This window comes from Aethalodelphis obliquidens, unplaced genomic scaffold, assembly GCF_003676395.1.
Source record: "Aethalodelphis obliquidens isolate GAN/ISIS:26980383/991018 unplaced genomic scaffold, ASM367639v1 scaffold8, whole genome shotgun sequence".
Taxonomy (NCBI): Eukaryota; Metazoa; Chordata; class Mammalia; order Artiodactyla; family Delphinidae; genus Aethalodelphis; species Aethalodelphis obliquidens.
Window position 1 is genome coordinate 61,089,590 of NW_020837952.1, and position 139,479 is coordinate 61,229,068.

Genomic DNA, 139,479 nt, shown 5'->3' on the forward strand with positions numbered 1-139,479 from the left:
AGCCTCAGAGGTGACTTGCTTGAGGACACAGTCTGCGGTGGCTCTGTCCCCTCCCTGAACACTCTTCACACCCTCCTCACGTCTCCTGGGGTCCCTTCCCAAGTAAGCCAGCCTCACAGGATGGGCGCTTCCGGGCCGGTTTCTGGGAAGACCCGGAGAGAGCCAGCGGCTCGCAGCGGGGTCTCTGCCAGAATTTCTGTCACAGGGGCTTTGCCGTCCTGGAGCTCAGAGACTGAGGGGGCGGGTGCCATGTCATCCCAATAACCGTGACCCTGGGGACAGTGGGCAGCCTCACCGAAGAGGGACACTGAGGCCAGGAGGACCCAGAAGGTGTGAACCGAGGATGCTGCGCTGCAGCTACAGGGAAGGGGCCTTGGGGTTTGCGGAGATGGGGAAGGGGCTCAGAGCAAGCCGTCTGCCCAAATCGCAGCTCTCAGGCCTACCGAAGCCCCTTGCTGACCCCTCCTCTGTGCCTGCACCCTCGCCTGCCCTCTCCCCACTTAAGGCTGGGCCACCTGCCTGCCGGGGTCTTAGCTCCACAGCTGAGTAGGGCTGAGTGTGGCAGTGTGGGCTCCCAGGAGGCCCCTCGGGGCAGGCTTCGGGGCGCGGGATGTTAGCTAGTGATGGCCTGGCATCAGCACTGTGGCTGGGAGGGGAAGGATGCGGGCCTGAGCGGAGGCCTGACCCTGCGGGAGCTCTGGAACTAAAGGGGCCACCAGAGCTGGACTGAGTTGGGTGGAAGCGGGCAGTCCTCATACTCTTGCCTGCAAGCATCACCGGATGTGGCCAGCCCAGGGAGGCCATGACATTGGGCTAGGCGGGGCTCTACATCTTGAGGCCAGCCCCGAAGGGGCTAGGGCCCAGGGCTGTGTGCACTGAGGGGAGAATTTCGAGGCATGGGCAGGGGGAGCTCAGAGCACCACAGGCAGGTGCGGCCGTGGGGCCTCTGTCCTGTCCGGCTGCCTCTGGCTGTCCCGCCAGCCTGGCCCTCACCACCCCTTCCCACCGCTCCACCCTCACCCTTACCCATGGACCTGACCTCACAGGCCCCAGGCTCCACTGCCCAGGCCTTTCCAAGCATAGTCCCCGCCCCCGGTCTCCTCCACTCACACCCCTGCTCCTGTGGCCCGCACGGCCTATAGTGCTTGACCGTGCGTCCCACCCGCCTCCGCCTTTGCTACCTAAAACCCTCCCCTGCCCTTTCCCTGAGTCACCCCTTTGCTCTCAGCTGAGGTCTTAGGAGGCCTTCCCTGGCCCACGTTCCCAGCTCCGGATTCTCAGGCTCTTACCGGCTTTGTTGCTGCAGGGACAAAACTTCCATGGGCTCTGGGGCAGGGACATGTCTGTCTCTGTCACGCGGTGTCCCAGGGTCCAGCACGCCTGCAGCGAACACGTGGAAAGGAGGAAGGAAGCAAGGAACTACTGAATGAACACGTGAATGAGTGAATGACATCGGGGTGAGCGTGAACCAGCTGTATCACACTGAAGATGGTGAAGGATTTCCTTTAGAGCCCCATGAGGGGCAAGCCTTGAGCTCAGAGGCCGCGGGACCAGCTCTGAAAATGTCTTTGATCTCTGGGAGGAGGTAAGAGGCCACCCTTCACTCGGGACCAAAAAGCGCTCTGGGGGACTTCCCGGGCGGCTCAGTGGTTAGGACTCCGCACTTTCACTGCCGAGGGCACGGGTTCGATCTCTGGTCGGGGAACTAAGATGCCACAAGCCATGCAGCGCGGCCGAACAAGAAAGAAAAATAAAGGCACTCTGGAACATTCCCAGGAAAGGGTGCTCCGGAACAGGGCAGATCCGTCGGGACCCCTTTCCTCACCTAGTGGCAGCCCTGCTGAGTCAGGGCCTGAGTCAGCCTCCCGGGCCCACCTGCTCCTGCGGGGGGATCTGCTTGGGTCTGCTTCCCTGCATCCTGGTGCCGGCCAAGACCTGCCGCCCTGGGCGCCCGGCCGCCCGAGCCACAGCTCAGCACAGCTCTGTGCTGGAACTTGTACGTTTCTGAACTGACGTCCTTCCAGCTGCCTTCCCACGGTGCTGCCACAGCTCATCAGATTGTCACACGGATAAGTCAGCGTCCCAGGTGCTGGGGCGGGTAGGCGGTGGTAAAAGGCAGTCCCCTGACCCGGGGCAAGTCGCTGCCTCGCCCACCTGCTTCTCGGGGGCCTCCCCCACCCCCGCCTCCTGCCACCAAACCCGCTGTGCAGAGTCCACACCCCTCCCTCCACGTCCCCACCTGCTCATCCAGGCCCCGGCCCGTTCCCTCTGCCTCCTTGGCAAGTGCTTTCTATCTCTGCTGCATCTCCCACTGCTCCCTTCCCTCTAGCACCCAGCACTCTGAAGCCTCTCCCTCTTCCAGGGGGAGAAGACACCGTTGACGCCACACCCACGTTTCTGCCACCGCCACCCCCATCGCATCCCCCAACACATGTTTCTCAGCCCCCTGCCGTCAGGTGCCGTCACCCCCCCGCCCCCCCACTGAAATGGCTCTTACGGTGTGGAAAATGAGCTCCACCTTGCCAAAGCCAAGGTCCCGTCCGATTCCACCTCACGGCATGAGATGCAGCCGACACACCTCCCCCGAAGCGCTTGTTCTCGGGCCTGCGCCCTCTCCAGCCTTGCGGGATGCTCCTTCTCTGCGCCGTGGCCGGTCAGCCTCCTGGTTGACCTTAACCACTGCCAGGCTTCAACGACCAAAACACACTGAGGCTTCCCACAGCCACGTCTCCAGCCCTGCGCCAGTCCCCAGTCCCCTCTGAGGTTTCTGCAGTGCCAGCTGCAGAGAGAGGAGGCAGGGGGTGGGGGCTAATGACGGAGGGGATCGGGTGAGCTGCAGTGAGGCCTGGACCACGAATCCCTAACGCTATGAGATGCTCCTGCGGCCGCCGTGGCTCTGTCTGGTACTCATCCAGTCATGGGCAGGCCCTCCCACCTGTGGTCTCCTGCGGTTCCATTCATCTCCCTGGCAGAGGAAACCTGGTGGCCCTCCTGGGATCCCCAGTACCTCCCCGGCTGTCCTAACCCGCCGCATCTGGGCTTCCTGCGGCTGGGCCAGGGTACCGGCCACTTCTGGACCAGGAGCCACCCCCGTGACTTCTGACCTCTGACTCACTCTGCCCCGTCAGGGCCCAGGATGGAGACGGATGTCAGCCCCTAGGGGTGTCGCTCTCAGATCTCAGGCAGATGCTCCGCATCCCCTGGACTTCTCAGTGCGTTACCTCTGCCACCACCTGGATCTGAGCCAGGTCATCCCTCACCTGGGCTACTGCCAACGTCCCCCACAGTCCCCACCCGCCACGCCCAGCAGCCAAAGGCTCTTTCTAAGATATTCAGACCCCACAGGTAAGTCTGTCCCTGGCCAGCCCCTCACCACTCCCAGGCCCCTCTCCCCAGAAGTGACCATGATTTCAGGCCAGTGGAAAACTGCTGTGAGTGAAAAAGGATAAATTGCTCTTGTAAGTTTACTTTCTCTGATTACTAATGAGGTTACTTCTCTGTTTAACAACTTTGCTCATTTGTAATTGGATTTGTGTCTTTTTTTATGTATAGGAGCTCTTTTTCTACTTATATATCATATATGATGAATTCAGATTCTTGTGGGCACAGAATAATTTTTAAAGAGGTTAAAGCACGATCCTCATGGAAATAGAAGATGAATACATCTAAGATTTTGCTTGACTCACTAATTAATATGGGAATCAGTAAGATGTGAAAAACAGTTCAAAGGAGAATTGGAAGGACAGACATATGTGTAGGCTATCAGAAAGGCTGAAATGAATTTGCTAATAGGTGCAAAACTGGTTAATAGCCTATAGAGCAACAAAGTGTACTGTTTGGGATTATCTTTACTATAAGGCAGGGTATAATTATAGCTCTACTGTAAAAAAATTCATTTGCATTGTTATGGATAAGAACCATTTACCCTATAATCAGTTTTCTACAGCTTAACTTCTACTCTGACAGAGTTGGCACTTATAAATTTTTATAAGTACTTTTTGTAATATATAATACTTTTGTAATCTTTGTATAATTATAAAAAAAACTAGTAGTAGAGTGATTTATACGTTTTTTTAAAAAATAATTTTAGATTTTTTTTCTCTCTCCTGGATGTCCTGAAATTCCATCATGATGTACCTTAGTGTGGAACGTTGAGATTTTTCTTTGTGTTCGTTTATTTATTTGGCTTGGTGTTCACTGAGCATTTTCAGTCTGAGCCTTCACATCTTCCTTCAGTTTCAGGGAATTCCTGTTTAGTATGTGACTAAATATTAATTATTTTTCCTTCTCACTAATATATCTACTCTTGGGGCTCTTAATAGATAGATGAGGCAACTTCTGGATTTGTCCCTTTGTTTCTTGTTGAGAAGCCGGGTATTAAACATATCATAGCTCCCCTTCACGGAACACGCTGCTTTGTTTTGTTTTTTCTTCCAAACTTTTCAAGATTTTCCCTTTTTTCTGGCTATCACAGTTTGACTATGATTTACCTAGAAGTGTTTTCACTCGTGTTTACCCTGCTTGGGGCTTTTGAGCCTTTTGGATATTTCAATTAATGTTTTCCACTAATATTGAGAAGTTTTCTATCATTATTTCATCAGTTCCTTTTCTGCCCTGTATCTCTCTCCTCTTTTTCTGGAGAAGAGACATGCATTTGGGCCACTCGATATTGTCTCTCAGATCTCTGAAGTTCTATTCTTTTTTCTCCAATCTTATTTCTCTCCTTTCTTTGAGTCGAATACCTTCCGATGATTTATCTTTGGGTTTACTGATCCTTTCTTCTGCCATCTCCAGAATTGGAGCCCATCTAGTGAATTCTTAAAATTTCAGTTATTGTCCTTTTCAACTCTGTAATTTCTATTAAGTTCTCATTTGTCTGTGGAGATTCCCTATCTGTTCACTCATTGATATGATATTTTCATTTAATTCCTTGAACATATTTTTCTCTATACATATTTTTCCTTAATTCTTTGACCATATTTACAGCAGCTGCTTTGATGTATGTGACTGCTAAGTATTTGAAATCTGAGCCCACTCAGAGATCATATCTATTGACTTCCTTTGTGAGGCACACTTTCCTGTTTCTTGGATAGTCTAGTAATTTGGGGTTGAAAATGGGCTATTGGATATAATACATTGCAGCAGCTCTGGAATCAGGAGTTGAGTCAGGAAAGATCACCTGGGATTGGAGCATGCCAGGAATCACAAGTGGGGGGTTAGGGGACAATCCCAGAGTTCATCAGAACTTTTACATTGTCTTTTACATTTCCTCTGCCCAGGACAGTTTTCCTCTCTATTCTCCTCACTAAATCCTTCTCCTCGTGCTAGACTTGGCTACAGAGTCACCCCCCTAGGGAAGTCTCCCCAGTCATCCTGACCAGGTTAGGACCACTTGTTAAACACATCTATAAGTACATTCTACAACTGCAGTAATTACAAACTTGTTTGTATACTTTCTTCTTTCATGTCTATCTCCCTCACTACACTGGAAGGGAAATGAGAGCAAGGATGAGCAGTATGTTGTTGCCACATGCCTGGCACACAGAGAAGCTCCATAAATATTTGTTTAATGAATGAACGTTGCCCACTTTGCCTCCAGGATATTTTCCCAATTTGCTGTCTCACCAGCAGCAGGTAAGATTGTTCATTCCCTGAACTCTCACTGGTACTTACAATCTTTTATAAGTACGTTCATCTTTTTATAAGCTTTTTCAATCTAATAGCTGAAAATTTTATCTTAGATTAATTTGCAGCCTTTGAAATTAAATCTTTTTCACAGATGTATTGGAAATTTGAACTTTCTCTTCTGTAAGTTTTCTTTCCATATTTTTGCAGATAATTGGTCTTGTTGATTTGCAAGGGGATTTTTTTATATTGAGTTAGAACTATTTTGCCTGGTACATATTTTTTCTGTTGGTTTTTGTCTTTCAACTCTGTTTATACTTTTTTCCTCACATGGGAATTTTTATTTTTATTTATTTATTTATTTAGGCTGTGTAGCATGCGGGATCTTAGTTCCCTGACCAGGGATTGAACCCATGCCTCCTGCAGTGGAAGCACAGAGTCTTAACCACTGGACCGCCACCAGGGAAGTCCTGGGAATTTTTATTTTTATATAGCAAAAATCTCCGTTATTTCCTTTTTGGCACCTGGTGTGGGTGACATTGTTTAGGAAGATTTTTATCCACCTCAAAATTATATAAATAAATATATTTCCTCCTGGTATATTTATGGTTTCACTGTTTTACCTTAAGATTCTTACTCCAGCTTAAGTTTATTTTGGTGCAAAAAGAGAGACATGGGTCTACTGTCAGGTCATTTTTTTTCAGAATGCTGCCAATTGCTCCATTCCTTTTTTTTGCGGGGGGGGTATACTTAGAGAAACTTGTATCCCCTACCTTCATCTCCTTCTAGATTTTCTGTTCTTTTTATTGATCCACCCAGCCCAGTGATAGTCCTATACGTTTTTGAAAATGTTTGCTTTATAATACATTTTACAGATATAAAATTCCACTTGAGGGCTTCCCTGGTGGCGCAGTGGTTGAGTCCACCTGCCGATGCAGGGAACACGGGTTCGTGCCCCGGTCCGGGAAGATCCCATATGCCGCAGAGCGGCTGGGCCCGTGAGCCATGGCCGCTGAGCCTGCGCGTCTGGAGCCTGTTGCTCCACAACGGGAGAGGCCACAGCAGTGAGAGGCCGGCGTACTGCAAAAAAAAAAAAAAAAAAAAAATTCCACTTGAAGTTTTTTTTTTGTGTGCTTTATTTATTCTGCTAATATTTGTTGAATTCCTATTTTGAGTCCAACATTGTTCTAGGTAGTGGAAATACAGCAACGACCAACACAGAGAAGAATTCTGTTTTCATGGAACTTTCATTCTGTTCAGACACCCTTTGCTCATCCCTTCAAAATCTGGTGAACAGTAAGTGGCAGGTACTTTCAATGCCAGAAGGTGGGAGATAAACTTAGACATATGGTGCTGTGTCCCCAGTATTGAGAACACTTTGGTCCAGGAACCAAGGGGAATACACTGGCCCAAGAAGCAGTACTGGCTCCTTTGCCACCCCCACAGCCTTAGGCTTTGTCAGGTGTGAGGTTCTGGTTCCCACAGGGGGATTCTTCCACCAGGGGACAAACTAAAGATTCCACAGATCTTGAGGCCTCAACTATCTATTGCTCATTTTGGCTTCTCATGTCAGCATATATCCTAACAGGCAAAATATCATTCACCTAGCAGGAGGAGGTAGGCTTGGGGGGTGGGCAGGAGTATTTCTCAGAACAAGAGAATTCACTGGAAGCAATGCCTGTTGTTGCTTCCAAGATGGTGATAACAATGAGTTGTCAACGGCAGCCACCACAGGCCAGCAAGGGTGATGTCACGAAGGGCTTGAGTCCCTCAGTGATGAAGGTCTAGGGCCCCTTCAGCAGCCAGGCAACTAGACCAGTTGAGCTGCTCATCTGGAATTTGTGATGCAAGATGGAGATGATGGGGAACAATCATGGCCTCAGACCAGCTGCAGTGGTGGAGACTGCATCTTGCCCCACGAATAATCTTGGTTTTAAAAGTTATAGAGCTGTGGCTGGTCATCGACTTGAAGGGAACTCTGTGTATCACTTCTAGGCCTTCTGGCTAAGATCAAATGAAGGGAACTCTGTGACAGGATAGACTTTATCAAAGGCCCGAGCAGATATGAGTAATGCAAGGGGTGGACCGTATTGATCTGTGGTGTTCCACTTCAGGGTCCTCTCAACCTCACCTCTTACTCTGGCCATGACCCCAGCGGTCCATTTCACGGTGGCTTTGGCCAGCTTTGGACAGGTCCAACCAGACAGTACCTTCCTACCTTGGGCCCATGCTGGACATCTTGCTTCCTGCTCTGGTGCTTGTCTGAGAATGTGATTTAGGACACCTGGGAGAACCCACTCTGCACTCACACTCACACACCCACGAGAGCTGGGAAGTCAACGTTCACGGAGCCATCCTGGACCAACAGTGAGCAGGAGCTGGTGGATAAATGCTTCTGCCTTTTATCCCCTGGGTAGACGGATCTGAGGGGTATCTCATGAGTACCCCAGAAGTTCCTGTAGGATCAAGTACCAGCCCCCGGCAGCAGCGATGAGGCTGATAAGCGTCCTTTCTTGGTCACCCCTAGGATCTCATTCTCAACTGAGCTGTCGGCAGGCAAGCCTTTACCTCAGGCTCTGCTTTCAAGGAAACCAGGTTAAGGCACATGCCATCGCAGAGAGACAGATCACGAAAAAGTAAACTCACGCATTTGAATAAATATAGGTAGTATGAAGAAATGACAGCCTGGTGAGATGGAGTTGTGACTAGATCCATGCTGTCTGATACAGTAGCCTCTAGCCACGGGTGACTATTTACATTTGCATTAATTTAAATGAAATAAAATTGAAAATTCAACTCCTCGGTAGCACTAGCCACAGTACAAGAACTCAACAGTCACATGTGGCGAGAGCCTACTGTAGTGGGCAGTTCAGATATAGAACATTTCGACCATCACGGAAAGTTCTACTGGACACCGTTTCTCTGGATTATTTGCGCGATACCTGCTGCTTTGCTCCAGACTGTATGTGTGGAAATGACAGAGTCAATATCTGCTCAGTTTTGCCCTCTATTTCCAGCAACTAGCACAGGGACGGGCACGGAAATAGAAATACAGCTGAGAGAGGGAGGGAGGGAGGGAGGGGGGTGGATGACCGGCTTAGCAGTGGACACAAAGGGTGATTCCCCGCCAGCCGTTTGGGACCAAAGCCTTCCTTTGCCACCTCCCTCGTGCCTCTCATGCCACTCAATGAAGCTGCCAGCTTCAGTGTCCCCTGAGGCCCGAACCCCTTCTCCCGACAGGCTGGAGCAGAAGAACCCTGCCCAGAAGGCTCTGCCTGGACACCAACGATGGGTGTGGGACACTCAGACCCCTTCCTTCCAGCTCCCAGTTTATTCCACATGGAGCAGATTGGGACCTCATACCTGGGGACCAGAAGGTGGGGGAGAAAGGACAAAACTGACAGGGTACCGCGTCTGGGTGTAGGGTTGCGGGGGGTGATGAGGGGGTGAGGCCGAGCATCAGATAAATGCCGGCATTTATTGAGTTCTCACCATGTGCCAGGCACCAAGCTAGGTTTGCTATCCAATTTCACAGAGGAGGAAACTGAGGCCCGGGGAGGCGAAGCAGCCTGGCTGGGGGCACAGGACCAGTGAGTAGCAAGCCAGGCTCAAGTCTATGCAGGCCAGCCCCAGTGCTATCTTCCGTGCCTCTAGGCCCACCCAGGACAAGAGCAGGCCGGCGCTGGGGGACCCGAGCCGAGTGTCCATGTTTCCTTCCTCTTCTCCAGGTTCCAAGAAGCTGTGAGACCTTGCCATCACCCTCGGGTCAGCCAGCCACCAGCCCTGAGCCCCTCTGCCAGTGACCCAGCCCCAGGGTGGTGGCAGCCCAGGCGGAGCGGGTACTGCCCCAGCCGGAGGCCTGGGGGGCTGATTTCACACAGGACCACCGCCCGTGATGTCAGTACTGCTAAGGCTTCCTTGTTAACTGCCCCGGGGTACATAAGCCAGCTCCTCTCTCTGCAAGGGATCTGGGGGGGGACCCACCACGTCCCAGGTGCTCGCTAGGAGCCAGGACGGAAAATATGACTCTCTTCTTCCCCCAGCGTGGGATCGCTTTTCCACTGCTAATTTCCGAGGAATCCGGTGAAGTAGTGGAAAGACCTAGAAGGCGGGAGACTGGTTCTCTCCCCGGCCCTGTCTGGGCTTCAGACAAGCACCCCCCAGGGCCTCAGTCTCCCCTTCGGTGGGTCAGGAACCAGGGGCCGTGATACTCAGGGCCCTGCCCCGTTTGGACTCGTCAAGATGCCCTGGTGTCGGTGAGGCCCAAGAATTTCAAGGGCAGCAGCCGGTGGACTGCTAGCCGGGGCTAGCAGCCTTTCTGGGTTTTGTTTGTTTTCAAATGTGTCTTTGGGAGTGAAGAACAGTCAACCGTGACTTACCAGTCTTACGTGGCTCCCCCCCCCCCCCCCCCCCCCCGCCCCGCCGCCCCACCGCCACTGCCCTCTGGACGTCTCAGTTTTATCCCTGGAGCAGCCAGATTTTCAGCCAACTGAGGACACAGAGGATGTGCCTATTGCCCCCGGGGCTTACCGAACACCAGGCTCATTTTCATCCTTGCCCACCTGGGAGGTTTGTACCATTATTATCTCCATTTTGCAGCCATGCTAACCTCCCTGCCAGAATCAGACCAACCGTTTGCCATCACTTCCTCCAGGAAGCCTTCCCTGACTTCCAAGGCCTGCCCAGGCACCCTGCCGGGCACCCCCCAGCCAAGTGGACCGTGCCACCCAGTGTGTGTCCCACCATGTTGAGACTTGCTCTCCCCTCCCAGCTGTGCTTGTGCTAAGAGCAGCAGCCCTGGCCCCTGGCACCATGCCCTGTGATGTTGCTGCCCTGCTTGTCAGAGGAATAAGGTGAGGACTTGGTGCGTGCTTTCAGGGCCAGAGTCCAACTGCCGGGCTCCTGTGCACGCAGCCGCCCCCTAGCACCCCAAATCTTTTGCTCTGAGGGCAAGGGTGGCACCACCTGCGACTCCTTGGGAGCGTGAGGTTTTCACCCGCCTCACCCCTCCCCCATCCCATTCTCCTGCCCTGACACCTCCATTCGCCAGACCCACTCCTAGATTTTATTTATTTATTTATTTTTGAATGTCATTTATTTATTTATTTTTGGCTGCGTTGGGTCTTCGTTGCTGCACGTGGGCTTTATCTAGTTGTGGCGAGTGGGGGCTACTCTTCGTTGCGGTGCACGGGCTCTAGGCGCGCGGGCTTCAGTAGTTGTGGCACGCAGGCTCAGTAGTTGTGGCACGCGAGCTTAGTTGCTCTGCGGCACGTGGGATCTTCCCGGACCAGGGCTCGAACCCGTGTCCCCTGCGTTGGCAGGTGGATTCTTAACCACTGCACCGCCAGGGAAGTCCTAGATTTTATTTTAATTTTGGTGTTTCTAGTCCTGCTGGCCACCCATGAGGCAGAGTGTATAAATGCAAAGAAGTAGAAAATTTTGCCCGAGGAAGGGATTTTCCTAGAGTGCATTCATCCTGTCCTTTGCCTTTTAGAACGCTACCTCCTCCTGGAATGTTCCTTGTGCCAGAAGTGCTCCCTCTGTGCCCTATGAGCTCCGCCTCCCAAAGCGCTCCCCACTCTCTTCTACTGATGAGAAGAGACTCATCCTCCTTAAGACTTAGCTCAGACAGCCCCCTCCCAAGAGCCTTCCTAGACACCCCCCCACCCATTGACTCCTGCGTTCTCCCACTCCAGCACGCCCACCACCCACCAAGCTTCCTCCTTTACCACCCTCACCGTCTGCTTCCTTATCCACCCCTTCCCACCCCTCCTGCCCCTAGCCAGGCTTTGAGCCCCTCAAGGACAGGGGCAGGGTTTCAGGCCTTTTGGGGGTCTGCTTAGCGTCCAGCCCAAAGAGGCCTCAGTGTACAGGTCAGCTGCTAGGAACCAATAATGCCCACATGTTCCGGAGCCTTGTCTGTGAAGCATGCGGCCCTGTGCTCTATTCCCATCCTTTAAAGAGCGATCCTATTCCCGTATCTCACAAAGCATGAACGATCCTTAGAGATTCTCTCTACAACCCCCTTATTTATCACTTGGGGAAGCTGAGGCCAAGAGAGAAAATGTCTTGACGAGGTCACCTCGTCTGAGCCTCTCACTCCTGCCGTGGACCCTCTCCGCCGCAGAACTGGGCTCCCTGGCGCCTCGGTGGGTGGAAACGGACCCGTGCACGCTGCCTGCACACACAGGGGCCTCCCTCACACCTCCCTCCTGCAACCCACAGGCTCGGCCCTCACACCCACTGCCTCTGTGAGATGCGCAAGCAGCCCGAGTCCCAGGAGAGCAAGGTACCAGTCAGCAGTCAGCTCCAGGGCTGCAACATCTGACTCTGGGCTGGGCCTCTGTCTCCTACTGAGAATGTGTCCAATTCAAAGTGCTAGAATCACCTGGTCGTGCACCTGTGCCTAAAAGCCAGCTTAAGCTTCCCACGTGGTATGTGTGTTTTCTAAGGTACCCACTTAGACACATAATAAGGACAATATCCAGGCCAGTGAGGAGAGATGCTGTAGGACCCACACTCTGGCCCGGTACAACCCTTCTGGGTTCAATGTAGCAACTTGTAATTTAGTGACTCATGGAGAGTTCCCCCGAGTCTGTCCTCTCTGAAGGGCTCCTTACGCAGTGGTACGACCCTGTTGACACCCACCCAGGGGACAGGGACTGCAGCTCAGCCACGGAGAACAATACTGTTCACCCTTTAAAAGGGACATCGGTGAAGGGTGTGGACGACAAAGGGAAATGCCCAGTGACAAAGGCAAGAGGCTGAATTGTAAGAGTTCACCCTCCACGGGGAGAAGGACTACGCCCCGAGGAGAGGGAATGGGCCAGGAACCCACCCCGGGGAGTACCAGGTCCTTCTGGGCGAGGCGATTATTGGGGCCACCTTTACTTTGTTACCGATCATTTAGAGGATTTAAAAAATAAAACCAGTCAGAGAAAGACAGGAAGGGCGGGAGGGAGGGAGGGAGGGAGGGAGAGACAGCCACCTAAAAGAACCTAAGATCTCTGGGATGTAGCCACCGAGGTCAGGGGGCGCGGAGGGCGCGGGGCCGGGCCTCCTTCCGGGCCGGGGTCGCCTCCCCCGCCCGCCCGCCCTCGGGCCCGCGCCTCCCCGCCGCGCCGGTGGATCCGCATTGGCATTCCGCGCCGAGCCGCCGGGTGCGTGCCCGCGCCGTTCCCAGCCCGCGGCTCCGCGCGGGGACAGTGGCGCATTGTTCGCCGGGACACCCCGGGCGGCGCAGCGCCCTCGGGGCTTGGCGCGGCCCCGCCGCGATTTGCATGCGCTCCAGTCACAAAGGTTCAAGGTCAGGAGCGCAGGGCGGCCGAGCCCCGCCCGGCCCAGGCGCTATTCTTCGCCCAGGCGGCGGGAATTCCTCGCCGCCCGCACCCGGGCCGCCCCTACGCGTGAATGGCCGAGGGCCGCCGCCGTCTGAGGCGCTTTGTGTCTCGGCCCGGCCAGCTGGGCCCGCGAGGGACGTGCCAGCTCGGCCGGCGGAGCCCCCGCGCCAGCGCCCCTCGCCCATGCTAATCAGCCTGGCAGCGCGACCGGGCGGGCGGCCCGGTGGGAGCCCCCCACGTTCCCTGCCGGGAGCCCCCAGTCTCCCCCTGCTGCCCGGAGGCCCTCAAGTCCCACGCCAGGGGTCCCCCGCTCCTCACTCCTCTTCCGGGGGCCCTTCATCCCACTCCACCTCCACCCCTCCTACCAGGAGACCCTCCCCTCCAGCCGCCAGGAGGACCCCCGCCCCTATGGGAAAGGCAGGGCCACATCTGGGGGAGTGGCTGGCCAGGGAGCAGAGCGAGGCCTAGGACGCTGCCCCTGTTCTGTCAGGACTCTGGTGCTGCCCGGAGCATCTTCTCTGGGCCTCAGTTTCACCGGAACAGTTGGGCAGGTTGCCCTGGATGGTCTCCAGGGGCCCATCTGGACCTGGCCATGTCTTCCAGCAGGCTTCTGGGGATGGGGTGGTGAGACAACGCTCCCGCAGGGTCTGGCCTCTTCTGCAGCCCTCCAGCCTGGCAGCCTGGTGGCCTGCGACAGTCGCTCCTCCTCAAAGTCTGAGACGTTTTGAGGACTGACAGTGTGGCTGTGTGGGAGATGCCCTCGTGAGCGTCATTGTCATAGCTTGGCATCACGACCATCACTCCCCATCAAGGCCCTGGTCACCCGGTGTTCTAAGTGTCTCCCCTAGTTTCTTGTGGGCAGAAACTGCTCCATCCCCAGCGCCCAGGCTGTATTTATTGACTTCATAACCGGATGGATGAATGCCAGCCAGCATGGGTTACACTGTGCAGTGGTCGAGGGGGCGAGCCATGGCGTTTAGCGTTTTTAGTACTTGGAAGGAGGCACAGAGACTTTCTTGCGAGGTGGGAGCAGGCCTCCCTTAGGGGAGCCCCACCATCCCCCAGGAGTGTCCCCACCTCTGAGCCTCCGGGGAGGCTTGGGAGTTGTCTCTCTGCAGGAGGCTGCGAGCTGGCACACACTGCCCCACCGGGGTGCCTGTCAGGAGGTCTAGAGGCCGCTGCTGCAGAGCAAGGGGCCCTCAGCTTTCTGCAGCGTCTGTCCTCATGGCACTAGCGGAGGCCTGCAGGTCGGGAGACATCATGTTCTGTATGCATTTCCATGGCATCAGCAGCCCGGGGGGAGCTGAGCCTCGTAGCCAGTCCGCCCCAGCCAGGCCCAGGCCCAGGCCCAGGAAGGAGGGACTGGGTGGGGTGCTGGCATGGGGCACCAGAGAGGGGACTCCCGGCCCCAGTCAGGCCCTCAGGTGGTGGAGAGTCTGGCCTTGCGAGTCGGATAGATCTAGGTTCAAGTCCCTTCCCCAGCATTCACTCACTGCGTGCCCCGGGTGGGCCCCTCCTTCTCTCTATGCCTATGAAATGGGCGTGGTTATATTTTCCTCACTGCTCTGAGCATTCCTCGGGACCCTGTTGTTGGACTCTCCAGCTTCCCTAACCCCGTCTCTGCTCAGCCGATCCCACTTGTGGCTATTTTCAACCAGGATGTGATACTTCCCAGAGGCATGGAAGTTCCTCTCTAGCCTCCTGCCCGCCCCCTTCTCCATCTACCCCTTGCCAACTGGCTCAGCCAGTAAGGTTTGGTTCAGTTACCACTTCCTCCAGAAAGCTGCCCCTGACCTTTGCTTTCCTCCTTCCCTCTTCCCGTCTCCCGCCATCCTAGACTTTCCATGCCACATTAAGGAATCTGGCTCCCAACCTGAAGGAATAGGGAGCCACTGAGGGCTTTAAACACAGAGCGGCAACCCTCCCCGGTGGCCTCAACAGGGAGCATGCAGAAAGGGGTTCTCAGACATCTGGAACTCACAGACCAGTCAGATTTCGAAGGAAATATTGCAGCTCTACTGCAGATTGCCAAATTTCTATTTTTCCATGTTGAGACCTTTAGAAAAATAACTAATTATAATTCCCTTTTCTGAAAGGATATGTTTGAACAACAAAAAAAAAAAAATAGGAAGTCAGAGCTTCCCTGGTGGCGCAGTGGTTGAGAGTCCGCCTGCCGATGCAGGGGACACGGGTTCGTGCCCCAGTCCGGGAGGATCCCACATGCCGCGGGGTGGCTGGGCCCGTGAGCCATGGCCGCTGGGCCTGTGCGTCCGGGGCCTGTGCTCCGCAACGGGAGAGGCCACAACAGTGAGAGGCCTGCGTACCACCAAAAAAAAAAAAAATAGGAAGTCAATCTCAAGATATAAAGTCCATCTCTTCATGCTGATCAAACGTGTTATTATGAATAACTTGTCACGTCATCCTCATACTTGACATTTCACCCGAACACTACCTGCAGCCCTGGTCATGGCTGGGCCCTCACCGAGGTGGGTCCTACTTGTGGCATTTTCTCCTCTCCGGACCACTGCTTTCCTGGCCCCGTTGGACCGGGTGGGTCTCCTGATGGTCCCCTGACTCTGCTGGGTTCCTCTAACCTGGCAGCCCTCAGAAATCCACCCAGTGTACTGGGTCAGTCAGGGCGGAGAGCTGAACCATGAAGAGGGTCCCCAGGGGTGGCCTGCAGAAGGCCTGCTACAGGCCAGGGGAGCTCCACTTGAGGGGGAGGGGAGGGCAGGGCCACTTCAAGCGAAGTAGAGGCACTGAATCTTGTGGAACGTTCTAGAAGGGGAGTCATCCTCACTTCCAGGGGCAGGCTGCACCGTGGATCTTTTGCTGATTGTAGGGTGGTCACCAACAGTAATTACCATTGAAATCCTGCCCCCGGGCTTCCCTGGTGGCACAGTGGTTAAGAATACACCTGCCAATGCAGGGGACACAGGTTCGAGCCCGGGTCCAGGAAGATCCCACATGCCGTGGAGCAACTAAGCCCATGTGCCACAACTACTGAGCCTGCCCTCTAGAGCCCGTGTGCCACAACTACTGAAGCCTGTGCGCCTAGAGCCCATGCTCCGCAACAAGAGAAGCCACCGCAATGAGAAGCCCGCGCACAGCAAAGAAGAGTAGCCCCCGCTCACCGCAACTAGAGAGAGCCCGCGTGCAGCAATGAGGACCCAACACAGCCAAAAATAAATAAATAAGTTTATTTTAAAAAATAAAGAAAGTAAGAAAGAAATCCTGCACCCAGTCTCAGAGCTGGGAGGCCTGGGGTGGTCACTGAGGGCTGAGGCCCAGAGAGGGACAACACTTGCCCCAAGGTCGCACAGCAGGGTTACACTGGAAAAACCATTGCTCTCTTAGGTGATGTGAACTTGTAATCTTCTTTCCAGTTTTCCTTTTCCCTTTTACCCCTCTGTCGAGAACAAATGTCAAGCTTTCGTTTTTCCAGATGGTGTGTGTTTGAAACTAGATGGTCTGAATTCATTTCTGACCAGCGGTGCTCAGCGTATGAGCGCTCGGCTGCTTGCTTTTACCTGCTGTGGTGTCCTGGACTCGCTGCCCGAAACAGGATGTGACTTGATACCTGGGACAGGCCCTGGGCTGGGCGCTGAGGGCAGGGAAGACTCACGTCCTTGTTCTCTGAATACTCACAGCCTCGTGGGTCTCCAAGGCAGGGATGCGGAGCTTGTTACCAAAGGCCAGAAGACCCACGCACTGCTGGAGTGGCGTGTCCTAGCCCGGGATCCACCCCAGAAGGCTTCCTGGAGGGGGTGGTAACTGGGCTGAGCCTCGTCCGCAGTGCGTGCTCAAAAACCAGTAACATTAGCTGCTACTGTTATTCACGGTAGGAGGAGGGGAGGGGGGGCTGGGAAGGCAACGTGGGTGGGAAGAACATCCCTTTCAGAGGGAGCAGCTTGAGAGAAGAGGCAGGCAGTTCTCTCTGGCGGGAGAAGGGGGGAGGCGGTGTTGGGGAAAGGGTGGGAGGTGAGGTGGGAGAGAGAAGCAGGGGACCACCTGCTTAAGAAGGGGGGACAGCTGCACTGCCAGGCAGTGGCAGTGAAGCGGTGACTGTCCAGATGAGGGAAGGTTGTGGCCCTGGCAGGTGGCCCTGGGGAGGGGAGGATGGGCCGATGACAGGGCCTCGGAGGAAGGATGGCCAGGACCTGTATCTCTGGTGTCCCTGGTGGCCTTGCTCGTAACTGGGAGGGACAGATGTGGAGGGCATGCCCCAGGCCAGCCCTGGGTCTTGGGCTGAGCCCCGGCACGACTGGGCTGACAGCAGTGACCACCCAAGGGCTGTACGAGATACCCTGTGCTGCCGTGATGGGGGGCCTGATGGAGGGAGGCTGCAGGGCTGGGGGTCCGGTTTCCTGGCGGTGAGCACTCAGTACAGGAGTCCTGCTTCATACCAGGGATGTGTGTCCAGGACTGCCGGCCCTGCAGTGGAGGATGCCACCTTCCAAGCCACAGTGAAGAGCCAGGTGAGCCTGGTGGGGAGTTGGAGCCCCTTCCACACCTCACACCTGGGTCCAGGTGGTCCCGACAGTGTCAGCAAACCAGCAGTGAAAAGTACTTAGTGGCCTCCAGGGGCCAGTAGGAGTCTAACCTTGCAGGTGCCATGGGTTCAGGGCCGCTGCCCCAGCAGAGCTCAGAGCCCAGTTCCCCAGAGCCTGACTCCTGGGGATTGTTCAGCAAAAGCAAGAGACAGGGGTTCACAGTGATTCCCCACTCCTGGAGCTGTGATATTCCTGCTGTGACAGACCCCCGGCCAGGTAGAACTAAGATATCTCTACGTAAAAAACACGCCCACAAACACTCATGTGCTCCTGGTGCTAGAATAACCTGTTCATCCTTCCTGGAGGGCCAACTGGCAATATATTCAAGAGGCTTTAAAAAGCAAATCCTCTGTGAAGTGACAATTCTTCTCCTAGGAGTACCTAAATTATTAGAATTTAGAACTTCGTGGATAAACAACAAGGTCCTACTGTATAACACAGAGAACTATGTTAAATATCCTATGATAAATCATAATGGAAAAGAATATTAAAAAGGAATGTAGATAGATAGCTGAATCACCTTGCTCTACGGCAGTAATTAACACAACATTAAATCAACTATACTTCAATTTTTAAAAAAATAAAGTAAAAAAAAGAAAACACAGCTTAGGCTCAAAAAAAAAAAAAAGGAATTTAGAACTTGGGAATTATTAAAGATGTGCAGGGAAGACGTTCATCACAGCACATTTGTAAATTACCTAGACAGCCAAACAGTGAACTGGGTACAGAAGTTATATACAGGGGACGTCTGCACAACGGAATATTCTGCAAACATTAAGAAGTGGGCTATAGAAACATATTTAAAGACAAAGTGAATTGTTCATTGTGTATTAGCGGAAGAGCAGATTATAAAACATGATATATCGCCACCATGATTTTAGGTATGTATTATGAATAGAGAAGAAAGACTGGTTAAATATACGCTCGAATGTCAACTGTGGTTCCTCGGAGGTGGGAGTCTATGTATTTGTTATTTCTCATGGGTGCTTTTCTGTGTTTGTTGATGACAATAAATGTTTATTATATTTACAATCAAGACAAAGAGACTTGTGTGTATGTGTGTGTGTGTGTGTGTTTCAATGGTCCAGAAAGAAAACACCCAGTTCAGATAAAGATCCACAGTGACTCACTACTTTCCCAAAGCAGGTTTCTCTCTCCCAGCTTGGAAATTATTTCAGAAAATGCTGGATGTGTAAGGCTGGGCTTGGCCCCTGCTTCCCTAGGACAGAGCTCCCCAGAAGGGCTGCCCTGACCACCTGGGCAGGGTCACCCACCAGGAGCTTGTGTCATGTGCAGGTCTTGTCCCACCCAGACATCTTAGAACCAGAATCTGGGAGAGATCTTCTTCCCCCCAAGAAATGTCTTTTGTGTGTGTGTGTAGTAAAATATTTACCATTTCAGTGTCTTTAAGTATTCACATCTGTTGTGCAACCATCACTACTGTCCATCTCCAGAACTCGTCATCACAAACAGAAACTCTCTACCTATTAAATAATAACTCCCCATTCTTCTCTCCCCCACAGCCCCTGGTAACCACAGTTCTACTTTCTGTCTCTAGGAATTTGACTGCTCTAGGTGCCTCGTATAGTGGGATCATACAGTATTTATACTTTTGTGTCTGGCTTATTTCACTTAGGCTATGTTCTCAAGCTTCATCCATGTTGCAGCATGTGTCAGAAGTTCATTCCTTTTTAAGGCTGAATAATATTCCGTTGTATGTACAGACAACATTTTGTTTATCCATTCATTCGTTGGTGGACATTTGGGCTGTTTCCACCTTTTGTCTATTGTGAATAATGCTACTATGAACATGGATGTGTACTATCTGCTAGAGTCCCTGCTTTCACTTCTTTGGGATATATACCTAGGAGTGGAATTGTTGGGTCATATGGCAATTCTATGTTTAATTTTTTGAGGAACTGCCATACGGTTTTCCACAGCAGCTGCACCATTCCACATTCCCACTAGCAATGCACAAGGGTCCCATTTTCTTTACATCCTCGCCAATGCCTGTTATTATTATAATAATAGCTATCTTAATATGTGTGAGGTGGTATTTCATTGTGGTTTTGATTTGCATTTCCCTAATGATTAGTGATGTTGAGCATCTTTTCATGTGTTTATTGACCATTTGTGTATCACCTTTGCAGAAATGTCTATTTAACTCCTTTGCCTGCTTTTTAATCAGGTTTGTTATTGTTGAGTTGTAGGAGCTCTTTATATATTTTAGATATGGGTGATCATTTTTTGCATATACAGTATTCTTGGGTCATATCACTTGTTAAAACATTAGTTTATTATTTTTTTAATTTGGAAAACACGTAAAGAAAAAAGAGGGATACAAGAAGCGGTAGTGATTATATTCTTTGACTCAGCAATTCCACATCTAGGGATTTCTCATCAGGAATTTTTGTGAACATGCACAAAGATTTAGCTACAAGGATGTTCATCATAAAAGAAGGAGGAGGCAAGGATTAATGTCTAATCATGGTATATAGGTTAAATAAAACATGGGTCAGCCTACACAGTGCTCTGAGATTACAAGTAACATTGGAGATGAACACTCCATGATGTGGGGACATTTATAATTAGCTATGCATGAAAGGAGAAAGTTGCAAAACAATATTTACAGTGAGATCCCAATTTTGTTTCAAGCATATGTGTAATTCTGTAAAGAGGCAGGAAAAATGCCAGTATGTTAATAGTGGTGATCTCGTGCGGTGGAATCTCAAGTTATTTTTATTTTCTTCTTTGTATTTTGTCAATTTTCCAAATTTCTGCAATAAACGTGTGGCTTTACAGTTAAAAAAAAAAGTCAGTTATTTTTAAGGCATCCGCAAGTGTATGTACAGTGTTACCCCGATTATGTGAAAATCTATATATTTACAAGAAAAAAAAAGGACTCGAGACCAGAGTCCCACGCGGAACCCTCAGCCGCCCTGGTAGGCGCTGTGAGATTCTGAGATTTCTCATTTTTATTTGTATTTTTATTTGTATTCTCCTAGCTTTTCCAAATTCCCTACTGTCTGGTTGTTCTGTTAGCTGCTTAGGGAAGGGGGAAAAAAGGGAAAATTGTTAATCTTTTAAAAATGAAATTCTAAAGTAAATGAAAATCTGAATTAGATGAAACTTAGCTCAAATATCTCGGATACGCGACCAAAAGCCGAGCCAAAGACAGTAAGCGGGACGCGTAAACTGAGCCACAAGCGCCGCCGCAGAAAGGAGGCCCCGCCCAGGCCCCGCCCCCGGCCGCACGACGCCCCGCCCACGCCTCGGCCGCCTGACTGCGACGTTAAGTCCGCACCGCCGGCAGCCCCCGGTGTTCGGCGACCCCCGCGCAGAAACCACGCCCCCAGCAGCGTGAAGACCACGCCCCCAGATCCCGCCCCGCCCCCTCGGCCGCGCCGCTGTGTTGGTTCATAACGCCAGCGGGCTGCGCCCTAGCCCGGGCTTCCGGAGTCCGCGCAGAGACCCCGCCCCCGGGGACGTAAGGCCACGCCCCTCCCGCCACGCTGCGTCCGCGCCGCCCGTTGCGCATTTTCTGGCTTCCGGAGCGGGACGGAAGGGCGGGTGGCCGGCAAGGCCAAGGCCGCCAGGCCCCGCCGTGGAAGGGCGCGGTTCCGCGAGGAGACCCCGCGCGCACTTCCTTCTGTCCACCTCTTTCCTGCCCCCGCCTGTCCCCAGGTGCGCGGGTCGCGGAGGCCGCAGTGGATGCCGCACAGCCGGGGGCAGAGATCAAAGCCGGGGGTGGGGGGCCGACGGGGCCCCTGGGACGCGCGCAGCGGGTGGATCAAAGCGCGCCGGCCCCGACTGGCCCTTCCGAGCGGCTGCCCGGGACGCAGCGCGATTAGGCACGACACAGACTACGGTGTCTGCAGTGAGCAGGCCAGGCCCAGCAAGGCTACCTACTCCTGCCCCCTCAGGGCTCCGCGTCAGGGGTCGTAGCGCCCTGCCTCATGCTGGCCGTGACTCGGGCCTAAGCCGTGTCAGCCGAGGCTGAGTTTGCAGTGCCACTGCAAAGGTGGAAGGCCCAGCGGACGTCATAGCAGCTGCCAGTTACTGAAAACCAGTGCCAGGCAAGCCTGGGCCCTGTGCCTTTGTAGCATCTCATTACTCCTCAGAGCAGTTCCATTAAGTGCTAGTAAGCAGTCACCTTTCACAGATGAGGGGCTGAGATCAGAGAGGAGGCTTGTCTAAGGCCTCTCAGCAGAGGGGGCACAGCCTGCATTGGGGCCCAGATCCCCATTTATGGAACTCAGATTTCCAAGCTTTGTGCTAACCTGACTCCGGTGATAGTTTCCTCACAGTGGGCACAGCTGGCTGCCAGCTCGTTAGCTCACTGCTGCCTCATCCCCAACAGGAAGACCCTCCACCCAGAGCTAAGCCCCTCTACCCACGCTGAAGGTGCCTGGCACCCATGAGCTTCGCCCCAGGAGCCCGGAGATTGCGTCCAAGTTAACACCCACCTGTTACACGGGGTCTCTCTGCCTCAGGTATTGGGAAGGACACGCTCTGTCCAGCAGCTGAGAAGAGGGTGTGAAAAATCAGGTGGTTCCAGGATGGTCGGTTTGTTGGACCAGGTCAGCCATGCCAGTGGCGCAAGTTCAGGAAGTGTGAGTGAGGGCACCCCAGGATATTCACACACACGTACAGACTCGGTGTTGAAGAAACCAAACCCCCAGCTACACCAAGGCTGCCTGCTTCTCCCATCTCCACCCACCGGGTTCCTGGGAGACACCGAGGGGCATTTTGTTTTCCACGTGGCCTCCTGGGTTGGTATACGAAGGCCACGTGATGCTGGACATTGGCAGCAGATAGGACATGAGGCCCCAGGCCGGGCCAGCTCAAAGCCCAGCACAGCGCGCCTGCAGCAATCCAGATTTTCCAGCCTCCAAATGTACCTCAGAGAGGAAGCTGCACATTTGATTTTTTTTTTTTTTTTTGGCTCCATATTAAAGAACAAAGCATGGGAACTGGACAGGCCCCTCTGTAAACAGAAAACACATGTTTTCTGAGAGAATGGTCTCTTCCTTTCCTGGTTTCTTCTTCCGTGGACAAAGGCCTTCTTAGGCCTCCTTGCTTCAAGAGCAGGGAGGCCTCAGACCCAGGGCTGACAGGAGGTGATTATTTTTTGCCCCAACTCAGGGCACAACACCCACATTCTTAAAAGGGGTGTTAATGGATCCACTCAGCAATGGGGTCGGCCTAGGGTGTGGTCCCAGGAAGGAAGCCCCTCAGGAACCTGAACAGGATTTGGGTGGGAGGAGGAGGAGACTGGACCGTTTGTATCTTCCAAGCACTTGAGAATCATCTTGGGTTCTGCTCGGGTTCTTCAGATGAACATGCGTTTCTTGGGGCCTACTAGCCACACACAGGGGCAGAGACCTCTCTAACTCAGAAGAGAGGCTGGGGCCTGATGTCTGCAAAGAGTAGGCACACTGAGACTGAGTACGGACTGCTCTGTGACCTCAAAGAAGTTTCTTAACCTCTCTGAGCCTTAGTTTTCTCATCTGTAAAATAGGGATAATATTTGGTTGTTGAGGATTCAATAAGATAATGAGTATAGCCCTGTCAGACACAAAACCAATTAATAATAAGTGAAAGAAGTCAAACTATGTCTCAGTTTTGGTGGTGAGCTGTTTCCACAACCCCCAGAGTGGCCTGAGAACCCTCTGCAAATACCCAGGATTCCCGTACTTCACAGAGCACCTCCACATCCTCCGGGCGCTGGATGAGCGCCGGGGCTCAGCTACCCCCAGACTAGCTGCGACCCCTCTTTGGAAGCCGTCATCTCAGGAGCGGATCATTCTTTTGAGCCACCCCAGCAGCCTGATCTTTGTCCTCAGGGGAGATTTGATTTGGGGAAATAACCAGATGTCCTTTGGGCCAAGTTGGCTGAGAAGATGTACGGAAGCCAAGCCAGGGCCCCCTGTCCAGTGCCAGAATACGCCATGACTGCAACGTCAGGAGACCTGTGGCTCCCAGCTCCGAAGGCAGTTTGGAAGGAGAATCTGGACCCATCGTCTGGACGGGCCGCCGCTGGTGTTGGTGGGTGTGAGAGTGCCAACGTGCGGTTGTATGAAAATGGAGATAGTCACACACAGCCAGGCTCGGTGGACAAACCAAACCAAAGCCCGACTAATTAACACGAGGCTGCCTTTCATCTCTCAGCTCACAATTTGATTTTCATGGAAATCTTTGTGGGAAAATTCCAAGCGTTTCTGACACAGGCAAATGCGTGAGAGTGAGGCAGGAAGTGGTCCTGGAAGAGTACAGGGCTCAGAGATTGGGGTTTCCTCCCAGCTCTGTACTTAAGCAGCTCCGTGGCCTCTGGCTGATCATTTCATCTCTCCAGTCCTCAGTTTTCCGATCTGAACAATGGGGATAGTGATGCCTATCCTTAATATGAGAAGTAAATGGGGGGAAAATGGATATGAATGTGCCTAAAAGTCCTGACCTTGTGTGGCAAGGGCCTTAAAAACATGGACACCATTTGACCTAACACTCCTGCTTCTGGGAATTTATCTTCAGGAAAGCAGCATAGCCACACATGTAACAGTCACTATAGAGATGTTCCAGCGGCACTTTTTTTTTTTTTCTGCACCGCTGGGCTTGAGGGATCTTAGTTCCCCGACCAGGGAGCTAACCCATGCCCCCTGCAGTGAAAGCTCGGAGTCCTAATCACTGGACCACCAGGGAATTCCCCCAGCAGCATTATTTATAGTAGCAAAAGCTTTAAAGAAACTACATGTCCAATAATAGTGGCAAAAATTATAGGATGGACTACTGCACAGCTCTTGGGAGTGCTCCAGGCAAGAAATACACAGGCCACGCCCACATGATGGGTACATAACCTGTGCCAGTGACATTGTTAAAAAAAAAAAAATTAGCATTCACAAGGTCTATTCACAATGGCCAAAACATCAGAAACAACTCCATTGTCCACCCACAGCCAAACAGGTAAACAAGCTGTGATAGGCGTACAACGGGATAATATAAAACAATAAACAGGAGTGAGCTGTTGATGGACATACTGATAGACATAGATGAATGTCACCTATGCTGGGCGAGTCCACACTCTGTGATCGCGTTTATGTTAAATAAAGGTAGAACATCTATAGTGGTAGGATTCAGAAGATTGCCTGCCAGGGGACGTTTTGTGGTGATGGTATTTTCTTTCTTGATTGTACTGGTGGTCCCAGGGCTGAATACATTTGTCAAAACTCATTGAACAGTAAAGTGAAAGGGATCTTATTGCATGGAAATTATACCTCAATAAAGTTGATTTTTAAAATTAATGGTATTTAGATTTTATTTTTCAAATCCTGGAAAGAATGAAATTTAATGACATAAAATGCTCAAAACATATTAAACAAAAAGATTCAGAAATAACCTATAGTGTGATCACACACACAGAGTACATATACATATATGGTTTGGAAATAATACCAGAATGACTTTCAACAAAATGTACCTGGTAATTATCTTATGGGTAATTTTTGTTTTCTTTTTTGTGCTTTTTCTATATTTCCAAATTTTCTATAACAAACACTTTCCTTTTTATAAACAAATTGAATCAAAACAAACAGATTTCCTTTCCTCTCTTCCAGCTGAAGCAGGCCAGGGACGCGGGACTGGGCTCTGGGACAGAACGACGATGCCCGGGTCCAGCGAAAGGGAACTGCCTAGAAGGCGGTAGCGGATGATGGGCGTGTGAGGGTGGAGCTCCCTGCCCCGGTCCTTTGGCCCAGTTTCTGTGCTGGGTTATTGTTGAGGGCTGCTATGCCCACTGGGCACTACGGATGCAGGGAGAAGTGTGGTCCCTGGGCTTACTTGGGTGGCTGGGAAGCCAGAGCCTCCTGTTTGGAGTGACAGGATCCTGTAGCTCCAAGGTCCCCTCCTGGACATGCCAGTCTCCCCCGCTGGCGAGGGTGGGCGCGCGTTCTGGTCTCTGCCCCCGTGCCACTTTCCCTGCTGCACAAGGCCCTCCTCGGTGAGACCTGCAGGGACTGATAGGGGCAAGGGGGTGGCACGCCCGGTGCCAGTGACTGAGCTGTAGCACGTCTCCTGTCCCTGCGGCCCTGGAAAGTTGGGGCTGTTGTTTATCACTACGTCTCCCTCCAAACTGGGGGAAACTGAGTGGAGAAATGACTTGCCCAGAGTCACCTGGCCGGCAGCCCCGGGCAGCTCAGACTTGACCTCACACCTGGATTCTCACTGCCTTCAAACTTCAGTTCCCAGGAGCTTCTGGGCCCCAAATAGCTCATTAATGCAGCATGGGTTTGGGGGTCAGGGGCTGTGTTTTTCCTGTGCCTGTCGTCTGCTCCGGGTTACTGTACAATTTATAATCTACTGCTCATTCGGTGGACCCGTCAGCTGGGCTTAGCGGTTAAACATGAGTTTCTCTGAGAACAGGGCTCTGCCTGTGTTTAGAGCTGCCGGGACCCCCCTCTCCCATCAGGCCCCTTCCCTCCAACCAGCTGGCCTTACGAAGGTGCCGAGGAGGAGACCTGATTGATTGGGTTTCTTTCCCCTCCCTGACTGAGCAGATTCTACAACAGACTGGAAATTAAAAATAAGAACCCGAAACTGTTAAAAAAATATTTTTTTAACTAAGTCACAAATGGGAAGGATGAGGCAGCAGCAGGTTAAGGACATTTTGTGATGTAGAGTTGTTATCAGCCGGCGCTTTTGTAACTGTAAATGTCACAATTTATGGTCCTTGGGAGCAGGTGGCGGCGGAGACTGGGTTTATACCTGCGTGTGAAGCTGCCCTGAGCTGTGGTCAGCCTGGATTTAGTTCACAATGTAGGGCCATTAGTTCTGCTCGGATTCTCCTGCGGGGCCTCACCAGGGTCCCCATTTAAAAATGTCCATGGGGTAAAAGAAAAAGTTTTTTAAATGAAATGTATTTGTATGTCTCTTTATATAAAGAAATAAACGGTAATGTGAGTGGCCAAAGGTGGCTTTGGATTAAGAGGGACATGCTTACTTTCTCTTTCTCTCTCTCTAAGTCTCTCTCTCTCTCTCTCTCTCTCTCTCTCTCTCTATATATATATATATATATATATATATCCAAACTTTCTATGACATTGTGTAGTCTGTATTGCTTTTATAACGAGAAGGGACAAAATACACTCTTATTAAAAGTAGTCAAAATTCACCTAAGCCTTCATGTCAAATAATATAACACGACAATCCACAGTATTTTTATTAAGTATCTGATATTCTGCCAAATTCTCCCACAATCCTGGCTCCTTAGACCACCCCACAGGTGGGAGTGTCACCCCGTGCACACTCGAGCTGAGACCCTGAGTTGGTACACAGGGCCCACGTGGCAGAGCTGGGGGGCTGAACGTGGATAATTCCAACTCTCAGAGCTGTACTATTACTATAACAACTTCCTGCCCCTTCGAGGTGAACATGTTTCCTAAATACATTGATCTTTTATTCAAATATTTTATCTTGTTTAGATAGACTCTGAAATTATTTCTGTAAACAGACTTTAGTAAAAGAAATATAAAAATTGTGTTTTGTTTTGTTTCGTTTTTAAATTTATGACCCTGTTAACAACAGCCAAAGTGGGCAATGGCCCAGGACCCAGGGCAAAATAAAAAGGCAGGGCCCCTTGTTCAAAAAGGATTAATAATTAAAAAAAAAAAAACAAGATCCTACTGTATAGCACAGAGAACTATATTCAATATTCTATGATAAACCATAATGGAAAAGAATTTTTTTTATTTTGGAAAAGAATATTTTAAAAAAGAATGTATGTATGTATAACTGAATCACTTCACTGTACAGCAGAAATTAACATAACACTGTAAATTGTTGAAAATAAAAAATATATTGATAAATAAAAATATTGATTTAAAAAAAAGAACTTTAAGACAGAGACAGCAGAGCATAGAGCATGGGATGACTGCACAGGCTACGTGCCCATGAAGCCAGGCCGAACAAGGTCTTGGCGGTTTTTCATGGAGCTAGGGTGACATCCCCTTTGGGGACAAACTGAGCAACAGTGACCACACATCAGAAAGCAAATGGGTGGGTTCAAGCTTCAGGAAGACATGCGGTTCTGGATGCATTTTTCAGTCCTGGAAATACAAGTGATTGCAGCTCACGAATGGAGTCCCCCAGTGAGGATGCCGTGGGAGAGAACAGGCAGCTTCCCTCCCGCGGAAAGGGCCCGGCCTCTGAGCGAGGGGCTTTCGTGTCAACGAGGGGTACCTACTTCAGGAGGCGCCCTGGCGCTGAGCCCCGATGGGTCTTCGGTGCTCTGCTGGAGCGTGCACGGCTGACCAGCCGAGGTTTTGGAGATAAACGCTTGTTCCTGTGAAAATACCCCTTCTGGGAAACGATCTTGGACTTCATTGGCAGGTGGATTTTTCCCCAGATGAGGCAAACTGTGGGCCCTGGGGATGAACTGGCAGCCTAGGTACATAAGCTGACAAAGATCTGTGGCTCTGAACACCCGCTCCACACGCTGCCCCAGCCAGCCCCAGGATGACCTGCCCACCTCTGCCCCTTCTATGGTCTCAGCCCCATGGTAAGTTCTGAAGTTTCCAGGTGGATGGGCTGCACCCATCAGGTGCCCCCAGGCGCAGCCTCTTCTGTGAACTACACGTGGGCATCCAGGACCAACTCTAGAAAGAATCACATCTGAGAAATCATTGGAAGGGCAAATGTGCACTGAGCGGAGAAGCTCTCCGGCACCTGGAGGGACGAGAGACAACATATCCCGCCCCCTACTCCAACCCCCAACCTGTCTCCACGGTCCCCTTGCTCATTTTTCTTTAAACAAAAAACCAAACCACCTCATTCTCCCAGCCTTTCACAGAGCTCTGGCATCGCAGGCATGGGACTGTTTTCTCCATAAATATGTCTTTGCAGGGAAGGACGGACAGACAAACTGATGAACAGGGCAGGGCAGGAGTATCCCAAGGCCGAGTGACAGCTGATGCTTTGTGCCCCTCAGCTCCTGTTCCAGTGCTCAGACGGCCCTTGAAGGGACTGGGCTAGGCCACTGCGAAGGTTCCGAGGCCTGAGGACACTCAGCTTCCCCCTCCAGCCCAGACACGTTCCCGGGACCCTGGTACCAGCAGCCAGGGAACTCCCGAGAAGAGGAGGCCTGAGCTTCCAGGTTACTGGGAGTCCTCCCACCTCACACATAGAACAGCTGCGTAGAGGGCAAGGACTGGGTCCTCTGTTTACGGCACCTGTGGGCTGGGGGCAGGTGGGCCTGGGGCCCTCGACCCTTTACGGAGCCCAGGTCCTCTTCTGGACACGGTGGAGGGGGGTGGTGGTGGTGGTCCCAGCTGTCCCTCTTCTCCCAGGACAGAAACACAGGGGAGCTGCTTGGAGCAGCTGACCCAAGCTGGTTTGCTGGGAGGACAAGAGGGAGCCCCTCCGAGCCCAGGCCTGCTGCAGCTGCACTGAGATCAACCACCTTTCAGGAAGCATCTTGTGCCCACCTCACTCCCCCCCACCCCCAAAATTTGCCCAAGACGCTTTGGAGTGGGTTATAAAACAGGCAGGTGCCGAGGAAGGTGCCTCAGCCACGGGACCAGAGGAGGGGCTCCATCCTGAGCTGCGGGGGGTGTTTACCACCTAAGAAAAAACATCCAAAAAAAGCTTCGGGTGGAATTTCAAGTCCTGGAGATTTCTCAGTAGCCGGGCCTCTCCCCATCGTATTTCTTTCTTTCCTCCCCTCTCCCGGCCTGCTTTCCCTCTTTGTTGCCAAGCTCAGACGACACTGCAGAAACCCAGCCCAGCGCCCACGAAGCCCGGAAACTTCCAGCTCCGCGACTGTGTGGAAAGTTGGGGTCGCGGGACCGGGGTGACAGCGGCGCCGCGGGGCCGCGTGCGGCGTGACCCGGGCCGGCGGCCGCTCGCGGCCTCGCTCTGCGCGGCCGCGCCGGGACCTCGGACAGTCCGCCGGCCGGACGTGAACTTGACTCCGGCGGGACCGCGGGGCACTCCGGGATGACCTGGTAAGCGGCGCCCGCTCTCCCGCCCTAGCCCTCGGCGCCCCCCGCGGCCGGCGGGGTCCGGGGCCGGGGGCCGGGCCCGGGCTCGGGCCGGGAGGGGGCGCCCCGGGGGGCGAGCGCGGGGGGCGCCGCCGCCGCCGCCGCCGCCGCCGCCGTGACCGTGGCCGCCATGGAGCGCACGGCTCAGCCCGCGGCCCTCCGCCCAGCGAAGCTGCCCGCCCCGGCCTCCTCCCGAACAAAGACTCGGGAAGTTCGGAAGGGAATCTTTCGCGACATTTTCGTCCCCGGGCCGCTGGGTCTGGGCGGCGGCCATCAGGGCTCTTAAAGGGGAAAGAAGCTCGCTCTGGTTTTCTCTCCCCTTCGGCCTTGCGCGGCCCCCACCCGCTTTGGCTGGAGGGAAGAAGGAGGGGTCACCGGTGCCACTCCGGCTTTCAGGTGTTAAAGCCCCAGGCCCAGGCCTGCCAGGGGCTGCATGCGGATCAGGGCCTGTGGGGTGAGCGACCCCCATAGCTCAGGGGAGGCAGCCCTGGCCCACCTGCGCAGTTGCCCCCCGGCCGCTGCAGTGCGAGCGGGTCCCGGGGGGCTCCAGGCGGCTACTGCGCCTGGTCCTGCCCCCCTGCCTGAACGGCTTCCCTGTGGCCATCCTGGGGGACCTTCCCCAGGGGGACCTTCCCCAGGGGCACCCCTAGCCACCACCTCCTCTCTACTCTGCCCAGGGCAACTGTGCCAAGGCAGCCTTGGTGCCACGCTGCTATGGCAGCTTCAGGGACACAGCATGGCAGCTGTGGTCAGGGCCTGGGGAGGAGGGGGCGCCTGGGCCCTGTGGGGCCTTGTCCCTGGGGAGCAGAGCTGGGGACACTGGCGCCTCCACTTGCCTCTGCCCACAGGCCCAGGACCCCCTCCGGCCGGTTTCTCTGCACCCTCCTCCTCCCTTTGCCTGAGACAAGGCCGCCTGTGAGTGGCCTGATCCCTGGGGGGTGCCTACGGGGTGGGCGGTGGCAGGGCCTCGGCGGCCCCCTTGAGTTTGACTGCCCCCCTACCCCGTCCCAGCCCCGGTCCCCCAGCCACAGCAGGGAATGCCTGGCTGGGCCTGCTCTCAGTCACGGACAGGTGCCCAATCTTCCAGAGGTCGTTGTTAACCTCACCTCCATCCCCAGGGCACCTGGACCCCAAAGTCCCCTTCGGCGAAAGGCTACAGGGGGGCCATGGATGGAGAAGGCCTAGGCCAGCCGGGGGCTGGACAGGTCACTGCCCTCTGTATCCTGGATGCTCCAGCAGGGGCCTTGAACAGACAGCCTACAGGGGTCAGGCGGGGTGCAGGGGAGAGTTTTGGGGACTGGGGGAACAGAGAGCCCAGGCCTGCGCTAAGGGGAGGGAGGCCTCATGCCGGCTCCCTCCAGTTGCTGCCACGAGGGGAAAGGCCTAGGGTTCCAGAGCTTCTGGCTCTCCAGAAGAAGGAAATCCAGATTTGTGCGTAGAATGCCCAGAATTTGAAAACCCCGAATGCAGGACAGAGGAAACACATCCTTGGGTGAACCCAGCCTGTTGCCCCCCGGGTTACAACCCCTGGGTCCGTGTGAGCCATTTCTTATTTATTTATTTATTTTTTAATTTTGCGTGGCATGCAGGATCTTGGTTCCCCGACCAGGGATCAAACCTGCACCCCCGCAGTGGAAGCGCGGAGTCTTAACCATTGGACCACGAGGGAAGTCCAACATGAGCTGTGTAATGTTAAAAGAGAGGCAGGTTTCCTAGTGACCGCCCCCCCCAGCCCAAGCTCTGACAAGGAAGCCCTATAGACCTGGGGCGCAGAAAGGGAGGGGAGTTTGCACCTCGTTTACCCCTCATCATGACGGAATCACGGGGAGGTGTTGGCCTCCACATACCGAGTCCTTCCGGCAGCTGAAGCTGGCTTGCCTCTGTAAGCCCTGATCTGCTTAACCGAGCTGATTTGAAGTTAAAATCTCCCTAAAACAAGGTACCCGACTTACCCTGGCCCCAGATCCTCTGGGGAACCTCTCCGTCCACTCAGGCTGTGCCTGAGATGCTCTGTGACTAATGAAGGAGGAGCAGGATACAGAAAGTGAACTTGAACTTTCTTCACATCCCAGGCAGTAGAGCCGCCGCTAGTTTGGAAAGCTTGGGCTTATGGTTGCACTGAAGGACTGGCTCTTCTGTGAGCCAGGTCTGCACTCAAAACCCTTGCCTTGTGCTAGCTGGGTGGCCCTGGGCCAGTAACCTCAACTCTCTGAGCCTCAACTTCCTCACTCATAAAACGGGCTTAATAAGAGTTCTGATTCAGTGGAGTCTTGGGGGAGAATTGTGATACCCGTGTGGACGCTCAGCGTGGCACTCGCACGCAGAGGCACTCAGGAAATCTAGTCGCTGCTATTTGACTGTAGTCGAGGGGGACCGTGGCTTCTCTAACACGGCACCTGCTTCTGGGGCAGCTCTTGAGTTTCTCAAATCTCATGTCAACTCTCAACTGCTTGCCTCTCCCCACTTTTTGTGTTTCTTTCCTTATCCCAGAAGAAACCATCACTAAGCCCCTCCCCTGCATTTATAGGCCTGTGCTGAGCACAGGGGGTCGAGACGTGAGTCTGACGTTGGCCCTGCCTTGAGAAGCTGCCGGATGCCCTGTGCAATTATAACACCAGGATGAGGCTCTCTGAGCTAACTTTCCATCCAGAGAAGGTGTTTCCTGCAGTGCTCCTGCTGCCGGCCGCGTAGTCTCTGTTGAATGCCCCCAGGGACGAGCAGCTTACCACGTCTCTAGCGGTGTTTCTGCAGAAGCTGTAGGAGGAAGCCTCCTAGGTATCCCTGAGCCTTCACTGGTAGGACCAGATGTGGGACGGGACTGCAACAGTGGTTCTGGGTCTGAGGCATCTGGTTTTCCCGGGGAAAATACACAGCTGGTAAGAAGGTCCTAAAAACTTGGTGAGGTGCTGATTTCAGTCTCCAGGGAAAGCACTGCAAGTGATGGATGCATGTGTTTACAAAACAGAGCCCCAGTTCCCATTTCTGCCGACAGTCGACAGTCGACAGTCGGTGTAGCAGGGAGAAGCAGGAGAGAAGGGGTCACGGAGTGGGAAATAAGACAAACTGACTGCAAAAAGCTGGCTGCTGCACTCAGGAAACTGGAAAGTAAGGTCCAGGATCCAGAGGCCCAGGGCTCCTTGCTGGGAATGGCTACGTCAGTGCAGAGCCCAGTGCAAAATTAAAATGGGGGGCGGGGGCTTCTTCAAAAAGTATTAAGAGTTTCAGGATGGCGACAGCAGAGCATTAAAGCAAGTGTGAATGCAGGGCTTGAATGCAGGACTTTGCTGAGTGTGGAGCCCTGTGTGGCAGAGAGGCCACAGACCGCCCCCCACTCCAGCCCCGCCCCAGCTGGCCCGGCTCGCTGCACGTGTTCCTGCCGCATGCCGAGGGCTGGGGAGGACCCGCGGGCAGCTCCGTGGAAGGAGCATGACTCCTCTCCTGCATTGATTTTTTTTTTTTTTTTCCATCACTGATGTTACATGCTAATTTTAGAACATTTTGAATCCTCATAAAAGAAGAAAGAAAGTTTTCAATCACCTGTGAAACCACCCTCAGAAATAACTAGTGGGAACACTTTACCCAGCTTCTGTAAAAACATAATTTCAAGCAAAATTAGCATCTTAGCATCTGATTATATGTATCATTTTATCTTCTTCTTGTTTCACGAAATATTTTATCACAACTCGTTCCCTAAATCAGAAGATACTGTTCTGCAAGTTGGTTTTTAATGACTGTTTAATATTCCATTGATGAAGCTCTTTAACTAACCCCTTATTATTGGACGCTTAGGTTATTCCCAATTATTTCCGGTTTTCCCTGTTGTGAACAACATTTTGGGGAGTGTCTGTGTGCACATTTCTGCTTATTTCCTAAGGGATTGAAGGCTGTTAGGAGAGACCTTTAGGTTCCAGAAACCTTTGGAGGTTGTCTGAAATTCCACCTCGGCCGGGGGCACAGTCCCCGGCCCCCTGCACAGTGATGGTACTGAGGCGATAACCTGCCTGGCATCTTTTGACTTTTAGAGAAAAACCCAACCCTTTCCAGAGCTGACTTGACTGGGCAGTTTTGAGCACGCACAGCACCGGCTGCCACGTCCACAGCCACCCTGTGAGGGGCTGTAATCAGCCCCCTTTACAGATGAGGACCCTGGGCCCAAAGAGCAGAGACAGTGGCCCAAAGACCTTCCGCCTGTCCTACTGTGAGAAGGACACATTAATGGTTACGAAACAGGAAGTGGGCCCTCGTCCTACTAAACTGCTGATAGGATCTAGGGGTCCAGGCTGCCTCGACCACTGAGCCTGTCAGGCTGGGGGTGGAATGAGATAAGTTTTATCATGATGCCTGCTCATGGGCGATGCTCTGTAAGTGGTGGTGAGGGGTAGGAGGAGGAGGTGGGATGGGGTGGGTGGGTCAAGAGGTGAGGTTAGAGCCCCTTGGGCGAGGAGGGCTCTGTAGGGCATCTGGCTGCCTGACCAAAGGCTCCTGAGGGCAGGGATGAGGTCTGCTGACCCCAGCCCAGCACTGCCCACCACAGAGGAGCACCAGGTGTGGAGTGAATATGTCGGTGGCGGGCTGCCTTCCCAGGGTCTCCTTCAGAGGCACCTGGGCGAGCTGGGGGTGGGGTGGGGTGGGTTGTCAGTTTCCTATTGCTGCCATAACAAAGTTCACTGATCTGATGGCTCAAACAGTCAGGATTATGGAGGCTGGAAATCTGAAATGTCTCACAGGGCTAAAATCTAGGTGTGGGCAGGGCTGCTTTCTTCTGGAGGCTCCCGGGGAGAATCCGTTCCTGGTCTCTTCCAGCTTCTAGAGGCGCCCACATTCCTTGGCCCGTGGTCCCTTCCTTCATCTTCAGAGAGAGTGGCGTGTCTCTTTCTCTGATCATAGCTGGGAAGGAGTCATGTGACTAGATTGGCCCCACCTGGATAATCCAGCTGCTCTCCCAGCTCCAAGCTCTAAACGTCATCCACTTGCGCAGTGGATTCAAACTGTTGTGGATTTGTTCCTGGGCTGAGGAACTTCCTGCCAGAGGCCCCACTGGCTCCAACCTTTGCCCACCTCAAGGACAGAGGTTCTGGAAACTCAAGCAGGTTCTATGCTCAACCGGGAGCTGCTCTTCCTCCGCTCAACTCCGTGGGGCAGGTGCAGTGGGCACTGCTATCATCCCCATTTTACAGGTGAGCAAACTGAGGCCCAGAGACGCCAGATAACTCTCCCAGGGCCATACAGCTGGCAAGGGGCAGGGCTGAAGCTTGGTGACGGCTGGACCCTAAGTCCAGGGCTCCGTGGGGCTCACCACCTGCTTCCAGGAATGTGGTCTTTCGCAGCTCTCACTTAGCCACAGCTCTTGATTCTTTCCAGAAGGGTGGCGAGCCTCCCTGCCCCGTTCCCAGAACAGGCCGCTGCTCTAGGGGACGGAAGGGCCGTGGCGCAGCCCTTGGCAGGGGGCTTGTGTGAGTGCGGAGGGATCTGGGAGCCTCGCCTGGAGCAGGGCCTCAGTGCAGCTTGCATGTCGTGGCGTAAAGGTGTCCGTGGCCAAGGACGAGTCATCCCAGCCAGAATGGCAGCAGCTCTTCCCGGGCCAGCACCCCACCAGGGGCTTTGGGGTGTCTTTCCCCAGCACCTGGCACAAAGCCCAGCCACTCTGAATGAGAAAGTGAGGTAGAGGACGTTCCTGGGGCAGCCTTTGAAGCTGGGGTGGCACTCGAGGCACGAAGGGGCCGAGGGTGTGCCCCCCAGGGCCGGGGACTCTACAGAAGGCGCAGGCCGCGTCCCCTCCCAGCCGCCTCTGCTCCCGGGCCTGGGCCTGGCAGGGCAGGAGTTAAGCCGCCACGGGCACCCTGGCACCTTGTGCTGCCCAGAACGTCCGGCTCCCCACCCCCACCATTTTTCTTCCTTTTTTGCCTTTTTCCTTCTTAATTAATCATAGGCTGCTGCCCAATTTAAATATGGAAATGCCCAGGCCAGGCAATGCAATTATTCCCGAGGCCCGGCGGGCCGTGCAGGCCCTCGGCTTCGGGGAGCACGGTGGCATCGCCCCCTTTCTGGTGTGTGTGAAATTATGTGCACAAAAGGCGTCTCCGTATCCGAGTGTGTGAACTAAATAAATAAATAAGGGCTTTTGTTTGTTTGCCGGCTCCTGCACATGACTGTTTTGACTAAACCGCCCGTGTTGTCTGTGCCTTTATGGGACTCAGGAGACAGGAGGCGGGGGAGGCCCCGCAGGCCGGCCGGGGGCTGGGGGGCGGCCGCCGGGCATCTGGGCCTCACCCTCCCCTGGCATCACCGCACCCCGCACCCCTCCCCACACACACCCTCGCAGGAAAGTTCCCCAGCCCGGGCCGGGCTCCCAGGCAGCTTGGCACCGTGCCAGGCTCGCCGCCGAGCGCGGGCAGCCGGGTGGGGCGAGCGGCGGCGGCGCCGAGGACGTGGCCGGGCACCCCGGGCGCCAGCAGGACCCGAGGCCCGGAGGCCGGGGCCCAGAAGGTGAGGGTACCCCGGGTGGGGCGCAGGGTGGCCGATCGGCGGGCAGCGGGCGGTGCGGCCTGCCCGGAGCAGGCCTGGGGCGGGCGGAAGGGCGGCGGGCGGAGGACGCGGCCACAAAGCAGCGCAGTGCCAGGCATCGCTGCCGCCTGCCCGGCCGGCCTTCCTCCCGCCCTCCCGGCCCAGCTCCGCGGGGAGGCCGCGCGTGCACGGGGCCGGCCGGTTGCTGCAGACCGAGCTGTGGCCGCTCTGGCCGGAGGAAGGCCCAGCGAGGCGGGGCCCAGGGCTGTCAAGGAGAAAAACATCCCAAGGCCTGCAAATTGCTGCTCTCAGCTTTTTTTTTTTTTTTTTTTTTTTCTCCTCCTGCTTGAGAGAAAAAAAAAAAAAAAGCAGCGCTTCCTCTGGAGGCGGATGCAAAAAGGATGCAGAATTTTAACCATCTCCTGCACCGTCCTTCCCCAGCAGGGTGGCCCAGGCCCTGCACGGTGGCGCCACGGGAGGGGGAATGGCGAGAGCTTCAGATGCCTCTTTCTGGGAGGTGCTGGAAATCCAGCCAGGCCTCCTCGCCCCCGGTCCAGAAGCTGGGCCCGACACAGGGGTGTGAGGACTGGAGGGCATGGGTGCCCAGGGCCAGCACAGAGCTGGCACGTGGTGGGCGCTGGGCACCCTAACAGTTTCCTCTTGTGTCACCATCAAACATGCTTGGTGGGCTCATCTCTTGGTGGTGAACATGGCAGCTGGGGCACCCGGTTGGGGACCCCAGCACTGAGCTGGGTGGGAGGTGGGGGGCAGGAATGGTTCTCACAGACTTGGGGCCTTCTGTCATGCTGCGATCCTGGGCCTTTCTCATGATCGATTTTTTTAAAAAACAATAATGTGGAAAGTTTTCTGGTGTCTGGTGGGGATGTCACAAGCCATTCATCCAGGGCAGGACTTCAGGAATGAATTCTAGAGTGAGGAGGGTGATCTGGTCACTGGAGGAACGGCAGGCGAGTCCCAGATGCAGAAGGGGAGGCCCGTGCACCTGTCTGGGTGGGGATGCTATTCAGGGAGTGGTCGTGGGAGCTCGGAGGGATGGTCCAGGGAAGTACAGTGCCCGGGGCCCAGGAATACGTTTTAATTTTAACGTCTTTTAAAATCAGAAGAAAAAAACATGGCTATAATCATAATGAATGTATAATGAAGAATTCAGCATGGACTATATTCATCTTTATACCAATGCAGTCATAAAATATGATTTTTAATATTTATGGAGGAAGGAGCCATGAATACAAAAGTGCTTGAGTCCAGGAAAGTCACGATGGGGCCCTGGGCGGGTCCGGTCTGTCCCAGGGCAAAGGGTCAAATGTCCGGCTCCAGGGGGCCCTTTGGGGGCCGTCTGGGCGCCCTGTGAATCTGACTTCTCCAAACGCCAGCCAGGACGGGTTGGCATGGCTTTCAGTGAAGAGTCAGGGCCCTGGAGCACGCGTGTGCGTGTTCCTGTGCACACTTAACGTGTTTTACAAACGATTCCCAGACACCTGAGTGTGCAAGACCCAGTCCTCGAGGCAAATGAACACAGGGCTGGTCAGGCATGGCAGTGAGGGCCTGGTATTCCTGGCCGTTGGGTGAGGGGTTGTCACTGGGTGGGGAGATACGGTGGCATCTTCCATTGTCTGCCTGGGAGAAAGCAGGCTGCGTGCAAGGCCTGTTCCCAGGCCCCGGTACCCACAGCCTAGCACAGCTGTGTCCGGTAGAAACATCGCGTCAGCCGCAAACGCGGCCACATCTGTAATTTAACATGTTCCAGCAGCCACATTTTTTGAAAAGTAAAACTAGGTGAAATTCACTTTAATAATCCCATTTCTTTTATCTTTTTCTTTCTTTTATGCATCCAAAATAGTATATGTCCATGTGTCATTAATAAGAAATTATTGAGATAGTTTACCTATGTTTTGCCTCTTGTACTAAGTCTTTGAGATCCAGAGTGTATTTTACACGTACATCTCAGTCCGGAGGGACTCTCTGAACTTCAGAGGCTCAGTGGCCGCATGTAGGGAAGGACCACTGCATTGGGCAGGGCAGGTTTAGTGGTCCCTAGGGCTCCCCTCCCCCAGGGTTAGGGAACCTGGTTTTTCTGCTTCTTTTTTGCTGATGGCCCTTCTTGGCCAGGGGAAAGGATGCTTCCACCGGCTAGTCAAGCCCCCAGCAGCCCTGAGTGGTGAAAGAATGGGTGTTGAGACTGCAAGTTTCCAGGACGAGGAGGGTTCCTCGGCCGCGCTCCCAGACGCCAGGGGACGGTACAAAGGGCTGGCTTCAGGGTACAATAGTGGGGCGGTTAGTCACAGTGCCGGGCAGCGGGCAGGCAGACAGAGCTCCCTGTGTCTGCGTCTGTTCGGGCTGGGCCCTGCAGCCCCATTTCCCCTGCCCCTGGCCTTTTGTTTGCACCCCTCCCCACTCCCTGCTTAACCCCCTGCTGCCCGCCGCCTACCTGGCCACCTGGCTGGGGCATCCTTACCAGGCTCTGGTTTCCATCAGCCACCTGGCCAGAGGCAAGCTTCCTTCAGAAGCCGGGCTCAGGCCTGCCTGATTTCACTGGCATCTCTGGGGACAGGGACGTCGGAACAGCTCCGACGCCGTCCCCGTGGCCAGGCAGCATTTGTGCAGCTCTAGGACTAGTTCCGTGTGGCTTAAAGATCCCATCAGCATTTGAGAGTATTCGCCATTCAAGGGCTATGCATTTCTGGAAACAATGAAAAGCCAAAACTGTGAAAAATTAAGGAGTGGCCCTGAAGCTGGTGCCGGCTCTGCATGTTTTAAAGTGAACAGACTGATATAAATATTTTAATCCTGCGCATAGATAGATGGATAAGATAAAATAAATTAGTCATGTCCCAGCCCTGTCTGGGGATTGAAAGCAGACTTCTGTCAGCATTTGCTATTTAGCAGCTACAATTAAAATCTCCCCTTGTAGGTTGCAATCCTAGCATCTCAGAGATGGAATTAGCTGTTTGTTGTGATTTGACAGTTAAATTATTAACACGTGGAGAAGGTAACTGCCCCCCAAAAGGTATAAAACACAGTGAACAGTCTCCCCCTCTCTCTTTAATTTAAAAACTATCTGTGCAGAGATTCTGCATTTTGGCTTTTCTTTGCTAAATTAAAGTGGCATGTGTTTTTATTTTAGAAGGCAGAGATGGTTTGCTGTGCCCTGGGTGAGGAGGGGAAGTAAAAGAAAGGGTCTTGTGAAAATCTGTCCATCTACTTACAGCTTAAAAAGCCAAGAGCCAGACATTTTTTTCTTGGAGGAGATAAATGTCTCTAATTTATTCACCTTACCTGTTGATTACATTTTATAATTGTTTATTTTATAATTCAATCGTTATCTAAAATCGCGGATGTCTTTGGAATATAAAAAGCCTGGGTCTGTTTGGTCCCTGAGATGTTTGTTCCTCTCAGTTGAAAATCACTGAACGCTGCATCTGGGCCCAGTCGGCTCTCGGGACGGAGCACAGTCTGTGTGCATCCCGCTTCTGCCTTCAGAAAATAAGTGATGAAAGACTTATGGTCAGCTCGTATCATTTCGTTCTGATTTATTTTAAACCAGTTAAGATGATTTTAGCACAAAGAGTAGTGTATCTTACTTACATTCTGAGAGCCACTGGGTTTTCAAGCTGGAGTACAATTTTTTTTTTTTCAAAATCCAAATTTAGAAATTGCCTTTTAGAGTAGAAAACAGCATGCTGGTTCGCCTTTTAACTCACTTTAAAAGAAAGACACTGAAGATCAAATGTATTTGATTTGTAGATTTGTTCCCATCCGTTGTTATCCAGGGGCTGGAAATGGCTCACTTTTACAAAGTAAGGTAGGAAAAGGCGTGTTCGTTCCCAAACAAGCATAAAGAGTCCTTCTGGGATAGACTCTAGCCCCAGAGGGGCCACAGACATGTTTTCCCTTCCCAGGAGGAGGGTGGCATTCAGCTGTAGTGTCATCGTGTGAAAAAAAGGCAGCCCCTGCCTGTCTGAGGCACCGTCACGCCTCAGCCAGGCCACTTTGCTGTAGCGCACCTCTTAACAGATAAACGGATCCTGTGCAAATACCACAGTTCTCAAGCAAACCCAGCGCCATCTTCACTAATTGCAATTCCGCCCTGGCCATCGGCACTACCTCCAGTAATGGGGAAAAAAATTGGAAAAACGGGAAACACACTAGATCCCTGGGGAAAATGTCTCCCCTGCAGAAAGGTTCTGGGACGGACAGAGGTCTGGAAGCTGCCACAGGGACAGGGCAGACTCAAAGCCTCCGTTCAGATCTTGTGACTCTTAACGTGGCTCCTCCACTCCTGAGTTTCCCAGATTTAAGAGGAGAAAACAACTGTCCTTCCCAGCTCACTGTCAAGGGTTATTGCAGGAATATCACCACAGTCGCCAATATTTGCATAGCAAAGCTGCCGGGTTTCATTTTCTATTTGAAAGTGTTTCTCCAAAGGGTAAAGTGCTAGAGACACGTGAGCTACCGAACTTTCCTGGCCATAATATATGGTTATTATTGTTTAGGTTTAACTCATAAGTAGTAGTAATCGTTTATCTTATGCTTAAAATGAATTCTCTTTGACTTATAATAAATATGGTTGTATCATGAATATGGTCCCTTTCTGATTATGCAAGCAATATATGCTCATTGTAGAAAATTTGGACGATGCAGAAAAATGCATGTAAGGGGAAAATTGCTCGGCCTCATTCCCACTCAAGGGAATGTTTGCCGGTCACACGTCCACAAATTTCCTTCGAGGCTTTCTTCTCTGCCTCGTAGCATCTACTTTCGGGTGACTCCGCGGCACTTTTTGGCACTTTTTTGCTGGGGCCACCTGTCCTCTTTGTGCTTCTTTTCTGCAGTGGCAGCGCCTCCCCTCTGGCCCCCAGGCTGCCTCCTTCGAGCAGGCCCAGCACAGGCCCTGGCGTTTGGGGAGAACGTCTTGGGCTCCATGGTCCCTGGCCTCCTTCCCCTGCCCTTCTGGGAGCCATGTCAGGGGAAGGCCAGACAAACCGTCAGCGCGGCCCCAGGGCAGAGCCCAGGCTGACTCAGGGCATCTGGGACGAGGGACAAGGGGCAGGAAACACAGCCTCTCACGGTGCCCAAGCCATGGAGATGGCGAAGAGCACGGCTAGGCCTTCTCCGTGCAGGATGGGGCCGGGAGGGGGGAGGACAGCAGGGACCCTGCGGCAGGAGAGAGGTGGTGAAAAGCAGGCCTAAGGTTTGAATTCTCGGCACAGAAAGCCCCTTGGGCCAAAGCACTCCTTAGACGAGCAAAGTTTCGTCAGACCTGTCGAGGTGTTTCCAAGGTGTTCAGCTCTCTGGTCTTGACTTAAACCCACCAAGCCCTTGAGGGTTAGTGCCAAGTGACTTGGTAGGCAGAAAGAGGCCAGCACTTTCGTGCAAGGGCACAATTCCCAAATGCTGTGTGTTGCAATCAGGCATGTGCCTCGGCTGGTCCCACAAATCCGTCAGGCAAAAGTTCCACATTTACCAGGCCTCTGGAGGGGGAAGCAAACTGATTTCCTTATTAGTTTCTGGAGTAACCGTGATCTGAAGTGAATTCTAGACTTTCTAAGTTCGTTCCTGCCACCATAAATGGAGTCTACAGGCTCTGCCTTAACCCCCTTAGATAACGCAGTGGCTTCAACACCAGATTAACGATCGATCATTAGAGATTTATTAACAACCCACATTGCAGACGGACTTCACAGGCAAGGTCACTGGTCGTAGTGTTAGTTACAGTACAGAAATATTAGCAAGAGCTGAAATTTGTAATAATAACAGGGAATGCTGGGGTGAATTATCACGCGACAATAGAATGGAATATTATGTCACTGTTAAAATGCTGTTGACAGAGTTTGTAACAGCATGGGGACGTATGGGATACGATATTTCACAAACAGTAAATATGTATGTAAATTACATAATTGTATGCATATGGTCACTGTGGGGAAGGAGATGCAATCGAATATTTTTTTCTGGGTGATGGCATATAGGTGAATTTTCCTTTTTCTGTGTGTTTTAGACTTGAATTATTTATACTTGATACTTACTACTTAAATTATCTCGCTTTTAAATATCTATCTTCTTATTTTAATTTTAAATTACTTGTGCTTTAGATTATGGTGCTTCTCTAAACATATGGTATTTTATAAGCAGGAAAAAATCATTTTTAAAGTCTTGTGAGTAGAAATATAGACAAATGGCATATTTCCCTTTAATAGTTGTGGATAGATGGCATGTAGCAGAAATATTCGTTAGACCAACAAATATGTATAGTCAGTAAATACTATTCGTTCTCTTATAAAAGATTCGTACATTGATAGCTTATTAATCAAACACTACATGGGTACCCTAGCCAGACATATATACTTGCACAACTAGGGCATAAAAATGTCAGCTAGGATTTTGTTTGAACTTAAGGAGAAGTATTTTTGTTCCCTAAACAATAGCATCGAGAAGGGGAGAAACAGGCATTCTTGTTCTTCTTGGCTATTTGGTCCAATGACCCCCCACAACTCCCCCCACCATGGTTAGACTCTGCTTGAGTTTGAGTTTGTGCTTTCTGCTTCTACTGCTTGGTTTTTAAGGGCAATTTAAAAGATCCTGCAGGTTCGTATCTGGAGAACATAGATCTTGCATTCAGCCTGCCAGATGATACGCTGTGGTCTTTGGGTGGAAATCTTAGTGGCTTATTTATACTCTCATGTGCCTTCTTTTAAAAGAAAGAAAGAAAACATAATTTTTTTTCCAGCTTATACTTCCCAGGATTTCTATATCTCAAAGATTATTTTAGAAATATATATTATTCTGCATTCTTAAGTCACCTGCTGACTCACAGCCGGGAGGTGCATCTCTTGGGACAAGACAAGAGGCGGGAATTTTCTTTTTTAACCGTAATGCTACAGGATTTTGTGACCTGGAAAATCCTGTCCATGTTTCCATCTCAAATATCAGCCTTCAAGCAAGTGTCATTTGCGTTCCTGTAAAATGAATCCCCAGGACCGGCAGTGCTGGAAAGGGTAGAATCTTTAAAATGCGGGGATTGGGGAAATGACTCACTCTCCGGGGTTGGTTTAAAAGGCCCCGTGGGGGGTCTCCCAGAGTGACCCCCGCTCGGGACGCCACGTGGCGCAGGTGAGCCGGGACGCGGGGACCCCCTCCGCCCGCCGCCCGCGCGCGCGCGCGGCTGACCCACAGCCTCAGTTTCCCCCGCTGTCTCCGCGGGCGGGGGCGGCCGGGCCGGCGGGGACCCGGGGGAAGGGTCCGCACGCGGCAGGCCGGGCCGGCGGGGAGGCGCCCGGCTGGGAGGTCCCGCGGCCTCCGGGGCGCGACCCTCTAATCCGCTTTAGTCACTATATTGTGCGCTTTGCTTGGGCAGAGTAAACAGGGCGGGCCCACCAAGCGGCGGCTGCCGGCCCGCGACTCCCTGACCCCGGGGTCGCGCCCTTTGTTCGCCCTCAATGGGGCCGCCCCGCCGCCCGCCCGCGGCTAATTGGGGCGCGTGCCGCCGCCGCCGCGGACCCCGGCCCAGCCTCGGACCCGGAGTCTGACAGGGACTCCCACCGCGGACCCTACGACCCCAGCGCGGATCCGGACCCCGGCTCGGACTCGGACCCCGGACCGGGACCCCTGCTTGGACCCCGATCCTTGCCTGGCTGCAGACTCGGCCCCGGCCCCCGAATCAGGCTCAGACTCCAGGACCCCCGGCCACGTGGACCCAGCCACAGGCTCCGCTCCCCACCCGTTGTGGACTCCAGGCTCCAGACCTGATGCCACCCGGCCCGGCCGGGCCCTGGCCCTGCCTCGGCCTCACCCGCGCTGGGAGCCGGAGGGGCTGCCTGGAGGAGGCGCGCGAGGCCTCCCGGCCTCCAGAGCCGGTGCGGACCCAAGTCGAGTCCCCGGACCCGCCTGGACCAGACTAGCCTCGGCCCCGCCGCCCGGCCCGGTCGCGGATGCGCTGGTCCGAGGACGGACCCCAGGCGGCCACCGCGCTGCGTGGGCGCCTGTCACCCGGGGGAAGGGGGGACCGCGACGACACTGCTGCCCGCGTCCCAGGCCGGGAGCCCGGCTGGAGGCGCCTCTCTGCAGGGCCCTTAGGGACCGCGAGCCGCCGGCGGAGGTGCAGAGGAGAGGCCGCTGTGCCTTGATTTCCTTTCTGTGCTCTGTGGGAATCCTGCAGATCGGAAAGCAAAGGTGCTGCAGGAAAGCAGAGTCCCCTGAGAGGGAAGCAGGAACCTTCAAACCCTTCTGCACTGGGATTTTGCCTCCGACCCCTCCCAGCCCTTCTTTTTCCCCCAAATCACTACCTTTCCAGAGTCTGGGGGCAGTTCCGGGTGAGACCCGTCAGGCCCGACGTGATGAAGGCCGTTGACACTAAACTCAGCCTTGATCATCGTCCTCTGCGTTCTTTGTTTTTTCCTCAAATGTTGGACAAGGTTATAATTTTTATCCCAAGCAGCTTTTGAGACTTAGCTCCTCGTAACTTCTTTTTTTTTTTTTTTTTAAGTTTTTTGTCTGGTTTTTTGTTTGTTTGTTTGTTTGTTTTTTTAAAGCACCGTGTTCTTATAATTAGGTGCAAAAAGGAAGCAAGAGAAAGGAGTCTTGAGAGACTTTGCCTTTGAAAATGAACAGGGTGGCTTCAAGTTCTTGGCCAAGCCAGGCAGGCCCTCTGGCCCGTGCCTCATTTATTTCATGGTTTTTGTTCACCTGGCTTTGCCAGGGAGACTTTTTAAAACGTTAGGTTTGTTTCGGAGCTTGTTGTTTGTGGGGCGGTGGAATATTCTGATGTGGAATTTGGCTCTAACAGAAGGCGGTGTTCTGGAGTTTAGGGTCGTGCCTTGCTGCCCTGAGGATGAGCCGGGGTGTGTACCGTGAGCCGGGGGGAGGCAGGTGCTTTGGGTATTTCTCGGGGTGGTGCAGATCTCTGCTGGAAAGGGAAACCCTGGGGAGACGGGCCCTGCTAGCATCACCTTCGCTAAGACCATTTCCTAGATAACCGGTTTCCCTCTTTCCTTATCCCTTTCTCATTGTCACGTCCCCTCCCCCCACTACTGCAGCATCACCTGCCCTTTCTCGTTTCTGAGGATCAATAGCTATCTGATCAGACTGCACTTGCCCCTGCAGAATGCTGATTTCCAGGTCCAGGACCTTGGCCGCCCCTCCAGGAGAGAACTGCTACCGTGAGCCTCTCCCCAGGGAGCCGGTCATTAGGGATCCTTGCTGACTCGAGACTCTGAGGTTATCCCAGGTCTTCCTTGTCACCTGTTTGGCCTTTTATATTGAGACCATGGGCAGGGGCCTGGCAGGTTCGCAGAGGGCTGAAAGTCGGGGAAGACTCAGGTGGGACCTCGGCGCTTCCGTGGCTGCTTGGCTGGCGAGCCCCTTGTTGCAGGGTGTTGGGACCCCAACAGAAAGGGCGGTGGACAGAGGGCATCGTGACCCCTCAGCTCTGGCGAGGCGGCTTTGTTGCGAGACTCTGGCAGGCCCAGCGCGGGGAGCTCAAGTCTGTGATTTCACACCGGAGGTTGATTCGTCCAGCACAGCTTTGAGGGGGTGACCAGGATGCACCTGGCAGGGAAGGGTGGACGCCTCAGATGGCCAGAGCTGGCTGCGGGAGTAGGGGATCGCCAAAGCTGGCCGGCTCAAGGCGGTTCTGGGACCCAGATTTCAATGGAGGGCTGTTTTTCTTGGGAACTGTTCTTACCTTTAAATAAGCCTATGTGTGCATGAGTGCAAAGGGGTGGGTGGTGATGTTTTCCATAAAAAAAAAAAAAAAAAAAAGCAAAAATAATAAAGTGGTGTGTGTGTGTGCAGGGGTTCGGGGATCCCAGGCCTCTGCAATATTGTGCCCAAGTCACTGTTGCAGCCACCTGGGCCTCAGTTGCTCTGGTCTTGAAGGAGGTCTGACAGTTCTGGTTCTGTCTTCCACTCGGGTTGCGAGGATCACATGAGATGGGGCTCAGAACACGCCGCATAGATGACAAAACGCTTGTTCTCCACCCACATGAGATGCCATCCTTGTTCCCTTAGGGAAAACCTTCACGGAGTCGTTGCCTTCTGAAAATGTTCAGTGGCACCTGGCACTGACTAAATTCTTGGTATCGAAACCTCCTGCAAAGGTACAAGCAGGGTGCGGGCTGAGCATGGTGAGAATTTGGACAAGAGACAGCATTCTCGTGCCCTCAAGCCCTTGATCGTGATAACAAGATGGCTACCAATTTGGGGGACCTGGATTTGATGCTTTGGAGACCCTCCTCCTCCTGGCATGTACGCCCAGAGCCTGGAATGTGTATCCCAGGGTCCAAGGCTCTGTCTGCCACCTTGCCCAGCCTGGCTTCGGTAGGGGATCTGCGGGGCCCAAACCCCAGCCCGGTCCACAAAATTTGACCTCCTCTCCTGAGGGATCAGGCTCACCCAGCTTCCAGAGCTGCAGGGTCGAAAGCAACCCCCTCCCCAGCCCCTGGGCCCTAGCCTCACTCCCCAAAGCTGGCCTTGCCACTTCGGTCCTAACGACGCCGAATGAGGTCAGCTTGGTTTGCCATTCACAAAACACAATTTTTTTTTAAATTTTTTTATTGCAGGGAAAGCTTTTCTATGTCTGAGGTAGGTCCTTGTTATCTACAGCAGGTTATGTTTTCACTGACTTTTGGTGTTTGCACATGTGTCATGAAAAAGGGAGTGACCCCAAAAGAATACAGGTCGGGCCTGCCCTTCTTCTGGGCTCGGGGCTCACCCCCAGGACCTCAAGTCGGCCCCAAACCATAAGGGCAGTAAAACTTGTGTTTCTATACACACACATACATGCAGACACACAAACATACATGGGAGTGCATGCACACACACGCAGGCACACACACATACACACAAATCCTAGGATATTATCCTCATGTTGCCAGCATTTTAATGTTCTGATATTCAAGTTTGAGGCACCAACAGGCTGTCTTGAAAGGCTCATTCAGCCTGTCTGCCTTGGAGCTATTTTATTTATAAGTCTTCTTGTCACGTCAAAGAACTCTGTGTTTCTTGTAGGCTGTGTTCGGGTGGTTGAGTGTTTTGGTTTTTGGCTACAGCTGGTTAATTTTTCCGAATCTGTAGATCCAGGTGTGAGTTGAGAAGTTTTTTCCCAAGCACAAGAAGTTTCCCAGTGAGCCTCGGGGTCCTCCTCGAAGTTTCCGGCGTTCTGTGTGTGAGAGCCTGCCAATATCAGAGAAGCTGTGAGTGAGGGAAGAAGGAGCTGGTGGCGCCCGCATCCCCTGTCTTCTCTCAGACACTGAGACTGGGAAGGACTTTGGAAGCAGGAGCTTGTAGCCTGTTTAGAATATAGAGCTGAAAAACTGGTCAATGGCTAAGATATTAGCAAAAGCACAAATCCTTGATGAGAGTTAAAAATTCTTGTTTCTGAGCATCGTTGAAAGCCAAGCACAGGAGTGAAAATGCCTGTCCACGTCTCTCATTATTTTCGAATACATCTAAAAAATGTGCGTTCATCATGTAAAAATTATATAGACTCTTACTTTCAAGATTAATGTCGCCTATTGTCTGATTGTTTACATGACCACTTTCTTTTGGTTAAAAAAAAAATGAACTTCAAGTTCCTTTAAAATTAGGAATTACATCAAAAGTTGCTCTATAAATAGCAAGAAACAAAACAGAACACAAGCATTGGCTTTCTTTATTAGCATTTTTTTTTTGCAGCCATTAAAAATTATCTTGTCTTGCAGTGATAAATTTAGGTGAGACATTTTTTCACTTTCTGTAGAAAGGGCATATATGAAAAATCCAACTTTAACCTTGTCTTTCTGTTAACTGGCTCTAAAAGGTATGATATTTACACGCAGTCGGGAAAATGAAAGTGTCATTATGCATAAAGCAAAGTACTTACTTGTGTTGTGTGAAATCATGTTAGATTTTAAAAAAATAAAATGGGAGTATCTCAATAAATAAGACCACTGTGGTCAAATTTCAAACAATTTGTAATTGACACTCCCACCCCCCCGCAAAAGTCCCTCATTCTATATGGGTTCATTTGGCAGGCAGTTTAGGTTTTGTTGCAATCATTTTAAAGAAGTCATCTGTGAAATCTTGGTTTTTTAAAAAAGTTCCTGCTGTCCCTTACAATTTAGCACTGAACCATATGAGTTCTAAATCAGGGTTTATTCCCTTTCTGTTTTTTCTTTATTCTAGAGGGCTTATAATTTACCTAGCTGACTGAAGGGCTGAGAAATGATACTAAAATTCCCATTTCATCTGTGGAGAAGAAAAAATTTCAACTGACTTACATTAGCATTTCGGCGTTATTTAAATTTCTAAAAAATAAACATGTAACAGTTTTTAAAGTTTAAAATTGCTTTAAATTCTTAATAGCTAAATTCTGCTTAGATATAATTCAAAAAGAATAATGACTATTTCAGGCCCCTATAAAGGATTGATAAGATACAAAAAAATTCTTCACAAAAAAATCAGAGGCTTTTCAACTATGAAAGGAAGGCATTCCTTGAAAATTGAGGGAGTGAAACTCTTCAGATTTTCTGATGTCTTTTAATTCTTGTGGAAACTGGTACCTCCTTCTACCAGAAGCTGTTAAAGTCCAAATTCTAATATATCTTTAACTGCTAAAAAAAAATTGCTATGAGCCATACAATAGATTCTTCAGAGAAGTGTTAATTTCCCAATTTATGACGATTCCATTTTAGAAATTGCAGAACTGAACAACCTGAATAAATAAATTCAGCACCCACATCTTTTTGAAAGGTAGTATTGATTTTTTAAAAATTTAGTTTGTCCTGTGCTTTTTCTCATTCCTTATATGAAGCCAAGAATGTAGCTTTGGCATTTGATATATGCATATATAACCAGGGATATTGGCCGTTCATCTTTAATTCATATTTTCTGATTTGTGTTGTTACTAGTTTGGAATGAAAAATATTCATTGTCATTCCTCATCTGTAAGGGAAAATTTTTCATACTAACATGTATGTGTGATATACAGTATAGTCACGTATTTATATACACGATCAAACACATTAATTTAGACTTCTGGTTGTTTAAAGCTCCCCTATTAATTGAAAAATATTAATTAACTCCTTAAAGAATGCTCTCAGGGCTGATAGACTTTTTTTTTTGACACATATGCACAGGTAACATCATGGAAAGTGAACGTGTGGACGTCCAAAATGTGTTAAATATGATAAAACAGCTGCTCACAGAAGGTTTCTAACCAGACAGGTGATTGCATGGGTGTGGAGCTCCACCCGGCATGCAACGGATCGCTGTCAGCTGCGGGCACAAGTCTGTTCTTTGTGTGTATATATATATTATATATATATACACAATATATATATTTACATATTTTTTTAAAAGAAAGAAGATATAGAAATGCTCTCCCAGCATGCTTTTTTCTTTTTTTTGCAGGGGGAGGCTTGGCTAGTAATGCAGTACCCTGCCCTGTGCTCTGTTCCTCACATATGCTTGTCCCATGGCCAGAGTTTCATTTCTGTTGCTAGTTAACTCAAAAACTGAGTCAACTAAAGCAGAAGATTTTGAAAAGCGCTTCATTATGTGTGGAAGGAAAGAATCCTTTCTGCGGGTGCTTGCTCGCTTTTCCTTAACCAGCCTGAGACCCTATAAACTGTTTAGCTGCTCTGAAGGCTTCTGTCCGCTCTCCTCAACTCTCTCCATAACAAAAAGAAAATGCTTACCCAAGGTAAACTGATACTAATTGATAGGTTTTGGGGTAAACAATTGAGAGTAAAAATGAAGCCTTTATGAAGTAGGAGTACAAGTTATTACGAAACAGAGGTACCAAAATGGAATCCCAAACCTACAAACTACTTGGAGACAAAGGCAAAAAGAAACAAAAAAATCATAAGCCTGCTCTGCCTTTCCACACGGTACCCAGAGCTCCTTAGAGGCTGTTCCAAAGGACACGTTGTCTGGGATGACTGAAGAAGTGGTATCCTACCCACGAGCCGCCACAAACTGGCCATCTCCGGTTTACCGGGCTAGTCTCAAAAGCATGAGAGTCTTGGGTAGGCAAGTCGAACATCCAAAACCCCAGTGAAAGTGTAAGTTTTCACTCGCACTCATCCAGCTTGCTTTAATTCGATTAAATGCATCTGTTTACTAAGTCCTTGTAATGTCTTGGATACCGAGGAAAATTTTAAACTATTAAAACGTCGCTAGGTTAAGAAAAGGGAAACTACACTCTCAAGTGCCCCATCCTTGTGAGGCTGGGCTTCGGCCGAAGGCTGAGCCGGGGCATAGCAGGAAGTGGCCGGCCGCATTCCCATTAGGCAAATCTTGGGAGAAATCAGGAAAAAATAACTGTATAAGGCTGATACTATAAACATCCTGGTATAGCGAGAGCCTCCCTAGGACTTATTTTTCAAATATCTGACCACGGGCATGGTGCGGCCCACAGGCAGAGACCAAGTTCTTCCTCTAGGAAAACTGTCCATCAGCGTCTTCCTCAACAAAGTCAATTCCCAGGCTTCCGTTTTGCTAATGGGAGCACGCTTTTTAATATTATTTACTTTGAATAATATAATGTGATAGCGAGTTGGAAAGAGACTTTCAAAACCTGAAACCTGAAAAATACCCAGTAGAATTACCTGAGCGCTATTATTTTCTTTGCATAAAGCAGGGTTTGATTTTTGAGTCTGCAACCAAATTATATGTAAATCCTTGCCAAGTAGAGAGAGGATAAAAAAGAGTGTGCGTTCTCAAATATTATTCTGACTCACCCAATTTCTTGTTTTACCAAATAAAAACTGGGAGGAGGAAAGAGGCATTAAATTAACTTATTACTGTGTGTGAAAGCCAGAAAAAAAAAAATCAGCGAATAAAAAGGTTAGCAAGCCGCTATGATTATACAATGATTTCAGGTGAAAATTACAAAGCTAATATCCTGGTATTTAGTCACTGCCTTCAGTAATGATACAGTTGCCAAGTTTGTATTTGTGCCAATGGAACAAAAGTTGTAAGTGGCATAATGGAAGATAATCTCTTTTTCTTTGTGGCTTTTTTAATTCAGTGTTTTAATCCACCCATTTAATCACACAACATATATCACATTAGTTATAATATTTATAGTGTTTAGGAAAGTTATTATAAATAGATTACAGTGTGGTTGTGGGGTGTATTGGTTGTAGTATTTGTGTGTGTGTGTGTGAACACATCTCAGAGGTATGAAGCAGTTCTAGAGTTTGCACTTGGGAGTGGTTTTACATGAGAATAGTAACCAGATATTTATTTTCAAAATCCCCGTTTGGTTGTTACCAGGCTTGCTCATTATTTTGGAAAAACAAGATTTGGTATCAAAGGGGCCTGATACTTACAGCGTTTAGATCTCTGCCTTCAACCCAGTCTGCGAAGCATTTCTGTTGTTTTAGAGTCCCCAGCGTTGCTAAACCACAAAATGTCTTTAATATGTTTTTTATAAAGTAGTTGAACCATACAGTAAAGATGGGGAAAGGGGGAATTTATAATGGCAGTTAGCGGTTGGGTTCTTCCTTGGCGTGGCCGGAGCGGAGGGGGGGGGGGTGTGATAGCAGGATCTGTGTGGCTTTGGGGGACTGCCCTGCACATAATCATCTCGTGGGAATGTGTCCTCTTACTCCACACGTCCTAGTCAGGGCTGGGAACTGTAATAGTGAAGGAAATTATAAAGGACAAGAGAGATTGTTTTTCTCTGCCGTATTGCTAGAACGTGGGTCCGGCATTCCTGAGTCTCAGGCTGTCCTTTTCGGAGTCCTTTTCGGAGGAAGGAGGAGTACAGAATTCCTGGGCTTCCCAAGCTGGACCCCATAGTCCTGGAAGCTGGGAGGGCCACCCTGGACCTTCCTCAGGGAAAGAGTGAAACCCACCCCCTTGAGAAATCACCCCTGCTTGGGCTCTCTCGGCTTGGTGTCAGCAGCCGTGGAAAGTGAAAGTTGGTCAGGATTTCGGTGAAAAGATTAACCAGAAAACATTTCTACTCCACTTTCTAAAACTGAATTTTCTCATGGGGGCGGGTGGGGGGGAGCTATCCCTAGCAAGAAGGGGCCACAACAAGATTCTAACACGTAGGGAAGTAATTTTGGAAGGTTTCTTAATGGATCCTGTTTTTACCCCCCCTCCCCAAATCGTATGTCATACGGTGGTGGCAGTGATGTGTGTGTGTGTGTCTAGCACAATTCAAGGCCAAGGTCATGGGGGTCTAGGGAGCCTCCAGGGTGGGTCAGTGGGCAAGAGAGGCCCTGGCCGAGCTGCTCCAGCTGCCCCAGCCCAGCCTCGCCCCGTGGCCAGTGCCCCTGCCTGGGCCATCCAACCCAAGGTGGAATGAAGTTTCCTGGGAAGCAGGGCACACGAGGAACTTTTGAATTTACCAATGGCATAAAAAGTATATATATTTTTATGACAACGGGCAAGTTTCAATTGGTTGACAGAAATGGCGAGATGTGACGTCAAGGGACACTGGTTAGAATGCCAAGGCCGGCTGGGGGGGGGGGGCGGGGAGACAGGCACAGAGAGACACTGGGATGGGGCCCAGGAGGCCTTCTTTCTCTCGGGCCCCTGTCGCGGGCATCCGGGGACAACCAGGTCCATCTGGCTCCGAGAGAGGGCATGCCCAGGCAGGGGGATGGGGTCCGAGCACAGCGACCCCGTGTCGGCGTCCCCAAGCGCCAGAAACCACTCAGGCGCTCCTGCGGAGCAGGCAGAAAAAGCAGCTGCGGCCTTCTTGTCACTCTAACCAGTGTCCGGGCCCTGGAGCCCGGCTGGTCGCGACCGCGGGAGAGGGCGCGGGAAGGAACCGCGCGGCCCGTGTGCAGCAGTGTCGTCGTCCGGCTCCAAGATAGCAAAGCTGCGGCCTAGAACTTCTCCCCGCAGCTCCTGCGCCCTGGGCCGGGGGAGCAGGAAGTTGTTTCTGCGGGGAAGGAAGAGAGCGAGGTTGGAGCCGGGCAGCGGCTCCGGGCACGGTGCCCCCGCCCATCCCATGCCTCCCCGGGCACCGTGAGGGCCCCCCTCCACCAGACACCTTGCGCCCCCCCATCTCTGGGCACAGTGCGCTGCCCCCCTCCACTTCACAGGATCCTCTGAACCCCGCCTCCCACACCACTGGGCACCGCGGCCCTCCCGCAGCCGGGCGGGCGGTGTTGGGACGAGCCGCCGCGGGGTCCTCCTGGTGCGCGCCCTGCCCCGGGGGAAGCCCGCTGCCACCGTCGACCCCAACCCCTGACCCGGAGCCTCGTCTAGAACTCCACGGCGAACACTAGCCTCGCTGGGATGAGCCCGGAGACCTGGCCGCACTCCGCGGCTCGCACGGGGCTGCGTTCAGGCCAGGGACCGTGGGTTCGCCCCGGGTCCCCAAGCCGGGCCCGAGCGTGCGCGCGCGCGCCCCGCTGCCCGCAATCATGGCAGCCGGCGCCTCGGAGCGCAGCCGCCGAGCGCGCTCCGGCAGCCGCCTCGGTGCCAGGGCGGCGGGGGCGGGCCGCGGCCGGGGCGTGCGGGCCGCCGGGCGCGAAGCAGAAGGCTGATGAGTCCCCGCGGCACGGTGCCCCCTACCCCGCGGCGGCAGGCGGCCGGGACCGCGCGGGCGGGGAGCCCCCGGGGCGACGTGCCCGCGGGGGCGCGCACGCGGGGCTGCGGGCCCAGGCGCGGGGCCCGGGCGGCGAATCCGCTGCTCGCGCCGCCCGCCCCGCCCGCGCGCGCCGGCCCCGGGAGGAGGGTGCGCGGCGGAGGGTGGGTTGGTGGGGGGGCGGCGGGGAGGGGCCGCGCCCGGTCCTCACCCGCAGCGGGCACGGCCGGGGGCCCCGGGCGGCCTTGTTGGTATTCCGGGCACAGCCGAAGCCCTGACCTCCCCGCGGAACAGGGGCGCCCGGGAGCGCGTCACGGCCGCTGCCCCCGGGCGGTCTCCTCGGGCTGCGGGGCCGTAGGCGCCTTGCTTCCCCGTCCCCTCCTCTCCAGGTCCCCCGTACCCCCTCCCCCGCCCTGATCCGGCGGCGAAGGGGTGGGCAGGGAAACGCGCTCTCTGGGACAGGTGCCAACTCCGAGACAAAAGACATAAAATAGGCGGCAACGGGGGAAGCGCGGCCGGCGCGCTCGGGCGGGGACGGAGGCGCCGCGGGGGCCGCATCCTCGGTGCCGACCCGGGAAAGTTTGGGAAGTCGCCGCGGCGGCTTCGCAGCGGCGGGGGACACACGGGCCGGGCCGCCCTCCGCGCCGCGCTCGCCCTCTCCGCGCCGCTGCTGAATAATTCATGGCGCGGCCGCCGGCCATTAGCATGCACCGGGCGCGCGGCGCGTCTGTGCCCAGCCGCCGCCGCCGCATTCGGCGCCCCGGCCGCACTAGACGAGCGGCCGCGCGGAGGCCGGGCCCGCGTTGCCCCCGCGCTCGCCCGCCGGTCCGCCGGCCCGGCGGCTTTCATTGTGCCCCGGGCCCGCGCCGCCCGGCCGTCCGGTGACCGTCCGCACCCCGCAGCGCGCCCGACGGCCAGTCGCTGGAAGTTCGGGCCCGCGGAGCCCGGCCGGCAGCCCCGGGATGCACGTGAACTTGGAGAAAGTCGCGGGGCGCGCCGGCGCGGACCTCCGCTGCAGGGCGTGGGCGTCCCCGGCCCCGCGCGCTTTCGTTTTCGTCCGGGACAAAGGTCCCTCGCGGCGCAGGTCGCGGACGTGGAGATCGTGTCCTGCGGGCCACTCTGCGGGGAGGTCCGGTCGTTCAACACAGGGAAGCCGGAGCCAGGAGAAGTGGAGCAGCGCGGTCCGAGGCGCGGCGCGGGACCAGGGGAGTGGGGCCTGGCCGTGCGCTTCGCCCGCGCCGTCCCGGAGCTGTCGCGCCCCTGCCACGAGTTGTGGGACATGGCACCGCTTTGCTCTCTGCCCTTTTCGCCGCGTAAAGGAGAGAATCACTTGGAACCCACGACTCAGACCGATGGCCGAGGGCCTGTGCAGCCGTGGGCACGATAGCGCAGCGCCGGCTGCGTCCGGGCGCGTCCCTCCGGCAAGGGCAGAGCGCCCCTGTCTCGATTGGGTTCACTCTCGATTCTTGAGGCCGGTAAGTGCATTTCTCACTTTCGCTACTTAGTGAATATTTAAATATTAATGAAGGGATTTCTAAGAAGAGCCCTTCTGTAGGGCAGGCCTTCCACAGACCAGGGGACCCGGGAAGGAGGTCGTTCTTGAACCTGAAGCCGCACCAGCTTGCAAGAACTCCATGGCCGTCATTAAAATTCTGGAACTTGGAATTTGTGAAATACAGCTTCCGATCTCAGGTGTGTGCCGGCCATTTGCCAGAGAGAATTTTGTTGAACACATAAAATACCGTTAGCAGGCATCTTACGTAGAATAGAAGGAAAAGAGAACACATCTGTTTTTAGATTAGATGTGTTCGGAAAGGTTAATTGGAAGCTACAGTCCAGCAGTGCTTCTTATTTTTTTCTGCTGGTCAGGCATTTATGAAGAGCTGGTTTAGGGCGGCCCTCGGTCAACCACTGGCCGATTGGGCCGGTGGAGTGAAAGCCCTGTGCGTGGAAGCTGCTGTTTATGGTGGCATAAAACGAAAAACAACTCATAACTTTTCATAATAAATCCCCCTTTATAGGTGGGTCACATACGGGCCCAGCCGGCAGCCCTGGGGAATTTGTGGGGAGCAAGAAAGGGGGTGGAGGAATGCACATTGGCCGTAATTACAGGGTTTTAAGGTAACACTGAAATTAATTTCTTCAGAGTTGGGCTTCAGAGGCCAAGGCAGCCTCTGCAGGCCAGCACTATGTTCATTTTATTTTAGTTTGTCGGTTCTAGCTATTTGGGATTTTCAAATGCTTGTTTGTACTTGCGTGTACCTATCCTGTTAAAATGAAACCTGTAACGGGGGGGGATTAACCCGGTTTTTGCTATGATCATATCGCAGGTGTGATTTCCCCTCTACTCTCCCCCATCTTGTTGATGTGGTTTGGACAACCTTGCTGGGTGCCTTGACCACAAAATAATGGGGAGGGGGGCCTGCTTCCCTAACACCCGGGAGTGTGAGCTGGCACTCGGAGGCTGTGTTTCCGGGAACGTGGACAGAGGCCTGAGTAGCCCAGGCCTGCCTCATGCCTCCCTCTCCCCGGGCTGCCTGGTTTTCAGGTCTGAGGGGAGAACCCAGAGGGACAAGGAGACCCCTTCAATAAGGTCTTGCCCACCTGGCGCCGAGGCTGAAAGTTTGCTTCGTACTGTAGAGCTGTCCTCGCCATCTTCTTTTGCTAGGCCATCCTCTGCTCCCTCGGTCCCCTGTTTTACATTTGTATTTATGACTTTATCAGAGGCAGTTAGCAGACATGAAACCCGGGGGTGGGACATTGGGGAGTGATCTCAGAAACCGGGGCGCAGCTGCGGAAGGCATGCCAGTTCGGCCGCGAGCTGCTGCTTGCCGTGGCATTGGCGGTGACGGGTTAGTAATTACGGAAAGCCCAGCTTCTGTCGGGGCCTTGCCTGTAAAATGCGGGAGACGTTTTCTCAGGTCCACAGATGACCCGTAACGTAGCACACGATGGGCAGGGATGGTGTGGCGTTCTGCTCAGACTGTCGGGAATCCCCCAGGATTAAAACAGACCCCGAAACAAGGGGCATGGGTTGCTCCCTCTCCGCGGGCCTACGGGCCATACGCTGGGAGCTGGGCAAGGCCTGAGCATCCGAGGGCCACTCAGTGGGGGGTTGCTGTTCGTCACAGCTCCAGAGGTCCATCGCCTGCCCCGTGTGTGCCCCGGGCAAAGGGAATGTGATGGGGCTGAGAGTCCACTGCCAACATCGGGGCCTGCCCCGCAGACGGAGGCCCTGCCTCGGCACCAAGCCATCCTGTCCTGCCGTTGTCCTGTCCTTAGAGCCAGCCCAGTTCCACTGGAGACTCCCAGTGGAGACCCGGGTCCCGCCAGGGGCTTCTTACTACGTAGGGATGTCTCACCCGGATAAAAATGTATTTTTGAGGACGAGGACGCAAGACGAGGTTCGGAAAATGAAACTGGCGCCTGTCTGGTTTTTATCACTCTGGATTTAAGGGAAAGAATGTGCTAAGCAGGGCACAGGGTCTTGTGGACCGGGGCGGGCTGGCGGGAGGACGGCCTTCGTGTTCTTGTTTTTGTTTTCAGCCAGGGCCGGGCCCGCCGTGGCCCCTGGCCTGCACTGGGGCCTTGCCGTGCCCCGCCTCTGGCCACTTGAGGCCCCCGATTCTGGCCTGGGCGTCTCCAGGGTGTGGGTGAAGCTGGCTGCCCAGGTCTCACACGCCGCCTGAACAGGTGCAGACAACATCTTGCTTGGCTCCACGGAAACAGCAGGGAGCTTTGCGGCGGGGCTGCTTTCGGGTCCCTGTGGCCACCGTGGATGACGCCGTGCACGGGTCTCACTTGCTGCCATTCTCACCCCGGCGCGGACGAGGCCTGACCGGAAGGCAGAAGGTGGGGCCCAGGGAGGGGCCAGAGGGCTTTGCCCACCCTGACGGTCACCCTGCCCGGGTGGGTGCTCCTTGGTGTCCGGGGAAACCGACATGTACCTCAAGTGAGGGACGGCGCTCGGGAAGGGAAGGAGGCCCCAGAGGCCGGGCAGGAAAACATCTTAAAAGCATCACACCTGGCTGTTGTCGGGCTGGGAGGGTGTATCTGCATGTCTAGGGAGAACAGAGAATGCCCTTGCGGAAATCCCGTGAAGGGGGGCTGTCCTAGCTCACGTCCAGGCAGCTCCCATCCGGCCCCCACCCCGGGCTCACCATGAGACCCTGGACAAGTGGCATCACCTCCCGGGACTGCACCCCAAGCTCTAGAGCAAAAATAAGAATCCCAACCTCAGAGGGTGATTCGGAAGGTTCAGACAACATTATTTCCACAGACCACGGTTCCTGGCACGCGGCAGGGACGCCGTAAATGGCTGTTGTAATTGTTTTCATTGTAACTAGTGATCGCCACTTTTATTGCTGGTTATTATTATATTTTTGAGTTTCTAAGAAGCAGGGAACCTAGTTTTGGTTTCATTAGAAAGGACACCTGAGAGTTTACCATCGCCACCCCCCCCCCCCCCCGGTGATAGCGAAAGTGAACCTTGATCTTTTCAACATAGAGTGTCAGGAACTTGCAAAGCCAGGGCTTCCCTTACCCCAGGGACTTGGCTTAGGGACGTGCTTACGGAGGAGGTGCCCCTTCCTCGGCACCTAGGAAGTCGAGACCTCCCCAGTGATGGCACCTGAGGAACCCACCTGGGCGCTGGCCCCAGGGGGCCGACCAGGGCGAGACAAGGGCAAGACACCGTGACTCAGGGGTCCAGAGTGGCCCACCCCAGCCGCCAGCCTCCTTGCGGGCAATGCAGGTAGCAGTTGGATGGGAGGGTTTAACCACTCTGATGAGCTAATTGTTCTTTGGCCCCACACAAGCGAACGTTTACCAAAACGCTTGCTTTGGGAGAATTTTCTCTCTCAGCTGATCATCCAGGAAGACCCGGCAAGATTGCCCTTTCTCAAAACATCTTGTTGGAACAAGAAAGAACCCCAGATGGTACCAGCCATGCTTTCTGATGTTACGGAGCCGAGGAGGGAGAAAAAGCAACAATTGTCTCTGGGCAAAGACAATGGACCTTTTATATGAAATATTTATTTTCAGGGCTGACCAGTGTCCCGTTGGCTGGGCCAGTGGAGCGCCAGTGTCTGAGCATCACAGGTCCTGAGAACTGAGTCAGGGATGAGATTTACAGAAAAGGAAAAAAAGAAAGTCCCCTGACCTGTGGTTCTTGGGAAATTTCAGTGGGAATGTCTGGCTTTTTTTTTTTTTTTTTTTTTTTAATCGAGTGGAGTTTAAACTTTCACAAGTTTATTTTTTCTTCCTCTGTGATTTCTTCTGCAAGGCCACAGGGGCATGTTGGCAAGCATTGGAAAGGTAGCCAGGTCGGCCTTTGTCTGCTGGGAGATGGCAGAATGGAAGTGAGACAAACTCACTTTGTCGGAGTTTAAGAAGAGGAAGGGTCTGTCCCCAGGGGGTGGGGGGAAAGCCACCAAGAGCAATTGGGGACAATATTTGTGATTCTCTGGTGTCCTTCACTCCTCCCCGATCCTGTTCTCCGATGAACTTGGGATCTGACCTGACTTGGCGAAGCCACACATGGTCTCTCGAACACCCTTCCAGCTGGACAAGCCTGGCGGCCCAGAGTTGAGCCGGATGGACATTTTCTGAAGAAACAGAAGGAACGGGATTTTACTCTGAGGCCTTCTTAGGAGCCACCTCCATCTTCCCCGCTCTGGGGCTGCCGGTGGCGCTAGAGCTGCCGACCCTGGCTTCTGCCGACCCAAGGTCCAGCTTCAGTGCAGCCAGGAAGGCGCCCTGGGAAGCAAGGCCTGGATCCCAGGCTCACGTTAGGGACTCCGGGAGGAACTGATCAGGCTGGGGCTCGTGATGGAAACATCGGAGAATCAGTCTTCCTGGCGTTGGGAAGGCCGTGGCGGACAATCGGCTGAGACCCCCCACCAGCTTAGGGGGTCCTCAGACTGGTAGGCGGAGGACAGAAGAGGGAGTGGCCCCGATCAGGGTGGACGAAGACGGGCCCCTCCCTGTCAGGCTTCCCCTTTACCCCAAAGACTTGGTTGGCAAATTATAATATCTGGCTTCAAAAATGAGGTTTTGTTTTTTAAATCGCTGTCGCGTCTTTAAAAACACAAAAATCCTGGAACCTCTTAGCTGTGGTCTGTTTCACCTTCTGCATTAACCCCCCCCCAAAAAAAAACGCTATGAAGAGAGTTCTCTTTGGGGGTAACCGCAACAGTCTCTGAGGCCACGAGTAGAGTTGGTAAGATTGGAATGGAAAAGACTGAAATCTCCTGACATGAGGCAGAACGACCGTAAAATGCAAGCTTTTATTTACTGGGTTTTTTTGTTTGTTTGTTTGTTTTAACGGAGAGGGGTTTGAAAGTAAAATGCTGCAAAGTCTCACTGTGAAATTTTGGACGGGAAACTTGTTTCGGTCCGTATGCAGGAGTCTTGCCTTAGGGATGGCTCAGAATCCCTGTGGATGGATAAATCGGGCACCTCTGCAAACGGCCGGCCAGGCCCACTGTTGAATCAGCGGCTAAGAGGTTTTCTGAGTAGATATATGACCCCAGAGGTGATGGTTATTACTGCTGAATGAGCCTGGTAGTTGTGGTGAGAAAATGTGTGCATGGGACGTACAAAGTAAAGGCCAAATTATCTTTTTCTGTTTTTGGAGTAATAGAATTTCCCCTTAAGATGGAAAACAAGAATGTTGTCCCTGTTGCCCCGGTTTCTAAAGGCAGGGCTGGGTTTTTCTGCGAATCGCCCTTCCTTTAATTCTAGGATGTCAGATGGTTAGGAAGAGCATTTAGCTGAAATATTTACCTGCTGATTTGGGGCTCTTCAATCTAGATTCGTCTTTCATGTGTTTAAGAGCGATATTTACATTCAAATCAGCCTTTTATAATTACATTTTAAATTATAATGAAATGATGGAGCCGGGGCTTCAGTCTTCCATATGTTTTAACAGTGAGAGACGCACTGGTGGGTTGCATATCACATCACCAGCCCTGGGCTCCGAGCAGGCGTGAACAGGCACCAGACACGCAGGTGCCGGCCTGCAGGGCCACATGTGTGTCCTGAGGATGTCAGGGTCCCTGCGTGTCACCTGTGGAGCCCTCCCCGCCCCGCCAGGGGGAGAAGGGCTTGTGGATGGGGATCCTGGCCCCGGCGCTGTGGTTCGGCTGCCAAACCTCACAGCGTGCAGTGCATCCGAGAAGGGCCTGGTCTGGGCCTGGCTGCCCCTCCGCCCTGGCTGATGTCTTGCGTCCCGGACCCCACGCTGGCCCGCAGGCCTTGGGGCGGAGGCCTTTATCTCCTGGGCAGCCAGCTGGGCACAGCAGCGGCCACTTCTGGTCGTGGTGATAGTGTGTGTGGTGTGTGAGTGTGTGTGTGTGAGTGTGTGTGAGTGTGTGTGTGTGTGTGTGTGTGTGTGTGTGTGTGTGTGTGTGTGTCGGGGAGACCGGGTGAGGGAGGGTGCCCACCTCCTCCTTTCAGGGCGGCCCCCAAACGGCCCTACAGTTTTCAGTGGCTTTCCCCATGGATCATGGGGGACGCTCTCCTCCCGGGGCCAGGCTGTTGGCAGCCGTGCCAAGCCGTTCCTGGAATGGAATTCCCAGCGTTCCTGGTCGGGCGCGTGGCATCGGAATCCTACCTGCTTTGTCTCTGGCATCAGCTGGTGAGCTAGTCACGTGGCCGCGTGCGTGAGACCAGAGCCCGAAGATCAGAGGGCGCCTCCTGGCCTCTTCCTTCTCGCTCCCCCCCCACCCCCCGGCCTTGTGCTTCGGGTATGGCCATCTCTGCACAGGCATAAAGCAGTATTAAAATAAAACGTCCTCCAGGCAGCCGGGGCGCGGGGGGAGCTCCCAGCCACAGAAAGGCCCGTAAGCCGGGGAGCAACCCAGGGCCCACGAGCGAACTCTGGCCTCGGCGGCCCAGCCTCGGTCACTCCACGCGGTCCCTTCCACCCCCAGAGCTGGCCCTGCCTGCCCGGGGACCCTGCCCACACTGGCAGCCTTGTGGCTCACCCTGCACAGGGACAGCCAGGCGGTCATCGCCTCAGCTCCTGGCCACAGAAAGGGCCGATGGAGAGACCTGGGCAGGCTGGCCAAGCGGCCACGGCCCGTGCCTGCAGGAGAGGGCCGCCGGGCCCGGTAGATCTCCAAGTGAGAGTGCCTGGGTTAGAACCTCAAGCCCAGTGACCCAGGCCAGGCACGGGTCACCTTTCCTCGCTGTGGTGGAAGATTTGCCTCGGTGAAACTGGTGGATTTGTGACGGTCTGAATGGGGTGTGGTGATGGGCCTGGAGCCCGACCCTGGGCCCCTCGCCGCGGCCTGGCTGTGTGCATTTTTCATTGTGTCGTCACAGCAGCCCTGAGTGGCTGGAGCTGAGACCCCCGTCCCGTGTACTCATGGGGAAACTGAGGCCGGGAGAGGTGGCGTGGCTTGCCCGGGGTTAGGTGGCCACTTGGACCCAAGGCTGGGTTCAAGCCAGTGGTCCGGCTCTCGAGCCTGACGGCATAACCTCCCAGGGCATCGGCTAGAGTGGGCTCGCTCCAGGGGATCCCGGGGAGCACAGCCGGGGTGCTGGCTGCCGCCTGCCCCTCGGCCGGGCCCAGCGTGGGAACAATGTGGCCTCTATCCCCGGAGCAGCCCAGCCAGGCAGGCGGCTCGCAACATGGCGCCCAGGGCCGCGCCGCCTGTCCACGGGGAGGGCTGGCGCCCGGGCACGGCCCGGCTCCCGGCGTCCTCCTCAGGCCGGCCGCTGAGTGGCCAGACGCTCCTGCTGCCCCCTCCCTCTCCCGCTTGGCCAGCCGCCCCCCCCCCCCGGTGGTGGGTTTCGGGGTCCGGCCCACCCGCCTCTGCCACGTCTGCCATCCTCCCGGCACCCATGAGCATCTTTCAAAAATTCCCGGTGGGCGGGGCTGAGCCGTAGCGGCCGCCTCTGGCCCCCCCTCCCCGGGCAGCCAGTGCCAGATGAGAGCAGGAGACAAAAGTAGCATTTTCCTCGTCCTCCTGGGCTGGCAGCGGGGCCTCCCCAGCACCACTTGGCTCTGGCAGCCCTGCCTCTGTGTGCCGGGGTGGCCGAGGCCCAGGCCGCGCCGGCCAGGACCGAGGAACCGATGGACGATGGTGGCCAGAGACCAGGCGCCTGAGGGCCTGTTGGACGGGGGCTGGCACCTGGGCACGGCCTGCTGGCCAGCGGCCCCTGCCCTCCTCTGCTTGCCACGGGGACCAGCCGGCCGGGTGAGGGACACCGTTTTCACTTCCCTGCTTTTGAGAACCTCCGCATCCTGCACCTCGGGTAAGTCTCCTTCTTCCCTTCTCTCGCGCTGGAGATAAGCCGAGGGCTCTGCCATCTTGTGCTCGGTGCCTGTTACGTTTCCTTCCCTCTAATTGGTTATCCGAAATTCAAAATTCTATTTCAGACCGCCCCCAGCCCCCCACATCTTCAGTGAAGTGAGCCCTTCCAAAAACTGCAGGGAAGATGCAGCAGCCGGACCCATTTATTTTTAAGACCCAAAGCTGTAGGCTTCAGAAATCACAATAAAAATGAATGTTTGTTATTTCACAGTAGCTGCATGTTCAATTATAATTTGAACAAATGTTTCAGGAGGCATTAATAGGCACGGCCTACTCTCTCGTGCTCAGTTATGTCGGTTTTCTGGGGGGAGGTCTTATCATCATCCTCATTATTATGATTTTAATTTTTGGCGACGCCAGGAGTGGCAGAGGGAAAAACACCAGAAACATCCATGCTCCTCCCAGCAAACTCCTCGGCAGGCAGGGCCAGGCTGGCACACGGGAGGGTGGATTCTGCTTTGAGAAACAGAGGCCCTTTCATTTTGTCCGGCATCTTTAATGCTGCCATGTCCACAGTTGAGCGATCCAGTTTCTTTCTCCCTTTTATTTTATTTTATTTTTTGGGAGGGACGGGGGATAAAAGGAAGCTCTTTTCGGCTCTCAGCTTAGTGTGGGGAAAATCTTTTAGGTTGTTTTGGGCTTTGTATTTTAAGCACTTATTTAAGCCCGGGGGTTCCAGCTAACATTGCTGTGCCGGTTCCTAACCACCCTGCCCACAGACGGCTTCTGGGGTGCATGTGGGCACGTCCACCAGACCAACCCTTGGGGGCCCTGAGTGGTCCCAGGGCCTGCCTGTGCCCTGATCTCATCCTGGTTTCGCATTTGCAGAGCTGTGGCCCAAGGCATCCTGACCATCCAGGGCCTGAACCGTGGCCAGCGGGGCAGGGAGTAGAGTCCCTTGAAGACCTTTGGGTCCCTGGGCCACGCCACCACTGCCGTCTGGGAGCTGGGTTCCGTGACTGCCTGAGTTTCTCTGTTGGTCCCAGAACCTTTGCATTTAAAAGGTGGGCTTTGCAGGGTTCGGCTCGAGTTCACCTCCACCCTCTGGCAGGCTGACAAAAGCACCGCAGACACGGCCCGGTTTCCCCACGTTTGAGGGTAGCAGCCAGGGTCTTGATTTATGGAAAATGGAAAATCAGGCCCCGAAAGTTCCGAATTGCAACGAAGAGGAAAATTCCCACGTGAATACGTTTTTGTTTTCCTGATTCGGAGGCATTGGGGTCCTGTTTGTGCAGGCCTGAGCAGCTGGCTGGAGCAGACACCACCAAATATTGAGACTGAGCTCGGCGCGCACGAGGAGTATCTGCGCCTGCTTTTGTTCTTAGATTCGACAGCAGTCGATCCTGGAGGATTTGGGGCTGCAGATACAGGCGTATAGAGCAGAGATAATTAAAACATTTTCATGATTATGACAGCCACATTCTGCTGCTGCGAGCTGGAAGATCACTCCAGCCAGATATTTAGGAAGCACCAGATAAAACACTGGTGACAAAATAAAAGTAATAGAAAAAAAACTGTGATAAATTCTAAAGGCAAAAGAGGCAACAGGATAGAGAGAGGTTGGTGGGGGGGGAGGGAAGGTTCATCATTTTTAAAGAATTTATACTTTTAATAGCTGCCCACTCCTCGTTTTTAAAATTTGTATTATAATAAAATTATAGTTTTATTATAATGAATGTAGGTGAATAGGCCTTTAATCCTAAATCCTGAAATGACAGGCAGATTTCCTGAGCATTAACTCGTCTTATTTTTGGACAAGGTAGAGGCAAGCGGCGTAAAGTCAATTAATTTCCATAAATGAGCATTTTCATCCTAAATCAGTATTTTCCACCGAGATTATGTTCAATCTAATGGTTTTAATATATATGGATAACACATTCTCCAGCATACACCTTATATAGTTGAGATAGTTACATGGGATCGATTATCACCTTCGTTTTTTAACTCTGGTAATAATACTTTACCTCCCCCAAATCAGTAAAATTCCACAGAATCTTTTTTTTTTTTTTTTTTTTTAATCAGGCAAAAGTATCAGCATTCTCCATGGCACCCAGTACTTCTCAGCAGTATTTTTTTTTTTTTTTTAAGAAAGTACCACACATAGCAGTTTTCACATCATCGCTTCTATATAAATTCCACTATAGACTGAAATTATACATTCTCACAGCACAGATGGGCTGGTCTGTCATTATGACTGCCGGGTCCTTGTTGGAACACACAGCATATTTCAATTGTGGAGTCGACAATTTCGAAGAACTGAGGTCAAAATAAACAAGTTGCATTTGCGTTTAAAAGCAGTCTTATTAAATGATCTTCTGATCCCCTGAAAAATTTGGTAGCAAAACAACCATCACCTTTATTAAAGTTTAATTGAAAATTTGGTCTTCATCTGCATCTTTTTAAGACTCCAAATGCCCTATGGCAAAGGACCTTAAATGTTCAAATTAATTACCAATTTTTATCTTTTTTTACATCCTGAACAGCCTAACACTAGATTTATATTAAAAATGACAGGGTTTGGGACTTCTGATTTTAATATCTTCATAATCTCTGTAGGAAAGACATTAAACCTTTTGTTGTTCTATGTACTTTCATGCAATTATTTTGAGAAGCTTCTGAAAAATCAGATGATAAGTATCTTGCATGGTCTCAAGGTCCATTTAAGTCCAAACTGAAAAAGAAAATTCAACAGGTAAACTACAAACACTAGCTATAAACTTAAAAAAATTATCTCGCAAGATAACAATGCAGAATTTATTGGTCCATATCAACACACGTGAGGGCAGAGCAGTTTTACAGCCACTATAATTTGCAAATGATGATAACTTTATTTTGTGAATTTGCTCACGTTGGGAGGTAATCGGTTCTGAGGGTTCTTTTTCCGCCCCCGCCCTGTCTTGAAATGGTCACTTCTGCGTGTCTTAATTCTGGATTCAGGCTCCGCAGCTCTCAGCCTCCGAGGCCCTTCCTGGCCAGGAGCAGCTTCCCCAAGTGTCTGCCGTGCTGAATGAGAGAAGGGTGCTTCCCTCTGCCGTGTCCTGAATGCGCCCAACACCCTTCCAATTGTGGAACTTCCAAAGTAGAAGTGCTTTGTTGCGGCTTGTTTATTTTAAGGAATGTACCTGTTGGCGGAGATGTTGGGGAGTAATAGGAAAAGTGAAATGTTGATGAAATTTGCCAGAGCCGTTTGGGAGCTGCTCTCTGTAGCGGCTGTGCTCTCGGATTTTTTTAACCACTTCATCCTTTCTGATGTTGGTCTTTGACTCTTGTCTCTGCATCAGAAATGTGTTTATTATCAGCCCCGTGAATGTGGCACTGGTCTGGGGCTCTCAAAGATGAGGCACAGGGAAGCATCCCAGCCTTCCCGGGTCAGAGCTTCAGAGCGATGGCGTCATAGTAACGACAGTGGCGGTGGCAGTGGTAGTCATGACAATACTCCACCGTGTGCTTCGCACCATGCCAGGCTTTTTCGTGTTTGGAAAAGAAGGGTGGGTGGAGGAGAGCATGAGCTCCAGAACTCGTGGCTGGGGTTCAAGCTGAGTCATTTATAGTTGCTGGCTGTGCTGATCAAGGGTGAGCCATTTCACCCCTCTGTGCCTCAGTTTCCCCATCTGTAAAACGGGGACAGCAGGTGCCCCCACCTCACAGTCACACACATAAAGCCCTGGACGCGACACTTAGTTCATAGAGAGCAGCCCATGATCCTGTTTATCCTCGATTTATTTCTGAGTTTCAGAAATGCCCGCAAGGTGGGGGTCATCATCGCCGTTCCTCCAGGGGAGGCCCTGAGCCTTAGAGGGTCAACCGTCTGATGATGGTTGGGATGGATTCGAGCCCGGGCCTGCCGCCCTCCAAAGCCTGTGTGCCTTGTGCATTAAGTGATAGTGTGGACACGCGTGTCTACGCAGCAGCCCGATGTGGATGGCGTGCCTTTGCCAGTGTGTGTGCACCCTGACGGTACTGTAACACGTGTGCTACGCACGGCTGTCCTGTGCTCCCTGGTCCCTGGGCCACCCCGAAGATGCCTGGCCGGGCGTTCCACTGCCCACTGGATGGGCGGGTCTCCCAGCGCTGGGTGGACGGGCACCCAGGTGCGTGAAGCTGGGCCGGCTGCACTCTGGGCGTCGGCCAGTCACCCTCGTTCTCCTCAGAGAGGCAGGCCATTCCGGACGCCGGCCATTTGCAGACCCGGAGGACTGGCATCGGGCCTCCAGCCCAGGAGAGGAAATGGCGGCGGGGCAGGCCCAGGACGGGATCGGGGAAGGCGGCCGAGGGCGGGAGCGGCCGGAAGGCCTGGGGTGGGCGCGTCATCGTGCCGGCACCCTCCTCCGGCGTTAGAGCCAGCCTTCCGTGCAGGTCTGCATGTGTGTGCACGTGTGTGCACACGTGTGTGCGTGCGCCTGCGTGCCAGGCTCGGGCCCCTGAGCCGCACACCCAGGAGCCTGAGCAGGCCGTTCCCCCCACCCCAGGAACACGGCGGGGACTGGGCGGGGGGTTTGATGAGACGGCGTTAACCCCCAGCCCACCTTTGGGCAAACAAGGCCTCGATAAGGATGGTTCTTACTGCCAGGCCTTGATGTCATCTTTAAAGCGGGGCGACAGCGTCGGCCTCGGGGCGCGGTCAGACGCGGCAAGTGGGAGCCTGTCTGGAGGCCGGGTGGCTGGCCTGTTTCGTCCTTCGCTGTGGCCTCGAGGGAAGAGCCTGGAGGCCTGGGCGTCCAGGTGAGCTGCCTGCCCCTCTCGGCCTCGGTTGCCCCGCCCGTGAGGCAGAGGGTAAGTCCTACCCACAGGTTTCTCATGGAGGAAAACGACGTCACCTGCCATTGACGGGAGCAGGTTTGGGGGGCCCGGGAAGAGGGTCCTGCCTTGGGTCCCTGTGACTCTCGGGGGACTCGATGGGACGCAGGAGCCAGGCCCCCAACCCCAGAAGGGAGCCGGGGGTGGCTCCGGGGGTCCTGGCTGCTCCAGCGTGTGCGCCAGAACCTCTGGCCCAGTTTCCTGGGCGCCGGCCCCGCCCCGGCATTCCTGCGGTGGGTGTGCTCGCGCTTCCGGCCGCCGTGGGCGGAGGGATCCTGGGGGCAGGCGGCCAGTTCCCGCCGTCCCGCCCGCCAGAGCCTCCCTGTTGTGCTGCTTCCTTCAACTCGATGGGACGAGGGGTCCCACCTGAGCCCGCCGCGCCGGGTCCAGGCCAGCGGACCCCCACCGTGGCGGCCGAGGCCTCCAGCGGCTGCGTGGGGGGCTCGGGGTGTGGAGAGGGTGCCCTCCGGCCGGCGCCTTTGTCACTGCGAACGCGCAGTAGTAAGTCGCCAGCACTTCCGAGGCTCTCGGCACCGGGTGGGTGGGTGGGTGTGCCTCGAGGGTCTCAGCTTCGGGCCGGGTGCCCCTGCCCGGCCTGTGACCAATGCCAGCGGCCCGTGACCAATGCCAGCGGGAGGCCCAGGGAAACAACTTCCAGGTGGTGACTCCTGGGCCCGGCAGCGTGGCCGGCCACCACGGCCCCCAGCCTCGGCGGTGCCACGAGGGACAGGCGTGCCCTGCAGTCAGTGTCCAGTTGCCAGGGGAGGGGTGAGAGAGACCGGCTGGGGCAGGACCAGCGGGGGGACCCAAGTGGCAGAAATCCCCTGCCTTGGCCCGCTGGAGAGAGGCGGGGGCCGCACTCGTCTCCCCCATGGGAGGCCGGCCGATGTCCGATATTGCAAACAGGACTCGGCTCCCTGGGGTTGGGGGGAGCTGACCTTCGTTGACCTACTAAGTGCTAGGCCCAGGGCTGAGTACTTCTTTTTGTTTTAATTTTTTCTTCAGTTTTTGGCCACACCACGTGGCATGCGGTATCTTAGTTCCCCGACCAGGGATCGAATCTGCGCCCCCTGCAGTGGAAGCGCGGAGTCCCAACCACTGGACCGCCAGGGAAGTCCTCAGGGCCGAGTACTGTAATCACCTCTTTTTAAACATCCATTTTTAAATTTAATCTGCCCAATTCCGTTTTGTTTCAACATCCAATCAGAGCCAGCACGTGCCAGCGCTGTTCTGGTGGCGGAATAGGGCACAGACAAGGCACCCGTGTGGAAGGCGGGTGTGAACGGTTCTCTCTCTGAGAAAACCAAGGCTCAGAGAGGCCAAGGAATGTCATCAGAGTCACACAGCTAGCAGGCGACAGAGCCTGCACCCAAACCCAGGTCCGTGACTGCAAGACCCACACCCTTCCCCCCCCCGCCCCCCGCCCCGGCCGGGGAGCAGCGCGCACGGGATCCGTCTCGCAAATGCTGACCTCGGCGCGTTCTCCCCACAAAGCCGTCGCCAGGCGGACCTGCCCTTCGGCGTGGAGTTCTGCCCCAAGGGAGAGCCAGGATTTGCCTCCGTCCCTCCCCTCCTGAGGAGCCATAGACTGTGGTGGTTCTGGGGGCCCCCAGGACCCGTCTCTGCCTGGGTTGCTGTTTCTCTAGGATCTCGGGCCTGCCGGTTGGGCTGACGAAGCCCCTGGCGCCCTCCAGGCCTCTGTGCTCAGCGTGCTGGCCGGGCGTGGACAGCACGCAGCGTGGCAGCAGGCGATGGGAAGGAGGGAGCCGCGGGTCGTCCTTCCTCCCAGTGTTCCTGCGGCCCAGGGTGGGGAAGCGTACGAGGTTGTAGGCCCAGGTGACGTCAGCAGCTCTACAGAGGGTTTAACACTCAGACACCAGGAGTCAAACCTTCGGGAGGTGCTGTAGAAACCCGAAACAGGCAAGACCATTTTGCAGGCTTGAGCGTTCTCAAAACGGTCCTTTCTGCCTTGTGCCAAATCCAGACCCTTCCGTTGTACGGGGAGCCTGCTGTGTAGACCAGGAGCCCAGGGGTTTTCTCAGGGTTTTCTCCTGGGGGCTTGTTGCAGGCACGATTCAGCGTCTGAAGGACCCTGACCTCTCTTCCGTGGAGACGCACTCAACTTATCTTGGGGTCCGTGGACTGGCCGGGAGTTGGGTGTCATCGGCACCTGCTGAGGTCTGCTCCATGGCCGCGTTCCCAGGGTGAGGGGGCTCCCACAGGTAAGGGTAGAACAGGGGTGTCGGGGTGCCGTGTGCAGGGCAGGTTAAGCTCTTGTGAAAGCAGTTTTCTGCCGGCGAACAGGAGCCCCGTCATGTGTTAGAGACCCCGCCGTCGGTCCCCGTCTGCCCGGCCCCTTGTGTGGTACTCTGTCCCTGATCCTGCAGCTTCCTTGCATCACCGGGTGGATGGCCCAGCGCCCACGTGATTCTCCAGGGCACCTCTCAGAGAGGTTAGGGAGCCAGCTCTGGGCGGCCCCGGCTTGGGGTGCGGGAGGGGACTGGCGGCACTGTCCAGGGACCAGAGGGGACAGACGTCGTGGGGCGCCGGGTCCCCAGCTGGAGGGCTAGAGCCGTGAGGGCTAGAGTCTGTCCCCAGCTCCCAGGCAGGGAGGCCGTCACTCAGCAAACATGGGCGCCCTCCAGGAGGCCCAGGCCCAGGCTGAGATGGTGCGGGTGGGGAACAGAAAGTTAGTCTGGAGCAGCCAGTGCGAGTGCCCGAGGAATCCGGGAGGCCCCCTGGAGGTGGCAGACCCACGGCCCCAGGCTTGTTAGCGAATCCAGCCGCGGGCCTGCCACGTCCCAGGGCCGTGCTGCCAGGCGCCGCCCCTCCCACCGCCCCACGCCAGCCCTGCACAGGCCACATCTGCTGCCGCAGCCCTGCCAGGGCTCCGCCTCCATCCCCATGGAAACCACGGGGACTGGGGGTCCTGCTGCATTTGGCCCGCTGACTGGTTTCCATTAGAGGCAGCCTGCTTTCCTTGAGACTTGCCCCTGAAGTTCAGGGCTCCTCCCAGGGGTTTCTTCCTGCGTTTACTAAGCGCCGGCCTTTCCTGTGCCAGGGCACCCAGTGGTCTAGGCCTGCCCGTCCTGGCTGGCATCCCTCTGTGGGGTGAGTGCCCAGAGTCCCACCCAGGGCCGAGGCTGCTCTTCATCTTAACGGGCTGCAGGCTCAGACTTCGTCTCTTCTCACCCAGGACCACTAACTGCTGAGGCGCGGACGCTGGACCTGAGTCAGGGGCCCCGGTCTCCCGTCCCAGCTGTGCCATAGAGTCGCTAGGGGACCTTGAATGGCCCCTCCCCTCTCCGGGCCTCAGTTTACCCCTCTGTACAATGAGAGGGTTGAAGTGTTTCTCTAGTTCCTTGCAACGCCACAAAAGGAGAAAGAAAGTGAAGCTGCAGCAACGCCAGCTCTCCTAGAGTCTCAGTTCTGGGATTTTTGTTTTCAGAGAGGGATTTTTTTTTTTCCTTAAAGGAAGGAGCCATGGAATTTGACCGGAGATTAAATTTGAGAGGCCGACAGCCAGCCAGATCCCGCGGACCCACGGTGGGGAAGGCCGGGCTCGGCTGTGGGCGGCCGTGCCCGCCAGGCTCCGCTTGACGTGTCGGGTGCCCAGTGACCTGGCTGTGAACGCAGCGAGCAGAGGCATGTGCCGTGCCCCCGACGGAATCCAGAGGGCTCTGGAAAACTACCCGAGAGGTTTCCGGAGGTCAGAAATGTGGGCAGAAAATGAGATCCAGCTTTTAAAAAAAAAAAAAAAAAAAAAACAACCCAGCTGGCTCATCCTCCAGGGAGATCGGGGGCCTGTGAGAGACCTGGGGGAGCGCCGATGCTCGGTTATCTTTGAAGAGCTCGCCCAGGGCTGATCCGTGGCAGCTGCTGCAGACCCAGCCTGACGGGCGCCCTGGCGGAGGTGCCGTCTTCCCTCACTCCTCCTCTCACGGGAGATGCCGGGTGACGCTAGGGGACATTTTTGCCCAACCTGCCCAGTGGGTGCTTTGGCTCTTCCCATGAGAACCCTCAGCTCCCACTTGCTTATCGTGAAATGTCACAGATATCGTGGGGGCTGGCTTCTGCTCGGTCCCTGCAACTGCTGTACTGGGGACACTTTGCAGCTTATGACAAGGAGCAGAAGCTCAGGGGCGACAGGCCTTCATAGCAGCAGGGAGTGGTTTGCTGGGTGGTTTGGGCAGATTGCTTTCCTCCCTGGGCCTCCGTTTCCTCAGCTGTAAAACGGGGGTCGTGACACTGACCTGCCGGGTTAGTGTGGAAATTAGGTGAGCCTTGGGGTCGAGGCTGGAGACGTGGTAGGTGATGGCGTCAGACTGCGCCCACCCCACATCCCCATCGTGAGTGAAGCAGGCAGCGCGTCCCAGGGTGCCGCAGACCCACGGCGGGGCTGACCCTCACCCGGCCCGTCTCCAGGGAAGTTGGGGACAGACTGCATTTCTCAAGGTCACCTGGAACCCACTGCTGGAAGGCCCTGGGTAGCCAGCACGATGGATGGTGCTTCCTCTTCCTCACCTGAGCCCAGGGAGCACAAACCTCCCTGCTGGAGGCCGCCTGGGTTTGCTGGCAGGTCGTGGTGGCAGGAGAAGCGGCCGACGGGCCCTGGGGACATCGTCATTGCAGCTCAAAGGGTAGGCTGGTAGCATCTTCCGTTTTCTGTCCTGGACAGGAGTGGAACTTTGGTCTGGATGACGGCGCCCCGGGAGCCACTGCCTCTGTGCACCCCAGCCCGGCCTCCCCAGCGCAGCAGGCGGAGGGTGTGAGCTCAGAGCAGCGGCCTGCTGCGCTGGCTGACGTTGCTTTAGACGCGGGGAGACTGGGATAATGTAGGAAATGATGGAAATTTCCCCAGGGAAAGAAGGAAGGGAAGCTTAAGTGCCCAGATAATTATACAGCCTGGCGTGGTGATTTATGGCGGGCAGGCGGGCAGCACTGCCCCCTCCCGTCTCAGCCCCTTGTGCCCGGAGACCGGCGGGCGCCGCCCAGCACCCGAGTTAGGCCGTGTGTCACAGGGATGGAGCCCCTCGGTGTGCTGGGCCCCGACGTCGGTTATCGGGGCGACGTCGTGGAACTCTGACGTGCCCCCCACCTGGAAAGCTGAGGTCTGGGAGGCTGAGCCCCTCACGCAGCTCTAAATGGTGGCGCCCAAGCCAGGCTAGCCAGTGTCTTAAAGCCCAGAACCTTCCCTCTGCCCACAGCTGCATTTGGGGCCTCGGGCGGGCAGGGCCTGGGAGGCGGCCCATGAGAAAGGTGACAGATCAAAGCAGGGTGGCAGCTATCACCGCTGGTGCCACAGGAGGGGGACAGCCAAGACCGCAGAGTTGGGCAGAAGTAAGAAGGTGCGTTTTCTGGCTTGGATCTGGGGCTGCCCTGTAACTAGACGAGAGACTCCAGGCAGGCTGCCTGGACAGTGCACCATTTGGGGCCTGACCTTGGGTGGCTTCCGCTGGGGACTTTCCTCTGCTGTGACCACACCCATCCCCCCCTCCCTCCTAAAATTCCCGGGGGATGTCCCAAACAGCTTCTGACCTGCCCAGTCATCCTCGACTCCCCTCCCTGCCACACCCAGACCATCCCGAGTCCTTGCAGTTCTGCTTTCAGCATCTCGCCGACGCCCTCCTCCACCCGCCGGACGGTGCCCATTGTCTTGCCCACCCAGGAATGTGCCCCGTCTCCCATCCTGCAGGCTCCCCTCCAGCTCCTGGCTGCAGTCCAGCCTCCCCTTCATGGGACTCGAGAGGCCCCCAGCAACCTGCCTTCCCCCTTCCACGGCTCCATTCCCCACCTCTCCAGACTGTGACGCAGCATCACCTCCTCCTGGAAGCCCTCCCTGCTCTCCACATGCCCACTGCCCTACAGACCCATTACCCTGGGAGACTGGGCGCCTTGAGAAGGACAGGCCAAAAGCACCAGCCCGGCACAGGGCAGGCTCTTGGGGAACATTTCATGAATGAACAAAACAGAATCCAGAGATTGAAACAGAAGAAGAGAAGGCTGTGCACCAACTCTCTGAGTTCCGGGCCGCACGTAAGCCATCGAGTGCGCCACTGCGGCCAGGGGGTCAAGGCGCTTGGAGAAACAAGCAGACAGTTTACTTTTCCGCCTTCATCAGATACATTCCGTTTCAGGTCAAGTCCGGGGCTTGTGAAACCTTGTCACAAATGGGTGTGATGGCGCCGGACGGACAGGCCCAAGCTCTGCACCCTTGTGGCCGGGAGGGTGGACTGCGGGGATAACGCGGGGCCAAGGGGACCCACGCTTCTTCCTGGGGGTTCCAGCTGGGAAGACCAGCTGGTAGCGGTGCCCATGGGGCTTGTGGGCCTCTTCCCCGAAGATCACTGGGTGTGAAAGGCAGGGGTCCGTCGGCCCATCAGATGTCATCGGTGCGTCTCGGCACGTTCTGTTCAGTTAGAGTAGATATTTTCAACTCACAGGTATCCTGCCTGGTCCTGCCCCTACGTTGTCACAGCTCACAGGGGTCCCCTTCCTCCAGGGGGTGATGACAAAGTGTGGGGCCCTCTCACCTCCCCGCCCCCGGCAGTGGCCGGTTTCTTCCAGGTCGGCCCTGGGCCTGCAGCCCCTGGGTGGGACCCACCGCAGCCCTCGTCTTCCCGTCGGTCACCTCCACGGGTTGGTGGCAAACAAGCGTGTTGGCGCCCAGCACCCTCCCAGGGGCCTGGCACCTTTGTCCCGCTATGGAGGGTCGGGAGCAACTTCCGTTCAGCCCTTTTAAAAGTGTACCTTGGGGAGGTCACTGCTGACCAGCGTGCAGGGCCCTCGGTAGCACCCGCAGCTCTGTCGTCGGCCTGCTGCAAGATCTTGGGCCAGTCTCTCCCCCGCTGTGAGCCGGTTTCCCCACCTGCCGCACCATCTCTTTGACCTCCACCTGTACCGTCGGGTGGGTCTCTGGAAGGTTCGGAGGGGCCAGGTGTGGGGTAGCTGCTCTGGGCGTGTGAGAGTGTTCCTGGGCTTTGAGCTGGGATCCTCTGCCTTGTGAGGAGGTCACGTGGTGGCAGGTTCTGTGGCCGTTCAGAAGGACCAGGGTGGAAGTGCTTCCAGAAGGGCAGAGGCCCCTCCCGGAGGGAGCTTTACTATGTGTTGGGTTCCCAGAGAATGCAAACAAAGGTTTGCTGCCTCTTTCTCCTTTTTTCAGTTTTCCAGAATCATGTTAATGAGCGTCTATTCCTTTTGCAACAGAAAAACAAAATTTAAATTACAAAACTAGCCACCTGGCCAGAGTGAAACTGACCCGCCCCGATTCTCACTGCATGTTTTCCCCAAAGGAGAGATGTTAACACGAGGCACAGGCGGTCACAGTGAGGGCAGCACCGTGGTCCTGGTGCATTTTGGCCATTTAAAAGGAGTAGAGGCCACTTAGGGGGAGGTGGTGCTCTGATGCGGGGTGCCCCCCCCCCCCCCCACCAAGAGGCGGGAGGCAGAGCCTGTCCTCACGTCTGGACATCTGGACGCACGTTAGGGATGTTCTGAGTCTGATGCCTGGAAATGAATCTGTAGGGAAAGCGGGCCTCTGTTTTGTCATCACGCTAGAGCCAGGCCGTTATTTCGCCGTTCCAGACACCGCCCTCGTCCATGACAGACCCCATGTAGCGGATGTGCGTCTGGCAATGGCCGGCTTTTCCGGAACCGACTTGGCGATCACCCCGGTGGTGACGGTTGCCTTTTGTGAGGACCTACTGTGTGTGCCGGCCAAGCTCTTGGGAATTCCGTGTTCGTTCATTTGCTCTGATGTCAGCTTCAGGCGGTAGGTGTAAACGGCCCCTTTTTAAGATACAAAACTGAGGCTCAGAGAGGCCAGTTTCCTGAAGACCACACAGCCCGGAAGGTTCTCTGTGACCTGTTCGTGGGCTCCTCCCCAGGGCTAGCAGGTCTGCCACTAGAGGCTGTGTCGACTTGAGCTCACCTGCACCCTGGCCGCACTGCCTGCCCTGGTAGCCGTCGGCTCCCCAAGTCCCTACTGGAGCTATTGTGGCCCAAGTGAAGTGGCAGAGCTGGGGACCTACCCCCGGTGTGTGCATCTGGCAACTCAGGGAGGCTGGAGGACGTGGACCGGAGGCTCGCTGGCCGACCTCTGGCTCCTCCTGACCCATCTCGGACCCCTCCGAGGGCTTGGGGGCCCGGCCGGCACAGCATCGCCCAGGGCCAGGTCCCAGCGCTTCCCACGGCATCTCTGCACATACGTTGAGGGGTGGTTTCTGCACGATTCGTTAGGAGCTGGCGTTTGCAGGGAGGGTGTTTCTCCTACGTGTGACCTCTGAGAGAGGCCAAGTTGAATGCTGAAGACCAGTGTTGACAAGGCAGGGCTGAGCCCTCTGGGGGTGCGGCTGGGCCGTGGGCCTGGGCCCTGAAGCTCGGCTGATATCAGAGCTCCTGCTGGCGGCTCAGAGCCTCCTGCCCGAGGCCTGCGCTCAGCTGTGTCCACGCAGGCCCCAGCCCCGGCAAGTTGGCCAGCTGTCAGACAAGAGGCTGGGAGAAATGTCTCCAGGCACCAGAGTGCAATGACTTGTCTCACGTCCTCGAAGTGCCCTGGGGGGCGGTCAGCAGTGGACGCGACCATCTGCTGAGCCCCACTGTGCGTGGGCACAGCACGTGCGTTGTCTAATCACGTGTGTGAATCTGAGGAGGTGGCATCACTGTTCCTTTATTACAGATGAGGAGACTGAGGCTCAGAGACGTGAAGGGGCTCGTCCAAGGTCACAGGACAGAGCTGAGATGGGAACCCAGCGGCCTCCAGCCACGCTGTAGATGGACGCAGGAATGTTCCGCAGGGCAGGGGCGAGGAGGGGCCGGGGTGAGGTGGGGGTCAGCCTCCGGGGCATCCTGCTGGGCCTGGTGCCGGTGCCAGCAGACTCTGCCAGCCTCCCTGGGCCAGAAGCTTCCAGAGGACAGAACCGCCTCTGGTCAAAGAGCCGCCAGATGGCCTGGGCCAGCGCTGCCATCCAGGTGGCCACGTCGTGGGGCACGGGCTGCGAGCAGTGCCGGCGCCCGGGTGGTTCTGGGGCAGGGAGGAGGGAGCATTGTTCCGAGCCAGCCTTGGGTTTGGGACTTTTACTCTCGTCACCTGTAATGTCACAGCCCTACGAGGTGGACAGGCTGTCCCACGTCACAGGGTAGGAAACTGGACCAGAGAGGGCAGTCTTGTGCCTGGAGCCACACAGCAAACAGGGGCAGCAGGTGTGGCTGACTCCCCCTCACTCCCACTCCCCCACAACCTGCCTCATAGATCCTGGAATATGGGGGGCTGCCGTTCGGGGTTCACTAGTGACCCTGAGACAGGCTGAGGCCCCTGGCCACCCTTCCAGCACACGATGTGGGCCGGCCCATCGAGAGAGGGCAGGCGTGGAGGCTCAACCCGCCCCTCGGGGGCGCGATGCACTCCCAGGAGAGCTTCAGAGGCTCCGAGGGCAGGGGACGCGCCGTGTCCGACCGGAGCACGCAGGCATGGGGAGCAGGCCAAGGGCGCTGGTGTTGCCAGGCGCCTCTTTGTGCCAGGTGCCGGACCAGGGAGCCCAGAGGTCGCTCAGCCTGGTGGTTCCGTGGTTGCTGTTGGGCACGTGGGTGAAAGGATCCGGGGGCACTGAGTGTCCCGGAGAGAGGGCATCCTGTAAACGCTGCCGTGGGGTCAGACGTGGGGGGTGCTCCCTGGCCCCAGCACGGTCCCGTGGCCGGCTGTCCCAGTGAGTTTTCTAGCCATGGTCACGTGTGGCTCCTGTGACTTTCAGGTATCCAGCCAGGGCCCCAGAGCCGCCCCTGCCCCTGCAGCCGGAGCTCCACTCACCTGTCAGGACAGAAACCCCGTCCCCGCCGGGTGCGCACAGCGGGCGTGGGGTAGCCCGCGGAGCGGCCGGCATCCACCTCCCCTTGCTCTCCTCTGCTGAGCGTGGCCTTCTGCTGTTTCCCCTCCCGCAGCTCCTGTGCCCTGGAAGCCTGATTTCTGACGCCAGCGTCAGCTAGAGGAATATCGACCTAGGCTATCTGCAAAAGGGGGGCCTCAGCGGCTGGGCCTGTGGGGTTCAGCGTGCCGCCCACAGTAGTGCCCCTCTTGAGCGCCAGCCGGGCTGTGCTCGCCGTCCAGAGGGAAGAGAGTGGGTGGAAGTGCTGTCGGCCCCCCCGTGCTGTTGGAGGGTCCCTGGTCTGTGGTCTCTCCTGGGTGGGCCCCAGAGCTGTTGCCCCATCGCCCAGGTGAGGTCACTGGAGCTACCCCAGCCCAGGTGCCGCCCGGGAGGGGCCGTCAGAGGGATCCTCACCGGGCAGTGGGGGTTTGTTCAGCCCATCGCACTGTCAGGAGAGACAGGGAGGGAGTCCAGCCGTCCAGGCAGGGCTGTGCGGCCTCAAGGCCATCCTTTCTTAATGGAGTGGCGGTGGGGGCGGTAGGTGCTCCCCTCGACATAACAGGATGGTGACGTGCTCACCAGAAGCCCGTGCAGGCTCTGTGCGGTGGTGGCAGCCAGGCCTGGGCTGACCTCCTGGCCCCCAGCTTCTCTCGGAACCTGCACAACGCTCTGGGCCGCAGACCTGGTGGTCCCCGTACTACAGTCGGGGAACCTGAGGCCGCGAGAGGCGCTGGGCAGCGTGTGTGGGGGAGGCACCCAGAGCTGCATGACGCGGGGTCCTGAGGCCACGCCGCGTGTAGACAGGGTGCAGAGGGCTTCCAGGTTCCCGTCTCTGAGCACCTTATGAGTCCCACGCGTGTCCCAGAGGCCCTGCTGCCGAGGAGGGCGCTGAGCTGCCTGGCGGTACCTGGAGAGACTCAGCCCGACGGCTCCCTGCCCGGCGCCCGCACAGCTCTCACCTGTCCGCAGGGAGCTCGGCCCCGGTCCGCCGGTGACAGGGACGCGCTCCTGAGAGGACCGGCGTCTGTGGGAGCCACACACCTGCGCCTGGGCGCAGGCAGGAGAGCGTGGGGTCACCAGCACGCTCCCGGGGCCTTGGCGCCCAGACCCACCTTCCTCCTGGCCACCCCGTCACACGGGGCCTGGGGCAGAGGCCTGAGAAAGGAGTGGGGCCTGGGTAGCTGCCCCGACCTGTGAGTCCAGCCGAGGCCCAGCAGAATTCCCAGTCATGGAGGCTCAGACCTCCGTCTGGATTTGCTGTTTTGTTGTCACCGAGGACGAGCCATCCCTGCTTTGGGAGAGCCTGTGCACCTTTGGCGGCCGGAGCCCGGGGCAGGACTTCTGGGCCTGTGCTTAGCCTTCGGGGCCTTGGTGTGCACGGTTGCTCGGTCCTAGGGTATGCCCTCACTGGCACATTCGGGAAAGACCCAGAGTCACGTCTGCACTTTCTGTTCCTAGGTATTGGGCATTGTTCGACGAGCGAATGGGGACGTTTCCATGCCTCCTGGGTGCCGGGCACCGTGCTAGCCCTGAGGGTCACACCGCTGCCTAAGAGGTGGTCCCTGCCGCAGAGCTACCTGCCTGTGGGGAGACAGGGAGTGCGAGTGTCCGTGAGCTGATTTCAAGGGACCCCCAGCCTACCGCTAGAGCTGACCTATGGCTCCCGGTCCAGGAGGCCCCCCTGGGGGAGGTGACCTAAAGGATGGGTAGGAATTAGGCCTTTGATGGCAGGCCAACATTCTGGCCCCAGGGAACGGTGGGTGCCAAAGCAGGGCCGGAGTGAAGGGGGCAGGGGTGCCGTGAAGCGGCGACCTCGCTCTGCCAGGAGCAGGCGCCTCGAGTCTCGCCAGCCCCCTTCCTCTGCAGACGCTGGAGGATGTGCGTGGCTGGGCTGCAGGGGAGCCAGCGGTCGGGGTTTGAGTGTAAGTCCAGCACCAGGGGTGGCAGTGGGGCAGCCAGACGGTCAGACGAGGTTTTCTTTGCGGTCCTTCGCCTCTAAGGCCCTTAACCTCTGGGCGCCGAGGCAGCTTGTGGGCAGCACGCAGCAGGCTAGGCCCATCTGCAGGTGCGGCATGAGGGGGTGAATGAGCGGTGTGGGGAGAGGCCGCACTGAGCCCCCGCTCGTGCTCGGGCCGGGAGCCACCAGACCTGCGGAGCTGACTCCTCGGCCACTTCATTTCTTGCAGAACATGGCTGGTCCCAGAGCACCCCCGAGAAAGTGCACACCTGTCGTGGCCTTCAAAAGACGCTCCAGGACCACACGGCCAGGTGGACGGTGTTTGCCCTGCGTCTGGGTGGTGAGGCAGCCCAGGAGGTGAGCAGCCTGGCCGGGAGGGGAACATGGACCCGGTCTTGGGAGACCCCAGCACCAGCCCCTTCCTCGCAGGCCCCAACCTGCAGCCAGCCGGGCCCACCCTGCCCAGAGTTCCCGAGGGCCGGGCTCGGCCTGGCCCCCGGCAGGTGGAAGAGATCCCGCTCCGCCACCAGGAGCGAGGGAGTAGAGCAAAGGATTCCCTGTCCACTCTGGTCCCGCCAAGCCCCGCACCTGCCCTGTGGCCCGATTACGGCGCTGGCCGGCTGGCCTCCTGGAAGCAGATGGAAGCAGGGAGGCCCCACCCAGTTCGCTGGCACAGAGACTCCCCTGAACCAGCTCTGTGCTGTCAGCGCCCATGGCCCCCAGCCCACCTCTGACGAGCCGTCCAGCTGGGTGGGCTTCGTTGGTGCCCTGAGCCTCGGTTTACCCGTCTGTAAGACTTAGGCAGGAAGACCTCCTAGCAGAGTTTGGGGGTGCACAGCCTAGAACACCCGTGGCTTCGGTGAGGGCCTGGGGGTGGGACACAGCCTTTGCCCCCGAGAAGCAGCAGGGGTTTATAACCCACCGAAAGACAGAAAACTCCTCAACGTGGCGCTCTCCTGGCCTCCTCTCCCTTCGCCGGAGCTCAGCAGGGCCCGGCCTCATCTATTCGTTACCTTGGGTTTATCGTGCTGGGGGCTGGGTGAGAGGAAGGGGTGGGTCGAGGCGAAGCCAGCTCCTGCCCCGTGCAGCGTGGGGACTTGTGGCAGCCTCTGCTCCAAGTGGCCAGGGGACTTTGTTAGCAGCATCTCTGAGGCAGCCAGGAGGGTTTCAGTGGCCCAGGAACCCAGGCCTGCTGTGGCCACGTGGCTTCGGGTCAATTTCACAGGCTTGGGGAGGGCATGGAGGTGGCCCTGTTAGCAAGGACGCTGCCAGAGGTGGCTGAGTAGGGAGAGGCGACCGCTCTGGGTCCTCAGGATCTTAGCAGCTCTACGGGTGGTCGTGGGTCTGTTTGCACATCACCGGGACAAGGTGCCCACCTGCCGGGGGGTATTCCAGACCCCCGAGGTTCTCTGTCAGTGTTACAAAGCGTCTCCTGGGACAGCATCTGAGGGCTCATGGGAATGACCACACTGTAGCAGAAGACTGAGCCACAGCCTAGGGTCAGACTGCCGGGCCCCAGCCTCACCCCACCTTCCCTGCCGTGTGATCATAGGGAAGCCATGGCCCCTGCCTGGGGTTCTGTTTTCTCATTTGCAAAAAGGGCGTCCCTACTTCTCCCTGCCTCCTTACCAGACACCAAAGAGCAGAAGGGGATGCCAAACCTGGCTGAGAAGCGGGGGTCTGGCTCGGGACCAATCACAGCCCACCACTTGCAGAGATGAAGCCTGCTACGCACACGGCCCTCACCAGTCGTATAGGCAGGAAGGGAACTAAGGTGTTATTTGTTTTCTTTTTTCTTTATGTCGTGCCACATTAGAAATATATGTGTGAAGCGGCTTAGAGCAATATTGACAATGCAGAAGAGTAAAAATAAACAGCTGAGGAAATTGGGGCAAAGGGAAAATCGCAGGTAGGCCTAGAGAGTCCATGTCATGTAGGCATTTCCCAGTTCTGTCAGTTCAGCTCTGAGCTTCCTAGCAGCCAAAGCAAAGAGGGAAAGACTATCCCTTGCAGGAAGTGCTGTTTAGGGAGTCCTGTCTCAGCACAGTGATGCTGAGAGAGAGCTGCCTGGTGCAAACACTCAGGGTTACCCCAGAGGCCCCAGTGAGGCCGGGCAGAAAGAGAGGGAGGGAACTCCCTCATGCTCAGCACAGCTGCACCCCTCCATCATCCTGAGCATCTCACACCTTGTTTCATTTAGTTCTCCCAAACCCTAGAAACCTAGGTTGAGAGAGCGGCAGTGAGGACCCCCAGCCCTCTCTGAGCCTGACTTTGACCTTGTGTCTCTCCGTCCCCCAGATCTACATTCTTGCAGCCACACCTGCTGCCCCTTGGAGAAGGTGACCCCAGAAAACCAGGGTGTTTCAGCCCCAGTGTTTTGGGCACAAAGTCACATTGATGCAATGGTCTCCTGGCCGATAACGTCCCCCTGCGAGGCTCTGAGTGACCCCTGAGCTGTGCTGGGCCTCGCGGAGTCTTAGGGCAGGGTGGGCCAGAGCCAGCAGGGTACAGATGCAGGGCGTGCACCCCGCACACACCCAGGGCTCCTTCCCAAGACTTACCCAGCACCTCTCTCTGCTCCCAGGTCTCACCCCTTCTTCCCGGCACCCTGGTCCCTGGCTGACACCTGGAGCTTGGACGACCGTGCCACCCTCAGGTCAGCGCAGCGTTTCGAGCTCCCCACCCCCTTCCTCCAGGCGCCACCCTGGGCTGGGCATGCCTGAAAGGACACACGCACATGTGTCGCACACGCATGTGCACACACGCGCACACGCCCACACGGCCTCTGGAGGATCGCTGGGCGGGTACTTCTCTCACATTTGCTCGGGCTCAGCTGCGGGCGCTCCCCCCGCGCCTCTGCCCTCCCACCAGCCTCTTTCTGCGGCCGAGGGACCAGGGTCAGTAAGGAGTGAGGGGCTCGCCCAGGTCTCACCCCGGGAAGCTGGACCCGTGACGTCTTCCTGGCCCCCCCTGCACATAAGCTGAATGAACCCCCTTTGCAAGGAGGCAGCCACCGCAGGGCTCCGGGGTGGGGGGGCTGGGGCCAAGCGCTGGGGACCAGTGACTGCTGGGCAGAGCTCAGGGGCTCGGCAGGTGAGGAGGTCCCAGCCTGCCCCTCCGCCTCGTGCCCTGCTGGGGCTGCGGTGCTCAGAGTCTACTGGGCCCCCCGCCCCCGCCCCGCCCCCTAGCACCAGCCCGCCGTGCAGACTGTCAGGCCCACTTGGCTGCTTGCAGCCTCCTGGGGAGTCTGTGGGGCCGTGAGGGTCGGGGCCAGACTGGCGGCGTCTCCCTCCCCTCTGTTGCCATGGCCAGGGGCAGGCCTGCCTCCCAGGGCTGTGTGGAGAGGACCCGGGACCCCTCTGCCATCTGGGTCTCATGTGTTTACAGGTCCAGCTTGCCCGCCAGACTCCGCAGACACCGCCCCGGGGCTTTTGTGTCTGCACGCAGGGCATGCGCCAGCCGGTGCCCGAGGGTGGGGTGGGACACGGGTAGGGAGGGGGGAGGTGCCCCCTGGGGACATCAGGGACAGAGGGGAAAGGGGGACATGAGGGGGTATAGCATGGGAAAGGAAGAACAGAGCAGAGGCAGAGAGCAGGGCTGGGCACAGGGAGAAAGGAGACCCAGCAGAGACTGACCGCGCGGCTGTGTCTGGGAAGACGGTGCCTTCCCGGCTTTGCTCAAGGCCTTCTAGCACAGGTGCTTTTCTCGGCGCCCGCCGGGAGATCCCCTCAATGTCCCACGGGCAGCAGTGGCAGCCTCCTGGGTCCAGATGAAACGTAGGCACTGAGAGGTGCATCCCTCACACAGGCTCGGGCACCCGAGTGAACCGGGGACCGAGCCCCAGGCCCTGACGGACACTCGCAGGAGGCCACGAGGGCACGTCCCCAGGAGTGGGGAGGGGCTCCCGGGCCAGGGCGCTGGTGGCTGTGTGAAGCGGCCGAGGTCCAGGACATACTGTGCGACGGATGGGAGGTGGGGCCAGTGCGCACAGTTGGGGCTCACTCAGTGCTCGTCCAGGGCCTGAGGAACCACCAGGACGACCACACAGCCCGGTCACCGCAAGGACGAGTGCGTGCCCGGGGCTGGCGGGGAGGGCCGCCCCTCCGTGTGTGCACACCCTCCTCGTTGCACCCGGGACCACCCTGTGCACCCAGAAATGGGAGCTTGGGGGCTGGGAGCAGCCCAGCTCCGGCCTCGTCTGGGGTTCTGGAGGTTCTTTGGGGGCCAGGCGAGCCCTTTGGGCTGCTGGCTTGGGCTGGGAGAGCAGTGAAGGGTTAGGGGGACAGTGACTCACTTGGTGGGGTTTGTTTTCGCACCGACTCGTAATTGTTCTCCTGTGAGTCTGCCCGGACTCGGCCCAGGACGGGAGAGGTCTGGGCCTGGGCGGCGCCCCGGCCTCTTTCCCTGCCCCCGTGCCCTGGTGCCTCACCCACGTTGGGCAGCAGACAGGAGCCACGTGGGCCCAGTCAGCACCCTGTGCTGGCCAGTTTTCTGAAGGGAATTGTCCCTGTCCTCCCTGGCACCCTGGGTTCCTGGGATAGAGGCTACCCCCGTTCGTTCTTTAGGAGTTGGCGTGAATGTGCGTTCACGGGAAATCAAGGCTTGGGCGATGGGCCCCCATCGCCCCATGGCAGAGCCACGTTCGGAAGCTGTATCTGCTGGGCCTAATACGGCCCCGTGTGTAGGGCCAGAGCCTGGAGAAGGGGCCCCACGGCGATGCCAAGACGTGACCCCCATCTGCTCTGCAGATGCACATGTGGTACCTAATCTTTTCACCCGTGGACAAAGGGGGCCTCCAAGCCTAAGGGGCAGGAGTTTGTTCTAACATCAAACATCCAAGTGTCCTTTATTTAACCAGAGAGAAAAATTAAGGCCCTAAATACCTGGCACTTGGTCTTTTTTGGTCCCGGTGAAGACACTGACAAAACGCAAAAGGCCGGCTTCCGCTCAGGGCTTAGCTGTTGGCGCTGAGCAGTGCTCTCTGGCTGGGTGCGGTGGACCCCGGACGGGAGGAGGACGGGGGCAGGGATGCCCACCCTGAAAGCCACGCCTGGACCAGGTGACTTGGATTGGTTGGCTTTCGCGAAGCACTTTCTGTCCTGTGGGCCGGGCCCCGAGCCCACGCTCTTCCCGCGCAGGTCAGTCTTCACGACAACCCTGCCAACGGGCATCTTTCGGTGCCACTTTGCTATGGGGGCCGAGGCTCAGGGAGGTCAAGGGCCAGCCCCGGGCCACTGAGCCAGGAGCGAGCCGCCCAGCAGGGGAGGTGGAAACACCTCCGGGCTCTGGGAATGCGTGGCATCCCCGAGGTGTCGGGGCTGCCACACATCCCGAGAGGCCGTCTCCCTGGGGGGCAGGCTGAGCGGGGGCTGGGGGAGGGCTGGGGTGGCCCCCAGTGTGGACTAGAGAGTTTATAAGGGGTCTCCCTGCTGGAGTGAAGCCAAGAGGCCCTCAGACCCAGTGACGCCGGGGCTGCTGCCCGTGCAGCCCGGGTTTCCTGCCCCGGCCTGAGCTCAGCTGGGTACTTGTCTTCAGACGTTTCCCCTGTCGGAGGCCTTGTTCCCCAGAAGCTCAGCTGTGTCCAGCCCTGACTGGGGAGAGAGCAGGCTCCCGCTCTGTCCCCCGGGCCCGGCTCTGGGCTGCCCTTCTCCAAGAACACGGCGCCCGCTCAGCCTGGCTGGCCTGGGGGAACTGGGGAGCCAGAAGGCCCTTGGCCGTTCACCCCGAGGAAGGGAAATTGAGTGTCTCAGGTGGGGGCTCCCTGGGGTTACCCAGGACAGGGGGTTCTGCTCTCTCCTAGTAGCGAGACCTCAGGCAGGTAGGTGGAGACGTCTCCGGGTCTTCGTTCCCTCATTCCTGTAACGCCAGGGAGGCCGATGACGCCTGTGCTGGCGGTGTGACTGTGGGGAAATAACTTAGCCTCTCTGTGTTCATTCCCTCACCCCCAGATCAGGTTGTAATGAGGACTGACGGAGCTCCCCAGTGCGATGGGCTTGGGTCAGTGCGTCGAGCGTTCCAGGGGACAGGGTGTTTGCCCTTCCCCGGTTTCCAACGGGGAGTGTGTGCCCCAGGAAGTGCTACTACGTGTATTTGCAGCAATATCGGGCCAACAGGGATTCGAACCCTGAGCCCTGTGGCTGGGATGCTCGCTCTGCCCCACTGAGCTCCCCACCCCCGTGGGGCAGCCCGCAAGGAGCAGCCACTCCCGGGGGAGGTCTTCGGGGAGGACGGTTGTTTGGTTCGTGCCTGGGGGGTTGTCAGTACAGCGGTGGTCATACAAGCGAGGGGGACAGTGGCTCCAGCGCTCCGTGCCATGCTGAGTCACCCTTTAGAAAAGGCACTGGCTCCCCCTAATTCCACTGTCTTGTTCCTTGACCCAGGCCCCTCACCGGCTCCTGACCTGCCCGTCTCCGTCAGAGCGCAAGGCCAGCCGTGCCCCCCGGTGCGTGAGTAGCACCTCCGCTGACGGTTGCTTTTCGAGGGCCCCACTGCTGCCCGCGGCCTGGGTCAGTGCACGGCGACCCCCTGGGCCTGTCTACCCGTCTTTCAAGTGGGATTGGTCTCGATCCTGGGTTTTCGCCCTGCACAGGCTGGGAGGGATGGCCGTGGCTGGACCCAGAGCGTTGCCTCTGGTCTCCGCCTTACATCTGGGGTTCTGAGTGAGATGCTGTCTGCTGGGGCCGTGCGGAGGGGGCTCCCCAGAGCGGGTGTGAGGCGTGCAAGCAGTACAGGAGTCTTGAGGCTTGGGAAGTGGCCGGTGCTGCAGGGGGTGGGGAGGGCCCTGGCCCTGCATCCCTGGGGTGGGTCTTCCCCATGTCCCTCGGCAGCCACCCCTGTGCCCCCTGCACTGGACAGGAAGGAGGTGCCAGCCTGGACCATGGGGTGGGCTGTGCTGGGACGGCCCCAGAACACAGGACAGCGCCTTGGGCCACCTGGTCGAGGCTGCCCCGCCCTCAGGCCAGTGAGGACACATACCCCGTCAGTCAGGAGGGCATCAGGGCCGGTGTCTCGGACATAAGCCTTCCCAGGGACCGCCCGGAGCCCCCCGAAGGGCTGACAGGGCTTCTGGCAGCGGGGTGATTGGCAGCTCGGGCGCGAGGATGGTTCTGAAGAGGGTGCTGCCTGCGCCTCTCCCTGGCCCGGCCCTCCAGGCGGGACTGCTTCCCAGGTGGACTTCCTCATCCTGCCAGGCCGCCCTGCCCGCCTCGCCGCCTTTGTCTTCCCGGTGCCGTCCGCCCTCTCGTATGCGAGGCTGAGGCCCAGCGCAGGGAGGGGACCGCTGCCCTCTGGCCCCGCGCGGCCTTGGCCGTGGCCACCCCGGGCTTGGCACCCGCCGACGTCTCGGTGAGGCGTCTGGGAGCCCCGACCCTGCCGCCCCAGACTTCCCCGCTGCAGACCACCCCCAGGAGAGCCGTTGTGAAAGCCGCACCCCCGGAGGGAGTCCCTGGCGGCCGGTGTGGACAGTTCTAGAAATGATGGGGTGGGGGGAGTGGACCCCCGGACACGCCGCGCACGGAGGCAGCCCCGGGCCTCTGCCGGCCTTCTCACCCCCTTTCCTGCCTGAGGGCCTCGGGGCTCTGGGCCGGGCTCCGGGGCTCCCGGTGTTCAGTCGGGCTTCCAGTGCCCCCTGTCTTTAGGAAGCAGGGGCGGGGGCTTCCTGGGGGAGGCGAGCTCCCTGCGGAGCGAGGCGAGGCAGCGGCGCTCTGCAGCTGCACTTCCCCTGGGGCCTGGGCTGCAGAGCGGGGTGAGCCTCAACGCCCCCGCAGACCAGACCCTGCGACCTCAGGCCCCCAGAGCGCTGGCCAGGCCGGGAGCAGCGGCGCCTCCGTCAGCGCGGAGCTCTCTGCCTCCTGCCGTGCCCGCTGCTCTCGAGCACCCGGCGATCGCAGGGGAAGCGGCCGCGGAGCAGCCCCTGGGCGTCCAAGGAGTCCTGGCTGCAGGGCCTGGAGGGCGGTCGAGAGGAGACGCCACTGACCCAGGAGCCAGCCCAGGGCAGGGCCCCGGCGGCCATGGCAGGTGGACGGGGAGCCGCCGGCGCCAGCGCTCGCCGGCAGGGCCCCGCGACGAGGTCCTCCGAGGGCCGCCCGCGTGCTCTCTGGAGGAGGTTCACGGAAACGTCCGCGTAGAGAAGCAGGGGTTTGGAGGAAAGTGCGTGGTTTCACAGGGACTGTGCCGGTTTCTCTGGCAGCATGGGGCTTGCCAGGTGGACTGAGGGCAAGTTCTGCCCTGTGTTCTCTGGGTGACCAAGGTCAGGTCCTCGCTGGACAGCACACGTGTAGAAGAGCGCACAGTAGGGCCTCAGGAGCGGCGGGGCAGCTTCCCCAGACACCTATGGCCCAGCCAAGCCTTCCAGGCTGGGACAGTCACGGGACGAGGCCCAGGTTTTTCCCGGACAGCCTCGCCTCTCGCAGTTCCCGGAGAGAACATTCCGTCACCATGAAGTGGGGTTTGCTCAGCTCCCCCGGCCCGGCCCGGCCCGGCCCGGGGAAACCCAGCCAAGGACGGGATGGTGTAATGCCCAGACCAGAGCCACGGGTCCACATGCTAGGCCAGGCCCAGAGCCCCCCGGGGGGCCCGGGAGCCCCGCAGCAGAAGGGCCCTCCTGAGGGGCTGCTGCCAGGTGGGGCTGCCCCAGAACACGGTTTCACACTGGGCGTTTTTAATGACGTGGTTGCATTTGGTTCCCCCTCTCTCCCTCCCTCTCCTCACCTTGTGACCCAGAATGCGGCTTGAGCTGAGAATATTTTCAGATAAATACACGCCTTTGAGGTTAAAACTGTTGCCTAATGGTTAGGCACCAGATGGAGACGCCCACAGGCTCAGAAAGGGCTCTGCCTGCCGGCTCTTCCCTCTGGACTCTGAGCAAACCCTGCCGCGGTGAAGAGCGGCTTCCCCTGGTGATCCCCCCCTCCCCCAACTGGCGCAGAGGCACCTGGACCTTCCTCCCGACAGCCCTGGCATCCTTGCCCTACTTTACAGAGGAAACGGCGGAGGCCAGAGGTGCTGATTAACTTTGCCCGAGGCCCATTGCCGGCTGGGGCCAAAGCAGGGGTCAGAACTATGGCCTGGCAGCCCCTAGAACCACCTATCCCCACCCCCACCCCATGCCCATGGCCCCCATGGGTGCAGGTATGTCTGTAGAGCAGGGCTGGATCCCGTTGCCTGGGCCATCCGGGCCTCCCCGGCCAGCATCAGGCCCCCAGCTTCCTGGATGCTAGGACTCTTGTGGGCTTTCAGACTCGCACATCTGTGGGCAGTGACACTCGGCCCCCGGTACGTGTCTGGCCCCTTCCCTGGGGAGTGGACATTTCCCATGCCTGGCCACCTTCCACCTATGAGCTTGGAGCTCTCTGGGGACAGGAGAGCAGGGAGCCAGGGGCGGGGCACAGACTCCCGGGATGGGAGACCCCGACCCAGAGCACACGGGCGTCTGTCTCGGGGAGGCTGGGCAGGAAGGGAACCAACAAGAGAGCACCTGGGGCCCCTGGGAAGGAAGGCAGGCCTGGGGTGGACCCCAGGGGGCTGGCGCAGGGGCTTCTGTCTGGAGGAACCACTTCCCCACCTGCGTGGCCTGCGCCGCCTAGAGGTGTGCAGGGCCGTGGGAAGAGCCTGGGGTCAGAAATCCGGCTTCCAGTTCTAGTTTTGCCCCTCTGTCCCTGAGGGGCGCTCTTGGGGGCAATGAAGCCACTGGGCCCCGTGCTCAGCTGAGCTGTTGGAACCTGAGGCAGAAAGAGGAGTTGGTAACCATCCGTTGTGCCCTTATTTAAGTTTGACATCCTTATATCGTGGGCCTCTTTGCATTTTTAAAACATTTTGTGTTGAAACGTTTGTCTTGATTCCTGAGTTTGGTGCCCCGTTCAGTGTGTGCCCGGCCCTGCCCGGCGCACGATGGGCGCACAGCCCCCGCCCGGCCCGAGCTGGCCTCTGCCCGGTGCGCACGTCTCGCTAACTGTATGGGCCGTGTTCGCACGCAGACCCGGCCCCCGGACGCCACCCCCGCGCCTTTTTCCCAGACTCCATTGTTGGCATGGCTTGCCGAGCAGACACACTGGCCGCTTTATGGGGAGAAACCTAATCGGGGCAGCAGTGGGGGGGCGGCCATGGGGGGGTCCCGGCTCCCGGTGGCCCCAAGCCAAGCCCGAGGTGACTGCAGGGTGACACCGTCTGTCTGCCTCGCTCGCTCCAGACATCCGCCTGGCCCTGAAAAGGCCACCTGCCCACTGAGGCCTCCCACACACCTGTCCCCGGCTGGCCTGGCTCCTCCCAGCCCGGGCCTGCCCGGCGCCCTGCCCACAGGCAGACGCTGGGGACTGGGGCTGAGCCGGCGGTGGCAGATGGCAGGGCGGCTGCTGACTGCCCGCTCCCCGCAGCCCTGCTCAGGGAGCCTCTTCACGCCGCGTTGCCTGCTCCTGCCACCGCCCCGTCCAGGCTGACTGGGAAGGGTCCCTTCGGAGCTCTCAGACCCCTGCCATCCCGCCGGAAGAAGGGAGGTCTCTGCCGTCCCTCCCTGGGCCAAGACCCGTGGTCGCTTCTAGGACCGTGGGGCAGGAGGGCCAGCAAATCACGTCCCCTGGCACGTGGGATTGGGGCCACTTCCCAGCTCAGAAATGTCTCCACGATCAGGTCACAGACCCAGAAATGTCAGGGCTCCTTCATCCCCCCAAACCTGGGTTGTTGGCTAAAGGAAGAGCCAGCTTGTGTGGGAGCTGTGCCTTGGTGGGTAAAGCCAGGGTTCAGGGGACCCTGCCGGGGGTACGGTGTCTGCCGCCTGGTCACCTGGATAGGCTGTGAATGTGTAGGAGCCCGCCTGGCCCTCATGGAGGGAGAAAGTCCCCACCGTCCGTGGGCACCTTCACGGGCACCGCTTACGTCAGCTACATGGCTGCCGTGGGTCTGGGTGTCCAGGCGTGAGGCCTGGAGCTTAGGAGCGCAAGGCCCAGTCCCAGAACCAGGGCAGAGCTAGGATTCGTCTGGGCACCACTGCCCTCCCGATGGGCAGTAAGAGACGGGCACGTGTGTGGGGAGCACGGGGTCTTCATGGCAAGGAGAGGAACAATGGGACGGTCCCTCCTGGCACAGGACAGGCCAGGGCAAGGGCCGAGAGGTGCGGGGAGCGGGGGGCTGACAGACGGGTGGGGAGGGTGGGGGAGGGCTGCCCAGGGCATTTTCCTGCTCTGGGAGGCTGGAGGGGGACGTGAGGGGGGCCAGGCTGGGCGGGGCGCAGAGGCGCGGCAGCACAGAGACGTGAGCCCTGGTGATGGACAGTCTGGCCTCTGGAGCGCTGAGGGAGAGGGGCCAGGACAGGACCACCGCAGCCAGATGGGCTAATCTTCCCATCCCTGTTAGTGGCCAGGAACACTGAGGCTCAGTGGTTGGCCCGTGGCAGGGATGGACAGACCCAAGTAGGTCTGGCTCCAAGTCCAGCGTCTCGGGCTCAGCCTCAGAGGCTCTGCAGCTGGCCAGCAGGCCGGCTGTGTGCTCGTGTTACACCTGTGTCCCTTCCCTTGTGCTGGTCCCGGGAGGGCACCTGGCCGGAATGGGCCGGAGCCAGGTGGGGTTGCAATTCACTGAGTGAGCCCTGGCTGAGGCCTCAGAGCCTGGGTCCTGGGCGCCCCTTCCCCGGGGCTTCTGCTCTTGGGACGATCCCAGGCCTCGCCTGCCCCGGGGCAGGAGCGTCAGCCTGTCGGGAGCCTCCGCTGTGAAGTGGGGGGTCTGGCTCCTCCTCCCGGGTCCTACTAAGTGCCAGGCGCACAGGAGGTGGGCACACGTCCCTTCTCCCCTGGGCACCCCACCCTCCAGGCCCCAGAGCGTCGGTGTGAGCCTGCTGGGGCGCTGGCCACCCAGCACGGGAACGCCGGCGGCCCTGGCCATTCAAGGACGAGGCCTGGGTCTTGTTCACCTCTGACCCAGCATCGTCCAGCACAGGCAGCCACAGAGGCCGTTCTCTCTAGGCCTCTGCACAGGGCGTGTCCCCAGGCGAGAGGCCGTGGTGAGACGGGCTGGGCTGAAATGCGGGACCTGGAGCAGGCGGCCAGGCAAGTCCAGGAAGGAGGCACGGAGCGGCCGCTGGAGGGGCATAGCTGCGGCTCTTCCAAACCTGACGCCTGTGACTTTCTTCTAAACCCCAAACAGGTCAAGAAGTGGCACTGAGATGGGAGCATCTATCCGAGGCCAGCCTTACTCAACGGTGAGCCGAGCGTTAGGGCTCGCGGGGACACCTCACAGCTGTCCCACTCTTCCCAGCCCAGCCAGAGCCCACAGGAGGCCTCGCCCTGGGCCCTCGTGCAGGAGACAGGCGCACCCCTGGCCTCGGTGTGGGTGCACGGCCACTCCTGCTGAATGCCCAGAGGACTGTCACAGGACACAGGACAGCACAGGTGACATCTGCACTGCACGCCCTTCCCACCATCCTTTCTCTGGGAAGCACGGGGGAGTTTGTAGTGGGGAGGGATGTGGTCAGAGCTGTGTCCCACGATGCACTTGTGACCTCAGGCTGGACGTGGCCTGACAGAGCCGTGGTCTGCCGCAGGGTGTCTGCATGGAAGAGGAACGCAGGCCCCGCCTCCCTGTGCACCGCGAGGGCCCGTCGCCCCCTTTTCTCCAGCCGTCCGCTGCGATCCTAATACACAGGCCGCTGATGTCGACCTGAGACGCACACAGGTGAGTCTGGCCTGGAACAGAAAGGCTGAATGAGGGGAACCAGTCACATCTGCTTCTCCCAGCTGGGCTGGGGGTCGGGGTGCTTGTGGTGACAGCCAGGGAGGACCGGGTGTGTGTGTGTGTGTGTGTGTGTGTGTCAGTCTCCCCCCTCTCTTTCCCTGCCTCTCCCTACCCCGTGGAGCCCAGCCCGGGGCTGGGCTGGGGCCCTCATGGGGTCAGCACTGCAGGCTCTGGAGCTGAAGCCCCGACCCAGGGGAGGGCAGGCGGGTCTGAGTAGTGGCACACGCGTGGGTTCCAGCCCAGTGTTAACTACGGGCGGCCTGGCAGCCACTCGGACCCCCTGGGAGCAGCTGCTGCAGGGACCCCGCCTCTCAGTGAGGAGGTCCAGGCCCACGAGGGCCGAAGAGGCGTCGGAGAAGCACGGCGGGGAGGCCGGCCCGGCTTCGCAGCCAGCTCCACTTGCTGGGCTATCCTGCCCCGTGCCGCCCTCAGCCTGCTAGGGCCAGTGGTCGGAGCCAGGGGGCCCCTGCAGCCTGAGGCCGTTGGAGGTCTCCGGGGCTAAGTTGGGAGCCAGAGCCCGCGCTCAGGGGCCTCCTCAGGGTCACTCCGAGACATTCGGCAGCACCCTGGCTGGGCGCCGTGTCCTCGGCCTCCCCAGCGATGAGGCTCACGGCAGCCGCTCACCCCACGGGGCGGCTGCACCAGGCTGCCCGTCCACAAACACAGCCAGAAGCTGCCTGCCTGGACCATGCATCGTTGCCAGGATGGGGGTGCGTCGAAGGAAGGCCCTTGGTCACCCTCTCCTTGCCCCCCGTCCTAGAGGCTGGCTGGCTCTGCCTGGAGAGTCCTTAGGGACACCCTGGTCCTGTCCACAAGCCAAGAAGTCCAAGTGGAGGCCAGGAGACGGGACCTCGAGGCCCTCTCGTGAAGATTTCCTTCTGGGGCCTCAAGGAAAGACAGGGTTGCCAGTGAGCACAGGCCAGCCAGGTCTTGGGGGGCAGGCTGCGTTGGGGTGTTGCTGGCCCAACTCCCAGGTGACTGCACCTCAGTGTCCCGCGCTAGGTGTGGGCCCTGGTGTCCTCATCACTAGCGGAGGGTTCTGGGACCATTTCGTGCCTCTCGGGGTTCAGGGAGCAGCAGTGCCCTGTTTATTGGGACTGGGCACGAGGCCCCCTGTGCAGTAGTGGGCGAGGCCACGCCGGGGAGAGCCCGAGGGCAAGCCCTGCCCCCTGCCTGGGACCCATCCGAGCCTCAGCTTCCTCACTACGAAATGGCATCGGTGATCCTAGCTTCACCAGGCCAGTGAAGACCAAATGGCACAGACCAGCCTTTCCTGGGAGCCAGGTTCCCTTTTGGAAAGTAAGAATATTCTATAGCCTCTCCTGAGATGGGAAAAGCCCAGGTCACCCTGGATGGTGGGACCAGACCAAGCAGAGCCCACGGGGAGGGAGTCCACACCTGTCCAGTGGGTGGAGGTGTGTCCTGGGGCAGCAGGGAGCCAGGGGTGGGCGGTGCCGTCAGAGGTGGGGGCCAGGTGGGCATGCGTAGCCCCTTTTGGACATGGGTTGGCCTCTAGCAGATGACAGCCTTCCTCCCAGTGTCACCGGTGCAGAAGTCCCTTGGGGACACCATGGTCACGCATCCACTCCTGTCCAGATGGGACTGATCCCATCACCTGTAGCGCTTTTCTGAAAGCCACATCGCACGTTTCCCTCCCTCCCTCTCTTCCCTCTTTCCTTCTCCCTCCCTGGTTGGTGGTTGTCTCCTGTGGGGCAGCTCCCAGGGTATGCGGGCCCTCTCCTGACCCGCCTGCCAGTCCCCGTGCCCTCAGCGCCCCAGCACAACCCTGACCCCCGTCCACCTGCTGCTCTCCTCCTTCCCCCTCCAGGAGATGCCTCTGGGAGCCATGATGTCCCTCCAGGCGCCGAGACTGACGGCCCTTTGGGGTGAGGTAGTAGGTTGTATAGTTTGGGGCTCTGCCCTGCTATGGGATAACTATACAATCTACTGTCTTTCCTGAAGTGGCTGTAATATCGACAGTGGACAGCATCCAGGACCCTGGCTGCTGGAGGGGGGTGCGGTGGGCAGGGTGGGGGGTGGGGACGCAGCCTCAGCAGGGTGGGCGCAGTGGCTGCCGGGTGGTAAGTCTGACAGGCCTAGGTTCCACTTGTTGTGTGACCTGGGGCCCTTGACCTCTCTGGGCTTCAGTTTCCTTATCTGTGAAAGGGGGCGGATGAGGGCTGAGGGCAGTACCGTGTGAAGTGTCCAAGGAGGGCAGGGCTCAGAGTCGACCTCTCCCTCTCCCCACACTGCGCTGAGAGCCGATGGACCCGACGGGCAGTTTGGGCAGCCCACCCCTCCACCGTCCACATCCCCGTGCCCCACATCAGGCTCTTGGGCGGCCCCCAGCCTGGACTTTGCCCTCAGATGCATCCCTGCGGCCGGCACTGGGCACCGGGAGGAGTAGCCTCGGGCCCGAGGGGGACGGGCCAGCTGAGGCTTGGCTGGCGTCACAGCCCAGCACCCCAGGGCAGCCCACGGGGTCGGCCTCGATCAGCACATCCCCCGAGTCCACAGCCTGCCCAGCTCAGTGTCAGGCCTCTGGTCAGCGGAGGGACGGAGGCCAGGGCTCCCCTCTCCCAGGCAGGGAGTGAGAGGAATGTCCTCGAGCCCACGGCAGCCCTCGTGGGCACGAGCCCGTTCCACCCCCAGCAAGCGCAGGTGGACTGGCCAGCGTGGGGACCAAGGCGCCGTCTACACGTCCCTCCTCCCCTGCGCCTGCCCAGCCCTCCAGCTCGGCTCTGGTGGCTGCAGACCACCATGAGGGGCCGGGGCTGGGCCGGGGGCAGCGGCAGGATGGCGGACCCTCCCAAACCCGGGCACCGGCGGGGTGAGGTAGTAGGTTGTGTGGTTTCAGGGCAGTGATGTTGCCCCCTCGGAAGATAACTATACAACCTACTGCCTTCCCTGAGGGGCCCAGCGTCGTCCCACGGGAGGGCCGCCCCCGTGCTCCGCAGGGGACTCGGCAGATGACTTGGGGGCCTGAGCCCAGGCCAGGAGGGTGGGAGGCCGCCCTGTGCACACTCAGATCTCAATAAAAGCTGCTGTGATGGGAATCTGGAGTCTGCCCCTGTTTGTTCTGGGAGCCCAGGGGCGGGCCGTCTGCCGTGGGCGGTGTGGGCGTGGCCTGACGGGGGAGATGCCTCTGGGCCACCGGGGGTCACCGGACCCTAGTCCGCCGCCCCCACAGCCTTCGGGTCTTCCTGATGGATTCAGTCCTGGACCCCGGACCCCCGCGCAGCCTGCGCCCCACTCACACCCGCTTTGAGCACAGCTGTGGGACCCAGGCCCCAGAGGCGTCACTCGGCCCGCAAGGGCCCCCTTGCAGGTGGTGCGGACCCCAGTCAGCAGCTCAGAGCACAGTCCAGGGCCCGGTCCCCGAGGCCACCCCAGACCCAGTGCTTGACTGGGGCCCGGAAGTTCCCGTCTGCCACGCCCAGCCCCCCTAGGCCAGTGTCCGGGGTAGCCCTTATTTCGGGTGTCCATCCTGGGCTGACTGCCATCCCAAGTGTTCACTCACGTTTCTGTCGGGGGTCTTAGGCTCTCGTGCTGATGGCTGCTGAAGCCCGTCCCCACAGTCACAGCCTGGGTGTCAGAAGAGACCCGTCTGTGTCTGACCCAGCGCCCAGAGCACCCTTGGGGGGAGGTGCTGCCACGGCTGCGTCCGATCCCCGTCCCTGTGCCCACAGAGCGCAATGAGCTGCCATCTGCCCCAGCTGGAGCAGCCCCCCGTCACCCCACAAGCCCCTGCAGAAGAGAACTCCAGGCTGGCTCTTGCCAACGGCCCGGGGTACACAGAACGGGACACCACTGCAGCCTCCAAGTGCCCAGCGCCTGAGGGGACAGACAGGGCTCGGACAGGTCCAGGTCCCAGGCAGTGGTCTGGGACGGGGACCCTGTGACAGAAGCCAGAGGAGGCTCCTGCTCCAGCCAGGGTCCTGGAGGGAGGAGAGGTGGGCTGAGCTGGGCACCTCTCAGCCCTGAGTGCAGCAGCCTGAAGCATTGGAGGGACCGTCCTCCCCTCCCACCATGATGACTGTCCCCAAGCCGCTATCTCTGCCCAAGCCCCCACCCATCCCAAGCCTCCTGTCTGGCCCACCCAGCCCGGCATGGCCACGCCTGTGCAGTCCAGCACCCCCTCTCCAACCCGACACCCCTCCGTGGCCCACCTGGCCTTGAGGAGCTGCTGCTGCACTATGGGTCAGGGGCCACGGGAACCCAGAGCAGGGGTCCCAAGGGGCAGAGAGAGCTTTCTAGAGCAGGGGCCATCTGAGCTGGGTCTTGATGGCTGTGTAGGAGTTTGCAGCTTGCAGTTTGCTGGCTGTGTAAGTCATAAAGAAGAGGCCTTCACAGTGGAGTGCCCCATCTTCTCCTCCCCCATTGTCCTCTGGGACCAAGGCAGGTGACAAACTCGGGCACTGTCCACCTCCTCTTCTTTGCCATGTGGTCAGTCAGTGGCAGAATCTGGCCACTTGTGTCCCCTGGACATCATTTCTGTGCCTCAGGTCTCTCCATCCCCACTCGCACTGCCAAACCTCAGAGCCTCTTGGAGCAGCCCCTCTGCCATTCTTCTGGGCACAGGGGGCACTGGGCCCCCTTGTGAGCGGACCTGCCCTCACACCTGTGTACACCCTCACCTGGACCCCTCCCTGCCCCTCCTGCTGATCATGGCTCTGCACGCACAGCTCCTCTCCTCTGAATGCCCACAGCTCAGCACTGCCTTGGGCCACGGTAGCCCATGTCTATCTGAGCTGACCGTGACCGTTTATACCCCGAGTTCAGCCTTTCCTCTGGCGCTCCAACAGTGCTCGGCCCTGTAATCAGGGCTCGTGTCCTGGTGGGGAGCAGTCCGGACACACAGCAGCCACTGCCATGGTCAGTGCCATGACGGGGGCCACCCAGGGTCTAGAAGAGCCCCGAGGAGTCCTGGACCCAGCTCTGCAGTCAGGGAGTGGCTTCCTGGAGGAGGTGACACCTGGTTCACCCTGTGACCCTCTCCACCTTCCAGCCAACCAACTTCCAGCCTCTCCTCTGCCACCAACTGGCCGACCCTAGAGACCAACAGGACCGCAGATGTGGGCCCGAGGGGCATGGGGGCAGGGTGCTACCCATCATCTGATCACCAGTGACGTGCGGAAGCAGTTTCATCCCAGAACAAACTGGATGAAGTCAGTATGGTCAAAGCAGCTAATTTGTTTGCGGGGCCCTGCGAGGCGGCAGAAAAGGCCCAGCTTTGGGGGCAGAGGCCTGGGGCAGTCGCTCTACTCACCAAGCCTCTATTTCCCCATCCTACATCATAGGGGGCTGTTGGATGTCAGGAGATAGCGGTTGCGAGAACTCAGTTGGGGGGCGGAGGGGTGTGTGGGAGGCACTGAGCGGGAAGGCGAGAATGGCAGGGGAGCCCTGGCCCGAGGCTGGGCGCCTGGTGCCACCTGCTGCCTAGCCAGGGAGTGGCTCCTGGCCCGGCTTGGGCCCTGGGTCTGGTCAGCAGGTGAGCAGGGTGGAGAGCGGGCTGGGGGGCCCTGAGGGCTCGGCACCCCCAGACTGTGTGCTCCCCAGGCAGGCCAGGACCATGGTCAGAGATGTGGATGAGTCAACTTGAGAGCGGCTCAGCTCAAGGCCATGGGGCGAGCGAGGGACCAAGACCCTGGAGGTGGTCCCTGTCCCAAGGCATGCAGAAGCCGGGCCCCCTCGGCCCCCTCCCAGCTGAGACAGGCCACCGAGGTGCCGCGGCTGTTCTGCAGGAGAGAGGTCTGCATGTCCCTGCTCCTCCTGGGAGGTGACTCATCAGAGAGTCTCGAGGGACTTCTGGGGTGTTCAAGGCGGGGCCTTTGATAGGCCGTGGGCCCTTAAGGGGCCTTAAGGGCCACCTCTGATCTTGGACCCCCGGGGAGGGATGGCAGAGCCACTCCAGCATCTAGACCCTACAGACCGGGGCTGAGACAGGGCCCGCCTGGCCTTGTGGGCACGGAGTGACCAGGCCGCCACCCAGGGCCGGGACTAGGGTGAGGTTGCAAAGGCCCAGCATCTCAGGGGCCCTCAGTCTCAGGGTGACACGGCACCCGCAGCCTGCCCATCAGCACGGTGGGCACCGAGCCAAGACCCACATACTATTAGGGGCCCATGAAGCAGTTTCGCTTCAGTTCCTTTCAAAGTTTGAAGGAAAAATGAAAGCAACAATACTGACTGTATATTATATGTAATATACAACATATGTAGCGAATGTATATAATAATTTGTCCTCTATAGCATATAGCATCCATAATAATGAAACTAGCTTGCATTATATTCGTTTTTGCACCACCTGGTCATAAAACGTGTTTTTAATCTCTGTGATGGAAGAAGCACCCGGGAAGGCAGAGTGCCCCCAACTCCCACCCCACGAGTCAGCCTGGGCCCCGCCTACGAACGTGGCCACTGTCCTGCCGCCCTGAGAGGCTGAGCGCCTCCTTCAGTTTCGTGTCCTGGGAGCCTCACTGGCCCTGGGCCCAGCCCTGCTCTCATCCCCCTTAGTCCCCCCTTTCCTGGCCAGCCAGCGGGAGGCCTGGGCCACGGCCAGCTGGGCGGCCCCTGCCATCGGACTCTGCGTTTCCCGACAGCGACACCGTGTGGCGGCAGCGGGAAGAGGCGGCCGTGAGCTCGGAGCCGCCACCCCTGCCGGCAGCCAGGGCGGTGGAAGGGGATGACCCCTCCCGGGCCCGGAAGCCTCGGGTTCAAGGTCAGCCCAGGGGAGAGGGCCCCAGGAGCGCTCCCTGCGCCTCTGGTGTGCGGGGACTGAACTGCAGACTAATAACCGAGCGGCACTTACCCCGCACCCCCTGCCGGCTCCTCCACGCTCCGGCTGTACCCCTGCCATGGCCCCAGGTGGCACAGCGGGCAACCTCCTGCTCACTGTCAGCATCGCTGCCCCCCATCAGCGCCCCCTCCTCGTGGCCACACCCACAGCAAACCTATGAGGACCAGGGCCCCCTGCCAGGGATTCAGACCCACATCTGTCTCCCCAGGCACCGCCTGCTGGCCCGAGGCCAGGCTTTCTGCAGGAAGGGAGATGGTCCCCAAGCTGGGAGGATGGGGCACTGGGTGGTCTGGAAACCCCGAGATGGGGGTGGCCCATGCAGAGGAGCCTGAAGGGGAAGCTGGGGCCGCAGTGAAGGCCTCAGACACCAGGCGAAGAAGGCCAGGTCTTGCTCTTGCTGCGGCCCGTGGCCGCCTGGCAGACTTCACGCCCATCAGTGTCATTTCGCAGAGATGGGTCTCCCTGATGCTGTCCCTCCTGGATCAGGCAGGGCCTGAGGGGCCAGGGTGGGCTGGGGGGCCTGGGGACCTGGGGGAGTCCCCGTGTCAGCAGGGTAGAGGTGCTGAGCTCAGCCTATTTCTCTCTAGAAGGGGAGGGGGCGGCACCAGGTTACACGTGTCAGACCTGGACAGCTGGAGGACTGAGATGGGCCAGGAGGGGAGGGCCTTCAGGCCTGGCCTGCTCAAGGGGCTCCAATCCCACCATAGCGCCAGCTGTTCCAGAGCCTGAGGCTGTCTCCTTCCCTCAGGCTTCCTGCTTGGGGGCCCAACTTCACCATCCACACTGACAGCAAGTGCGCCTGACCCCAAGGCTCCCGTAGCCTCCTGGGCTGCCTGTTGCAGAGGTGGCCCCAGCTGCGGTGTCTACATGGCCACCAGGACTCTGTGGAAGGGGTGACTTGTGCAAGGAGGGGAGCAGAGGGCTCTAGCCATTGGTGTAAATAGTCTTGAGTCAGCCCCCGCTGGGGCTCCACGTGCCAGGGCGACGTCTCTGGTCCTCAAGGAGGGGCTGCTGTCCTGAGCCCATTCCATAAAGGTGGACATTGAGGCTTGGAGAGACACAGTGACTCTCCCAAGGCGACACAGCAGGCCAGAGCAGAGCTGGGATGGCGACCAGTTTGTCTACTCCGGGGCCTATAGCTGTCCTGCCCCCCCCATGGTGTCTTCCTGCCTGTGGTGGCGGAGGGGAAATGGAGGTGCAGAGAAGAGACGAGTTCTGGAATCCCTTCCCTGTAGCCAAGGAAGCAGGCCAGGCCCAGGTCTGTCCCAGGTGCCTCGGCCGCTGGCCTCGCATGTGAGAGTCCACCCTAACAAGAGCAAAGTGGCTGCCTGTGCACCAGACATCTGGTCCCTCAGAAGGAAGCGACTCTCTGTCCCCGCCCACGTGACCTGGACTCAAAGATGGTGGGGCCAGTTCCTGGCAGGCCTGGACCCCAACCCTCCACCTCCTTCCCAAATCCTGGGTGTCTGGTCCTGCCTCTGGCCAAGCCCCAGGCGGGCAGCGCAGCCCAGCATGGTGAGCAATGCGTGCTTCCCACCATGCTCTCCAGGGATGCAACAGGAAAGGGCAGCCTGTCCTGAAGAAGCCCTCAGCCCCTCCCTGCCTCCCCTCCTTCCCCTCCTCCCCTCGTCGCGCCCTCCACATCATGAGGCCCCCTCCTCTACATCTCTCCCGGGTCAGCCGAGAGGTCCCTGTGGCTCCACGTGGGTGTTCTATCCCCGCACGCGCGGCGGGGAGGCCCAAGCAGGTGGCCTGTGCTCTGAGGGCATCATGGTCCAGGCGGCAGCTGGTGGAAAGGAGGTGAAGGCCTGGAGGGGGGAGGAAAGGGGGAGAGAGGACAGGCACCTCGGCAGGGAGGGTTTTGGGGGCAGGGTGGGGGGTGTCCTGGGAGCCCCTGATGGCCAGGCTGAGGAGGGAGGGCAGGAACCACCTTGGGGGAAGGCACGGGGGAGGAAGGGCCCTGGGGCCAGCCTGGGTGGGCAGGGGCCCTCGCGGGAGGAGGAAGCGCCCGCAGGAGGGTGCCCAGCAGCACAGCAGAAGGGGGACTGGGTAGGAGCGAGCAGATCCCCCCTTCTCAGTGGCTGGGATGTGCTCAGAGAGGGCGGGGGTAGGGCAAGTGGGGCGTGACAGTTCCAGGAGCGAGGAAGCCCCTGTCTGCTGGGGTCTCCAGGGACCCCAGCACCCGAGGACCCAGCCAGGTGGCCCACCGCGCAGAGGGGGTGCAGCCAGCAGGGGCCCCCGTGGGGCTGGGGTTGGGGGGAGGTACCCGGCAGGTGGTCTGTGGTCACCCCCAGATGGAAGCACCCCCCAGGGGGGAAGCTGAGGGTGGCACTGGGGAGGCCCCTGCCACCATGGAGGGGGCCCAGTGTGTGGCAGAAGGAACACAGGATCAGGAGACCACCTGGCAGAAGGGTCCCGTCTCAGCCACACCCCAGCTGTGTGAGCAGGGGCAAGCCCTGGCCCTCTCTGAGCCCGTCTCCTCACCCAGGCTGAGAACTAGAGGACTGGCCCTGGCAGGAACTGCTGGGCCCCGGCAAGGCGGGCAGAGCAGGCAGGTTCCGTGGGACGAGAAGATGCTCAATGGGATGGAACCCCCCACGCCTGGCCTCCCCCAGACGTCGGAGGGGCTCCCCAAACCCTCAGGCCAACAGTGCCCACACTTGTTCCCTGTGTCTCTCTGTTCTTTCTCCTCCAACCCACTTTGCTTTTCTCCACTGAGCTCTCATAACCCTCCAGCCACTGGTCTTTGCAACCAGGGAGAGCCAGGGGGTGTCTCAACCATAGGTGCGCTGGGCGTTGGGCGGGCCTGACACCACCTTGCTCCAGATCGGATGCTCTCAGAAAGGGGCGTCGTAATAAACTTTGCGGGCAGAGGGGAGCCTGGAGCTGGCGGGGGCTGTGATTCACCAGGGAAGCAGTGGTCACTCCTGCAGCCGGGAAGGGGGAGGTCTGAACATTTTTGTGGCCTGGAAGAGGTCCACACTGCCGTCTGTGTTTGCTGATTCCCCGGGGTGGGGGGTGTTGGTGTTTTGCAAAGCTGTTCATGTCCACAGGAGGACGGCCAGGCCCAGCTGATGTCCCAGGCTGCTCCCAGATACCAGGGCCCCTTTCCTTCTAAGGTCTACTCACCCCCACTCCCATGTTCCTTATCTATCCGGGCGTGGTCCATCCCCCGCCCCAGGAGGCTCTGAGCTCCAGGGACCTGCGTATCTTGTTCCTGCAGTATCCCCAGCACCTAGCCCAGTGCCTGGTGCAGCGGGTGTTTAATAAATGCCCACTGAAATAACAAATGAATTAGAGTGAACACAGAGTCTGGGGGGGTGGAGCCAGTGCCACGAGGGAAACTGGCAGGAGAGGTAGTACCTGGGCACCCTAAGGACTCAGGCTGAGGAGGGGACTGGCTGTCCCCTGAAAAGGTCTCGAGATGCTCTTGGACTCTGGATGAATACGTCCAGAGCTGCTGCCCACAGTGTCCTCTTCTGGAGTCACACTGTGGTGAGCCCATTAAAGGCTCTGACAAGGCCTGCAGACAGGAGACCTCTTGGGTTTGGTTTAACTCACACTTTCCCAGACAGGCCCGACTACAGCATCCCAGCTGGTCAAGTCACACCAGTGGCCGCCCCACAGAACAGGACATAGCCTGGCAGCTCTGCATTTGCCAGAGGTCCCTCTGGCTGCCATGAGGGGAGAGAGCCCTGAGAGGTGCGGGGGCGGGGAGTGCCCAGGAACCCAGGCCCACTGGGCCCCAGGACAGTGTTTAGAGCTGGGCAGTGAGCCGCGATGTTCTGAGAAGCCTCGAGGCAGGACAGGAACTGATGCCCCTGGTGCTTCTGTTCTCAGGGAGGGCAAGGCCAGCAGGTGGCCAAGCCAGCTGGGCCTCAGAACTGGGCAATACCAGTCCCATTCACCTGTGGTCGCAAGCTAAGGGGTGTTTCCGCCTCCATCTCAGCCAACAGTGGGCTCTGAGAAGGGTGTTGGGGACAGCAGGGTGGGGTCCTGGCTTGGCCAGGGCAGACAGACCGGACCCACTGGCAGGGGCTGCAAAGCCCAGCTGTGACTTGAGTCCCTGCGGGCTGGGCCTGGGTCCCCATGTGCCCTAAGCCACTTTAGCCTGGCCACCCTGCCAGGGGCCCTCAGCACAACCAGAGAGAAATTGGGCACTGGACCGGTGTCAGGAGCCCTGCCTCCCCGAGGGGCCCAGAGCTCCTGGCCCCCCGTGAGCCTCAGTTTCCCCATGGGCCTGAACTCGAAGGTCCGGACCGCTTTCAGCTGTGTGCTCAGGATGGGTCCAGCCTCTGAGGTGAGGCCCAGGGTGACCACCAGGTGGTGCCCTGCACCCGACGAAAAGCGCAGCTGTGGCTGGAGAAGGGCGGCCTGTGGAACCACAGACCCCCCATCACCCGCCTCGCTGTCACCAGCGGCGGGAGTCCATGAGGCCTGGATGGCGCCCCCGCAGTCCCGAGGCCCAGTAGCCTCTGAGGTCAAGAACAAGGGGGGCGGGCGGCGGATGGGCTCAGCATCAGTCCGCCAACACGGCAGGAGGCCCGGCCTCTTCTCCCCTCGCAACATCTCCCGGGGGGATACAGCCCTCTAGTGGCTATGGGGGTGTGGAGGACAGTCCCCCGCTTTCGGCCACCAGGACTGCTGCCCCTTGCCCCGTCCAGGCACTGGACAGGGGTCCGATTATTGGGCTGGGGTCCGACACCACATCTGTCTGCACTCACCCACGCTGTGGCACTGGACCACATACTTCTTCCTCTCTGAGCCTCAGTTTCCCCATCTGTAAAACAGAGAAGAACCACCTCTCGCCCTCCCCCCCGCCCCATGTGCCAGCCCCTGCAGATGGGGGTATCCCCAGCAGAACCGCCCTGTGAAGTGGAGGGTGCCTCCTGTCCCAGGCTGCAGAAAGCTGTGTGGCCAAGGCCACGCCCCTCAGGGGCTGGACTGCAGGAGAAGGCCCAGGATGAAAGCCCCGGATGTCCACCACTTGCCGGGCAGCAGGAGGCCCGGGGGCAGGCGTGGGGAGCGGTGGTTTCATCTGATCCCACACGGGAGCTCAGTCCGATTTCCCATCCCTGAGCCCTGGACCCCAAGAGGCCAGCACCATGTCCAGGGTCACACAGTGGTGTCCTTTGGGGACAGGGGCCTCCCTCACTCGCCTCTGTGTCATGTGAGCCCAGCCACGGGAGTAGTGGGCAGTAAACACTGACTGGTGTTACCAGCACGGTCACTGCTGAGTGGCCCTGGGCAGTCAGGGCCTAGACCCTCAGGGAGCCCCATCCCCAAGGGAGTCCTGGGGGTATCACTCAACCGTAAGGAGGCCCCCCAAGGCTCTGGGCTCACAAGGACAGACTAGTGGCTGGGTAGGCAGGGAGCATAGGAAGGGCACGGACAAGTGGGCAGGTACTGCCCCTGGGCAGCCGAGCAGGCGCCGTCCCTGGCAGCGGATGGGAGCCGGGCGCACGGAGCACGGGAGCCACGGGCTCTTTAGCTTGGCTGACCCATGACCCAGTGAGGGGGCAGGCGGCCCAGCGGGTGAGATTGCCCCGTTGGTAGAGGGTGGGGACAGCTGCTGGCCTGGCCTCAGTGGAGCCTGGTGGGAGCCGGGCCGGGCCCGGGTTGAGACCAGGGCAGCGCTCAGCTAGGCAGGCTTGTCTGGGAGGCCGTGGGCCATGCAGCCTTGCTGGGCCTGAGCGAGGTGGTCCTGAGCAGGCCAAGCCTGGGCCGCTGTCCCACCTGGCACAGGGCTGGGCCCTAGACAGGGCCTGCCGCCCAGAGAGAGCAAACTCCTGGGGCCAGACATCCCCCAGTCCTGGCCCCCCGTGAGCCTCCACCACCTGGGTCACAGTCTTGACTTGATCTCCCCCTGCTCTGGGGGGCTCACTCCCAGCAGCAGCCCTCTCCCACCAGCTTCCTTCCGGCCACTGGAGGCCACTGCCACCTGGAGCACGTGGCGCCCAGCCTCTTCTCACACTAGGCCTCTGCCTGGGACGCCCTTCCTGCTGTCCCTTCATCCCAGTCACCTCTACTGGGCCTTCCGTTACGGCCACCACCCCAGCTTCTGTTAACCGCCAACTACGTGCCTGGCACTGTCTTGTCATCTGATCCTCCTGTGGGTGTTATTTTTTTCCCCTCCATCTCAACGACGAGAAACTGCCCAAGCCCCCAGAGCCTGGGAGGCGCCCATTCAGGAGCACCCGGGGCCCCAGGCAGACTTGCACAAATCCCAGCACGCCGAGCCTTGCCTCCACCAGCCCCCTCTGGAGGCAGGAGTGCAGCCTCTCTCACCTCTGGGGAACCTTCCTGGCAGCTGTCTTTCCTCTCCGTTCCCACACTTGTACCCAGGCATCCCCAAGTACTGGCACCTCGGGCGCTTGTGGCCAGCTGGCGGTGGAGAGGGTGTGGTTCAGGGTCCAGGGCAGCTTCAACTGCAGACCGGCCAGAATGGAATGCTCGTCACCCTGAGGGATCCACTTGGTGGTGCAGCCCTCAAAACGATCCTTCGTTCAATACATTCCAGCTGGGAGACAGACTGGGAATGGGAGGTAGGTGAATGATGCCCAAGGCCTTGGAGGCACTGCCCAAGAGGGAGGACCGCACAGCAGAGGTGGTGTGTGGGAGAGTTCACGGAGAGCTTCCTGGGACAGGTAAGTCCTGGGTTGGGTCTTGTAGCATGAATAGGAGTTTGCCAGGTACAGACTACGAAAAGGAATGAGAAGCCCCCACATTCACACCCTGACTGTATGTGTGTGTTGTTGAGTCCTGTGCGAGTTGTGTCACACGGTATACTGATGGGGTGGGAGGGCCAGGGACTCTGTGGGAGCCGGGGACCCACATGCCCAAAAGGGTAGGTCATTTCTAGAGTCAGTTCCAGAATTAATCAGGAAGCTTTAGTTGCAGGTAACAGAAACCCAAGCCAAACTAGCTTAGGCCCAGAGGGGACTTATCGCCTTATGTAAGAAAAAACCCAGGAATCGGACCAGCGTCAGGCATGGCTGGTTCAAAGGGCGTACTCAGGACTCTGCCCCCGCTCCATTTCTGCCGACTGCTTTTCCGTGTTTCCCAGCCCCAGCAGGCTCCCCCTGGAAAGGTAGAGAAGGCCAGGCCTTGATCCCCTTCCCCACACCTGCCTCCCCACCCCATGGAAAGCTCTCTCCCCTCTCCAGCAGTGAGTCACGAATGCTCAGTCCTGAGCCACTGGCTGTGCTGCTCCCGGCCAGGTGGTGCCCGGGGTGGAGCCAGCTGGTGCTCCGTGGAGATCAGTGCCGGGTAGAAATGGGCTTCATGTGGGCTCTTGCAGTGACCTTGACCTGCGGAGGATGGAGGCGGCCCCAGGGCTGAGTCAGCTGGAACTTCCCATCTGTCCCCCTGAGCCTGTCTGAGCCCTCAGCTCTGCACAGCGACCAGGGGCCAGGGAGCAGCGTCCTTGGAGGCCAGGCCAGTGTGGCACTGGCAGCGACCTCTGGGACGGCAGCGAGAGGGCATGGGTGCTGGCTGTGTCCTGCTTCACTCCAGCCACCTGGGGCTCCGTGGGACCTCCAGCAACGTCTCTGGCAGCCACCAGGAAGGCAGGCATTGCTCGCATCTGCTCCATTCTTCAGGCCGGGAGCCAAGTTCTGCGGCCCAAAGGGGCCTGGAGGCCTGTCCTGCCCACAACTTGAGCTGCCCTGTATGACCTGGGCCCTGGCCCTACTCTCATTCCTAACCCGACCCCACTGCCCAGCCCTCTCCGGGACGGGGTGAGCCGTTCACTGCAGATGGACACCTTTCCCAGTGCCCATCCCAGGGACCCAGGGGCAGCATGGTTGAGTGCGCTGTCTGGGGATGGGGGCTTGGGCGGGTAAGAGAATTCAACCTTGATGCTGAAACCAGGCCCGGGCAGAGGCCCGGGGCATCAGCCCGCACACCTCACCACCGAGGCGCCCACTGCTGCCCCGGCCTCCCTCCTCCTATGGGGCCACACTCCCTGCGGGCGCGCTCAGGCTGTGACGTCGCCCACACTCTCTGCTCTGAGCCCGCACCTAGCGGGGACCCGAGTCAAATGTGGGACCCTCACCCAGCCCCACGGACAAGAGGAAGCCCGTGTCTCACAGGTTCAGAGAGAAAGGTCATGGGGTGCCCAGAGCCCGGCGCAGAACATGCCCCCGCCCCGCCCTGTGGATCCCTCACCCTCAACTTCAACTTCGACACCTCAGTGCCACCAAGTCCGGTCACTGCTCCCCTATGACAGGGCCCCTGCCTGTTTCACCAGCCACCTCGCCTCTTGCTGCGCCTCCTGCTGTTTCCCCCTGGATGGGAGCCCAAGCTCCTCTGGGGGCTTCTTCCTCCGGTGCCCGAGGCTGGGCGGGCAGCCCCTGTGCTGCGCAACCTCCCGGGAACTTAGATCTGCGGCACCGCCGTTTCCGGGCAGCTCCCTGAGAGCAGGCCTGGGTCAGGCCCAAAACAGGTGTCGGGAGGCTGGGCACCCCAAGCTGCAGGAGGCCCACCTACGGCCACCGTGGCCGCCTGTGACATCCCTGCCCCCCTGACCACGGGCCTGGAAGGCTGTGAGCCGAGGGCAGCTCGCCTCCCAGCCCCCTACGGTTTCCCTGGCCGCAGCACCAGGGTGGGTGGGAGCTGCCCTTCCATCTCGAGGGTGAGGGAGAGACAGGGGCTCCTGGCCAGGCCCCACCCACCATGTGCACTCGGGGAGGCCTGACAGGGAGTGGCCGGAGCGTGCGGGACGCCTTGGTCCAGGCTGGAGCCACGGGACACAAGAGGTGCTGAGACTGCATCTTCCTGTCCTGTTCACTGTTCACCCCCAACAGCTTCCCGCTGTGCTGGGACCACCAGGCCCAGCCCTGTGGAGTCCAGACCGTTCCACCTGCCCCCTCACCTCGAATGACCCTCCCCCGAGGCTGTGAGGTCAAGGGCCCACCCCAGCCAGGCTGTGTGTCCTCAGGCAAGTTGCCCACCCTCTCTGGGCCTCAGCTGTAGTGACTAGTCGCACGGCCCGGAGCGATGCTGGGGCTCAAGAAAGCAGCGATGCCCCAGCAAATGGGGACAAGCCCCAAGTGCCCCCTCCCCTGGGAAGTCACTTGGGTTCCCGGGCCCCAGACAACATATATGGTTCCCTCCTCTTCTCCTCGTGCCCCCAGCACCATGTCACTCCACCCCCCTCCTCCCCGGCAGGGATTGGCCTGTCCTGGAATCAGCTGGACCAGAGGGAGCAACTTAGGGCCAAGGCCAGGGCCTGGCATGGTGCTGGGGCCCAGGTGGGCTTTGAGGGCCAGTTAACTCCCTCAGTGGTGAGGGGAAGGGGATGGGAAACCGAGGCACAGGGAGCGAGTACCCAGTCCAGGCAGTCGCTGCCCCCAGGCACAGTGACCCCTGATGGTTACTTTTTTGCCCCAAGCTGGCGTCAGCCCCGAGATTCCTGACCAGAGCCTGTCACAGCTGGAAGGCTCTTGGCCAGAGCAGGGGCTGGTGCCCAGCGGCCTGAGGTGACCCGCAGCTGAAGAGGCGCACCCTCGGCCCCTCCATCACTGCAGGCAGAGGAGAAGGAGGTGCCCCCTCCGCTTTACACGACTCAATCCCAGTGCTAAATGCAGAAACACGGCTTGGCCGAGCGCCGAGTTCAGCCCGGGCCGCTCGCAGGGCAGCAGGGCGGCCCAGCCGTGACCCAGGGCCTGGGAACGCCGGCAGGACCCGGCCGAGCCGTGGGGCCTCCGAGGGGCCGTCCTCTCAGGAGGCTGGCGACCTTCCCAAGGGTGGACAGCCAGGCAAGGACCGTGTCTCCTGACCCCTCGTCCCCTCCCTTCCTGGAAGCCCTCCTTGGGCCAATCTCCTGACCGACCACCCGGCTGGAGCTCCCTGGGTGCACAGGACCCCAGGCCCTCTGAAGGCCTGGCTCTAATCTCAGGCTCTTCTGTGGTCCGCAGTTCACAGGCAGGAGACAGAGGCTGGACAAGGTCAACCCAAGGTCACACAGCGGTGACTGACAGAGCTGGGGCTGGACGCGTCTGCTGGCCTCAGCCTACGCCCACTCCCACCACACCCCCTGCCCCGTGCTAGGGGGACGGTGCCCTGTTTCACAAATGAGGAAACTGAGGCCCGGGGAGGATCAGCCCCTGAGTTCACACCCTGATAGGGAAGGTCACGCTGTCTGTGGCCTCACAGCCGGCGCTCCCCACCTGCACCCCGTCCCACCCCGGCTGCAGGGGTGAGTCTCCAGTTCCCCCCAACCCCTGCAGGGAGAGGGTTCCTCCATCTGGGGTGAATCAAGAGCGAGGGTTGTGGGAGGTGTGTCCTCACCAGCTGGGGAGTCGGAAGGGCTCCCTGGAGGAGGTGACGTGACCACTCACCCAAGTCCTCAGGGTCAAGGAGCCGAGACGAGGCAAAGGGTGGGGGTGGGGAGGGCAGCGTGTGGTGTCCACGGGTGAGGGAGCACCTGCCGGGAGCAGCGCCTGGAGGCAAGAGGTGGCTGGGTGGGGGGGTGGGGGGGCCGCAAAGGGCCCGGGGCACCCTTGGGTCCTCGGAGGCCACAGGGAGCCATGGGTGGTTTTAGCCGGTGAGTAGCAAGGCCAGGTGAGTGCTGTGAAGGTTCACCTGGCTGCTGTGTGGATTCTGCATCAGAGTCCCCACTCCTGCTCCTCTGCTGGGCCCACCCTCCGGGTCACCAGTGCTCGGGGGGCGAGGAGGTGGGCTTGGCCCTGGAGGAGTCCACCCTCCCTGCCCACACCCCCGACCGCCCTGCGCAGGAGCAGCCAGCCGCACCCCGTGTCTCCCTGGGGGGGTACAGGGCAGGGGGCTGCGGGGCCAAGCAAAGGCCCCGGGGCAGGGCCGCCAGGCGGAGGGAGGCAGGTGGGCCCAAGCAGGGGAGCCACTGGGGGCCTGGGGGTTCCCAGACGGAGCTTTGTGCTCAGTGTGGACCCCGGGGGGAGGGGAGGAGCCCCAGGCAGGGAGCGGGGAGGAGGGAGGCCCGGGTCAGGCTCAAGGCCTCATGAGCGCTTGTGAGGGACAGGATGGAGACCCCTGCAGGCCATGGAGGTCACAGGGGCACATGGGGAAGAGTAACCCGGAGCCACGCCTGTCATGGGTTGGGGGGCTTCCCCCGAGCCCACCCTGGGTCCCCAGGCCTATTTTAGGGACTTCGGTGTGGAGCACCACAGGAAGTCCCCCAGCTCATGGAAGAGCACGTGAGGGGAAGTGGGGGGACGTGGCTTGAAGACCCAGAGGCTTCTAGAAGGAGGAGTGTGGCTTTGGGGGCAAGGTCCCAGCTCGAGGAGGCATGGCCTGTGGCAGGTGTTGAAGGTGTGAAGTGGCCCTTGGTGGCCAGGGTGGCCCAGGATGGGGGCCCGTGTCAGGGGCAGCCACATCTGGCTTCTGGGCTCACAACAGGCTGGGTTCATGCCGGCGCCCAGCCCCAGATGAGTCGGGGTGCCGAGTCGGAAGGCCCCCGTCAGCACCTGGGCCGTGTGTGTCCGGCACCCGAGGCCTCAGATGCAGCCGTAAGATCCAGACACCCCGGCAGCCAGGAGGTCCACAACCACCGCCACTGGACAGGGACATTTGCACGTCCTCAGGGCTGGCGTCCCAGCCCCAGGTCATCTGTGAAGCTGCATGTAAAGCCCCCGGGCTCCCCCCGCCTCAGAGGGGGCTCAGCCCCTTGGTCTGTGGACCTCCCAACAGACCCCACCTGGAATTTCATCTTGTAGTTTCCTGCATCTGGTCTGTGCTGGGGCTGTGGGCAGTGGCCGTCTATCGGAGAGCAGCTGGCAGAGGGTCCTGGGGACACTCAGGGTCAGGGGGGCACTGGGGTGGGGATGATGTGGGCAGACTGTGGTGGGTACCACCGTCCCCTGGAGCCACCAGGCCAGAGGGCCTCACTCGGTGTCTGTGTGACACGTCCCTGAGTCTGAAGTCCAGGCCAAAGTCCCAGCATGGTCAGGACCAGCCGGGGCCAGAAGCTGGGTCTCCACTCCTGCGCTGCCCTCTCCCAGCAGTAGGCCACGGTGCCCGGACAGGGCCAGCGTGAGGCTGTGGTTTTCTGCCGTTCTGGGGAAGCCAGCACAGGCCCAGGCTGTCAGCCGCTGGACTGGGCACCCAGGTGCGGCCAGAATGTTCCAGGCCCCTCCACCCACATCCAGCAGAGGGGAGCCAGGGGCTGCGGCTCCCGCGGGGCAGCTGCCGGGCAGGCTGGGGTGTCTGAGCACACGGCCCCCAGGGAGAAGGCCTCCTGCCCCACAGACGGCAGCCCCTCCTCAGCCTGGCATGTGCATCGTAGGTCTCTTTGGGCTCTGAGGGCTGGTGGGTGCCAGCCCATCCCTGGGGCCACACTGCTCCAAGGAGGGCTATAGGCGAGCTCCCAGAGGGAGGCCCCGAGGACCGGCTCAGCCCCTGCCCCCCGCCTCCCACTCAGGGGCCCAAACACTGCTGGTGTCTTCAGCCCGGACCTGCCCCTCCATCCTCCTTCCAGGGCCAAGGGCCCGCCGTCTACCCCAGGGCTCTCGCCAGAGCCCAGCCCATCCTGGGCTTCTCCCCCCATCCCCTCCTCCTGTCCTGTGTCCCCACGCCCCCTAACCCCTCTGTCAGAGCCACCCATGCCTCAGCCCGGGAGGCTGGTCCCTGGCACCCCTGCCCCCAGCTGCCTCCTCTCCTTCAGGGGCAGGACTGCACAGGGCTTGGGAGCCCAGACTCTGGAGCTCCTTCAAATCCCAGTACCACCAGTCATAGCTCTGTGGCTTCTCTCTGCCTCAGTTTCCTCACCTGCAGAAGGGGGATCACCGGTAGCCTCCTGTAGGACCAGGCGGGGGTTAAATGCCCTCCATGGAGCCTACCCGGGCCTTTGCTGGCTGCCCTCTGCCTAGAAGGTGCCCCCGACCCGCCAGCCCCTGCAGTCCTCACCTCAGCTCCACAGGCCCACACCTGCCCCTGCCGGGCCAGGCCCTGCTCCCTCATGGCTGCCCGCCTTCCCCAGGCCCCCAGGCCTCTGCTCCTGCAGCCCCACCATGCCTTCCCCTCCCCCACCCCTTCCCCCTGTTTCGGGACCCCTGGCTTTGGACTGCCCAGCTGACCTTGAGTGCACTCAGCCCCAGACCTGGCGCTCCTGGGGTCAGCGTTACCTCCCTTCCGCTCCCTCCACCACCACCCCCAGACTCGAGCCCCTGAGACTCCCCTGCAGGGTCAGAGGCACATGGGGTCCGAGACTTTCTCCTGCACAGACATGGAAGCTGGGGCACGTTTCAGGCAGCGGAGTGAAAGGATCAGAGGTGCTTTTAGAGGAGGGGGTGCGAGGGGCAGGGGGCTGCAGTTGGGCCTGTGTGGGGAGTGGGGGGAGGGCGAGGAGGGGACGGGGGTGGGGAGCTGTGGCTGGAGCTGGTGATGGGGTTTGGCGGGGCAGCGGGCGCGGGGTGTGCAGCCCCGTCCCGACGCCTGGCTTGGACGGAATGGCCGGCGGGTGGCGCTGTTGGCCAAGATGGGGACCCTGGAGGGGTGTCATGTTTCGGGGCAACCTGGGGGTTCCTGAGAGGCACCCCGGCGGGCAGCTCAGGAGGGAGGGCCGGGCTGGGGACAGACCGGGCAGCACTGACCCCTGTGGGGTCCACGGAGCCAGAGCAGGGTCTGGGGCAGCCCAGTGGAGAGGAGGAGAAGGGCTCCGCGGAGCAGAGCCGGGAGGGAGAGGGCGCAGCCTAAGGGGCCGAGGAGGGCAGCGAGGCGGGCGGACGAGGGGTGCTGGAGCGGCCGGGCGTCGGCCGAGGGCAAGGAGAGGTCGGCTGCGCCTCGCGACTCGCAGGTGGGCCGTGGGTGGGACTCCAGGAGTGGAACAGGCGCCCCTCGAGGCACTGTGGGGACAGCAGGCACCCTGACCTGCTGGCCACCCACACCGCCTGCCCAGCCTTCTCCCAGAAGCCGCTTCCGAACTCCCAGGCAGCCCATCTGAGCCCAGGGCTCGGATCAGGGAAGGAAAAAATATATCCTTTATGCCGCAAAACGGCTGCCCTTTCCCACAAGCCGTCACAATTCTGCCTTTGTTCCCGCTGAAGCAACCGATAGAGAAACCAACACTGTTCGCACGACGGCGGGGCCTTAAAAAGAAGTCCCCCAGAGCCTGGGGAAGGGGGCCCCCAGAGGCTGGCCTGGAGCGGGTGGGCGTGAGCAAAGGGAACACGGAACTCCCCCAGGAGGGGCAGCAGGTGGACCTCGGATCGGGCTTGGACCCAGAACACACAGCAAGATGCCCTCGAGTGGGAGAAGTTGAAAAATAAGCAACGGAGCCGGCCAAAGTTGCTGGCAGCTTGGTCCTGGGAGCACCCCGCCCGTGACCTTGGCTTTGCTGAGCCCACAGTGCGTGGGTGTCAGGCGGGGCCAGGCCCAGGCCAGCAGCTCTCCCTGGGCCTGTCTTTGTATCCACCTCCGCCGCTACGTCGGATCTCCACGACCCTGTGGATTGCGCGAGAGAGAAAATGAAAAGCTCACATGTGCACGCACAGAGACACGAACACACACAGACAGGCTCACACATGCGGAAGTGAATGCACACTCACACACAGAAGTGAGCACACACAGAGGTGTGCACATGCATGTACACACGTGCACAGGCACACGTGCACACAGATGCACACATATACCTGCACGAGCATATACTCTCATGCATGTCTGTTAGTCCGCGGGTGTGCACATACACGTGCATTCATGCACATACTCAGGTGGCACGCAAATGCACACAGTCACACATATGCACACGCACACACACAGACAGAAATGCATACCTGCTCACACACACCCACACACAAGCATATACACACGTGCGCGGTCCTGCTCATGCGTGCGTGCTCAAGATGGCAGGCGGGGCTTCCGTTCCACCAGTGACTCAGCTGTGCAGAGTCCAGGGGCTCTCTGACCCTCGTCTTTCTCCTCTACTGGATGAGGAAGTAGAGCCCTGGTCTTGGAGAGCTCCCCACTCTTCCCTGCAGGCAGCACACACTCTGCTGAAGGTCAGATTCACTCCCTTGGTGCAGCTCCCGACTTCCAAGGGCAGCTCCTGGGAGGGGCACAGGGATGTGCAGCTGTGGTCGTGGCTGCCCCCTCCCCGGCTCGGCGGGCTGGTTGTGCACATCCTGGGTAGAGGGGAGGGATTCACTCAAGGTCAAACAGGCTGCTAAGGCCAGGATCCTTCTATTGTCCTGAAATAAGTACCCCTTACATTATATATATATATTTTAACATCTTTATTGGCGTATAATTGCTTTACAGTGTTGTGTTAGTTGCTGCTGTATAACAAAGTGAATCAGCCATATGCATATATATATCCCCATATCCCCTCCCACTTGCGTCTCCCTCCCACCCTCCCTATCCCACCCCTCTAGGTGGTCGCAAAGCACCGAGCTGATCTCCCTGTGCTATGCGGCTGCTTCCCACTAGCTAGCTATTTCACATTTGGTAGTGTATATATGTCAATGCTACTCTCTCACTTTGTCCCAGCTTACCCTTCCCCCTCTCCGTGTCCTCAAGTCCATTCTCTATATCTGTGTCTTTATTCCTGTCCTGTCCCTAGGTTCATCAGAAACTTTTTTTTTTTTAGATTCCATATATATGTGTTAGCATATGGTATTTGTTTCTCTCTTTCTGACTTACTTCACTCTGTATGACAGACTCTAGGTCCATCCATCTCACTACAAAGAACTCAATTTCATTTCTTTTTAGAGCTGAGTAATATTCCATTGTATATATGTGCCACATCTTCTTTATCCATTCATCTGTCGATGGACACAGGTTGCTTCCATGTCCTGGCTGTTGTAAATAGTGCTGCAGTGAACACTGTGGTACGTGTTTCTTTTTGAATTATTGTTTTCTCAGGGTATATGCCCAGTAGTGGGCTTGCTGGGTCATATGGTAGTTCTATTTTTAGTTTCTTAAGGAACTTCCATAGTGTTCTCCATAGTGGCTATATCAATTTACATTCCCACCAGCAGTGCAAGAGGGTTCCCTTTTCTCCACACCTTCTCCAGCATTTATTGTTTGTAAATTTTTTGATGATGGCCATTCTGACGGGTGTGGCAGGCACAAAAACAGAAATATAGATCAATGGGACAGGATAGAAAGCCCAGAGATAAACCCACGCACATATGGTCACCTTCTCTTTGATAAAGGAGGCAAGAATATACAATGGAGAAAAGACAGCCTCTTCAATAAGTGCTGCTGGGAAAACTGGACAACTACATGCAAAACAATGAAATTAGAACACTTCCTCAGACTTCGCTGGTGGTACAGTGCTTAGGAATCCACCTGCCAGTGCAGGGGACACAGGTTCGGGCCCTGGTCCGGGAAGATCCCACATGCCATGGAGCAACTAAGACCATGAGCCACAACTACTGAGCCTGCGCTCTAGAGCCCACGAGCCACAGCTACTGAGCCTGCGAGCCACAACTGCTGAAGCCTGTGTGCCTAGAGCCCGTGCTCCGCAACAAGAGAAGCCACCGCAATGAGAAGCCCACGTACCGCAATGAATAGCCCCCACTAGCCGCAACTAGAGAAAGCCCACATGCAGCAAAGAAGACCCAACACAGCCAAAAATAAATAAGTAAATTAATTAATTATTTTAAAAAGGAACACTTCCTAACACCATACGCAAAAATAAACTCAAAATGGATTAAAGACCTAAATGTAAGGCCAGACACTATAAAACTCTTAGAGGAAAACAAAGGCAGGACGCTCTATGACATAAATCACAGAAAGATCCTTTTTGACCCACCTCGTAGAGAAATGGAAATAAAAACAAAAATAAACAAACCGGACCTAAAGAAACTTCAAAGCTTTTGCACAGCAAAGGAAACCATAAACAAGACGAAAAGACAACCCTCAGAATGGGAGAAAATATTTGCAAATGAAGCAACTGACAAAGGATTAATCTCCAAAATTTAGAAGCAGCTCATGCAGCTCAATAACAAAAAAACAACCCAATCCAAAAACGGGCAGAAGACCTAAACAGACATTTCTCCAAAGAAGACCTACAGATCGGAACAGACACATGAAAGGATGCTCAACATCACAACGCATTAGAGAAATGCAGATACATTATATATTAACAGAGAAAAATGGAGGCTTTGAGCGGGGTGGGGTGGGACGGAGAAATTCGGATTCTGTCTCTTCTCCACCACTCGGCCAATGGATGACTCGCTCCAAGTGTACACTCAGCGCCCGTGACTTCCCAGTGATACGGGAAGACGTGACACTGAAGGCAACGCAAGTCCTTTCATGTAAACCTGTTAAATCCAAGAAAAAGCTGTGTATGGCCCTGGCGCCCCCAGCCACTCCCTGCCCTCCTGCACCCTCCCAGGGCACGCCTGAGGGTCTTCGAGTGTGGTGTGACCAGCACTGCCCTTAGGAGGGGACGATCTCAGGGGGCAGTCCCTCCCCAGCTACCTGGGCCGTGGCCAGGGGAGATTCCAGAAACATGGCCACTACCCACATCCCTCGACATTTGCCACAAGGGGCTGTGGAAACAGCAGGGGGCCGGGAGTCAGGAGACCAGTAGCACCTGGGCCACCTTAGCTGGCTCATCCTTCTCTCGTCTCCCCACCTGCACAATAGGGGGTTGGACCGGGACAACTCCCTGTGGCCTGCTGCCTGGGTGCCGCCCCCAGGCTCCTCCCCAGCTCCTCGGGAAGCTCCCCCGGGGGGAGGTGGGAGAAGGTGGCTGGACCTGGGGGCTCTGGGACACAGATGAGCCTCCCCTCCGGGGCTACACATTTTTCACTCAGAGCTGACCAGAGCAGCCCAGACAGGGCGCTGGAGGGCCACCTGGGCCCTATCAGGACCAGGTTCCTGGGCTGCAGAGGGCATCTGGCCCCTGCCCCAGGCCCACGGCCAGTAAAGTCCACCCCCCCTGTAGCTCTGATGGTCCCACAAGTGCAAACCTCCACCCAGCCCTTGTCGAGTGCCCGGGCTGCCCTGAGGAACGTATGGCTATGACCTCACTGACCCTTCCAGCAGCCTGATGGGGTAGGACTGTCATTGTCTTCTCTCTACAGATGGGGAAACTGAGGCGTGGAGAGGTGAAATGACTTGTCCAAGGCCCCACAGGCAGCAAGTGGCAGAGCCAGTCTGCTCCAGTGGCCATGCTCTCGACCACTGTGGTGTCACGATCACGCCCCCCAAGATGTCCACATCCTGATTCCCATAATCTGTGAATACGCTGCCTTCTATGACAAAAGGGACTTCGCAGATGGGATTAGTTAAGAATCTTGAGATGGGGAGATGTTCCTGGATTTTCTCTGTATGTCCAAGGTCATCACAAGGGTCACAAGAGAAAGTAGGAGGTCAGAGTCAGAGAGAGATTGGAAGATGCTACCCTGCTGGCTTGGAAATAGAAGGAAGGGGTCACGAGCCAAGGAACGTGGGCACCTCTAGAAGCTGAAAAAGCGCGGGAAACGGATTCTCCCCTGGAGCTTCCAGAGGGAACTCAGCCCTGCCCACACCTTGACATTGGCCCCGTGAGACCCACATCAGACTCTGACCTCGGGACCTGCAAGAGAATAAACCTGGGTTCTTTTCAGCCATTATGTTTGTGGTCATTTGTTACAGCAGCCGCAGGCCACTCACGCAACGGCTGTGCTCTTGACCTCCACATGCTTCTCTCATTTTATTTTCTAATACTTAACGACAGTTCATGAATTCTTCCCGCGTTTCTCAGAGGCTTCGTATTGATATATCCCCCTCCCAGCGGATGCAAAATCAGCCCTACCGTGTCGGGCGCGGGGGATGCTCTCTCTTCCGTGGTTATGGTCAACCCTGCTGAAGCTCGTCCTCCCGTGTGGCCTTAGGAGGGGAGAAGGACTCGGTGTCAGCCTGTCCGGGGGCTTGAGGATTCTCCTAACTGGACTCCTGTCTTCCTGGCAACTCCCCTTCCGTGCTGTCTTCCTATCAGGTTTGGGGGCAGGAGCCCTGATTTTCCCCCGGGCTGAGCACACTCCTTCGAACACCCTCCAGGCCACAGGAAGAGTAGACAGTGGTGAGGGCTGGGCCTCTGTGAGGTCCTAAAACCCATGGGAATCGTGCCCTTTAAGAGCATGAATTTTATGGCATGTGAATTATACTGCAATAAAGTGTTATATCAAAAAAGAAAAGAAACACCCACTTGCTGAATTTAGGGGCAGCGTCAAAGAATACCCACAATTACCTGAACTCACTATTAAATTACACCCCTTCTTCCACCTGCTAGATTTTCTTCACAGAGGTCAACAAAAATGACGATTGCAAGAGACTGATTGCAGAAGCAGACGTGAGGATAAATAACAAGGTCCTACTGTAGAGCACAGGGAACTATATTCAGTATTCTGTGAGAAACCATAATGGAAAACAATATGAAAAAGAATATGTATATATATAACTGAATCACTTTGTTGAACATTGTAAATCAACTATACTTCGATAACATAAATTTAAAAAAAATAGGAGTCATCCAAAAAAAAAAAAAAGAGGAAGAAGCAGACGGAAAATCCAGCTACCTTCTATTAAACCAGACATTACGGGGATTTGAAAAAATGTTTTTTAAAATCTGGGGGGGCTTTGAAAATTATAATCATTTTCATAAAATGTTACATATGTTAAGATATGAAGGGCTTATTAGTGTTATTTTTATACCAATTAATAAATACTTAAAGTTTTTTTCAGTTTTATTTTCTAATACCAGAAATATAGACAAGTATAGCCCACAGAAACAAAATGTCTTGGGGTTCTCGATAGCTTTTAAGAGGATAAAGTAGTCATAAAACCAAAATGTTTAAGAATCACTATCTTATACAACCACCATACAATGATTAAAATTAGGAGGTTGACACCGATGTGACACTATCTAGAGGACAAACCTCATTCTGATTTCACCAAATGTTCCAAAAATCTCTTTTAGAGCAGCTAAAAGTCCTGAATGAGAAATGGGGAGCTATATAGTTGAATGGGTCCAGAGTTTTAGTCTGGAAAGATGAAAAAAGTTCTGGATGGTGGTGAAGGCAGCAAACAATATGAATGTACTTAACGCCATTGAACCATATACTTTAAAATGGTAAATTTTATGTTATGTATCTTTTATCACAACTAAAAATTACTATGTGAAAAATAGTTTATTTAACTGTAGTGAATACAATATGCATCGTATTAAAAACAAGCAAAATTATAGAATGCATTTGTGATATATTTCACCATAAAATGACACTGCAGTATGCATAAAAGCAATCACTAGCGAAAGTCTTCTGCACAAAGTAGCTGGGCATTGTTAGATCTGAACATGCAGGATGTAAAATTTTTTTTAAAAATGATTTTTTAAAAGTTCATCATATCTGTTGCTGTTATTGTTGTTAATAATCTCAGATAAGATCCTAATCCCCAAGAAACTTCCAATCTAGTGAGGGAGATGGATTAGTAAACAGACTAGTATAACACACAGAGATCAGCACTGGGGCTGAGACAGCTCAGAAAAGGAACACGGCCCAGAGAGGGGAGATCCGGGAGGTCTTCCTGGAACAGGTGGTGCATGAAAGGAAAAACAGAAGTGGGAGGAGGAGATGCCCTGCAGAAGTAAAAGCACATTGGACATGGTAGATTGCAAGCAGAGAGGCTGGAGAGAGAGGTGGGGATGTGACCTTGGCTGACCCCAGGTGTCAGGCCCAGGGGCTCTGCCCCGGCCTGTCAGGCTGCCAGCAATGCAGGGATATGGGGGTGGGGTGGGGTGGGGGCGCTGTGCAGGTGGAACAGAGCCTGGGGCTGGAGGATAAGGGAAGTGAGAAATGAGGGCCCAGCAGAAAGGGCAGGACCAGCAGAGTTGGGGGTGGAGTCAGGGGCCTGCAGCCATGCTGACCTTCATTGCCTCTGACCCTGACAGTGACCCTCCAAGGGCAGCCTTAATTCTCCCCACAAAGAAACTGAGGAGCTGAGAGGTGAGGCAACTGGCCAAGTTCACCCAGCAGAGGCGGGATTAGAGCTCAGACTCTTAGCTCGGCCTTGCTCCCTGACCAAAATGACTGAGGGCGACAGGGAGCCTCTCTCAGGGATGGGCCCAGTGTCACCCCCGTGGCTGCCTGAGCCTTCCTTTCAGGGCCTGGGCCTGGACCCAGGGGCACAGCAAGGATTCCATGGGGTCCTGCCCTGAAGGAACCCCCCAGTCCAGAAAGTTCCAGTTGGACCTCAGGTCCTGCCAAGAAGCCCTTCCCCAACCGACTTCTCTGGCTGCCTTCCAAAAGGGGCAGGAGCTACTGGGTGAGGGGGCCCGGGTCCGACTGGGAGGCAGCCTTCTGTTTCCCTAATATCCTGGTGCATGAGAGGGGAATGCATGGGGCAGCCAGCTGGGGTTTCCGTTGTTCTGTTAATTGGCCAGAGCGTGCCCCATCGGGTAACTTCTTCCTCTTACCCACAGGATCTCTCACCTCTACTGTTTCCAGCAAGAAGCCAGAGCATATTTTTAGACCAAAGCTGCAGGCAGACCTGGAGGAGTCCCCAGAAGAGGAAGTGAAGGGTAGGAAGGCCCGGCGAGTGTGTCCTCCCTGGTACGGGGTTGGGGTGAGACATGGCACAGTCTGTCTGCTGTGTGTTTGTAGAAGCAGAGGTGGGTGACTTTCAGCTGACCAGCCTTGGCCTGTGAGGTTCCAGGCTAAAAAGGAAGCTGATGTCCCCCCAGGCCACAAACTTGGAGGCAGTTCCCAAGCCTGGAGGCTGGTCCCAAAAGCACTTCCAAAGCACAGAGCATAAGACGAGTCGCTGATGGTAATTCACACAAGAGCTCAGCCGGAAGAGTCATGTGTCTGCTTTTCCCCAGCAAGGCAGGAAAAAATGCCTCCCTCTGGGGCCTGGCAGCTGGCCTCTGGGGCCTGGCACGGTCACACCCCTGAGCACAGCGCAGAGTCCTGAGCTAGCAGGGGACTTTGAGATCATCCAGCCCTGCCTCTCAGTTTACGGTCGGTCGGGAACAGATGCAGGACGGTCATGGCTATCCAAGGTCACAGCGCCCGGGAGGGGAGTAGTAGGCACAGTGGAAAAAGTGAGGACACGTGAGCCAGGCCAACAGGCACCAGGCCCAGGCCTGCAGCTCCCAGGTATGAGGCTCAGGGCAATGGGTCAGCCTCTCAGCCTCAGTTTTCACAGTTGGAAGCAGGGAGGAGGGCAGCTGCCTTCAGGGCTGCTTGGGGCTGAGCAGTGCTGAGCACAGAGTGCCCTGTATCCAGTGGGCACATCACCAACACGCTCTCCAGGCAGCCGAGCCAGGAGGGGGCTCCGGGCGCCTGATCCTGTGCCCAGGAAGAGGGGCAGTTACCCACCTGCTTTCCTCCGGATCAACAGCACCCTTAAGGGACGTGCTCAAAAATCCCTGATTAGTTACCATCTCTTCTGTGCCAGGAGAGCTGGGGACACGCAGAGCATGAGGTGGGGACACGCAGACCCAGTCTTCAAGCCGTTTAACACCTGAATGGGAAGATAAATAAATATCACCGAGGATTGAAACAATGGTTTAAGCTTCTAGGTCCAGTAATCGCAGGCCAGATTATTTGGACCGACTCTCTGTCTCTAGAAACAAGTAAAAATTTTGAATAAAAAAGTCATTTAAAAAATTATGTTATGTCATACTGTGTGAATAAGTCAGACAGAGAAGGACAAATATCGTATGGTATCTTTTATATGTGGAACCTAAAAATTGGTACAAACGAACTTATTTACGAAACAGAAACAGAGTCACAGATGTAGAAAACAATCTTATGGTTACCAGGGGGAACACGGGGAGAGGCATAAACTGGGAGGTTGAGATTGACATATACACAGTACTACATATAAGACGATAACTAATAAGGACCTGCTGTACAACACAGGGAACTCTACTCAATACTCTGAAATGACCCATATGGGAAAAGAATCTAAAAAAGAGTGGATATATGTATATGTATAACTGATTCACTTTGCTGTACAGCAGAAAGAAACACAACATTGTAAAGAGACTATACTCCAATAAAAAAAATTTTTAAATACATGCTATTCACCATACAAAAAGAAAAAACCTTGCATACGATTTAAAAAAAAAGATAAAATAAAATTAAACTGGAAATCATGATTTGCAATATATATGGTAAATTAAATGTTTATAATTTAATATGTAAACAAGTCTAACAAATCAATATTGTAACGATCAAATGGACATTTCCTAATTGTATTTATCTTGATAAAAAAATCAAAATTAAAAATTATGCTAAAAGCCTCTAAGAGTGGCCAAGATAGTGGAGAACCTCCAGGCCAAGTCTGGCGGGGTGCAGGAATGGTGCGACGATTTTGCCCCGAGGGCTTTTGCCAGTCTGGAAAGGCTGGACCTTGACCTTGGCAGGAAACGGACATGTAAGGACAGAAGTCAAGGTAGGAGGCAACTAATCAGGGACTCTCCCTCATATTAAGCTGGAGGCCAGGGAGTCGGGGACAAAGCGGGTACAGCCCACCTTGCTCTCCTGGCAGAAATCAGGGCTGGGGGCGCTGGATGGTGAAACGGGTGTCACGCTTGGAAAGCACCAGCTCAGTCCTTGGTATCTACTTAGCAATCACTAGATCACTTTGAGGGGAGGGGTTGTTTTCAAATTAAACTCAGCAGTAATGTTTGCCCAGAAAGTTGATTTCATCTAATATTTCAACTTAGAGAAATGAACTGATGGCTCTACAGTCCCCAGTCTCTCTTTTCCACCAGCCATTAAGGACCCTGCCTACCAGGGTGCTGGTCCTGTGTCCTCTGCCCCATGCCACTGGCACCTTCTAGAGTGTTCCCGCATGTAGATTTCAGCTTCCCTCCGGCCTCCAATGAAAGCCCTCCCCTGCACACCTCAGGCTCCCAGGCAGAGGAAACGCTCATCCCCAGGCCTGGCCCCCGCCCCGAGGGTACCCGATGGCATGTGAGCTGGGGCTCCGGGTGGATTTGACTCCTGGAGTCTCCCGAGGCAGCTGCCCACACCCTGCTCCCTCACTTGTCAAAGATCAAAATCAGGCCCTCCCGTAGGATTTTATATTCCCAGCTGCAAGTCTCAACACAAGCCAAGGTGTTGATGTGAAAATAAATATTGTAAGTAAATCTGGAAGAGAGAGCCAGGCAAGAAGAGTGGAAAAACGTCAGGAGGCCTTTGCAACTTGCTTTGTGTTTATCGGTAAACAGAGCTCACCTGGGCGGGTTCAGCCCGGACTTTGGGCTCACAAACCAACATTTTACACAGCTTTGGGGACAGACATGGGGCTGTCAAGTCCAGAGACACTTTTAGTATGAAAAGGCATTTTCAACAACAGCTAAAAGTGTCAAGGACACACCCAGGGAGAAAGAGCCTATTTCTTTAAGGCGACTAGCTTTACAGAAAGCTCTCCACAAAGTCCCTGGCTCTTCTGCCCTTCTTGCCACAGACAGGGAACGTTTCGTCAAATGTGGCCCGTCCCTTCGGGGGACTGAGGACCACGGCCCACTTCCTCATTTTAGTGAAAACTGAGGCCTGGCTATGCTGACAGACATGCTGGCCGCTCCCTCACACATTATGGGGCCTGGCGGCCTGGGTTCCAGGCCCTGTGCTGCACCCAGGGCTGAAGGCCCGGGGGAGGGAGCTGGCAGCCAGGAAGAAACAGGCACCTCACCTGATGCCGGAGAGGTTCAAGGACTCAATCGTGTGGGCCATTCTGAGTGGCAAGGCAGGCAGGGAGATAGGCACTGTGAAGACAGTGCTGAACCAGACAAAAGCCATGTGGGAGGTGGTGGCAACACAGGGAAGAGGGCAGCTTTGCGGCTGGGATGGATGCCAAGCAGGCTTCCTGGAGGAAGTGACAGAGCCTTGGCAGTGCCCTCAAGCAGATGATCACCAAGTCTCAGGACCTATCAGGTCCTGTCCCTGAGCTTCCTGCACGCTCCTTCCTAATTCTCACCCCAGGGCCTGGGGGGCTCAGCATCGCTGCCCCATTTTATTGAGGAGGAAGTTCAGACAGGAGGTCAAGGCGTTTGCCTAAGGTTACAGTGCAAGTAAAAGGCAGAGCAAGGATTTGAATCCAGGTCTGTTTGACTTCAAATCCCAGGTTCTGTCTACTAATTTCCTGAAGGAATTGGGGGGTGCCCCAGGCAGAGGCGGTGATGCCCACAGATACCTGCATTTATTATGCATTTGTGGGATACACACCTGTCTTATCTCTGCACATAACCGCCCCCCGACCTCACCCACCCACCACAGTGCAATTCACAGTCGGGGACCCTCATCCGGGTCAGATCATTGCAAACTCCGTCTCCAGCAGAGCAGGGCGCACTTTATGGACCAAATTCATCTATATATCAGCTTTACGGTGAGACTCTCACCTTCCAGGTCACCCAGCTTCTGAAGCTCCAAACCCAAGCTCTGAACCAACGTATCAATGACCCAGCCTGTCCCAAGGAGCTTAAGCCACCTGGGCTGGAATAGCCAGTGCTGACGAGGAGGGAACCTGACTCTTGGGAGGGATGGTGGCAGGTGGGGGAGCGTTGCTGCCGGTGAGCTGCCTTGGGCATCTCAAGAACGACAGAGACAGATATCAGAGACAGAGACCCACGCCCAGGTGAGGGCTGTAGCAAAGCCAGTCCGTAAACTTTGGCTGGGGACAGGTTAGTTATCAAAGGGGCCCGGTGTCTATGACAGCACTCGTTGCTGGGCCTGCAGAAGGTTCCAGACCCTGTGGACCTCAAGTGAGTGCATAGCTTTACCCACCACCACCTGCTCTGCTTCAGTGACAACACTTGGTTAACATGTGTCATTTGTTATTTGTTATTTGTTGCAGATCTGGTGGAGTCAAGACAAACAAGCCACCAGGCTACAGGTCACTGCCCACCTCCTCCTGGCTTGTACCATTTCCACTCTTCCCTTGCATGTGGCCTATTTCTCCTGCCACAGGCCTGTGCACGTGGGGCTGCTGCCCGGCCCCTGCCCCCCGGAGATCTGGGGCCCAGATTGATCCTTCTCAGTATGCTCCCGGGTTATCAGGCCAGGAGAGCGCAGACTTCAGGACGAGACGGCCATGCCCTGGGGTTACCCGAGGCTGGTGCAGGTGGTAGAGTGGGTTTGGAGTCTGAGAGCCAGGTTTTGCTCCCTCTTGGAGACCTTGGCCAAAGGATGTAGTTCCCTTGGTTTCTACCTCTGCAAAATGAGGATGAACCCAGCTGCTTTGGGGACAGTTATGAATTCTGTGCCTTCACTTGTGTGGCAAGACTCTGTTGCCTGGACCCCTGAGGTTTTGCCATCAATACTAGAGTGGCAGCCATGCACACGCCCATGGTTGGTCCCTGCTGAGGTCCAGCCGTGGGCCACAGAGCGGCTCTGGACTTGCCAACAGTGAACTCTCCCTTTCTTAGTCTGTGTCCCCTGTCCCCGCTGACTTCCACCACCTGACCAGAGGGCACGCTTCCAGGAGATCAGAGGCCACTGCCCCAGCCAATGACACCCCAGAAGCACAAACTCCGTCTCATCGGGAGGCTTTGCACATCAGCAAAGGGCAAACAAGTGACCCACAGAGTTTTTGGACAGTTCCTGGAAAAGGGCTTACCTAAACTGCAGGGCAAACAGGCAGACTTCTGTCTGGTGCGTGGACCCAAGACCTGTAGGAGACACTTCGCCCCTGAAGGGGTCAAGGCCAGCTTCTGAACACAGATGGCTGACGTCACCTGCTTGCACATTCAGGGTCTAACCTGCTGCCTGGTATCTAGTGGCAGGAGCCTCCTCCTGCTATGCCCTTCTCCTCTTCTGAATGTCCCACTTCCTGATTTCCCCCCTGGAGGCCAAGGGAGAGCCTCGGCTGCTCTAGTGGAATTGGGTACATCCGGGAGTGGCTCAGCAGGGCAGGTGTGGGCGGCACAGACCCGCTTCCATTCCTGGGCTCTGCAACTGGCCAGTGTGACCTGGTGCAGGGGGCGGGGGGCCTCTGTGCCTCAGTCTCCCTATTGTAATGTGGACACAAGAATAATTATTTCTCCAAATATCTTCAAGATTAGAAAATGTGAAACAGGACCCGAAACAGCATCAGCACCAAATAAATGGAAGCTATGAACTAAGACGCACGGGCCCCCAAGTGCCCCTAGTTCTTACCAAGGAACCTGAGGACCTCAGGTGATGCTCAGATGCATATTCAAGAGCACTGATTTGTCCCTGAAGTTACAAGTTTCTGCTCAGTCCCTGCACAGGAGGCTGTCTAGGTTGTTGTACTGCCTACACTTCATCAGTGCTGAAAGCAGTGGTAGGTGGGGGGGACTTCCAGGAGCTGGGGGCAGGGAGGGGGATGTCCTTTGTGACAGTTCCTTCTGGGTGTGACATGTTTTTCACAGCTAACAGAAGTCTGCTCAAGGTAAAAAGGGGCAGCATGTATGGAGCCCTTTCATGAATATTCCCAAGAGATGTTCTGAGCATCCTTCTTCTTTCTTCCTGGGGAAGGGGAGGCAAGGGACTGGCTGAGAACATTTGTTCAAAGGTGATAGATTTCGTCACATGCGTGAAAAACAAGTTTTCTCTCCCTAAAATCTTGGGAGCCCCAAGAACCCAAGAACATTATTTCTTTATGTCTGCTGGGTGTACACCGTACTCTGTTGACCCCTATGCAGCTTCCTTTGCCCTTGTTCAAAACAATTTTTACCAGGTCTTTCCAAGTGCCGGATTTAACTGGGTTTATGGCAGACCATCGTGGTGCATCTGGGAAAAGAAGTCGACACCCCTTGTTTGCACTTTTGGTTCTTGACAGCATGGGATCTGGGGTATGTCAGGTGACATCTCTGAGACCGGATGCCCTCATGAGGACATGAGCTCGGTAGGGGCCCCTAGCTGCATAAATAAATAATACTGTTGCCTGCCCAGCCTATGAGATATCCAGGATATAATGGACACGGATCACTTCGTAAACTCTGAAACAGAATACAAAAATTGTCCATTGCTATATAGCGTGTGCAGTAAGAGTTGGGCTTGTCAATGTGTTAGTGGGAAGGTTATGTGAGTGTCTGCTGGGTGGGGCAAAGTTCATCACAGGTATGGGGCCAATCAGCAAGGGTGAGCTTAAGACCTATGTGAAAGGGTCCGGTACGGCCGGGTCTCCAGCGTCTCGGTGAACTGCGGGGATTTGTTTGTAGCTGTTTCGGGCCCGGAGTAGGTCCTCCAGGGCGCTCGCCGCTGCAGAGAACAGTGGCCGGAGCAGCGGGAGGGCAGGGAGCAGGGCTGCATAGCACACATTTCGTTCCCGCAGGAGCGGCGTCCTGATGCGCAGGCACCGGGGGCTTTGTGCATTCCGCGCGAGGAGCTCGGGCGTCGCCGCGCAAACAAAGCCGCTTTGCAGCTCTCGCTCTTGCTCTCCGCCATTGGCTGCCGGGCCGCGACCTCCCCCCCTGCGCTGGCAGAAGCCCAGCGCCTCGGCTGGGCACAAAGTCAGCCCCTCACCCTTGCCGCATGGGGGGAGGGGCAGGCTCTCTGACAGCCCGGGGTGGGGTGGGCTGGTGGGGAGGGCGGTTGGTCGGAGTAGACAGCTCCTCCCGGCGCCCGGCCCCTTTGCCCTTCACTCTTCTGGGTCCCCCGCCCGCCGCACTCGCCGCGGCAACTCCGCCACCTGTTGACGCGTCCTCCCAGCTTGCGTTCCCTTTCTTCTCTTGCATTCTGGGCTCCCCCGGACAAGGTCCTTCCCCACCCGCCCCCAGCCCCGCGCTCTCCCCAGACTCGAGGGCATCCGCGCTTAGGTGCCCGGTCTAGACCAGCTCATCGCACAGACTGGCAGAGCCGGGCTCCCCGAGGGAGGAGGGGCCTCGCCAGCGTGGCCTGGGCCCCGGACGGGAACCTCCACCCTTCCCGCAGCCTCGCGCCCGCCCCTCCTAGATTTCAGCCCTTCCCAATGCGCGGGGTCGGACGCTCGCCTATCCCCAGCCGCACGCGGTGTGCCATCGCGGCGCTGGGTCCACCCGCCCGGTGACCTTGGCGGTCCCTCCGCCTCCCCGGCCTCAGTTTCCCCCAGGTGCTGCAGCAGTGGGGCCGGCGGTGGGAGCCCCCGAGAGCGGCCCCACCCCCGTCCCCGCGGGCATCCAATCGAGCGCCGCTGTCCGGGGGCTGTGTCCAGCGCGGGGCGGGGCTTCCCGGCGGGCCACCCGCGCGAGCCGCCCCAGCGGCCCGGCTGGGGCGGGGGACTGAGGGGCGGCGCGTGCCGCGGGGGCGCGGCTGGCACGGTTGCGGGGAGGCGGCGCCGGGCATGGGCCGGGGACGCGACGGCCCCACGGCAGGGGCAGCGAGCGGCGGGGGCGGAGGCGGCCGCTAGCGCCCTGCCCGGCGCCGCCTCCCTCGGAGCGCTCGCCCCGCGGACCGGCAGGCGGCGGACCGGCAGGCGGAGGACCGCGGCCCCAGGTGCCAGGCGGCGGGCGGGAGCGCGCGGGGGCTCGGGGGCCGGGCTCCCCCCACCTCAAGACCCAGAGCGGCGGCGGACTGGGAGGGGCTGGGCGGCGCATGCGCGGGGCCCGGGGCGCGGGGCGAGGGCGCTTGCCTCGGGCTCGTGCGGGGGATCCCGGGGCCCTGGGGGCCGCCCCTTGCTCGGCCTCCCTCCACGCGCCCGTGGCCTGCCGGGAGCCTCGGCGTTCACAGCTGTCGGTGGGGCTGGGACCTGGGCAGAGGTCGAGGCCCGGGACCTCAGAGACACTGGGTCCTCAGGTTGTCCCCCCGGAGAGAAGGCCCACCAGGCGGGGGCATCAGGCGCGCCCTTCTTTCTGCGTGGTCGAGCTTGGGCGTCACCGACTGGGGGCGTTTCCCGAGAACGCCGGGGATCCCCTAGGCCAGGTAGCCGGCGGTCCCGGCAGACTGACCCTCGTGCGGCTGGCGGCCGAGGTCCAACGGGAGAGACACACGCGGCTTAGTCCACCTTTGAGGAACTGCCCCACTTTGCGCCTGGCGCAGTCGGGCGATGCAGACGGGCCGGGCCGGGCGAGCCCAGGGCAGTCTCTGCCGCGGGACGTCCTCCCGATCCCGGGGCCCGCGGGTCTGGCGCGGGGCTTCCGAGCCCGGGTCTCCCCTAGTCCCCGGCCACGCATGGCTGTGTTGGCGGAAGTCCGGAGGGTCGGTTCTGCCCTCACGGCCTCCCCAGACTAACAGAGAACAACTGCGCGCCCGTGCTTTCCTCGCCTTTTTAAGTTTAAAGGCTGGAGCCGTGCCCCGAATGTCAAGGTTCTTTCTAAGAAAAGTCCACGGTTGTATAATGCCTTGGATTTCGCGGGGCGCTCTGGGACGTTCGGGGCTGCATGCCTACCCCCATCCCAGCCACCCCTCCCCAAACCAGGGAGCCCCTCCTCCCCCAGGGCTGCTTGGGAAGGGGTGCGTGGGGCCGGGAGGGGGGGCAGGGTTTTCCTGGGGACGACCCTGCCACACCGTAGCCATTGAAGACGCAGGGTCACGGTGACTTTCCTCTTTCAAGGTGGTGGAGAGTTGGGGAGAATCCAGAGGACATATCGTTGTAATCGTTTTCGTCCTTTACCTTCTTACTGCCAAGGCTGCTGTGAAAGGCCCTGCCTCTGCTGTGAAGTAACAGTTTGTGGCCAGACAAGTCCAGAACCAAGACGTTGTCATCACAGGTAAATAGAAGGTTTGATTTACTTATTTTTCCAGACTGAAATAGTTAAGTCTTTACTTCCATTGCCCTACAGACTAGCAATTTGGGGGTTAATTATTACCTTGTGATGCAACGGGTTAGATCTATTTTCATTTCTTTGAAAGTAAGATGAATGTGGATAGATTCCCTTTTAAGTTCTGAAAACTTTATTCTGTCAGTTTTACTGGGAACTTCCTTTCTTTATGGCAGGCAGGTTCCACGTAATTTAAAACTAGATAATAAAACTGTGAGAAATGTTTTCACTTAACAGACACTTAAGTTACAGATGCTGACAAGTAAAGAGCACCATGCCTTCTCTTAGCTGTTTTAATTCCAATCTGAAAATCAAGCAGATGGCTTGCTGAGCTAGTTGGCCAGGTCTAGAACTGCCACCAGCCAGGACAGTGATAGGAGCAGTGGACCTATGGTACAGATTGAGTGGTCACTGTGTGTGAGGGACCAGACAGTGAGCTTGACAAACTTCTATACAACTCTGAAGCAACAGAAAATCAATTGACCATAGAAAAAATGTTTTCCCTCTTCTCACATCTTGAACGTGTAAAAGTTATTCCATAAAATCATAAAATAATTCTTGTTACGAACTCAGGTTAGTCCACAGATTTTTTTGGGAGGGGCTGCATTGGGTCTTCGTTGCGGCGAGCGGGGGCTACTCTTCGTTGCGGTGTGCGGGCTTCTCATTGCGGTGGCTTCTCTTGTTGCGGAGCATGGGCCCTAGGCGCGCGGGCTTCAGTAGTTGTGGCACGCGGGCTCAGTAGTTGTGGCTCGCGGGCTCTAGGTGCGCAGGCTTCAGTAGTTGTGGCGCACGGGCTTAGTCGCTCCGCGGCATGTGGGATCTTCCGGGACCAGGTCTCAAACCCGTGTCCCCTGCATTGGCAGGCGGATTCTTAACTACTGCGCCACCAGGGAAGTCCCTGTACACAGATTTTTAAGCGTAGTATGTGTATGCAGGAGAGAGAATGAGAGAGAGAGGAGAGGAAAAAAAGGTGTTTCTTCTATATACACTATTTTGTAATCTGTTTTATTAACCATTAGGTCATGAAAAATCTTTTCATGTGAATAAATGTGTTTGCACTTTATCATTTTAAATGTCTATATGATATTTCATTGTGTTTAGATACAATAATTATTAGGCCAATCCTTTAACATATGTATATTTTAAAATTCTTTTAGTCTGTGAATGTTTACTGAATTTTCAGCTGCTCAGTATTGAGAAAGGCAACTGGGGATCTGCTCATGAAGCTGACTCTTACACCAGAATATAAGAAGGGAGCTGAAAGTGGATGAAACTGGGGCGCAGAAAGGGAGACTGTTTTTGCCGCAGCACCTCGTGGTTTAGGGATTGGTAACCAGTGGTCTTTTCCTTGTGTGTTGTTCTGTGGGCACCTGTGTTTTTATAATAAGGATTCTTTAAGTAATCTTCTTTAAAAAACTTTTATTAAAATGTTTCTTTGCTTACTGTAAACAGATTTTAAACATGCCACGTTTCTCTCTTTCCTCTCTCAGTCTGCGTGTGAATGGATAGATTCTTTTTTAATAGTTTTTATTTATTTTTTAAATTTATTTCATTTATTAATTATTTATGGCTGAGTTGCGTCTTTATTGCCGCGCACGCGGTCTTTTCTCTAGTTGCGGTGAGCGGGGGCTACTCTTCGTTGCTGTGCACTGGCTTCTCATTGCAGTGGCTCCTCTTGTTGGGAGCACGGGCTCTAGGCGCGCGGGCTTCAGTAGTTGTGGCACGCAGGCTCAGTAGTTGTGGCTCGCGGGCTCTAGAGTGCAGGCTCAGTAGTTGTGATGCACGGGCTTAGTAGCTTCGCGGCATGTGGGATCTTCCCAGACCAGGGCTGGAACCCGTGTCCCCTGCATCGGCAGGCGGACTCTCAACTACTGCGCCACCAGGGAAGTCCCCCCGGATGTATTCTTAATGGCAAATAGGATGAGTGTCTTAACTTCCAAGTGGCCGGTGTTTGGGGTGAACGTTTGTACTAATTTTGTTGCATCGCAGTTAGAGGATGTGGCTTTTTGGGAATTTAAGGGCCTCTGTTTTTATTTCTGGTTTTGGTGGCTTGGTATAGGCTTCATAGACACTTCAAATAAAGCCATAGCTTCTGTTTGTAGGATAGACATTTGCTGTGTCTGTTACTTCTGCCTTCGTAATTACATAGAACCAGCTAGCTCACGTCTAAGCCCATGTGGTTAGGGAAAATTAGGCAAAGGATTTTAATTTCCAACTTGGTGTGAAGATAGGTTTAAGGTAAGAACCAAACAGGAAAAGCCCTAGATGTCCCAGTGGACCTGATTTAAAAGAACTTGTTTCTTCTTCCAAGTATTTCTGTCACTTGCGTGCAGTGATGTGTATGTACTGTGGGTAACAGACATCACCTAGTCTGGTTTGCTTGTTGTTTGGAGGTGTGTTCATTCTTTGCTTCTAGAGTATTTAATTAGTATCTCGTTGTAGCAATATTGTAGAAGGGTTTATGCACTTCAAAAGGTGAAGCGATTACTCCTTACTAAGTCAGACCTATTATTAGTTATTTTGGTAGCTGAGCTGCATTTGTTTTGAGGTCGGCATATAGTACCAGAAAAAGTACTTGAGAATTTTGGTTTGCATCAGGGATGCAGCTTGACATAGTGGAAGAGGTGTTAGGTCATCCCCAGGTTTGATTCTCATCCCTTCGAGGCAGGCTGCCGGGCCTGGGGATCTCTGTTCACCTCTCTAAATGCTGTTTTCTCATCACAAAATGGAGTTCCTCTCCTTTCCACCTCTTTGAAGGGTTGGGAGTCTCAAAAGTGGTGGCTTGGGCTTCCCTGGTGGCGCAGTGGTTGAGAGTCTGCCTGCCAATGCAGGGGACACGGGTTCGTGCCCCGGTCCGGGAAGATCCCACATGCCGCGGAGCAACTAGGCCCGTGAGCCACAACTACTCAGCCTGCGCGTCTGGAGCCTGTGCTCCGCAACAAGAGAGACCGCGATACTGAGAGGCCCGCGCACTGTGATGAAGAGTGGCCCCCGCTTGCCACAACTAGAGAAAGCCCTCGCACAGAAACGAAGACCCAACATAGCCAAAAATAAATAAATTTAAAAAAACCAAAGTGTTGGCTTATGTGAGGACTCTTTGTAGCAAGTAAAAAGGCATACTTAGCCCAGGCAGCGTCTTAAAGAAGCACACCTTGTACTGCCTGCCTCTCCCTGAGCCGGATCTGGTAACTGTCACTTTTGCTCTGACCGTTTGGTGATTTTTCAAAGGCTTTTGGAACGAAGCACATCCCCCACCCCAAATATACACTTCTTTTCATTTTTGAGTAGGTAATCGAGAGTCCTACACCAGTAAGAACAAAACTGTCCTGAGTGGGTTTTGTTTTCTCTGCACATGGATATGCCCTCAGGTTTATTTATTTACTTATTTACTTATTTATTTACTTATTTATTTATTTATGGCTGAGCTGGGTCTTCGTTGCTGCGCACGGGCTTTCTCTGGTTGTGGCGAGCGGGGGCTGTTCTTCATTGCGGTGTGCGGGCTTCTCATTGCGGTGGCTTCTCTTGTTGTGGAGCACGGGCTCTAGGCACTCGGGCTTAGTAGCTGTGGCTCGCGGGCTCTAGAGCGCAGGCTCAGTAGTTGTGGCACACGGGCTTAGTTGCTCTGCGGCATGTGGGATCTTCCCGGACAAGGGCTCGAACCCATGTCCCCTGCATTGGCAGGCAGGTTCTTAACCACTGCGCCACCTGGGAAGTCCCTGCCCTCAGGTTTTGATGGTGATATATTTTGCATTTGTCCTTACTCCCGTATCCCTAGACCATGAAAACAACTGTTCCTCATCCTTGGAGGGTCTGCGGAGATGCAGGCTGGGTGAAATCTTCCCCCGCCAGGGCTGCTCCTGGGTGCTGCCCTACCTCACTTTCCCCGCTGAGTCCACCTTGATGAGAACGGAGTATGTGTTAATCAGTTCTGCCCAGCTGGTCCTGTATACTGAGTAGGCCCTCCACATCTGCAGGTTCTGTATCCACCAGTTCAACCAACCGTGGATTGAAAATATGCAAGAAAAAAAATTCCAGAAAGTTCCAGAAAACGAAACTTGAATTTGCCACGTGCCATAAGTATTTACATCGCATTTACATTGTATTCGCAACTATTTACATTGCATGTATGTTGTATTAGTTATCGTAAGTAATCTAGAGATGATTTAAAGTATACAAAGCTTGTGCGTAGGTTATGTGCAAACACTACACCTTTTTATATAAAGGACTTGAGCCTCTACAGATTTTGGTATCCCCAGGGGGCCCTGGAACCAGTCCCCTGAGGATGCTGAGGGAGGACTCTGAACGTTCATTGAGCGAATAAGAGATGAACAGATGAACAGAATTTAATCCAACAAGAATTTATCGATTTTTTTTCTTTTTACAGGACTCAGGTATGGGTGGGAGCTGGCTGGGGGGGACTTAGAAGTATAGCAGGGGGCCTGCCCACCGCAAGAGGGTTTCCCCTTGGCATTTTGCAGTTTCCCTCGAACCTCGGATGGCGAGAGCCCATCCTTCCATCAGCACTAGACCGGTGTGTTCCTGCACGCCGTGCTGGACTCCCACACGTCGCTCCCATGGCATAGGTGTTATAAAGGTGGCAGCTGCAGTTCAAATTATTCTGTTTATAATTATCACTAGATTTGGGGTATGTTAAACATTAAATAGACTTTTTATGAGATGGCCTGAGCATCTAATTAAATCAAATGCTCTTTCTTTCTGCAAGATCATGGATTCTAATTCCAAACAACTGACTCAGAAGGAAAGAGGTGTGTTTAAACATTTGGGAGTTGGGAAGTGTTTCTATTTAACGGGGCAAGGGTCCTGCTGGCCCTCCAGTTATGGAGATAAGATAGGCACAGGAGAAGTTAGTGAAAGCATTGGAGAGGTTTAGGTCTTCTGTGTTCCAGACTCAGCACTCATCCGACTGCTTTTAATTTTTTTTAATTTTTAAAAAATGTTATTGAAGTATAGTTGATTTACAATGTCGTGCTAATTTCTGCTGTACAGAAAAGTGACTCAGTTATACGCGTATATATTCTTTTTCATGTTCTTTTCCATCATGGTTTATCACAGGATATTGCATATAGCTCCCATCTGACTGCCTTTATTTTGCTCTATTTAAAGAGGTTTGCAGAGAAAGAGGAGTGGCTGTTTCTGTTCCGATCCCCTTGCTTCTACACGTTTAACTCAGAGGTCACAGGTACACCTTTGAAAAAGGATCACCTGAATAGTAAGAGTTAGGAAAGCAAAGGCAGAATGAATTGTCTCAGCTTCTGAAGCGTCACATGAAAGACTGGAAATGGTAATCCAGTTAAGTAAACAGTCTACTGTAGTTCTTTCCCCCACCCGCCCCGACCACTTTTAAGAGTGAGTGAGGCACCAAGCTCCCTGCAGCCATGTGTAACTGAACAAGTCTGTGGTTATGTGATAACCACACTGAGGTGACAAATTGCCACGTTCTAGTAAAAGAGATTCAGTTATTTAGAAGTTGGCATGTGGCTGCCTCCCTCCCTTTCAGAAACAGTCTAAGAAATGGTTAGCCTGACATGTGTATTTAAGTACATATTTACAATGAAGCAATAAGGCTTGTAAAATACAGGATTGCAGAATCAAGTGACAATCAAATCTTGATCTGAAATCAAGTTTTCTTCTATTACCTAGCTGTTAAATGGGATTTTTTTTTTTTTTTTTTTTTTTTTTTTTTTTGCGCTACGCGGGCCTCTCACCGCTGCGGCCTGTCCCGTTGCGGGGCACAGATTCTGGATGCGCAGGCTCAGCGGCCATGGCTCACGGGCCCAGCCGCTCCGCGGCATGTGGGATCCTCCCGGACCGGGGCACGAACCCGCGTCCCCTGCATCGGCAGGCGGACTCTCAACCACTGCGCCACCAGGGAAGCCCGGGATTTTTTTTTTACCAGAAGAATTTTTAGAAGCATTTTCAGGCAGTGTTCCTTCTTGCACAAGTTGACATCTATTAGGCTGCCAGCATGAAGAGTCTTTTCCCCTCTGTCTAGGCTTATGAATGAATTTGATCCATTCTAGGCAGTAGTCCCATTTTGTGGGACAGCTTGATAAGTGGGTTAGTATCTTATTTATTCACTGTCCACTCACTTTATTTCTGGTTTTCTAACTGTGTGTTGGGGATGGGATTAACAGGACTGATGTGTAAAAGGAAAATTGTTCCGAGAAATTTGAAATTTCCTTTCAATAGAAGCATCTCTTGGTGTGTGGAAGTTATTTATAACACAAACAAAAGGGTAGTGTTTGATGTGTTTACGGCATCCTTGGATTTTAGGGTTCGTGGAGGGAGTATTTTGCTTGGTGATTACAATCACCTTTTTTGCCCACTTTGAAACCCGTTGCAGAATCTGTCACCAGCTCTAGACAAGGGGACTCCTGCCCCATCTCTGCAGAGCCCTCCCGATGGTTCACAGCAAGCAGTCCAAAGCACATGGAGGTTCAGAAAATGACCTTCTTTCTTGCCTTTCTTAGAAAAGCTCACTTGTCGAGAGCCCTTTCCAGAAAGGAAGTCATTCTATTGCTGTAGTTCTCAAATCATAAAAATAAACCTCATCCATTACATTCAGTGCGGGGTCCTGAGAGAGATGAGTAGTTAAAAAAAAACCCCACAAAATTCAATTGTGCAAAAATATTCACGGCGGGAGCTCGACGGGGAGCGACCTCCTAAAAAGAAGACTTCGAGAAAGAGAAGAGTCGTGAAGAGAAAGGCTTGAGAATATTGACACGCAGTGAGGGCTGATGCTTGAGAGAAAAGACCAGCACAAACAGGGTGAAAAGGATGTGTGGAACAAGATGACGGAAGATTGTGAGGGTGGAAATGTTGGTGTCTGAGCCAGAGACAGGAGGTCCTGGACCTGGGGAGGGAGGAAAGGTCAGGGTGCTTGCCCGCACTCGGGCGGGGGAGAGGGAGGATGGACGTAGATTGAGGGATCCTAGTGGTGGTGGGAGCGCGACCCACCCTCCACCCGAGCAGCCTGGAAACCAGAGATTGTAACCGCCCGCCAGCACCGGGGCAGGAAGCCCCGACCCAGCGCTGGTGTGTTGAACCGAAAGCGGAGGGTTCCCATCCTGGCCGAGGGTGACAGCGGCTGGCGACAGGAGGAAGGGTTAAGTGGGAAGCGTTCAGTGAAGAGAGGAGTAATCCTTTCCAAGTCCCAGCTTTGTGTGTGAATATCGGTACCTAGCAGGACACAACGTTGTCAATCAATACAATAAAATAAATTTTAAAAGAAGAGTATCTAGCGGGTTATCAATATAAGGAGAGAAAATAGGGTCCTTCACTCTGGAAACCAAAACTTATCGACTGTTTTCCTGCTGTTTTCTCTTCACTTAGATGAGTCTAATAGTTAGCTTTTCGTGTCTAGGTCACAAGCCTAAGTGAAAGTGAGTATCTAACCACATTCAAGGACGGCCAATAATCTTTAACACTAATAGGGGCACAAGCCTCAAGAGAAAGAAGATTCTAGAAGGAAAAACCATCGCCAAGAAAGCAGATAAATCCATGGCTGATTCACAGACTGATGGAAGGACACAAAACCTTGGACGGGCTCAGTAACTCTGGAACGAATGAATTCAAACGCAGGCTTTCTTCGTCAGATAAATCATTTTCTGGAAGGTGTTTCAGAAAGATTCATGCCCAATCCTGATATCAGATCTGGTACGGTCTCTTTGAGAATGAGACCTCTGAGAGACAAGAGGTAGTAAATAAAATTTAGAAAAGGAATGACTTTCAAGAGATGAAAAGATGAAATTCCAACCGAAGGTATCAACACCTCCACCCAGCTGCCGTCTTCGTATTTGTAGATGTGAAGTTACAATGAACCAGGGCAATGGAAGTTCACCGAAGTTGTACTTTGTCATTGCTGTCATGACCTCGGGCCCCATGTCCACCAGCCTTCCTGACATCACCCAACCCTCCCGGAGACTCAAACTCAGACTGTCCGGTTCTGAGCCCACTGAGTTTTCCTCCCCATCCGGTAAGTGGCCTCCAGGAGGGCAGGACAGGTGCAGGGTCCTGACCCACTTAGCAGCTCTCGGCCACAGACGGACCACGCATCCGCGCACACCTCAGTTTCCTTGTCTACAAATGGGGCAAGTACTAATGCTTTGTGTGGGAGACAGTTGCCTGGTGCAGAGTGAGAAGGCTTTTTACTTTTTCATTTTTTATTTCTTTTGGCCATGCTGCACAGCCTGTGGGATCTTAGCTCCCCACCCAGGGATCCACCCTGGGCCCTTGGCAGTGAAAGTGCGGAGTCCTAACCACTGGACCGCCAGGGAATTCCCAAGGCCGCTTTAAAAAAATTTGTTTTAGTTTATTCAAGTACAGTTGATTTACAATGTTGTGTCAATTTCTGCTGTACGGCAAAGTGATTGTTTTGTGTATATATTCTTTTTCCTATTCTTCTCCATTATGGTTTATCCCAGGATACTGAACGTAGCTCCCTGTGCTATGCAGTAGGACCTTGCTGTTAACGGTGTCATTGTTTCCTTGCTTGTTGTTTACTGTCCAGCCATACATGGACTCATCCTTCCTCATTTATCAGCTCCCATGGTGACTGGGAGGGCAGGGCCCTGACTCTCAGGGCCAGTGTTCTTCCTCCATGGCCGGATCCTCGTTTGTGCCTGGGACATTCCCTCACCCTACCCCTCATCCCCACCTCACCCCCTTACCTCTACCCACTACCCTGGAGATCTCAGCTGAAAACTTTCTTAGGGAAACTTTCCAGAACTGCCTGCCCGGTCAGGTCTCTCAGATGCAACGCCTGGCGCTTTTCCTGTAAGCTTGCCCATTACATGTTCATCTGCATGGCCTCTTGGTGAAAGTCGTTCTCCCCAATGAGTCACAGACCCCAGGGGGCAGGAAACCACAGCTGCCCCGCTCTCCACCGCCCAGGATGTACTGCCAGCAGGTGCTGCAGGACCGGCTGGGTGAACATGCAGCTCCGGTCAGGCTACCCTACGTTTGAGATTCCTTCCAGGCTTAACCAAATGCCACCTCCTTCATGAAGCCTTCCTTGATTCCCCCCTGAATGAGAGGCAGGAATTTTGTCACTCAGACACCCTATAGCAATTTTTAAATAAGTTTATTTTTGGCTGCATTGTGTCTTCGTTGCTGCGCGGGCTTTCTCTAGTTGCGGTGAACGGGGGCTACACTTCATTGCGGTGCACGGGCTTCTCACTGCAGTGGCTTCTCTTGTTGCGGAGCATGGGCTCTAGGCGGGCAGGCTTCAGTAGTTGTGGCACACAGGCTCAGTAGTTGTGGCTCGCGGGCTCTAGAGCGCAGGCTCAGTAGTTGTGGCGCATGGACTTAGATGCTCCGCGGCATGTGGGATCTTCCCAGACCAGGGCTCGAACCCGTGTCCCCTGCACTGGCAGGTAGATTCTTAACCACTGCGCCACCGGGGAAGTCCCCCCTGTAGCATTCTGAATCTCTCTGACTGGACATATTCTACCTTCACCTCAGCAACTGTTTATTGGGCACTTCAGTCATTCATTCCAGAGCTCATTCATTTCTTCAACACACCTTTCCTGAGCTCCTGCTATGTGCCAGGCAGTGTTCCAAGAGCTGGGGACAGCAGTGGAAAACGGCAGGCACCATCCCCTGCCATCAGGAAGCACTGCATTACACGACAAGCAGGACTCCTAGGTTCAGAGGAGAGGCAGGTACCCAAGCAACACGGTGCCGCGTGGTGAGAACCACTAGAAGGCCTGATGGGTGAGGCTGCCCTTCCCTGAGCCTCTCGGCGGCCAGGGGAGCAGTGGTGTTCTAACCGTGATCTGCACGT

The 139,479-nt window shown here is 56.4% G+C and overlaps 2 protein-coding genes and 3 long non-coding RNA genes across 35 annotated transcripts in view; 3 read left to right on the forward strand and 2 right to left on the reverse strand.

The window, feature by feature from the left end:
* Positions 1 to 27,346: 27,346 nt before the first annotated feature.
* LOC113621159 (uncharacterized) lies at positions 27,347 to 31,783 on the reverse strand. Of its 2 annotated transcripts, XR_003433086.1 has the most exons (3): positions 31,500 to 31,783; positions 27,753 to 28,164; positions 27,347 to 27,615 (listed from the first exon to the last, which is right to left on the reverse strand). It is a non-coding gene; the product is annotated as an uncharacterized LOC113621159 (long non-coding RNA). The 2 variants fall into 2 exon arrangements; XR_003433085.1 differs by lacking the exon at positions 31,500 to 31,783 and having other exon boundaries at positions 27,753 to 29,104.
* On the forward strand, positions 29,416 to 95,315 carry LOC113621156 (killer cell lectin-like receptor subfamily G member 2). Of its 27 annotated transcripts, none has more exons than XM_027107974.1 (7): positions 53,856 to 55,077; positions 55,158 to 68,223; positions 79,769 to 79,896; positions 85,920 to 85,981; positions 91,672 to 91,916; positions 92,069 to 92,199; positions 94,088 to 95,315. In XM_027107974.1, exons 2-7 carry the CDS (start codon positions 67,821 to 67,823, stop codon positions 94,217 to 94,219), a joined length of 1,101 nt encoding a protein of 366 aa, XP_026963775.1. In that variant the 5' UTR covers positions 53,856 to 55,077; positions 55,158 to 67,820; the 3' UTR covers positions 94,220 to 95,315. The 27 variants fall into 27 exon arrangements, 11 of the variants coding, with proteins under 11 accessions (XP_026963780.1, XP_026963781.1, XP_026963775.1 ...); XM_027107973.1 differs by having other exon boundaries at positions 53,929 to 62,866; positions 62,991 to 68,223; XM_027107975.1 differs by having other exon boundaries at positions 53,929 to 62,866; positions 63,754 to 68,223.
* Positions 35,848 to 48,014, forward strand: LOC113621160 (uncharacterized). The gene is made up of 2 exons (XR_003433087.1): positions 35,848 to 36,033; positions 47,143 to 48,014. It is a non-coding gene; the product is annotated as an uncharacterized LOC113621160 (long non-coding RNA).
* LOC113621161 (uncharacterized) lies at positions 52,401 to 53,928 on the reverse strand. Its single transcript, XR_003433088.1, has 2 exons — positions 53,814 to 53,928; positions 52,401 to 52,951 (listed from the first exon to the last, which is right to left on the reverse strand). It is a non-coding gene; the product is annotated as an uncharacterized LOC113621161 (long non-coding RNA).
* Positions 95,316 to 128,179: 32,864 nt separating the features above from the next.
* PPARA (peroxisome proliferator activated receptor alpha) overlaps positions 128,180 to 139,479 on the forward strand; it is a 75,726-nt gene continuing 64,426 nt past the window's right edge. The window contains exons 1-2 of one of the 4 annotated variants that reach the window (XM_027107983.1): positions 128,180 to 128,409; positions 129,467 to 129,623. The gene's annotated coding sequence lies outside the window, so the exon portion shown is untranslated. Of the gene's footprint in view, positions 128,410 to 128,549; positions 128,836 to 129,466; positions 129,624 to 139,479 lie in introns of those variants that run through there. The other 3 variants (XM_027107982.1, XM_027107984.1, XM_027107985.1) reach the window with 3 other exon arrangements.

Bases quoted from the DNA above. Each gene is read 5' to 3' on its own strand.
- LOC113621156 (XM_027107970.1), top strand. From the start codon at position 54,565: ATGCACGTGAACTTGGAGAAAGTCGCGGGGCGCGCCGGCGCGGACCTC. The intron at 91,917-92,068 runs GTGACATCTGCA...GGTCTGCCGCAG, and splicing joins CAGGACACAGGACAGCACAG to GGTGTCTGCATGGAAGAGGA. The intron at 92,200-94,087 runs GTGAGTCTGGCC...TTCCCCCTCCAG, and splicing joins TCGACCTGAGACGCACACAG to GAGATGCCTCTGGGAGCCAT.